This window comes from Rhamphochromis sp. 'chilingali' (genome assembly GCF_963969265.1).
Source record: "Rhamphochromis sp. 'chilingali' genome assembly, chromosome: 5".
Lineage (NCBI taxonomy): Eukaryota > Metazoa > Chordata > Actinopteri > Cichliformes > Cichlidae > Rhamphochromis > Rhamphochromis sp. 'chilingali'.
The window spans coordinates 41,965,305-42,109,483 of NC_137932.1; positions in this window are offsets into that span (position 1 = coordinate 41,965,305).

A 144,179-nucleotide genomic window follows, 5' to 3' on the forward strand; every position below is an offset into this window, starting at 1 on the left:
GTGAGAGTGTTACATTGTGACAGTTTCCATAAAAGTCTGCAAATTCTCTGAACAGGTAGCCATGAAGCAGCCATTTTTTTTTAAGATTAATTAAACTTAATATTATTTGTATGGCCATATCACAACAACAGCATAGCCTTAAACCAGGTTTGGAGTAAAGAGAACTGGACATATAGTTTCTTTTTTTGGGTTACTTTGAAGTGAAGAAAGTTAACTTGTTTAGAACTGTGATCAAGGATAACACGTAAAACGTTGAACGTTTCAATATAAAAAGTGTACAAACTCCAGAAAAGTGGCAACTGAGGTGGCAAAATTGCAGGCAATTTTCACTTAAGTAGAAGTACAGCTGCTAGTGTCAAAAACACTCGAGTAAAAGCTTGATAAAGTATCGGGTCAGAAATGTGCTCAAATTGAGGAAGTCAAAGTAGTAACCTAACTGAACCTTGTGCTATAATAAAAAAATAAAATAATATTAGTAGATAGGACTACAAACTTAGTCTGGTGGTAAAAGGCACAAAGGCCTCAGGGGGACATTTGGCAGCCAGGGTTAGAGCTCAGACAGCTGGAGCCTGGGGGTTGGGGCTAACAACACTGACTGGTAAAAGAATCTAACATCCAAGTGTTACATGGTGTTGCAGGTGACAAAAAGCCATAAACCACTGTTTAGAGGTTGTTGTGGAAGTTTTCCGTTTAATAAAGCCTGCAGACAAGCGATGAGCGGTAGCTAACATTCTTTAATCAAGACAAAGAACAGAAATCGAGCTTGGTGAGGGACTGCCATCGCTGGGGCAGAGGGGTGAGCAGAGTCTCTCACTGAGCCTAGCATGGCTCTCAGTTTTGTCTTTCCCGCAAAGAAAGTTTCACACTGCCTTGCTATCTTTTACAGTGGAGAAAAGACAAAAAGACTCTTCCTGTGGAGTTGTCTGCTTCCCCCCAACTTCCTTACCAGACCCCACTATCTGTTAAACTGTTTAAATGGAGTGTGAGGCAGACATGCTAAAACAGTGACCTAAAAGCATTACCAATAAACAATGGGATCAATACATAAATGAAAGAAATGCAGCTGATAAAAAAGCCATAAACTACTTTCATTTGTTTAGTGGTGATTGCCAGTTTAGTTGGGTTTTTTTTGAGACACAGAGAGTGAGAGATCCTGTCCTACATTACTTTAAAAAAGAAGATATTTTCAGAGCTGTTGATATATGAAGCTCTGAGCATTGAGTGTTGCATTGTGAGAGTTTCAGTAAAAAGCCTGCAAATTATTGCATTTATACTGGAGAGCAAAGAAAAATTAAATTCTACTTGTACTATGGAAAATCAGTTTCATAAAAGCTACATAAACAGAGCTGAAGAAGACTGCGTTTGTAAAACTAGCGGTAACGTGTGAGAATTATAAGTTATAAGACTGTTTCTGCTATTGATACAATTTGTGTTGTTAATCCTAAATGATTCACGGTGACAACATCATAAGAACAAGGTCATTTTACTCCACACACACACATTTGGAAAATCACATAGTTTGACCATAAAAATTCCCAGAATAATTAGTATTTGAGATTGCTGAAGCAACATCACTAAAGAAAAATATCCTTGCATGTCACTTTCGTTTAAAAATATAAAAAATGTGAAGTTTTTTTTTTTGTAAAACATAAAAACAACAAAACTTAAGACCTTAAGAATCTCCTTATGAATTTTGTGAATATCTAGATCATTGGTGTTTGGATTTGAGGGTCAACAGGGCGAACACTGAGGCTGGGTATTAGAAATACAACATGGCAACATGAGACATGTTAACTCTGAGAACACTAACATCTAGATTAAGGTGTGAGAGGTAAATACATAACAGAAGCTAAAAAGGAGTTGCTTGTCTCTAGATTATTTTCAATTTATTTTAACTAAACTGATTTGAACACGTTTAATGCATTATACAAAAAAAGGTTCATGATATAGTTCACATGATCTAAGCAAGAGTGACTCGGAATCTCAAATGTTAAAGTACACTTACTGATTGTACTTTTACTACATGAGCTAATGTAGATGCTCTAAAAGCACGCTGGCTGAAAAAGAACCACACGTTTGGAGAAACTGTGCTGTAACTTCTCATACTGTGAAGTTTTCTGACAAAAGTGAATTGAAAACTTATGCTGTACAGCTTACTAAGGGGTCCTTTGCTGGGCCATGTGCAATTACACAAAAGAACAAGTTAAATTTCACCATAACACTGACTGGAGAAAAGCCAAATTGGGATTCTAATTGAGATTACAACTGAAATCAGTGCTGTGATAGTTCGTTTAAGATCACAACCTGATTTAAAACACAGTCTAACATCAACATTCTTGCCCCTGAAAATAGGTCAGGATGGCCGAAAAATGTACTTTAAAAATGAGATTTTCTTTTTGTTTCATTGGAACAGTAAAGTACCATTACAAAGAAATGAGTACACCTTTGTAGATATCACTGATATGGAGTTTTTCATGTTTTACATACAGACTTTCTCATTTAAACCATGGTGACTTAAAAGTTTAGCAGCAAGACACTTGTTTCCTTTGTTCCATCAAACATTTCTTTCAGCCATCTGTGTTTATCAGAGCGATATGTGACTAATTTTTTATTGAATCACCAGAAAGTACACAAATACAAGATTAAATATTTTATTTATTTATCAAAAGATACATAATTACACATTGATACAATGAATAAGGTGTCTATAAAAATTACACATGGTGTAAGAAAAACATTATAACATACAAATAAGTGTTTTAAGACAATCTGACATACTTTAAAAGCATAAGAATAAAAGTTGGTTTTTTTTAAAAATCATGTTCTTTGATGATCACATTACATGTATCACATTTTTTAAAGCATAACGTAGGGTGTTCACAAAAACAGTTTTATGATTACTTTTTCCACAGTGCTTGTATGCCTCTTGCAAAACTATGTACTTATCACCATATGACATAATAACTCACGATTATGCAAGACCAGCCATGAAATGTCCGTCGCTTCATTACAATCATTTGTCCCCGCTGCTGCCCTCAGACCCAGTCTGTGGGGTAAAATTGCTTTTTTGGTGGTTCATAAAAAATATCTCAAAAAGCGATGTTAGTGAGGGGACCAGAAACACTGGGTTGCAGAGCAGTTGGTAAGGACTTGTATATTTCTGGAGAGTCTGCAAAAGCTGTCTTGCTCGTGCTCCTGATTGGATATGTGGAGCCCGGCTCTGATATCTCACTGGTGGCAGCTAAAGGTAGGCATGCCTTGGAGGCGGAGTTGGTCTCGGGCGCAATCTTTCAAACGAGCCTCACGGCATTTCAGGCAACCTCAGGCCGGAAACAACATCCGGTCACTCGCGGTCAAAATCCACGCAGAGCTGGTGTTTCGCAGGGATCAGGTTAACACATCTGGGTCTAAAAATATAAAGAAAAACAAAAAGAGTTTTAAAACACGCAAACTAGCAAAATATCAAAGGAGCATAACATAACAATAACAAGATGATATGAGATACCCGATGAGGCCATGATAGGTGATGTAGACATGTAATGTATAAACTTTTACGGGAGTTAAAAGTGGAGCTTATATATATTTTAAAGTGTATTGTACGTGGGATAGGCTCCAGCGCACCGCGCGAGCCTGAGAAAAGGATAAGTGGAGGCGAATGGATGGATGGATGGTGTATTGTACCTGTTACAAACCATTGTGATATTTATTTATTTTGCTGTTGAAATCGGCCGCTCCCTATGCGAACTCGCAAGCAGTCTGAGCGGTTCCAGTTGTTGATATGGCTGAAGGCAGGGGTCTTCTGGGAGCTCGGGGGTAGTCTTAACCTGAGCGGGAGATCATAAAAATCGGACCTGGAGCGGATTGGCTAACCGGGGTGCGAAGGGAGCGGTGCAATAGTTATGTGATTGGCAGCGGGGCGAAGTAAGGGAGGGAGTTGGTCTCCGGCGCAAATTTCGAACGAGGTAAGCAGCGCATTCGGGAGCAGAGCGGGGAGCGAACAAGCAGGAAAAAATTGTGCTCTGCAAGAAGTTGTGGATCGGAGATTAAGAGCGAGGTAGAACTTAGAGTGTGCGTTGAATTTTAGAGCTTGCTAGTAAGAGGGAAGTTTTTGAAGAAAAAAGAATAAGGATTTTCCCTGTTATCGAATATAAGGTTTTGGGAATAGAGGGGTAGCTAACAAGTTATTCTAGGGATTTGGAGAAATCGCGGAGAATTTTTTTTTTTAAAGGAGTTTTGGCTTTGTTTGGCTGAGCATGAAGGGAGCCGCGGGGCGCTGAATTTGAGAAAAAAGACTAAGGATTTTTTCAGGATTTCCCCTGTTATCGAATATAAGGTTTTGGGAATAGAGGGGGTACCCTAACAAGTTATTGTAGGGTTTTGGAGAAAACGCGGAGGGTTTTTTAAGGAGTTTTCCCTGCTTATGTTTCTAAGGAGGGTTAGGGTTAGGGGATCGCGAGTTTTTTCTGAGTATGAGTTTTATTCTAAATCTACAAATGCATATAAATCGAAATAAAGTTTTCCCCCAAGGCATGCAGCATGTGTTTGTGGCCATACTGAACGTTACAAAAGCACAAGTTTAACTAAACAATTTTAATATGGTTTAATACATTTTTAAACACATGAGCACGGAGCCCGAGAGAGCACGGTCCGGAGACACACGGGCGCGCCCCCGCGCGCCCAGACACACAGCCTCGAGCGCGCGCGCGCGCACACACACACACTGACCCGCCACCAGATGGCGTTTTTTGAGCATAAAAAAATAAAAATAAAAATTTAATTGCTTAAAGAAATAAAAGAATGCTATTTTTTGATATATAAGAAACTTTCTAAATAATCAATTATATTTTTATGACTATCATATTTTTATGAATATCATATTTTTATTACTTAATTACTTCCTACTTCCGGAGCTCATGAATAATTTAATTACTTCCGGAGCTCCGGAGCTCATGAATAATTAATGACCTGTCAGTTTGACGAGGGGTATAATATCACTCTCTCTTACATCAATGCAAAATGGTGCAAGAACTCTGTGCTAGTTTCTAGTTATTCCTCATCGCTGGTGGAGTTTGTGACTGTTAGATGCAGACCTTTTTATTTACCACGGGAATTCACCACTGTTTTCATTATCGGAGTGTACATTCCACCTAGCGCTAATGCTAAGGAAGCGCTAGGGGAACTGTATACAAAGATCAGTGAACTGCAAAATACACACCCGGATGGACTGTTTATTGTTGCTGGAGATTTCAACCATGCAAATCTCAAGTCAGTGCTTCCTAGATTCCATCAGTATGTGGACTTTGCAACGAGAGGGGAAAACACGCTGGATCTTGTTTACACAAACATCCCCGGCGCATATCGGGCAGAGCCCCGACCCCCCCCCCCCCCCCCGGCTACTCAGACCACATCTCTGTTATGCTAATTCCAGCATACAGACCACTCATCAGGCGATCAAAACCGGTTCTGAAGCAGGTGAAAACCTGGCCAGCAGGAGCCATCTCTGCTCTTCAGGACTGTTTCGAGAGCACTGACTGGAACATGTTTAGGGAGGCTGCAACTTACGGCGACTTCACTGACTTGGAGGAGTACACGTCATCAGTGTCCAGCTACATCAACAAGTACACCGATGACGTCACTGTCTCCAAGACCATCATCTCACGACCCAACCAGAAACCGTGGATTACTGCGGAAGTGCGTGCACTTCTGAGGACCCGAGACTCTGCCTTCAAAGCGGGAGATAAGGTGGCGCTTAGAAGAGCTAGGGTCGAACTTTCTCGGGCCATCAGAGAGGTGAAGTGCGCACACACCCAGAGAATCCACAACCACTTCAAGGACAGCGGCGACACACGGCGCATGTGGCAGGGCTTACAAGCATTCAACACGATCATCCCCCAACAACTGATCGGAAAGCTGAGCCTGTTGGGCCTGAACACCTCCCTCTGCAACTGGATCCTGGACTTTCTGACCGGAAGGCCTCAGTCAGTACGGATCGGGAACTGCACTTCCAGCACCACCACACTGAGCACTGGGGCCCCACAAGGCTGTGTACTCAGTCCTCTGCTGTTCACACTGCTGACTCATGACTGTGTAGCAACACACAGTTCAAATCACATCATTAAGTTCGCTGATGACACGACCGTGGTGGGTCTCATTAGCAAGAACGACGAGTCAGCGTACAGAGAGGAAGTGCAGAGACTAACGGACTGGTGTAAAGACAACAACCTGTCTCTGAATGTTGACAAGACAAAAGAGATGGTTGTTGACTTTAGGAGGACACGAGGCGACCACTCACCGCTGAGCATCAACGGCTCCTCTGTGGAGATTGTCGACAGCACCAAATTCCTGGGCGTACACCTGGAGAAGGACCTCGGCTGGTCCCTCAACACCAGCTCCCTGCACAAGAAAGCCCAACAGCGTCTCTTCTTTCTGAGAAGACTGAGAAAGGCCCAGCTTCCACCACCGATCCTGACCACCTTCTACAGAGGAACTATTGAGAGCATGCTGAGCGGCTGCATCACTGTCTGGTTTGGGAGCTGTGCCATATCGGACCGCAAGACCCTACAGCGGATAGTGGGAACAGCAGAGAAGATCATCGGGGTCTCTCTCCCCTCTGTTGAGGACATCTACACCACACGCTGCATTCGCAAAGCCACCAGCATTGTGGCTGATCGGACACACCCCTCTCACACACTCTTCACACTCCTGCCATCTGGAAAAAGGTACCGAAGCATTCGGGCACACACATCCAGACTGTGCAACAGCTTTTTTTCACAAGCCACCCGTCTCCTCAGCAAAAAGGGACTGACTGATAAACACACACGCACGCACGCACACACACACACACACACACACAAACATTATCACTCAGCTTAACTCAAATACCTCAAAACATTGAGACTGGACTGACTAATCAACACAAGCGCAAACACACTGACCTACACCACCAAACTATCGTACACACCAACCTGTAAATGCTCTTTTGCACAATATTATTACTGGACTTTTTGCACTAACTTCTTTACTTCCTAATTTCTGCTGCTACACTAAGGAATGTTTACTGTTCCTCCACTACCTCAACTCATCATCACAAAACCTTATTATGTTACGTTGTGTTTTTTTGTCACACTGTCACTTTGCTGCTCTTGTTCGCACATTTGCACGTGCACTTTGTTGTCTGCTGTCTGTTAACAAAAAAAAAAAAAGTCTTCCTTAGATAGTTAGTTTTTGTTAATTTATATTGTAATTCATGTTAGGTCAGTCTGTCTTGTCTCTGCTAGCCAGCTAACTAGGCCTCTTAGTTAGCTAGTTTAGAAGAGGTGAGTAAGTGACGGAGCAGGTGAGTAAGTGACGGAAGTGACGGACAAGGTAAGCGACTCATGTTGTAACTGACGTCAGACGCCGGAGATTTTGGCGGAAAATTAAAGCAAATGGTAGTTTAGATTTGAACAAATTCATTTAAGCTTCAGCATTACCAAATACACTTATCAATTGTCTTATAACTAACACTATTTGTCTAAATAATCTCCAACACCCTGGAGAACAACGAGGAGAGTTTAGAGACTCTCCAAGATTACATCGATCAGTGCTTTCAGGATCTCGTGATGAAGAAGACCCCGTGTGCAGCTTCCCCGGCCAAAGCTGAGACGCCGTCGTCGAAAAGACAACGCCCGGCAGATTCCCCCGGCTCAACATCGCCAGCCGGCAAAGATATTGCCGACATATTGGAGTCAATCGACAAGCGATTGTCCAGTTTCGACGCAAGGCTGTCCTTGGTGGAGATTCTTCACCGAGAATTTAAATGCTTGCGAGAATCCCTGGAGTACAGCCAGCAGCAGGTGGAAACGCTTGCTGCTGAAAATGCCACGCTAAGGGAGTCGGTGAAATGTCTCACAGATAATGTTACCCAGCTCAATAGAGAAAATAAAAAAAATAAAAGAAACAGTTATCGATCTACAAGCTCGTAGCATGCGTGATAATCTGGTATTTTCTGGTATTCCAGAAGCCACTGGAGAGGACGCGGAGACCACGGTAAAAAGCTTCATCAAAACCCACCTGAAGCTGCCGGAGGACACTGTGAAGAACATCGTCTTTGATCGGGTACATCGCCTCGGCCCCATTCGGGCTACGGCCGGGAGACCACGTCCTATCGTGGCCAAATTCGGCCACTTCAAACAAAAGCAACATGTGAAAAGCCGCGGCAGGGAATTAAAAGGAACGGACTTCAGCGTGAACGACCAGTTCCCCAAAGAGATCTTGGAACGACGCAGGGTCCTCTTCCCAATCCGACGCGGCTTCATCCAGAAGGGCTCCCGCGCTGTCATCGCTGTGGACCGGCTGTACGTGGACGGACAGCTCCACCGCGACCCCAACATCACTCCGTGGCTGTATTAACCTCACACCAGATAAGAATCAGCTGCACCATTTCCCTATCCACTCACACTAACTTGCATTAACATCTGTTTAACTTACCAGCATCAAATCGCATCTTAAAGTGTGATTTCATAGCAGAATTAACACCGTCACTCTCCGTCAGTGATTTAATTGGAATGTTTACGTTTTGTTTCTGTTTTTTTTTTCTCCTCGTTTTTTTTTTTTTTTTCCTCCTCTCTTTTCCCCCTCTTGGTTTTATGCTGCTCACCCCTGTCCTTGGTTTCTTTCTTTATTCCTTTCACTGCCTCGATCACCTGCTTCGACACTCATCCACAAACATCCTTTATTTCGACACATACGCACCATGCGCTCAACGGCAGCACATTTACATCAGTCAGACAGCGCACACAGTCGTTTAGGATACACACACTTAAGCCAAGCCTACTCATATTAGTAACTATGCATACACAAAGTCAGACTCAGGGAGCATCTCGCCACACATTTTTTCTCTCTCTCCTTCTCTTTATTTATGAACAAGTGACGTATTCTCTCCACCTGGCTAAGCGACGCACACAGCATACATCCCTAGTTATACACAAACATCTATGGGTACACTGAGGTTCATTACATGGAATATAAATGGAGCTGGCTCCAGAGAAAAGAGGTTAAAAATATTTAACCAACTCAAAAAACTACAGGCAGATGTTGTCCTTTTACAAGAGACCCACAGACCTCTTAGAGGTTCGAATGAACTTAAAACACCTGAGTTTCCTAATGTGTTCTCAGCTTGTTATAATTCTAGACAAAGGGGAGCAGCAATTTTAATACATAAAAATATTAATTTCACAGTACTCGATACAGTTATAGATCCAGAGGGCAGATTCTTAATCATTAAACTATCTATACGTGATAAAAAGCTATGTATTGCAAGTGTATATGGTCCAAATGTTGATGATCCCTCATTCTTTCACGGTTTTTTCAGTGCACTCTCTGAACACTTAGATGGCACACTTGTTCTTGGAGGTGACCTCAACCTTGGACTAAATGAAGACATGGATAGGCTCAACACAGCAGGAACTCAGCGTAATTGGCAGTCCACAAATATAATCAAACAGTATATGAGCGACTTTGGTCTTTGCGATGCATGGCGCTCCCTTCACCCCACCAGTAAGGAATATACTTTTTTCTCACATGTCCATCACTCCTACTCTCGTCTGGATTATTTTTTGGTCAGCAGCTCACTGCTGAACGACATTTCAGACACTGAGATTCACCCTATAGCTGTCAGCGATCATGGTCCTGTATATTTAACACTAATGCACAAGAATAATACTACGCCAAGAAAAAACTGGAGATTTAATATATCACTACTTAAAGATGAAGACTTTATTAAATATTTTAAAAAAGAGTGGACTTCATATTTGAACTATAATGACACTCCCGAAACATCAGCTTCTGTTCTATGGGAAGCAGGGAAAGCTGTGATGAGAGGTAAAATAATTTCTTTCTCATCACATAAAAAGAAAAAAGAAAACAAAAATATTCAGGAATTAGAAAAAAACATCAAATCACTAGAAGAAGCCTACGCGTCCCACCAAGATCAGGAAACATTGAACAAAATACGCAAAACAAAACTAGAATTAAATGAGATAATTGATAAAAAAACAAAATTCTTAGTACAAAGACTACGCCTACAAAATTATGAACATGGTAATAAATCCGGTCAATTTCTAGCAAACCAGCTAAAAATAAATAAAGAAAAAACAACTATATGTGCTGTTCAAGATTCATCTGGGAACACAATATATGATCCGATACAAATAAACAACATTTTCAGGGATTTCTATAAAACGTTGTATTCACCACAAATAAACCCATCTAAAAAAGAAATTGATCAGTTTTTGGACAACATAACTCTTCCAAAATTATTGGACACTCAAGCAATGGCACTGGATTCACCACTGACACCAGGTGAACTCCAGGAAGCCCTGATAAGTATGCACAATAATAAGGCTCCAGGTCCAGATGGCTTTCCTGCAGAATTCTACAAAGAATTCTGGTCGATTCTAGCACCAGTTTTCTACAGAACGTTGTTGGAAATTAAAGAAAAGGGCAGACTTCCATCAAATATGAATTCTGCAAACATTAATCTCCTGCTAAAACCAGGCAAAGACCCTGTATATCCCTCAAGCTATCGTCCAATATCCCTTATAAATGTAGACCTTAAAATAATCTGCAAAGCTCTCTCAAAGAGACTGGAGAAAATAACCCCCCTCTTAATTCATCCTGACCAAACTGGTTTCATAAAAGGTAGGCACTCATCAACAAATACACGTAGATTACTTAATTTGATAGACTACTCATACAGTAAAAACCTAGAAACTACAATATTCTCTTTAGACGCAGAAAAAGCATTTGACAGAGTTAACTGGAAATTTCTATTTGCAACTTTACACAAATTTGGTTTTGGATCCTCTTTCATAAACTGGTTAAAAATATTATATAATTCCCCAACAGCTTGTGTTAGAACAAATGACCAGACATCCTCCAGCTTCTGTCTCTTGAGGAGCACCAGGCAGGGATGCCCACTCTCCCCTTCACTATTTGCAATTTTTATTGAACCACTAGCAGCAGCAATTAGACAGAATTCAGTAATTAAGGGCATAAAATGCAAGAACGTGGAACATAAAATCAGCCTTTATGCGGATGATGTGTTACTCTTTCTCCAAAATTCACAAACCAATATCTCTGGGGTGATTGAATTGATAAACTCTTTTGCAAGAATATCAGATTACTCAATTAACTGGTCAAAATCTACAGTCCTACCGATTAATTGCTCCTTCCATAATTCCTCTTCTACACCACTGCAATCGGGAAATATAAAATATTTAGGTATTAATGTTTCTCCCAAGCTTGCAGATCTAACTAAATTAAACCACATCCCACTTTTAAAGAAGGTAGAAGGTGATCTGGCTAGATGGAAATGTCTACCCATATCACTCATGGGAAGGGTTGCCGCTATAAAAATGATGGTCTTACCAAAAATAAATTATTTATTCTCAATGATCCCAACTAAACCGCCACAAGATTGGTTCAGATCTCTAGATTCATGTATGTCCAAATTCCTTTGGAAAAATAAACCCCCACGTATAAGCTTAAAAACACTACAAAAGACCAAGGATAAAGGAGGACTAGAACTGCCTAACTTTCAGCACTACTTCTTAGCCAACAGGCTTCAGTTTATCTCAGGATGGCTAAAACATACCCTCTTAGATGAACCTTGGCTAGATGTAGAACAAGCACTCTGCAATAATCTAGAGATCTCAGACCTACCATTTATCAGCTCAAACATCCAACGACATGAATGCTTTAAAAGCATCAACATCAGCTCTTCTCTGACAGCATGGTGGGAGTTTCTAAAATTGATGGCGTCTTCATTAATCCCATGCAAACGTACACCTATCTGGAACCCTGACATATTACAAAACAATAATATGATAAACTTTTCAGATTGGAGTGATAAAGGAATCAAATATTTAGAACATATACTAGAAGGAACAGAATTTATTTCATTTGACGGACTAGTTACACAATATGGGATCAACAAGAAAAGATTTTTAGAATATCAACAAATTAAATCCATAGTAAAAAAGAAATTTAAACCGGGTCAAGTTGAACTACAAACACCACCAAGTGTGGTTCAATTTCTTACTCTTAAAACCCCCAAATTACTATCCAAAATATACAGAATGCTTTCTAAAACAGACGAATCAATATCACTTCCTATTGCAAAATGGGAAGCGGATTTATCAGTTAACTTAGACCTAAACTTCTGGTCTCAGATTTGCTTAAAAACCTTTCATCTAATTAGAAATCCCAGTCTTCAATTAATTCAATACAAAATATTACATAGAGTGCACTATACAGGTCATCGGATGTTCAAGATGGGCTTTACGTCTACCAACAACTGCTCACACTGCCAAACCAATTCACCGGACAATTATATCCACGCTCTTTGGTTCTGTCCACCAGTTCAGAAGTTTTGGCGCGAGATATGTGAAGACTTATCGAAGTGTCTGAAATGTAACATTCCAACTTCCCCCTTAGTGTGTTTGTTGGGCAGCTTAGATAATGTCACTTCAGAAAAGAATATGGCCCATATGGTTTTCACTGCCCTATGCATAGCCAAGAAAACAGTCCTCATGAACTGGAAAAATAAAAATAATCTTAATTCTAACCAATATAGAAATTATCTATTAGATTACATTAGTCTTGATACAGCCTCTGCCACCACATCAGATCAATTGCTCTGGGCTCCTTTGATCAGCTCCATCACCTAGTGGGGGTGGGGGGTCATAGTTTGGTCCCGCCTTCACTGTTGTGATTGGTGTGGGGTAGGGACAGGCTTAGGGCGTCGGGGGGTTCCCCGGAGGCATCTTCCTTGGGGGGCTCAACCTGGGGTAGCGGTCATGTCCGGTTAGGGGCTCTGTTGGCTCTCCGGTGACTGTTTCCTCGCGGCTGCGTGCAGCGGGGCTAGGGGAGGGTCTGTGCTGACGGACGTGGGTTACTGACCTGGTAGCCTGGCTGCCCCTGGGTGGGTCCGGGATGGGCGTGAGGTTCTGGGGGCGCTCCGTCTCTGGGCTGGGACCCGGACCGGGCCTCGGGGGCTTGGGTCCTGGTTGGTGTGTTGCCGGGGTTGTGGGCGGGTGGGTGCATGGGGGCCCAGCCCTGGAGCAGGGTGCCGCCGGTGCATCGAGCCACCTGGGGGGCTCTTCAACTGGTGGGGGAGATTGTCACATCTTGCAGGAGCTTTCCTCTCCTCAGGAGCTCCCTCTGCAGGAGGGGGAGATACAGGAGAGGTGGAGGAAGATCTCAGCCTGGGTGTTTATTGTCTTATGTAGTCTGGAAGATGAGTGGATGGTGGGGTGGGTGCAGTTTTCTCTGTGGTGGGGTTGGGTGGACTGTCCCGGGCTCTGTGGGGCCGGGCGGCGCTGCTGCACTGGGCCCGGTCTGGATGGGCCTGGGCCCCCTTTCCCTGGCGGGTCGCGGAGTATGGGGGTGCCTACTGGGGTCAGCGGGGGAGCTGGCCCCAGGGAGGGGTCACTTGCCCCTCCCTTCCTTCCCTCCCCATCTCCAGCTGCCTCCCTCTTCCCGCTCCACCACAACCACCCACACATGCAGGGCCTTGGAGTAGGGGTATGTCACCAGGGTGCAGAGGAGGCTACCCCCCCCCCCCCTCTGTCCCCTTCTGGCTGCCTCTGCCTCAATTTTATCCCACAACTTAGACATTCACATTACTCACACTCTCATTACACATACATATAGGATCTTGGGGGTGGGCACGATACACGGAGTCCAAAGTACCATCAGGGTGTACACCCCACCCCTGGCATCGTTGCCCACCTCTCAATTTTAAATACACGTAGACATTGAGGGCTAGCAGGAGGGACCATGCGCTTACCTGCTGCTCTCTGGCAGGTAGCTCCATGCCCTCCTGGGTTTTAAATGCACCTTAGAACACACATGCATCAACATTACAATGAGCGGGTGGAGGGAGGTTCGGAGTCTTCTCTCACCCCCGTTCTCTGCGACCTGCTGGAGCAGGGGGGCTAGGACTAGGAGGAGGAGTTGGCCGTCCGACTGCGGTCTGGAGTGTGGAGCCTTCCTGCTGCTGCGGAGTCGGGGCGGTCTGCCTCCCCCCACCGCAGGGAAAAGGGAAACACCACCTGGGTCTGGGTGCAGTTCCCCCCTCCAGGGGCGGGGGTACCTAGACCCGGTTTGTAGAGTACGCTTGGGGAGTGTGATCGTGTGTACAACGTCTCTTTATGTCTGTCTCCACGTTGGTTGAGTGTGGAGTAAGTGCATATGAGAGCATGAGGGTGGGAATGGATGTTTGTATCTGTGTGTGCCTGTATGTCTGTGTCTATATGTCAGGTTGGGTGTCAGGCGCCACCTCTCTGGGGACATCTCAGGCCCTCCAAGGTTTGGAGGCCTATCTCCCCCTACCACCACTTCCCCTGCCAGTGGCGGACTCCCTCAGACATCGGTGCGTTGGTGGTTCTTTGTGTCCGGGGATGGGCGTCCAGGTACACACCGGCTCACTCCTTGGCGGCCGCTTATCGGGGCCTGGAGCCTGGGGCTCGCTCGGGCCACTTCGGAGGTGGGGTGCCCCCGGCCTCTCGGCCTGGGGCTCGGTCACTCAGGCGCAGCTGGCTGCCGGCGGAGCTCACGGGCGCGTCACTGCAACTCCCCCTGGCTTCTGCTCCGCGGCTGCTGAGTGAGCCCTCATCTGGGACTCTCCTCAGCTCTTTCCGGGACAGTGGCGCAGCTGCCCCTCTGTTGGTCTTCCTTGGTCTCTTGTGTTCTGGGGGCCTCTGGATGTCTGGAGTTTTGATCTCCTCCACACCTGCTTCACGCCCTGGAGGACGGGGCTGTGGCCCCCCCACACCCTCTAGCAGATTATTACATGAAGGAACCTTTTAAAAAAACAAAAAACAAGCGCGTCCATGCTCACAGGTGTACACACGGGTGATCACACCCACAAACTACACCCTTTTTGGCTCCTACCTCAAAGCACACTGTGTTCTGTTGATCTTATGTGCTGCACAATAATGTTTAACATTTAGTATTTACTGTCATATTCCCATATATCATTGTGATGTTGTTTATTCTATTACTCTTGTTCTCTTCTGCTTGCTTTCTTTTTTCTTTCTCAGCAGGTGATCCAGGTGATTGATATATGCATTTTTTTTTCTCTGCTCGTTCTGTTGGTTTTTGTCTTTTGCCCTTCTCCCCCGTCCCTCTTCTCAGCTGTTTCTCTTTCCCTCTTTCTTTCTCCCCTTCTTTCCCCCAGTCAAGTCTGTCCCGTATTCAGTAAGTGAAAATAAAATAAACAATAAAAGGTGAATCAAATGGACCATTACGGCAAGGCTGGGATGGTCAGTTTGGTAAAGTAAATCCGTTGGGCATCTTTCTTTGCCTTTAGACAACAATTCTGATGGCAAAAGAGCCAAACGGGACAGGCAAGAAAAAAAAAGAAAAAAAAAAGCTAGTTTAGTGTTTTCTGTTAATTTATGTTGTAAATTTATTTTGCATGTAGCACCTTGGTCCTGGAGGAACGTTGTTTCGCTTCACTGTGTACTAACTGTATATGGTTGAAGTGACAATAATAATAAAGCCAACTTGACTTGACTTGAGGACTCTTTTCCTGTTTTGGACTGTGGAACTGTTTATTCTGGGGCTGTGTTTTGTGTGGCAGCTACTAAAGTGAACGGCTATTCACCTGCTCAGCAGCCTTCGGCTCAGCTAGCTGCCCAGCCTCAAGCTCGTTTAGCTGCCCGGCAGCCACCTTCCGCTCAGTTTTCAGTGTCAGCTGCTCACTCGCCCTTAGCTCAGTCTCCTGTGCCTCCACTGTCTCCTATAGTTCAGTCTCCAGTGTCGCTACCTGTAGCTCAGTCTCCAGCCTCGCTGCTACCCGTAGCTCAGTCTCCAGCCTCGCTGCTACCCGTAGCTCAGTCTCCAGCCTCGCTGCTACCTGTAGCTCAGTCTCCAGCCTCGCTGCTACCCGTAGCTCAGTCTCCAGCCTCGCTGCTACCTGTAGCTCAGTCTCCAGCCTCGCTGCTACCCGTAGCTCAGTCTCCACCCTCGCTGCTACCCGTAGCTCAGTCTCCAGCCTCGCTGCTACCCGTAGCCCAGTCTCCACCCTCGCTGCTACCCGTAGCTCAGTCTCCACCCTCGCTGCTACCCGTAGCTCAGTCTCCAGCCTTGCTGCTACCCGTAGCTCAGTCTCCACCCTCGCTGCTACCCGTAGCTCAGTCTCCAGCCTCGCTGCTACCCGTAGCTCAGGCCCCAGTGTCACCGCTACCCGTAGCTCAGTCTCCAGCCTCGCTGCTACCCGTAGCTCAGGCCCCAGTGTCACCGCTACCCGTAGCTCAGTCTCCAGCCTTGCTGCTACCCGTAGCTCAGTCTCCACCCTCGCTGCTACCCGTAGCTCAGTCTCCAGCCTCGCTGCTACCCGTAGCTCAGTCTCCACCCTCGCTGCTACCCGTAGCTCAGTCTCCAGCCTCGCTGCTACCCGTAGCTCAGGCTTCAGTGTCACCGGCCTCACACATTCATTCAATGCAGGGAGAGAATCACATGATAACCTTTGGTGTATCTCATGAACTGTAACTTCCTTCAGGGCCTCCCCAGAGGCAGGGTATCAGCCCTGAGCTGACTCTGGACCCCTGAAGGTTAAGCAGCTCCCAGAAAACTACACCGCGCCAGCGCTGTCTGGGAGGAGCCAGTGCTCAGCACAGCGCCCATTGCCTTCGTGTCTGCCAAAGGACTCCGTGCCTGCTGGCTTTGTGATAGCCTCTGCTGGAGGGTCCAAGGGGCCCGTCCGGCTTTCGTCTCGTGTCTTCGCTGGAGGGTCTGAGGGATCCGTCCAGCCTGCAGCGCCACCGTCTCCGGCTTCTACGCCATCACCTGTGGCGCCACCGTCTCCAGCTTCCACGCCGTTGCCTGCAGAGCCATTCTTGCCTGGTCCAGCCTCAGAGTCTTCATCCTCGTCTGCAGCAGCCTCATCATCCTCGCCTGGTCCAGCCTCTTCTTCTGCCTCTGCCTCGCGTGGTCCAGCCTCCGTGCCTTCCGCACAGTTGGCCTCCGGACCAGTTCTGTCGTCATCGCTGCCGCTGCCTTCCACCCAGCTGGCCTCCAGGCCCCCTTTGCCTGAGTCGCTGCCGTTGCCTTCCGCACGGTCGGCCTCCAGACCAGCTCAGTCACCTCCTTCGCCGCTGCCGCTGCCCTCTGCACGGCCGGCCCCCTGAACTGTTCGGACTCCTGTGCTGTCGGCCTCCGGGCCGGTCCCCTGAGCTGTTTTGTTTTGGACCTCTGTGCTGCTGGCCTCCGGGTCGGCCTCCTGAACTATGTGTCGATCACCTCCTGAGCTCCTGTGATCTGATGGACTTCCTGTTTTGGACCTGTTCACGAGCCCTGTGTGTTTTTTATGGATGTTTTGTTTTGAACTCTTAGTGCTCCTGTTTTGTTTTGCTTCATTTTGTTTTGTTTAGGACCCAGGAGCTTGCCCCGGCAACCCGTGACATATATAGCTTTAAGTAGTGCATAAATAATTTTAAGAAGTGCATAACTTCAGTTATTATACAGGAAAACAGACACTAATTAATAGATTGCATTTACATTGCGCTTTTTGAGACCCTCAAAGCGTTTTACAATTCCACTATTCATTCACTCTCACATTCACACACTGGTGGTCTGGTCCATTGCTACAGGCCATTCGATACAACAGTTGTAAGAGCTTGGTTCGCATTGCCGGCAATAAGTCGGACTCGTTCCTGGTGGGTGATGGGCTCCGCCAGGGCTGCCCTTTGTCACCGATTCTGTTCATAATTTTTATGGACAGGATTTCTAGGTGCAGCCAAGTGGCGGAGGGCTTTCACTTCGGTGGCCTCAGAATCTCATCTCTGCTTTTCACGGATGATGTGGTTCTGTTGGCTTCATCGGGTGATGGCCTCCAGCTCGCACTGGAATGTTCGCAGCCAAGTGTGAAGCAGCGGGAATGAGGATCAGCACCTCCAAATCTGAGGCCATGGTTCTCAGCCGGAAAAGGGTGGAGTGCCCATTCAGGTCGGGGATGAGTTCCTGCCCCAAGTGGAGGAGTTCAAGTATCTCGGGGTCTTGTTTGCGAGTGATGGGAGAAGGGAGCTGGAGATCGACAGTCGGATTGATGCTGCAGCCGCAGTGATGCGGATGCTCCGCCGGTCCGCCGTGGTGAAGAGAGAGCTGAGTGTAAAAGTGAACCTCTCACTACATCCCTACCCTCACCTATGGCCACGAGCTGTAGGTAGTGACCGAAAGAACGAGATCGCGGATACAAGAGGCAGAAATGAGCTTCCTCCGAAGGGTGGCTGGCCTCTCCCTTAGAGAGAGGGTGAGAAGTTCAGCCATCCGGGAGGGGCTCAGAGTACAGCCGCTGCTGCTCCACATCGAAAGGAGCCAGCTAAGGATGCCTCCTGGGCGCCTCCTGGGTGAGGTGTTCCGGGCATGTCCCACTAGGAGGAGGCCCCGGGGCAGACCCAGGACACGCTGGAGAGATTATATCTCTCAGCTGGCCTGGGAACGCCTTGGTGTTTCCCCGGATAAGCTAGAGGTGGCTAGGAAGAGGGAGGTCTGGGCTTCTCTGCTTAGGCTGCTGCCCCCGTGACCCGGCCCAGGGTAAGCGGAAGAAGATGGATGGAAGGACTATTCACCACTTCCCACTAAGAAGAAAACGTAAACACCAACAAAACACTACAGGGCACAGGCCCATGTGATCTCTGGAGTCACATATAACTTGATTTTTTTTTTCTTTACAAAACACTGTTCAAGCGTCAATCAGACATTTCAAAATGACTCTGATAAAAGTTCAAAACGTGAATTAACGTGAATAAAGAAATTCCACAAATTACCGTTGTTTATACTTTATCGCTGCTGAAAAGTACTTAAAGTATCATTATTTCTTCTTTCCTGTACAAACCTGTAATATTACCCTTTTATCTACTACTGAGTATGCGTGGGTAAATATAATTGCATTGCACATTTAGGTAAAATAAAAATGCCATTTAATTATATGTGGATAATCTAAGGCATCTACAGTTGAGCTCTCAACCCAGCTGAACACCTATGTGACATTTTGGACTGTCAACAAAACACTAAATGAGGAAATTTGATTTAGTAGAATGATGTTCTAGTCATCCAGCTGAGCTTCAGACACTTTCAGAATGAGTGCCAAGCATACTAAAGCTGTTCTGGGATCACATGTTGGCCCAACACCTTTTTAAGACATTCCATGTAAGTTTTCCCATTGATTTGTCACACGTCTGCATGTGCAGCAGGATTTGGAAATATTTTGATTAAAGTGTGAAAGCGGAGAGGTTACTTGATTATTTTGGCTTGCTACCATCAGTCCAATCTGAAACGGCACCAACACAATTCTGCTAAAGCACACTGGCAAAAATGTACGAGTAAAATGTAAAAAAAAAAAATGAATAAATGAAAAAGATTTTTAAAAAAGAAGCCAGTTTATTCCAAAATGTTAATTTATGAATAGCCCAACCGAAAATATTAAATGTCACAGGAATAATTTTAGGAACTGGAACTAAATCTTTTGTACATAAATAAAGTATTGCTTAAATACTTTTAGTTTTGTTTCTGTTTAATCTGAATGAATAGATCGGGATGACAGAATGGTTTCTATTACTGTTTTAATAACTAGTCCTCTCATTACAGGATTTTTTTTATTGTGAGTTGTCGTTCAAATCAGAATTTGTCTTTTAACCCAAAACATTAATTAGTCCATGAGACCATTCCCTTTGCTGTATGTAAATAGCATTCGGGACTGGCCACAGTAGAGCTCTTCCCTGAAACATTTTAGATGTATGGGTCTCTCAGGAGTATTTAAATCCAACCCAGATGACTGATGACCACAGTTGCCACAGAAGCCACATGACGTGTCCTTTTTGGTCAAAGCCAGTGTTGCATCCCTTTGTAAAAGCAAAGATTTGGTAAATAAGTGCAGTGAAGCATTGAAGATAAATTGTTCCTATCACCCAAATTCATTTATCTCTTCTGCTTCTGATATATGTAATTCCTTATCTACAAAAAGGGGCATTATACAACTCTGAAAAGACACTCTGCATTTTTACAGAGATGATGTCCACTTGCAAGGCCAAGTTTTTCATTTCCAATCATTAAAAATATATGTGTCAAAACTATGGAGGCTTTTTATTCCTGCTTGATGCACTCGCATCTTCTCTTCACATCTTAGCTCCTCCCAGCCAGGATCACAGAGACGGAGAGAGAAAGAGATGTAAGAAAGGGACGCGTAACTGCCGAAAAGAGAAGCTACAGCTCTGCTGTATCAGTCTCGAATTACGTCAGGTACACATAATTTGCTGCACAGCTGGATCACATGTCAAACCGAACAGCACAAATGTCCCTGCAGCGTAAACATCTTTGGATGAATGAAACGTTTCGCCCAGGCAATTATTTATTTTCAGATTTTAATCATCATTTAGCGTTTCTTTTAAATATACTGGATCTCTGTTATTTGATATACATTTACAGGCTGTTTATTAGCTTCCTTTATTGTCTTCATAAATTAATACACATAAGAATCTATATCAAGAATGCAGTTTTAAAAAATTCACTGCTGCTCTTTATGTGATGCTACAGGACTTTATATAAATTACCTTATATAAATTAATGTATTAGATTTATCACACATGTGAGAATGCAATATTGATGAGCTACACCTTTGTTTCCAGAAGCCTCGCTGCTCCTTGATGGTGGAGCTAAAATTGTTTCTATGTTCCAAAGCAGAGAATTACTACATCTTTATTTTCTTCAACAGTTGAATTAAAAACATAATGCAGAAGCTTAGAAAAAAATTTTTTTTTCTTGAAGTGATTGCCTTTCTAAAAATCCTCCCTTGCAGACAGGCCCGTAGTCAAACATATCACAACTGCATTTGGTATTAATTAGAGATGGACCGATCTGATATTACGTATCGGTATCGGTCCGATACTGACCTAAATTACTGGATCGGATATCGGAGAAAAATAAAAAATGTAATCCGATCCATTAAATATCACGAAAGCGCCTCACAAAACTTGCAACACGCTGTAACTCACCTCAGAACGTTAGCAGTCGAGCAGTATGCATCACGTGATAGAGCGGCTGTGGCATGCCGGACCTGTCGGTGGTCTGGATAGCATTTGGAGCTTCGCTAGCAACCTGTCATTTCATCTCCGACAAAGTTATCCCGAGAGAAGTAAAGCAAGTGTGTAAGTCCATCTCTGAATGTTTGTAAAGCATTCCTGCGTTAAGCTTAACAAGCGACTGCCTCTCCTGCTGCTACTTCAATCGTGAAACTGCTTAATGATCAGCTGATCGGCTTTTCTGTCGCGAGTCCGTGTCTCTTGTTTGTTTTTGGCCCACTTTGCACCAGAAAGAGGAAACCAGCGGCTGAACAACAGCAGCACGTTTAAGCTTGATCAGCTGTTGTTAGAATTTATTTAATATTACTTTCTACACCAGGATCTTTTTCTACGTAGCTGACGCTGGTAACTGTGCAGGGGCGGATCTAGCAAAGTTTAGCCAGGGGGGCCGATAGGGCATTAACAGGGAAAAGGGGGCACAAAGACATACTTTTCTTTCTTATTCTCATTTAAAATGTCGAGCTTTTAATAAATAATTATCTGACACCCAAAGTTTTAATTTGATGTAAAAGGAATAGAAGTCAATTACTGTATATAGTAACTATTAAGTATAATATATACCCTAGTAAGCTATAGTACTTTTTACTTTGGGAAGGTACCATCTGTGCAGTCTGCAATTTTGTTGAAGAAAGATGTTGAATCTATTTAATATTTCTTGAAAAATAATTGATTTCTGTGCATTTTTTTTCACACTGCATCAAATTAAGGTTGATTACGTCGATTAAGCATCATGAGGTGGAGCGTGAGGGGTGGTTACTATTTTTTATTTATTTATTTTTGTTGTTGCTGGGAGTTGGAACCCTATTAGTTAGGTTGCTTAATATTTACGCTAAGTACTAAATAAAATAAAATACCAGAATAGGGAGGATGGTGTAGGTCTAAGTTTATTAGATTGATCAGTATTGCTGAACTATGAAATATTTTTTTTTGCATACAGGTATAACAGAATAGCTTTAGTGTAGTTGTTGTTTTACACTTGAGTATGAACTTATACAAAATGCAGCAAGATATTTAAAAAAACAGTTTTGTTGATTAAAAAACACTATATCGGATTCATATCGGTATCGGCAGATATCCAAATTTATGATATCGGTATCGGACATAAAAAAGTGGTATCGTGCCATCTCTAGTATTAATATACTCCTTCCAATAAAAAAAAAAAACAAATTCTGTCCAGGTAGTGTTTGAAATAGCACCCGCTGGAAAGATAGAACAATTTAATCAGGTTTTTAAGATTTAAATTAGAGATGTTGGTTATGTGAGTCATTCAGAGTTAAATATTAGTTCAAAGATGCTTTTTCAAATGCATTCACTTTAATTCGTTTAACTGTCTGGCCAGCAGTGACTGCATTGTGCAGCATGTTGTTTCCAATAATCCTGAAAGCCAGCCAATCACTTATTTCTGTCCTGAATAGAAAAGGTGGCTTATGTAAGCGAGCTAGTCATCAGAATGCATTTCAATAAAGAAGCAAAGGACGAAATCTCTAATATTAAAAAAAGAAGAAGCAGCAGTGGCAGTAGCAAATACAATACCGTCTTTACAATAATGCATAAATCATGTTTGGACAGATTTTGAATAGAGTAACCAATCAGGTCATGGCCCTGTCTTAAAAGTCGCTGTTAGTGTACTATTTGTTGCAAATCAGATTTGTGGGCTTGAGGGATGTGAAAAAGTTGTTACTCCTTTTCTGGCTCTAGAGGAAGGATGAGGAGAAAGACGGGGGTTTATCAGACTTTGGTAGCCTGGGGCTACAGGCTCGTACCGCCACCGGTTGTGAGCATAGGGTTACTTCCATGAAACGTATGTGCTGGGTCGAGTTTTGGTGGTAAAGTTGCCTTGCAAGTGAGGTAAGTGCCACATTTTAACAAGAAGAATGGAAGTTATGCTGTAGTTGTATGTTGCTTTATTTCTTTGACTAGGAGAGCAGCATTGAGTCTGCAAAATCCCCAAATTAAATATAATAATTGTGTTCCCACAATGAATGTATACAAAATATTATGTAGCCAGAAGAAGAATCAGCTCCTGGATCACTGCATGTTAAATGGTAAATGGACTGGTTCTTATATTGTGCTTTTCTACTCTGTGTAGGCCTTCAGCTTTCGCTCTTAGACTCGTACTTCATTGTAGCGCTGATATGTTCACTCTTAGGTTTTCCAGACAGTCCTGTGATGTCATATGATGCCTCAGTGGCCAGTTGACCAGAGAGGTGACACATCCTAGCAGCAAGCAAGCAAAAGAAATTAAAAACATGTAGGTGAATGTATGATTTGTGAACATCACACCATCAGAGATCACTAATAGAAGTGTTGTGTTTTTAAATAACAAAAAAGAACAAAAAACTATTCGGAAAATTAAGGAAGACTTATTTTAAAAAGAAATTATAACTATTGAGCCGTGGGTACGGAAATTAGTTCATTTGAATCCTTTATTTTTGTGACAAGCTGTTTGGATATTACACTTTTTAACACGAACAAAAACACAGTGGAGTGTAAAAACCGGTTGGAGACTCTTGTCAGCCTTTATGTGGAATTAAACCAAAATAGGCACAAAACTGTCTAGACAGAGCAAGAAGAAGAAATCTAATACTCTAGCAACGAATACTCAACAGACAAATGTATTGTATGTATTATATTTGTTTTATCTTTGCAGTCTTCCTGTCTTTCTCTCATTCTTCTCCTCATTGTTGTTGTCACAAAACGAATGTGTAGACTAATGAGGTGTAATTTTTTAGAAAAGAATGCTTAGTACAATTTTAGGGGATTATACCTTTTATAACACGGGATTTAACGTTGGCTTAGACAGAGGATTAGTGCGTCACATTTATCTCACACTTGTTAGGCCAACGTTTTATTTCCTGTTATTACAGGCAGTTTTGTCTAATTGTATCATCTGGTTCACTTGCTATCGTGTGGTCAGCACACTTTCAGTTTGCCATGAACAAAAGATGCATCCACGGCATCGCTACACATGGGCCGTTAAGGAAAACTTTACTGCTGTCTCTATGACCAGTTGCAGAATATTTACTCAGTCAGACTCCAGTTTTACAGCTCCCAAGCTCAATTGAAAGTGCATTTAAAAAGATAATGGTCCATGGTGCATAAAAAAAAAGGGGGGGGGGGGGGGGGGCAGGAAGTTCAGCAGGTTTTGTTTGGTCTGAAAGAATCGTGTCTCTTTGCAGAGATGAAATGTAGTTTGAGAGGATATCGCTTACAGATGTTCACTTTATTGTTCACATCTGTATGATGTGATATCTGCGAATCTTTCAGTCTTCCACCTCCAAAGAAATATGGGCTCTGTGGGATCCGGGATCTGATTCCTGGCACCTGGGAAGTGATTCCAGCTGTTTGAGTCCGTGTCTGTAAATTGCAGGTTTGCAAGTTTTTATAGAAATCCTCGTCGCACATTTACGCTACTTTGTCTACAACACACAATACAGATAAATACAGTTTATACCACTGTTTTGCTGTGTTAAACTTAAGTCTTTTCAACACTGAGACTGCAAGGACAAAGATAGTCTGACTTTTATTCCTCAGAGTCAGTCAAGCACCAAAAACACAGAATGCAACATTTTCAATAATGCAAGAAAAAAAGCCTCTTTCAAAAGGTACATCTGTTTTCACAATCTGTGTGCTACGTCTCCTGACAAGTAAACTGAAATGCATGTGTGAACTTGTCTGAGTGCCCCTTTAAATTGATAATGCACTCAGCATCTAACTTTGATGAATATTTTGAATATTAAATGGTGGCTTTTAAATGTTTCCTTTTTGAAGGACGCGGTTCAGAATTCACATCGGGGATTGTGCTTTAATACTCCAAAGGGCAAAAACATGTACCAAGTTTTGCTTTTACTGAACACTAAAACAAAAAATAGCACCAAAAAAATCATTTGGGGTGACAGTTGATGCAACTGGCTCATGACCAATAATCACTTGATGACCTGACAAAATTCTCTATTTAAGCAGGTTAATTTTAGGAGAAAATTCCCACCATTGTTCTTAAACAATCCATTCTGACAACTAATATAAAGTTCTCCGTCTTCTTTTACTGCAGAAAATTAAATACCCTACATCTGTCTGCGACGGTGACATTATCACGGGGTCCATCGTTCTCTATCAGGTATGCTTCATAAAAAATTCAAAACACTTTCCAAGTCAGTTGTAGCCTGCGGCTCTCAAGGTTTGTCTTTGTAACAATTTGATAATACTGGTCACACTGTATTGTGTGTCCTTGAGCACCAACAAGGACGGCAGATTTGTTTCCCCGATCCATACAGACGCAAAGGAGGAAGAAATATATATACTCCGCTAGCAGAAAGGCTCTGCAATTGTTTTGAGTGACAAGGTTGACAATTCTCAGAGTGCATTATTAAATATAACCTTTGAGAGAGGTGAAAGCACAATGGAGCGAGACATTTGTTAAAGCAGAGGTTGAAAGTATAGGAATGTAACAATAGATGTATTTAATATAATCAGCTGCCATCCAGGAGGCAGAGAAAATGAATCATACAACCATTACATAATGCAATGAAATGTTATTGGCTATATGGAATTCTAATGCACATGAATAATATGTAATAGTTCCTGCTTTGTAGCCTACTTATTGTGTTTGTATGCACATAATAATCCCACTGTTAACCCTTTCACTATTTGCTACCAGAGCAGTTATCATGGCAACTGATGACTTGCTGAATCCTCTAAGTAAGCAGCTTAGGGAGCGCTGTGTGAGCCTACGGTAGCTGTAATCTACTTACCAATCAGAAATAGGATTAATCTCCAGCAACAAAACAAAAACACATAGAGTAGCTTGGTGAGGATGACAAAACAATGTTGCTCGTGTATCTTTGAAACTTATTAAGCTTAGAGAATGATATATGAAACATTTTTTCACATATCCCTTCCCCGCATCCGTTCAAACTCTCCCATCCTTTTTCTCTTCTTAAGCTTATCTCAACTCTAAGAGAAAACTTCTGGGTTCTTGCTTTTTACTCCCACTCTACACATTAGAGTTTACCACTCTGCTTATGTTGCTGTGCATTTAAACTGTTCTCGCAGCCAAACTCTGGAAAAATGTAGAATAAGGTCAGAACGCTGGCCCAAGGTGCTCTTTCCTACATCTAGCACAAAACAGGAGATAGGAAATGTTCCATTAGGTTTTTTGGCGAACCACTCAGCAGCTTGGAAATCACAGTGCAGTCACCTTAGCTATCTTCACACTGGTGCAAAATTAGACTTCACACAAACTTTATATAAATACAGAGCCGACAGAATTTGTGCTCTCACATACATCTCTGTGCAGAAAAAGAGATTAAAGGTGTGTTATTTGATGTATATCAGATGAGTAGGTCAACGGCTGTTTGATGAGCAGACACTTCATGGTTCTGTTTAAATCTTTGCAGCAGGTTTTGAAATTTTAGGTTCACCAATTTTAACAGTCCTACTAACATAAACTATATATATTTATATAATTCATTCATATCTTTAGTGGACCTGATCTTTCTTCTTAGAATTTCTTCATCCTGTATGTGTTGTGGCACAGTGGTGACACAGTTCAAGGGGATGACCCGCCTGCTTTAATTACACTTCCCAAAATCTTAAATAAGTCTGATTGTGAACTCAGCAGTGCTGTACAGCAGGTTTATTGCAACCACAACATGGATCTATTAAAGCTGGCTACAGTAGACTGTACAGTCATAATTATTTTTTTCCACTGGCTAAAATTGCCAGTACCACCCATATGGAAAAGATATATATATACATCTTATAAAGTTTGTATCTGTCTTGTGTGAAACTTGCATGAAAAGCATATAAGAGTGAAAACAGATATACGATCCCTTGAAAAATTATATAATGAAACTTGCATGTTTTGGATACTTACTAAAACAATATCTGAAAGTAATGAGAAAGTGGCCACTTTCATGAGTGAATCATATATGTTTTTACTATTTCTTTTTCATATGGGCAATGCAGGGTTAAGTACTTTAACAGTTTATTTAAATATGTTAATTATCAGCTGTTGTCACTTTTTGACAAAACATCATCACTGATTTGATTGTCTGATGGATTTTTAAAATACTGTAGTATATTTATGCTAGTACACACAGTGTGGGGCTACTCTGTCTGCACCAATGTCAACATCTGTGGAAGAAGAAAGCACAAGCAAAGTTTGATTGTCTCCATACATGTCCCTGTCATTGTCTGCCCACAGTAGCTTTTCTGGAAAAAATACACAATTTAAAAAAAAAGCAACCAAAACATGTGACACCACAGTTAAGTGTTCTCTGTCCTTTACCTACCGATATCTATTTATCTGCTTAGAGTGCAGAGCCAAAAACAAAAAAAGAAATCAATGTGGCTGAGAGCAGTTGTGAGGAGCTGATCACCTTTCGTCAAGCTTTGTTCTCAATCAATGAGTTTGATGTTGGTTCAGTTGCTGGGAACGATTGACTGGTGGAAGACGTAATTGGTCTCACTTGACACTGAGGCAGGTTGGATTCAGGGCAGGATAAGTGCAGTACAGGATACAGAGTGGATCGTATGTGCACTTGTGTCTCGGGGAACGAACACAATATTCCACTTGAGTAAAGGACAGACCCCAGGCGCTCGCAAACCTTATCACTTTGATCCATTGTTTTTTTCTTCATTTCTTTTGAGGTTAAAATCCGTCTGAGGCTGGATTTGTATCACTTCATGTATTCTTGGCATCCAGTAAGGTTTCAAAGAGAGCAATATTGAAATAGAGTACAGGTTCAAACCTGTTCTCAAAAACATATAGATATTTATAATTCTTTTATTGAAATTCTGTGCAGCTTTGTTGGGTTATGAAGGAAGGCTTATGGTGTTTTACAAAAGTTTTGAGTTTGCGCTTTGTTCTAATCTATGTAAATGAGGACCGGCTGTATCAGCAAAGGTCACGGTGTTAAATATCGGATTCTGAGAGGACAAAGTAATTATAGTAATGATACTGGTACTGACGGACTAATTCAAATCGAGACCTTTTCCAGAAGATTGTCTCTAAATGTCCATGATCTCTCTTTTTTCCTAATTTGTTAATTTGTCAAACAAAAGGGGCTAAGCCTGCAAAGTCACGGGGAATTACATAGAAAAAAAATTGAGCTGCAATTAACCTCTGACAGCAACAGTAGCTGGACTATACAGAAAATAAAAACATAACAAATTTTCAAATGACAGGCCTTTTTCTCGTGTCGCAATCAACCAGTGAACCGACATCAACGAACGTGCGGAGCCGGGTTTGTTTTTACAAATAATTTGCAGAATCGTTCTCGTAGGCAAGACAAAAACTGCACTTCAAAACAAGCGTGCGGTGCACTAATTGTGTCATGAAGTCAACTATTTGGTGTGTAGTTTGCTAGCTGTTGAGCACATTCAGTTGTACCTGGTTCTTTGCAAGAGTTGTCGTGAAACGTCTCTAATTTTTGTGCTTTGAGTGCAAATTGTACAATGGCTTAGTAATTTTCTTTCTAATTCCTTTTGTCCTCAGGCAAAGAATGTTTGTACGTGCATAGCCACCTCTCTCACTCTTTCTCCCTCTGTCTCTCAGTCTCTCGCTCCTCTACAAAGTCTCCCCTTTCCCTCCCTCTTTGTGCACATATCCAGCTAATTAAACAAAGCACACGATTTGATTAAACAAGTAAATTGTGCTAGTCTGTGTTTGTGATAATTAGGATAACCCAGAGTTTCTTTAAGAACATTAACTGTGATGGATGTTTCATCTACAACTTAGAATGGATGTGCCTCGACAGCACGAGAGGATACGGACTCCCGTAGTGACAAAGAGAGGCAGAACCAGGATGGAGTCTGTTTAATAATGTTGGACGCAGATGGCCCGCTGATGCCATCAGGACTTTAAACTATGTATATGCACAATATGTTTCTGCTTTGGGTGAGACAATGGCCTTCTTCAGGACAGGGCAGTGGGATAGCCTGGCCTCAAATACAGTGTAGAGACTTGTTGTGGCAAAGAGGAAGTACATTTACACAGGGACTGCGTATAAATCTGAAGAAACTTTCACTTGGGTTCTGATTAAAGCCTGAGTTCACATGTTTTGATGGCATTAGATGGAAGCAGGCCTGTAAGGTTTATCCCTAATAACGATTCAAGGGGGAAAGAGGCCTTGGAGCATTTTTCCGTGGCTTTGAGTGTAGTGAAAATATTCAGAATGCATATATGGATATATGGTTCAAAACTTTCTGCACTGTTTTAAAGATTGTACTTTAAAAATAATACCTCATAGCTTCAAGATTTTGATCTCCATGCCATCAAACATGTAATCGGACCCCAAGTGAAAACACAAATCTTCTGCTATAAGCAAATCTTGTCCTTTGCTTAAAGCAACATTTTTAAAACAGTGTCCGCTATTGAATTAAGTAAATCCAACGTGCTCTTTTTTTCAGTGTTCTCCAATGTGTGGTTTCTGTTACTCTACAGGCCTGCTTCCATCTAAAGTTAGTGCGAGCTGCCTCTGCCTATACAGCTTACTAGAGCTACTATTGTAATTGTCATGAAACCTAATTTTTTATTCATAAATACTGAAGCGTCACAACTTAAATCATTAACTGTACAGGGAAGTGTCATCTCTGTGGGGAAAAGTACAAAGAGTGAAAAATAAGAACTCTCCATAAAAAGTCTTTACCAACCAAATGTGCTTAAACTAAAACCTTTAACACAACGACGCGTATCTGCCGTATCAGTCATTATGTTATAATGTCATAATTACAACAAGTTAGCAGTATTTGAGGATGGAGATGCTTGGGTTGCTCGGGTTCTCGTTTCATCTTTTTCAGATATTTAAATCCAAAGCAAGTTACAATTAACTATCAGAGCTGTAAAAACCACAATATTTATTTTAATGAACGAGTGTTAAAGTAGAAGAATTTTCCTACAAAAGAATCAAGAAATTTGACTCATTAAGTTTTAAATTAAACTGACTTATTATCAAATTGAATGCATCTAATAACAAGAGGAGATTTTCACAATGTGTTCACGATGTTAAGGACAAGTAAGCAGTTCCAGGAAGCTTCTGTAAAGTTTTATGAGAGTATCTGTGTCTGTACCGTGGTAAGCTTCGGTGGCAAAATGAACGAATGAATCAAAAGATAACCGTTATAATAGCTCGTCAGAAAATTGTGCAGCTATTAAAAGATAAATGCCAGGACTTCCCCGCCAACGTTTCCTTTCTTCATCAGCTCTGAACTCGCTCTGCACAAGCAATTCTTGACCTTATGAAAATCCCAATATGCAATATGTAGGTGTGTTAAAAGTGGTTACTCTTTTCTTTGACACGGAGATTGCACATTTGATTAAGATAACTCATTACATTTACAACATAAAGATATTTAAAAGATTTTCAGCTCCAAGTGAACAAACATATAACTTTTATTAGCAAAAAAGTAATTTGTCATCAGATATATACAGTATATTATCCTACACGCTCAAGCTACCAAATGTTTGGGGTTAATTAGACCCCAGAGAGGCCCATAAAAATCCAACTACATTATACAGCTACACTCCCTGAGACTGCAAACGGGAGGAATGCATAATTTTCTGTGGCAAAACCCTAAAACATGTCATCAGGTCAAAATCTTGCCCAGAAGAAATTCTCATAAAATGTGAAACAATGAACTATTAGGCTGAAAGAATAACATTTTTTTTAATCCGTTTAGAAGAGCTGCATTTCTCTGGGATGCTAAATACGCCATTAGATTCGAAGATAAAATAAGTTGAAAAATGTTAATTTTGCCTTCAAGGTGTCAAATACTTTACACACGGCTGGTAGCAGCAAATTATTTTGTCTTGTCACAGCACAAAGAAACACATTTCACAACTCCTCCATGAGCGTTCTTATTCTTTCCATCCCAGATTCTTTTACGGCCGGGGTCGTAATGAACACGAAAGGTCAGGAGGCTAACCGTATATGCGGACAGCACTGTACGAACATGGAATCGGCAGGGAGTTTATTTCTGTCTTATACCTTTATTGCTTATCTTGTAGATTGCACGAAACTACAACGTACAACAAGATGAGCAGGGGCGAAAAAGGACGGAAAAGGAGGAGGATGGAAGCTGTTGGGGAGCGGGGTTAGGGGAGGGGACAGGCAAGACCTGATTAAAGACGGTCTTTGTTATGTAATTAGCTCCAAGAGAAGAAGGCCCCGCTGCTGCAGGGATGGAGAGCAGCTGGCCTGAGGTTGTCTAATTGCCTGCTCGGATTCTTTCCAGGCCTCATCCTCTGGAGCTCGCGCTCGTTATGGCACAGATGTTTACTGCTGGGTATCGCGGCGAAGGCTACATGGTAACCACTGACTACTTCCACTGTTGTGTTCCAGTGACACCTTTCCCTCATGGGACCGCCATATAGCCATGATTTTTGAATGGGCTCAGCTGCTACAGCAGGGAAAGGCGGGTATTTATAGCGCGGGCATTGACAGGACCGCGCGTTCGCTCTTGAGTCACTGCGTTCTCATTTGAGATTCAACTTTGGAATCTCTTAACTTGTGTCTCAGTTTTTGATTTTAATTTTGACTAAAGTGTTATTGACTCTTGATCTTATTTGAAGTTGGTCCATAGACTCAGGGTTGTTATTAATGTTCTCAGCAGCTCTCTGCTGTTGGGTAACCTCTGTCTTTATTAAGGATTATTACTACAAATCCTTTATTGAGGGTTATTACTCCACATTACCTCGGGAGTCTAACTGTGTTCAGTACCATATTTGTTTCGCTGAAAGACTATTGTGAATCTGATGGTTTTTTATATCAACCTTTGTTCTAGTGACGATGAAAGGCCACTCGCAAGGGAACAGGTGGTTACATCATATAGAAATTGCTCAATATTTGCATTTATACATATCACATCTATGTAACGATTTACTGTGTAGCGTGAAGCTCAAGCTGTGGCATGACCACAAATCGTATAGTAATACATGCATGCATAAGAAGGAAGTAACTGAGCAAATTGAAATATTAAGTAGTAAAACAAAACTCTCTGGCTGCTTTGTATTTGTGTGTAAGCGTATCTATGTGTGCATCTCTGCGTTCAAAGATCCGTCATGGTTTAGTTCATTTACATCAAAGGCATATTTGACACACTAACCAATCTGTTTAAAAAAGCTCTACAAAAAGTGAGAAAGCCACATAATGACCGAAGGTTATATCAAGGATCCTTTCTCAATTCTAACTGGTTTTTCTGTCTGCACCCTGCAGCCCACCTGCACTGTTAGTATCAGAGTGTGTGTGAGGAGGACTCTGTCATGAGATAAGAGGAAAGAAAACATGAAGAGACGGGGCAGGGGCATCCACACCTATCTCCTCTGTGTCTGATGCAGCTTTTGAAACCAGAGGTTTGCAGGTGTTGTTTTTTGAGGGAAAGACTTTAATATGGTAATCATTTGCTGTCCCTCGTCAAAATTATTCTCCTCAGTCTGAGTGGTGTGAGTGCTTATTTCAAGCTTATTTTGCTGGCTAGCATTACTCTTACGCTAGAGAGCGCACACAGACATTCACACACCTGCTCCACAGAAAGCAGCCAAACACCTGCATCGTCTTGTCCCCCCTCTCTGCCCACACTTCCCTGATGGCCACTGTACCTCCTCATCTTCCCTCTTTCTCATTTCTATCCAGCTCACAGCTTGTGAGACATTTTGATGACCAATACCCACCTCCTACAAAGACAGACACACACCTCATTTTTCTGTAGCTTTTGTTGATATTAAAAAGGAGAATGCAGCTGGCTCTACGCAGAAAATGAGGTCAAAGCCATTCTAATAAGTCTGGGGGTATGAATCTGGCATGAGTAGGGCAAATAAGAAAGAAAAGAAAGAGCAGTATTCGTACACAAATATGGCCAGTGAAGCTTGTCCTCTAAGTTTTAGCTGCAGTCCTTCAGATCCATGGTCAATGACTAATGTTCAAAGGAATGAAAAATAAAAGTTTGACGTAAACAGTAATTTCTAGTCAGCTGCATAAAGAATTTCACACAATTTTAAATATACATTTTCATAGATTTGCAAAGACTTAAATGTTGACAGTTTTATTTGTTTCCTAGATCTACAAAAGTCTTGTGTCTCTCTGAAATGTACTCTTTTTCTTTGTTTGTTAACACCTCACACTACCTTATGGATCACTTAATTATATTTTTTTTAAAAAACGAACTCAAGGATGAACGAATGATCAACCAGTCTGTCGCAAAAACAGATCGTTTGTTTCAATCTCTTTATTTGAATCTACAAAAAGTGCCAAATGTAACACTCTGGAGTGAAAAGCTATTGTTGCACCAACGCGCTGATTGCAAAAAACTCATCATATCTTGTCCTGCTGTGCAGCTTGTCCTAAAAACAAAAGGAAACGGGACAAGTCGAGGACAAAAGAAGAAGCGGCAGACCTAGAATATAAATACAGCAGATGAACATATCTGAAAGTCAGGTCCTTAAAACATAAGAACAAATCCAGAAGAGGCCTGACACAGGACCTGAGGGATGCATCTGGTCCTTTAGTTGATCCATGTACTGTTGTAGATGGATCGACTGAAGCGTTCATGAAGCCTCGTCAAAAAGTCTCTCAGTGGGAAACAGGCTGAATTGTGCCAAATAACACAAGAACCCATCGAGTGAGGGTTTTTTACAAACTGCATTGATATTTATGGAGGATGTCAGGGTAGAGGTACACCAGTGAGTGCTGATGGGCATCTCTAAAACACGGTGGAGTTCATGGTTTGGGGCTCAGATGTGGGGATCTCCTCAAAATAAGTGAAATTATGAACATAGAAACGTGCTGTCACATCCCTACATCTGGAAACTATCTGATTGGCAATGACTTTATTTTTCAGCATGACAATGATTCGAAACACACTGGCAGTTAAAGCATACCTGCAACACCATCAGCCATGGTTTGGGCCTCCACAGACCTCAACGTGGTTGACAAATCAAAATGCAGCCAACACTGAAAGAGCAAAGGTGCTCACAGGAAGCTCCTTAGAATTGTATAAACTGTATTTCCATGTATGTTTGCACATGTCTCATTAAATCAATGCGCCTGTCAGGGACCAAGCAGTAAAGCATAAAGGACACAGGTGGTTTTAATTCAAAAAAGGGGTTTATTGACCCAAAAATATGAAAATATATTTAACAAAGGCCAAAACTTAAACAGACAGACCAATAAAAGAGGTCAACTCAATAGACTAAACTCAAGATAATAATTAACAAAACCTCAAACAAACATATGATAAACTGACCTGCTGAAATGACACACAGGGGAACTTAAATACCGGTTTAGCTAAACCAAATGACACACACGGGGGAAAACAAGATGGCTGCCATATAACCAACTAATACAAAACAATGAAACAAACATGAAACACCCCCCAGGCAATGAAGCATGTGGTGCAATCCAATTAGGCTGTCAGTGGTACTTCAGGTCTCCCAGCCCTTTGCCACACCTTTTGCCAGACAGGAGGAGACACCAACCCCCAGGTAACATGTGTGGCATGCCATCACAGCGCCTGTTTCCCATTTTCCTAGAAATCGGGATGGATCAAGACTTTTTGCACAGTATAGCAGTGAAATAGTTGATATGAAATCAAAATAAATATCTAGAAAGATCAAAAAGGTTTGGTGTAAAACAGACAAATATCAGTCCTGGCATTTGTCCAAGGGAAACACAATACAAGCTGTTGATTGTAAGTCGTTACAGTGATATTGTTTACTGTTTACACAATCTTTCCTATTAATCAAACCTGTGGGTCAGCTATAATGCAATGTTCTCTGAGCAGGCTGTTTTTCACATGGCTTGAACACATCTTAGCAGCTATGCAGAGTCTCATAGGCTACGTTCACACTGCAGGTCTTAATGCTCAATTCCGATTTTTTGATCAAATCCGATTTTTTTGTCTCCTCGTTCACACTACAAATAAAATGCGACAGCAAACGCGCTCTAGTGTGAACGCTCAAAGCGGCCCGCATGCGCAAAAGAAGATGTCACACACAACGCGCTCTGTTTAGACCAAGAACAAACAGTATTGTTTGACTGATGGCCGTTAATATAAAGACTTCGGACTTTACGTTTCCCAATTTTTGCTTTAAGTTATTTTGTTATTTACATAATAATGTAAATAACCTAATAATGATCCTTATTGCTGTTTAAGAGAGGAGCGGTGCTTCAAAGGATAGCTGCAGATTTCTGTCAGAATCTGCAGATTATACAGTACAAATAAAATGTTCACGTTGTCTTCCCAACAGTTTCACTGACATCTACACTGGATGGCTAGGAAGCGTTCGCGATGTCTTCTCGGGCGCTGATAATTGGCTTCAGTCTTGTGTCGGTGACGTAAAAGGCGGATTTAATGCGACTTGACCGTTCAAACAGCAGTCGCTTTCTAAAACATCGGATATGTATCGGATTCAGTACCACATACGAAAGTGACCCAGATCGGATTTGAAAATATCGGATTTGCGCCGTTCACACTGTCATAGCATGATCGGATATGGGTCGCATAGGGTCAAAAAAATCGGATTTGATGCGCTTTCGCCTGCAGTGTGAACGTAGCCATAGATGTATAGTACAATAGCATCCACCCACCAGTTGTCATCTTACCGCTGGAATAAAGTCCCCTGTCACTGCAAAAGATTGAGCCAACAGCCTTTCAGTTGTTAGACAGCCCTGCTACCTACTGTATAGACCAATCTGCCAACCAATTGTTGTACTCTCATAAGGCTGATTCTATCTGAATCGAGGGCATAATTTACCCTGTGCAGTGCCTGTGAATGCGGCTGAATGCAAGAGGTAGGTAGAGGCTGTCAAATCCGTCCCTGCCATGACAAATAGCCATTTACTGTGGAATGGCAGCAGGATAGGGCAGGTATGACTGTGTACGTGACAAATAAAATTTGAATTTGAATTTGAATTTGAATTTGGTATACATGCTGAGACACTCGCAGTGTCTTCCTGGAAGTGTTTTCTCAGAAACCGAGCCTCAGCCGCACATGTCTTTGCTACATGCATGGCAATTGCCATAGAACTTGACAGAATATCTTGGTCTTGGCAGGCATGTCTGTAAATCATAATATCAGGGTGACATCTGCAGAACTTTTCACTGGAAAGCAGCAATTATATAGCACACCCAAAGCATGCTCTGCACTTGCTGAAAAAAAAACATACAGCAATGACCACACTAGGTCAGGGTCAAAATATTCAACATGTGCTTCTAGTTTCAAATCGCAGACAGACAAGTTTGCACGTTTAGTGAAATTCTGTAGGTGTGGAAAAAACGATTTGTTGTGTGTATGTGAAAGCATGCACACAAGACACCTTGTGTTTTCTCATTATCAGAAAACAATGAGTAGATGCATATTGATCGCCACTGCAGACAAAGAAGAAATACAGGAAAACAACACGAATAAACAAATAACAACAACATGCATTTCAGGCTTGTTAAGTGTTTGCGATTTAATTTTATTGACGTCTCGACAACCTGAATCACAACGAAAGTTATTAGAAGAAATCAGAAGAACGAATCAAAGTGGTGAATCAAAGCTTCTAATCCTGTGCTAACATAAACACCGTGTCCTTGTGCTGTCATTCATAACGAGATGCTTCTTATGGGCATTATTTTATTAGGGTTTGAGAATGTCATGGCTACTAAAGAACCTGCATGCGTTGGTAAAGGAGGAGTGGTGCAGTTTAACTGTTTATGCAGTGCAATTCTATAATTCAATACCCAGAGTGCAAAAATAATAACATTTTTATAGATTATATTACAATTACAGCAAAATTGTTTTCATTTAGGTGCATTAACCTTACATATTGTTTTCCTCTGCTGAAACAAAAGCCTTTCTGTTATTCAAAAGTATATTCTGGTTAGAGAACAGCCACAGCATTATTTCTAGATGTAATGTCATCTTCGGCCACCTGTAAAATGTTAAAGGTCTTTCCCTCTGACTGGATTGAATACCTGAAGCCATTACGCTGCAACTGCAAGAATGACATGTGGGTTCAATCTGCAGTTTGTAATTTGAGGAATGTGCTGCACTTGATTATGAATGGGTCAAACACCATGCATGGCTTTTTTTAATTAGTTAACTCATCCGACACAGCAGCGGGATCTCAGAACTTAGGTACGCAACCTTCTGTGCTTTCTTGCAAACAACAAAAGCAAATTATTTCACACAGATTCCACAGTTAACTAATTTGGAGAATAGCAGGGATCTCAGGAACCTGCTTGGGGACCCAGGCAAGTTTGGGAACAAAACTTTAAATTAAAGCCAAGGAAATGTAAAGTTTTTAATGACCTGACCTCCCTAAAGGGTCCCACTTGGCTCTAGTCACTCCCAATGAGTGAGTGAGTGGCATATGAAATGTTGAACAGTGTAAGTCAATCAGAAATAATTAAGAGGAGTTGTCCTCCTGTGAGGAAGAAAAAACGAAAAACTAACTAAGACTAAATAACTAACTCCTGCTATAAATGTGGGTGGGAGACACTTGAATTACTTAACTTCTACTAGCATTGTGCTATTTACTGTGTTTACTTCAGTTTTTAAAATATGCTAACTTAGCTAGCAGAGCAGCCTAGCCATCTTGTTTCCACCACCAATTTCCATCATCTGTAAGTCTAGATTTTGGGTTAGTGTATCGAAATATCAACTTAATAGCTTGAAATTTCAAGTTAGATATCTTGTAATTCCGACTTACTCAGAAATAACTCAAAATTTTTGATATGTATTGTCAGTTATAAATCGAAAGTATGTCAAAATTTTGAGACATGTAACGAGATTCTGAGATAACTCGAAATTTCAATGCAGCCTTGCCTGGCCATTTTCTGTAGGTGAAACAAAATTCCTTCACGTCCAGCTCTGCTGATTTAGCCAAATGCACAGTGATCAGAGCTAGCAGAAAAAAACCCAAGAAACGGAGAAGCCAGTATCACTGACAGCTTAGTCTGGGCATTCTTACAGTAACAATGATCTCCAAGTTCTAGCATAGTTGTACTTTTAATTTGGATAATAGCTTTTTCTCTTGTTGTTCTTCTTGTACTTGGTGGTGAACTGCAGCAAACTCTAAAATGTCACTGACCGTGGATTGTGTCCAGAAGAAGTAAGCCTGCTGTCCTTGCAGATGTTTGCAAAGAAGTAATGCTGTGTTTGTAGCGGTGGATAGTTGCTTGTCTGGGTGCAGGCTTTACGTTCCTATTATTTTCTTGTCCTTTTGTCCAAAACAGAAAAGTTTTAGACCACATTTTATGATTTTTGTTTGTTTCTGTCCACTCATTGTAGCTTATTGAGCCCATTATGGCTACAGGAAATGCCATTATTGTTTGATTAGTAACCATAATGCGATTATTGAGCTTAGTGGAGTTAGCTGTTAATTTATTGTGTTACAGACAAATGTAATGTACTTAGAGTAATGCATTACTTTGGAAGACCCAGCGCAGATCTCTGGACTGTGGGAGGAAACTTCCACTGGATAAACACTGAGTCATTCTTAAGGGCAAACATCTTTTGTATCCTGCTGCAGAAATAAACACATCAACAATTATTAATGTATTCCAAATTTTAACCAGTTGCACTAGGACTGTATAATATGCCTTGCATTTTTTTGTATTTTTAATTGAATTTTGTATTTAATGCTAAACAGATTCTTCTGTGGATGTTTTATATGCTGATTCGCAGTTGTTGCCTGAAACTATGACCAAAAAAAGGGGAAAAAGTTAAAATGTTCCTGAATATTACATTTTTTTAACCTAATGTAATAAAGAAATCATGTGGTGCTTCTTAGGACTAGTATACATATTTATTAAATAATTTAGCTCAGGATGTAGAAACTTATCAAATGGAATATCAAACCACATATGCTTTGAATTGCTGGAGCTGTTTCCTGGTTCCTATCTTTAGCTAGTGTCCCATGTGGTCCTGTTTTTAATGGCAAATATGCCTACCAAATGTCTTGCGAGTCTCCCGAGAAGAGAGCAAAACATTCAGAAGACAAATAGACAGGGAGATGCACATGCACAGTCACACAGCACTGCACGCTGCAAACTTCATGTTAGACACCTTTTTAAGACAGCTGCTTCGTGCACTACTGGAGCACGTACAGAAGCGAGTGATTTTTTTGGAAAATATGGTAGGGAAATGTTTGTTTAAAACTGTCTGTGTGGATAAATACTTTTTCATTGTGTCTTGTTTACAATCCCCGAGCTTCGTTGTGACTCATATTTCTGCCTTTTATACAGCCGATAAAAGAGCGTGCCGTGCTCGTTTCAGCACGCCAAAACAGTTTGGTTTAGTGGTGTAATTTGTCTGGTCAATGAGGACGAAACACACCTGAATAAATTATTAGGGTGGTGAATTTTTATGCCGAGAAACATAAAGGTATTATTCATTGAAAGAAGAGGCTTTAAAAGGGACGGGGTGTCTGTATATCTGCCCGTAAAACTCGTATGACCTTTTCATTTTCCTTTAAAAGTGTCATTGCATGCTACTGCTGTTTCAGAATGTGTTATCCTTATTTATACTGCCTTTGTTTGACAACTCGCTCTTTGTCTTGCTTACAAGCATTTTGTTCCTCTGACTCACTCTTTGTATGTGTTGTGATGTGTTATAACATTTGGTAATTGAATTTTCTTAAATAGCATTTAAGCTTTATTCCACAGTTTTAGATAAATAGCAGCAGTGAAATGAATCTGGCTTTATATGAGAAATTGTCTGTTTTTTGCATACAGATACACACATATGTATACAGTGTATATGTGTGATGTGTGTGTTCTAAATTGTAGTCGCGCACACACACATGCTCACAGTCCAGCTCCAGATGGATTTACTGTATTTTTGTGACAGACACAGCACTCCTCGGGAACGTTGCCCTTTACAGAGAGAGAGACCAAAAGCACACTACGCAGCAGGACGGGAGACGAGAAACAGCACCAAACATATGGGGAAGTGTAATGTCATGTGGCAGCTCTGGATATATAGTCACTCTAAGGCTGCTGCACCCATATAAAGTTTACCATGAATTTCCATCCCCCTCCATGGGTGGAGAGAAATGGGGAGATTCATGGACACTTCACTGGGCTGTTAGTCTGTCTCATTAAATGCCCTTTAGAATTCCACAGGTGTACATTTTAGTGTAAATCAAGTCGATATTTATGGCAACTCTTTTAGGAGGAAATACGTTTTCTCCTTGGGGAGAACATCGGTTATCTTCCAGCCCACTGCAGACAGGGAGCGTGGCTGTAATATATCCAACTGCTACATAGTAAAGGAGGTGGAACAGAGATTTTCCACAGCTGCACGCAGTATTTTGCAGGCATCCTAGAATTGCAAAATAGTCTTTTCACAATGCAATCAAACTGAATTGTAGTTTCAGCCTCGCAGCACAAAAATGCTGCAGTCCAACACTGAGACTGGACAGAGGGAAGTGTATAATCCAATGCTCATTTGTGACACATTTGAGTTTGATATTCACAACTCTGTTCTGGTCAGCTCCAGGCCACCTGTTATGTCAGTGATGGATGCCAGTGCAAGCGCTCGGCTACTAGCTGAAATGTACAGTATATGACTGCTATTCAGATTGTAAATGGTTGTGAGTGTGTGTATTTGTCATGGTTCCTTATCATCACCTGCTGTGCGCCCAAGAGCAGTGAGCAAGTGCTCACTCAATTGTTCTCCATCACACACTCACAGGAGAATACACACTCCCACACTTCCCCACACATCCTCCGAGCAAATTTAGTTCACCAGTTTGTCTTAAAGTGCTCACTTACTGCTCCTTGTTACCATATTGCAAGGAGATTTTAACATTCAAAATGAATGCACCTCCTTAGAAATAACTGAAAAGACACACACACACACACACACACACACACACACACACACATGCACAGAAAGGTGTTTTTCAGCTGCTTTATTCCTGTTATCACTCAACAAACGCACCTTGATCTTATTTGCTCACTAACAGGTTACCTAACCTCATTACATCTACCACCCCTGCCATGGCTATCTAGAAACTAGTTTTCACTTAAGTTGTTTTTGTATAAGAGTGGGGGTGGGTGGAGGCAGCTGGGGCTGCAAAGTTACACTAACTTCTATCAAGCTCATTAGGACTTTTTCATATCCTGCACGCACGATTCTGGCACACAGACGTCTGAGTCATTACATTGCACTTGATTTATTGGGCACCTTCTGAGCTCCTTTTTAATCTATTCAAAACTGTGCTGAGCAAGAACCATTGGAAATCTAACGTAATAGCAGGTGATATTGAGGCTGCTATTGATAGCGAATGAAGGGGATCTTTTTTTTTTTTACAGAAACAACTCCAACGTAGCACATGCCTTGTGGGAGGATGAATAAACAGGTTCACAAACACAGGTGTGTGCATGCTGTTGTTGCTCAGATGCATGCAAGTGCACACACACACACACACACACACACACACACACACACACACACACACACACACACACACACACACACACACACACACACACACACACAGTTTGTTGAGAGACCTGCTTGTTAGTTTTGTTGGCTTTTACTTCTCCAACATTCTGTCAGAAGAGACAAAGAGATTCACACCAGACATGGTGTGTGTTCCATCTTTGGAGGAAAAAGTGTTTGATGATAGTATTAACCAGACAGCTGAGCAAGGCTGGCACTGCAAAACCCACATAATACAATTTACACTGCAGTCGAAGTATAACTCCAAATACTCTCTAACTCCATGAATATAGTAACACCACGTAGCATATATGGTGTTACTAAAGAAACTTATTTTTACTCACACCCTGGTTCAGAGAAACCCTGACAATGCCTTGAATCATGCTATGTGTATTTCCTGCTGTTCCTGAATGAGATATTGATTTTCAAAGGACTTCCCAACAATGGTGCATGGCTGCAACATTAAATCCTAACTGCACTATATTTTTAAGATCACAACAGTATTGTAAAAACTAGATGCTCTACAGTGGAGGCTCATTCTCTTTTCTGCCTGTAATGAGATACCTTTGTTTAAGCGCTGGGAGTGATGATTGTACCATTTTCCCTACCAATCGATTCCTGCAGGTATCTGCGTACATCCTGGGTCCGCCTCATTCAGTTCTGCCATGTCATTTACTTCAGTGACCTCGTAATACCTCTAAGCTGTGTCAAGGTTCAGCGGTACTAGTGACAAAGATGGACTGAGCTGTTAATCTCCCACACCGATCTCCTCAGACACACTCTCTCTGTCACTGATACCCTGCAGCAGAAATCGCCTCTTTTCCTCCTTTCCCTCATGAACACTGACAGGTGAAAGGACTGGATAAGTCTTATATCTCGCTATCTCTTCAGATCAGTCACCGCGAGGGTGTGCTTTCGTGCCCGAGTCTGCCAAGGTCATTCTTGGCATTGTTCAGTACGAGCGCTAAAAGCATTGTTAGGAGAGCCGGGCTTCATCAAGGTCCTCGCCATATTCTGCAAATAAATGCTGTGTATTTGGGGCATGTGAATCAATTTGGCAGAACATCAGAGTAAATCCAAGAAAGTCAACTAAGAAAGTGTTATCGGATGACGGGCTACTTTCGAGTGAAAGGCATTGCCCAAAGTTGTGGCATTTCAAGGAATGGGAGAGGAGGGAGGGTGAAAAAATCCAAGACAGCTCAAAGACATCTAGAAAAAAATTTCTACAAAGAATGAACATGAATGAATTAGATAAAAAGAAACTGGCTGGAATTAAACCTGAAAAACAGTAATTTTAAGACAGCTTGTCTGTGATGGAATAAATACTTCATTTGATTTCAAAAAGTAAGGCCTCTTTAGACATAATGGCATCCATTAAGACACAGAGACGGATGATGAAGGCAAAGAAATAACAGCTAAATGCTGATTGGATTCACTACCTTTTTAGTCCATTAATGAAGCACTTTAATTTAGCTGCCAGACAACTTTGTCTGTGACCTCCTCTGGTGACCTCCTCCAATATATTGAGCAGTGTTTGAGGAGGGAGGGCGAGAACACCTCTTCAAGGGAAATTAATATTCACAGAGGATGCTCTGTCCTCCGCTGCACTAATCTGCATGAGATCTGACTTCCTTTCATTAATCAAGGCGACTATGCCCCGGTGCATCGCTGTTGTTTACCTTCTGAGTTTGTTGTTTTCCCAGCCTGTTGACTGGAAGCAAACAGTATAAATCACAAAACAATACATGACTTAACTACCCGCACCGGCTGATGTGGTGTCGTATGCGTGTGATTTATTCTTTAGGTTTTGCTGAAGATGCATGAGATCCATGCCTGCGAAAATTACGCTAATAACGCACAAATTAAAACTTTTAATTTGCGTTAACGGTTCAGACGACAGCGTGAGGACCTGATCTTAATGCTAAAGATGAAAGTACATTTTCCTAGAGTCACCCATGAAATTCAGGATGACAGCGATGATTATTCACATGCTAATGTGTAAATACAGCCAAGATTTCCTTTCATTACAATTATTAGAAATGATTTTTTTCTACTTTGTACTTAATTTATAAACATCCTTTAAAGTGATCCTGTGGATGGAGGCCCTCATACACCACACACAGTCATTTCTGCACTTTCATATAGCGTTGTGTTTTCCTGTTGTATAAATCATAGCTTAAAGCTGATTATTTCGGTGCCACATTACTTCAATGGTATCTTAAGGGCTCGGATCAGTTTGTAGAGGGCGGTTCTCTTAAATAAATTCTAATGGTTTTGTTTTTGTTTCTTGCCGGTGTGCAGGTGTAAAATAGTCTATTGTTGTTTCTATTGCCTCTCCAGTGTTGTTACATAATGCAACTGTTTAAGCAGGCTAAACATTTTCACACACTGAGATAATGTGTTAGTCGTGGTTTATATGAGGGTAGGATTAACCCATAGATCACTTGAGGTAAAGGTGGGATACAAATTATACAGTAATCCAGAGATCAGAGTAATTTTTACATTGTTACATTTTATTGTTTCACTCAAATGCACATGTAGGAAATGCTTTAAAGCGTGATGTATCTTTTCTTTTAAATACCTTATACCAAAGGCAGGCGCTTCTTCTGTTAATCAGTGTTTTGCTGGAGTTTTTACAACAAAGTTTCCATGAGAAAAGAGAGAGAAGAGGCCAGTGTCATCTTTCAGTTAGCATTCAGGCGAAAAACAGACAGTTTTTCTTCGCTCTGTGATGTAAACCCATTTCTGCACTTCACATCCTTTTGTACCGAGCAAGGTCAGCGCGGCAAAATTGCTGGATGGAGAAGGTAGAATCAAAGACGTAAGAGTGCGTCGGCAGAGACAATTCAACCTCAGCAATAAGGCCTCCCACACAGGGTCGCGCAATGATACATAAGAATAAAACAAAAGAAATTACCTGTTACACTGAACTCTGCTGTGACAGTTACTGTGTACACGGTGTCATATATTTATCGGATATATTTGAATCTCAAGTTACAGGCTTTTCATGTTTTATTAATTTCAAAAACTTTCTTTTAGTCTGTAAAGTCTTTTTTTTCTTTTTACCTTGGTCAGTGCCGCTTTTTTGAAAGCATGAAAAAAATTTGTCAGTGCAGTTTGTTAAATTGCAAGTTATGCATTCTTTCCTCGATGCGACGCCATATGACATGTGGTCGGTTATATGTACGCGCCCACACTGGTTCCATTTTAGTGAGAGAAGCTACGGCACATTATAGTCATCTTATTAATACATTACATCACTCGGCCCCCGTGGGACGTCCGCTTTGAGATTAATAATTTCAGAAATACAAGGAAAACAGACCCAGATGAAAGGATCCTGGAAACACAGCACAAAGAAGAGAGAAACAGTCCTACGATGAGTTTCACCTTTAATAAACTAATAAATTAGGGCCCCACATTTTATTACTTCAGAAATGGAATTAAAGTATAAATTCCTCCCTTTTACCTTTTGATATGTTCTCTCATTAAGAAGAGGCTGAAATTGCACCTCCTGCTGCTCGGTGCTCTCTGAGCAATTGTTCTTTTACAGTGTTGTGCTTTCAAGGCAAGAGTGTAATCAAAATCCTAACCATTGCAATTAGATACAATGGCTTTCCCTATCCCTGTGTGGGTATCTGCCGAACAGAGCACAGAGGGAAAAGGCAGAATGAGTATACAGTGTCTGCATTGAAGGCGAGTGAGTAATCTTGTATGTATTGTAGGCGCGCGCTCAAAGACCACTGGCTGCGAACAGCCTTTGTTTTCTGAATTGGCTTTAACGTTGTCTAATTCAGAATGGTGCTTAAACATGATTATTTTGCAGGATTTTCACCCGAAAGAAAGACCAGAGTGGGGAAATGTGACGGGGAGGGAGGGGGGGTGTTATGATTGACGTTGCAAAGTCAATGAATACCAGCTAGAGAGAAAACAATAACATCAGCTGCAATTTGAAAGATCATATCTACGCTCTGGAAAATATCTCACATGGTTTAAATCTGTGGCCATATTCGCTGACAGACACCCGCTGTATTATCTTACAGTATTATACACAATAATGTACAGTATATTAAGCCTAGTTTCCTGTATTCACTAAACTTTTGCTATGTCTGGTGTAATTACTGATAAACACTGTCCAGAGCAGCGTAGAGCCACGCGGGAGGTGAACAGACAAAGTCATATTAAAAGTAAACAAAAAAAATGCTCCAGTAGTTGTTTGCTTCTTTTTTAAACCTGACCTTTGACTGCACCTTATTTCCTGCCGTGGAGGTCTGTTATGCGATGAGGTATTTTTGGAATGGGACACTTACTTGTTGAAGTTGACTTTTCCTTTTCACTTGTTATGCCAGGCCACAGGGATAATCAGACGCACATGTACATTGCGGTGAGGAAAAGAGGACGAAGGTGGGTATTGGATTTCAGCACAGTAGACCCCACTTAAAGGAGAGGAGTCAGCAGCCGCAAATTATTTGAAACTCACATAATTAACCCAGGGAGCAGATGGGAAGGCGAAGCAGTTTGCAAGCAAAACAAGCGTGGATTTCTACCACCACTGTTGGATCATAAACAATTTCCCGGGTTTCAGTCGTGCAGGAAGGATTAGCTTTAATAACACAGATAGCAGCCTGGCTTTGCAAATATTAAAGTTTTTAATGTATTTACAAAAAAAAGTCGTCTTAAATAGTAACATTTACTTGCGCTTAAAAAAAATGTTCCAACATAATTAGGTTCGCTAATGAGGGTATTATTTTTGGATAATTATTTATCTGCTAATAATTTAAGGAATTGTGGTTCTTTTTCAGAATCTTTCTTTCCTCATTTATATTCATCTTTACTCAGCAGGGTGTTCAGTAACACTAACACCGTGTGCGTGTTGTGTAGTTCCAGTCAGCATTTGGCAGTCTCAAGCATGAAGCAAGGCGGGCCCGGGCTAACTGAGTCCACGGTGTGGTAATAGTTATTGTCAGTTATTGATGTAGTATAGAATTGGTAAGACATTCATTAATGAACATTTAACCTAACTAGCGTACACAGGAGGTTAGCTGTACACACATTCTGCTCAAATTGCTCTGGATGGGTCGGCTTGTACCCTGGAAACTATTTGAAATCAGTCCGGCGGCATTAAGAAAATCCTTGAGCTTTAAAGTGCTCTCTTTCACTTTAAACGTTTTTTTTTGTTACAGTTTGTTTGTTGAGATCTTTTCCTGTAGCAAAACACTGAGGGAAATCAGAAGCAGGACTGAGGCATCTCAGGGAGCATTAGGAACTTTCTGCAAATGTAAAAATTCTCATTTGTTTCAACAACAGGAGATGGCGAGCGCAAATATTTTTGATCGAACGCTAGAAAGAGAGCTCGGCGATGAATAAATCTGCTGCGGGGTCTCGCAATTTCTCACATTCTCACAGTGGGATTTCAGCATCTGGAATTGGTGGGGTGGGTGGCTCTCTTTGTCAGCTTATTACAGAAAGAGTAAACTTTGTGGTTTTTCTACATATTGCAGCAGCAAGTCCCAAATGCACAGTGAGATACACCATGGTAACAGAGACACAGAGCAACGCCTTTTGTTTTCATTTTCTAGTCTTTTACAAGAAGCATGCTTTCAGCCTATTTTGCTCCAGTATTCAAGGCCTCTGCATATTATGTGTCAGACACTGGGAGTGTGGAAAAAAACCCTCTTCTGAATATCACTTTAGAAGATCCATTTTCTATCTTCCGCTTTGTTGTTTCTCGTGCTGTCACACATTTCAGTCCCAGCAAATTCTTGCACAAATCCCGACAAAGGTAAAATTTCATTTAGACCTGTAGTGTCTGACTTCTCTTGTACATTGATTCAAATGGAAGTGCAACTAATGAGTTTGATTCAGATGTTCAACAATTGAAAAGAATAAAAAGATTTAACATAAAATGCACAACAAACACAAGCAGTAACTTAATTTAAGCGCTTCAGAGCGAACGTACAGACGGTTGTTCCCATTTCGCTTCATGTGAGTCGCTATTTTCAGATAGAATATCTGAATAAATTGCACTGAAATGCATTATATATGTTATAAATTAAACAATTTGATCATTTTGCACTCAGTCCTGTAATGCCATCTGCATCCTTCAACAAAATAAGAAAAACATTTCCAATGTTTATAATATGAGACGGATGTGGAGCCAGACCAGTGCCAGCTACTGTGAGCAGAGAAGCGCTGAGATGGTCAGATCACGAAGAATTAAGCTACGATCAGATGAACCGTGATTGAGTGTTGATTTAAAGCAGCTGGGCGCTTTGGACTGCTTCCACTCGAAAGACAGATTGTAGAACAGTCACAGACATGTAAAACCAGACAGCAACTGGCCACACACAAGGGACAACTACATATATATTTGTGTGTGTATATATTGCTTGCAAGCACAGGAGCCATGAAAATGTAAATACAAATATTCAATTACATGCATGATGATAAACGCACAAAAACAAAGCCAAACAAAAGAAAATGTGGAATGACAGACACTTGTAAATAATGTTTATAACGTGCACTTTTATACGTGTAAATATATTCACTGATGAGTAGATTTATAGGCAGAGGTCAGACGCCGGGGACAGAACTGGTTGCAGATGCCATCTGTCTTCCATGAATACTGTGCGGCACATTCCTCCGGCCTCCCACAGAAACCCTGTTTTCCATTCACGCGCTTCCTAACAATGTTTCTCTTTAGGATACGGAGCCTAATAGGAGAGCATCATGCTCTAAAATCTTTTCCACATGCCTGTCGCATCTTCATTCCCTCGTGTGACCGGGGTCAGCCGAGCGGCTGAGCGCGGCAGCCGCGAGCGCGTTTCATCCTCGCTGAACGCTCAGTATCCAAAAGGCATCTCGGCTCATCTGAAGGGGAGCACATGGAGACGGCTTCTCACTGACCTGGAAAATCTAAACTGACAAGGCAAACAAATGACAATTACAATGCTGATGATGTTAATTAAACACTGTGTCTCGGACCACTGTAATGGTATTGCTAATAAAGACCTTTCAGCTAATGAGAAGTACAACTTGATTATGGACAAAGGCGAGGAGCCTTCTAGTCTCTCGTCAGTGAGAGGGGTAACACGCGCTCCAGCGTTTTCATCAGCATTTTCTATCCCCTCGACGGTTGTTAACACTGATACCAGAATTGAGATTTATGATCACCAAGAGTGTCTACTGTTTCCCCCTTAGCTTATTGACATGATCTGACATGATCATTAGGGGAATGATGCAGTAGGTGTGCAACCGCTTGTGAGTAAATGTCGTATGATTTGCTTTGCTTATTGTCCTTTTGTTTGGCGATCGTCTAGTGGGAAGCATATGTTGCAGATAGTGAGGAATCTAAAGAAAACATCATTTTACAAAAAAAAAAAGAAGCCTGTTCCTTTGGCTTTTATTGCAACTATAAATTTCCATGACTCTCTACATCATAACAGAATAGAAAAATAGATGATGGTAATTAGTGCTGCTTGTTTTCCTGCAGGGCAAAACAGTCGTTTGTAGAATTTATTTAGAGGGGAGTGATGAAGGTCAAAGGCCTGTGAAGGATCAGATGCTTCTGAGAATTCTTGAGACATCATCTGACCAATTATCTTCCTAAAATAATGGAGACAAACTGCCATTCTGCATAAGTAATAGCACGCAAACAAAACAAAACAAGAAAGGAAAAAAAAAGGAGAGGGCGAAATTATATTAATCTTGCATAATCTCATAGGGCCACATTATTTTGCAGCAAGAAAATGTCCCGAGAACATCGTTGGGTCCTGAAAATGTTATACTAACAAATGAGAGCCATTTTTTATGGTTCTATAATGAGCGTATGTTCCAGAAGAGTACTTCAAGCTGAGGAGGGGAAGTCAGCTGTCATCCTTTGTGGACTCTAACTATGGAGGTAAGAAATACAAATGGGCTCTCTCTTATAATGAGATGTTAGCCCAAGTATCACATAGAGCTTTTAATCGTCTGTAACATGCTCTGTGGGAAGATAAAGTGAGATAACAAGCTAAGTGTTGGAGTTCAAAGGAAGCCTTGCGGAGGGAATCACACTATGATGTCCGGTGTATATGATACGGCCTCGCAAGATGGATCTGCGGTGTGCGTGATATAAGGTAGTTGTTGCGACGGTTAAATTCTTGGAATAACTGAGTATTTCTCTTCGGGTCTTACTTGTCAAACAACCGAAAGCTTTTGAAACAAGAACACACATGTGATGAATTTCATTTATTAAGGAAAAAAATGTTCTTATCTTAAGATCAATCCCCACAGTGCACTTCTGTTTAATTTATAAAAGATGCTAGGCATAAATAAAAGCGCTTAAGCAGGTTCTAGAACCTCATTTGTAACTCACACCCCTGTGATCTATAAATCTTAAATTAACTTTGACGGCAGCTGCCTTGTATGTTCCCCCTTGGATAATGACAGCATAACTGAAGGTTTAGTCAAGGATAACAACAGACCAAAAGATTTTAAGAGACAACACACACCTTGGGAGCATGTTGCCACCGGAGCGAATGAACTGCAGCCAACAAACTGCGATACTCCTGCGAATCCAGCAAGAAAATCATTCACATCGTGTCAGTTTTGCTTTTTTACGTGTGTGTTTAATCCAAATGTGCTTTGTAAACAAGGCCCCAGATTTGCCCCACTTGTAAATGCTTTGCCGTACAATCAAATCTTGATATGCTTTGAGGTGCTGTTTCAAAGTTAGAAAGGCCAATAGTGTGACAGCAGGATTCTGACGGTACCTTAAGGGGAGTTCTGCTTCCTACACTGTTTCCGCCCCATGTATTGACAGTAAATTAATGGACTTGTGTAGCACTCAGCACTCAGCCAGTGAGTGGCACCCCATTGATTTCAAGGTGTACTCTTGCCCATATATGGCTTTCTGAATAACCCTTTAAGGTGCAGGAAGAGTGCTCAGACAGTCCACCGCAAGGATGAAGCTCTGTCTGGATAAATATTTCAACACTTGGACTTTGTTTATTGATTGGGGCAGTAATTTCCACACATGCCACCCCAGGGAGACAGGCACTAATGATGCTGGTTCCACCGTGTCCAGCCAAGGCTTTCCCACAAAGACATATTCCCAAGTCCTGGGCCTGTGAATTATGGGATAAAACATTAACAGCTTTCAAAAGTGTTGCGCATGTTTCTTTCCCCCCCACCACGAACGAAGACTGGTGTCTCTCATCAGCAGGCCCCGACCAGGGTAATGGCATCTTTGGTTTGAAGCCAAACTGCCTCGTGGAAGAAGACGAGCAAAACAAAGCAAAAAACTCAAACTTTCCACACTTGCTGCCTTTGAAAGTTGTTTCTGCACACCTCCTGAAGCGCAAAGTTGTGATGTATTTGTCGCAGTAAAACTCCGTCGGCTGTTACATTATGGTCAGTTAAAGGATTAATTACTGTTAATAACAACGTATTGCTCGATCTGTCCGCAGCTGCAGTGCTGAAATTGCAAGAGGACTTCAACCGCGCGATATCTCGCATTAAATAAATTCCGTCGTTTTCTATTATCCGAGAGCCCATAGTGTTGCCAGCGCTGATGCATTTGCCCAAAGCACTCCAATGTCTTGTCACTTCTCTTGCCTCTGGCACAGGAACCACTCTAAATCCCAGTTGTTTGTATGCATGTCTTTGCTCGTGCCCCTCTAAAAGGAAGCTGTATTGGATTTGTGTGTCCCCCATGGGCTCCATAAAGAGTAAAATATCTCATGAAGACACTAGCCGCATGCTGCGAGGATAGCAGTTTAATATATGTTGCCGTGTCTCACATCCTCTAGGGTGATGAGGTGATGAGAGCTAGTTTCCCACCTGTGGGGCGACAGTAACAATTTGTGCTAACTCTAAGGCAAGTCAGCCCCGGCTGAGCAGCAGGAGAGCAGAGAGGAGGAGCACTGCTGTTACTCAGACGTGCTAATTACCTCTCCGGTAAAGTGTACAGTGACTTCCCCCCCTCTCCCCTTGGCCTGGCGCCTCACGCCATCAACATAATGAGAACATAACTTTTTATTCTGAATACCTAAATATCTCCTTAAGTGATCGATAATGTGCATCATCATAAATCACGTCTGGGATTGCCTGAAATTATTCCAAAAGTCAATACTGTGCACCGCAGAAGACTTTTGAGAGCGACTAATGGTGAGATATAGCTGCCTTTGGGGAGATATGAGGGATATTCATGCATATGTATAGCGCAAAGTTTCTCACCCCCAAGCAGGAGCGAGACCGAGGTTGGCACTCGACAGGCACTTCTTGGCCCGCTGTGTGGCACCGGGCCCAGCAGGAAGAGCAGTGTAACCGGTGTCTGGTAGCGAGCCTGGCCGTGAAAACGCACCATTAATTCTTAACACAATTAAGGCGGCGCTGAAGAGAGAAATTAAGAGCGGTCCTTATTTAGCAGACAGAGAAGTCTTTTTAAAAAGGCCACTAATACCGTGATTACTCAGATTTGAGGGAAATTATTCAGAAAGGGGCCACATGGGAAGAATTGTTCGTGCTTAGCAGGCATTTCTGAAAAGTTTGCTTTTCCCCTTGTTTTGTCTTTACAGTATCTCACTTTGTTGAGTTTCACTGAATGCAGTTGCTATTTTTCACCCCGAGATCGTGACTGAATGGGCAAAATAATTTTGTGCAGCTAATCAAGTAATAAATAGCCCCCGCTCTGTGATGGTTTTTAACGGCTTCTGGAGCACGGAGCTTCAGCTCTCCAGTGGCTCCACATGAGATCAGCTGCAATCATTACTTGTTTCTTGGAGTTGAACAGGGATTACCCCCACAGCAACTGCCGGGCTGTGGGTTTGAATTATAAGAAGGGCAAAATAAAATAGATTCTACACAGCAACAGCTTGCTCCTGTGTGATTACAACAATGTACGCAAATGTTGATGCTTGGAAAAAAAGCACATCTGTGTGCGTATACGTAGCATGATGAAGAAGAGAGGTGCAAATCACAGTTAATGTCAAATGAAGCATTTGCTCCATGGATGGAACCCAATCTCAGCATGTTTGATTTCTACATTTGGTTAATTTATAAAATGGTTCATCATTTGGTTTCCTGATTTACAGAGAATAATTGATAATTGTTATTATCTTTTGTTTTTTAATGCTTGAATTAAGAATCTGCGCTGATACAGAAAAAGTAAAAACCTGCAAGAGTAAAAAATTACACTAAACTGCTTTAAATGCTGCGTGTGATCAAGGCTGTGTTATTTGTTAAAATGATGAAACACACGCCTTTCTGACTTTTTTTAATCTCATAAACATTGCTCATTAATCTCGCCAACAGATCCCCGACAAAAGTTAAAGAGAACAATTTAGTAACAGCTCCTCTTTATATTTTTCCCTTTCTTTTTGTTTCTATAAGTTGTTTTTTTTTTTTTTAAATTAAAATATTCTTACCCGTTTCACATGTCGGCTATTCAAAACTGAAAAAAGGACAGTAGGCAGTAGTGAGCAATGTGCAATTTCTGCTTCTTAGTATGCACATTGTATTGTGATGGACTTGGGAATACAGCTGTGGAGGCACCTGCAGGTTCATTTGCAAGCTAAAATTCAAAATCTCTAAGGAATCATCTCAAACTCCTGATTGGACACCTGTCAGCTCTTCCGATTCACCAGACATTATTAAATTGTGGCTAATGATTGGTAAATTTCAGCCAATCACATGGATTGACAAGAGGACGCCATAAAAAAGGTAGAATTTGTGTCAGCGCTGCTGTGGAAAAGGCGAAAGCTGAGTAAATTAGTGTCTGTATGGATAATACATTTGATCCTGATTAGTGCATGCAAAATGTCAGCATATTTTGAGAAATGCTGACAACAAGCAGAACATCCTCTAAGAGCAGTCAAAAGTTTTTCTATGTGCAAGTATTTCATGGGCATAGGAACAATATTTGTGCGTGTGTGTGTGTGAGAGTGAGAAAGACTGAGCGCGTGGGTGTGTGTTGTGTACGAGGCCTTTGTGAAAGCATGTTCTGTGAGTGTGCGCGTCTGCGGATTCATGCAAGAGTGTGTGCGTATATGTGTGCGCGTGTGTGTATTTCCTCCTGTCCCAGAGGGAGGGTGCTGAATAACAGGCCCTTTTTGACAGGCTGGGACGCTGAGAGCTGTCAGCCCCCTCGCCAGGCCTGAGATGAGTAGTGAGAAAAAGAGAGGGAGAGGAAGTGATAGAGAGAGGGAGAGAGGAAAAAAGGGAGCGAGAGAGAGAGAGACAGGGGGGGGGGGGGCTCCATGTGTTTAGACTAATAGGAGGCCAGCGTTCAGCTTCTCCTCCAGCAAGAACAGACAGTTGAAATCTCTGGGCAGTTAGCACAGCGCTGCCTCTCAAAGATTTCCTGTCAGATCATGTCTATAAGAGGGGAAGAGGTTCAGCAAAGGGAGGGAAAAGAGGGATAAAGGAAGGGGGAAAAAAGCACCTGAAAAAATTGTCTGCCTTCATGAGAACTGAGCAGCCTGAGTGGAGTTAAAGTCTGACCTGACAAGACGTATGTGCAATTTCTTCATATTTGACAATTTAAAGTAGAAAAAAAAGGGCGTCCACTTAAAGGCTGAAGGTTCCAGTGCAATTAATAGCAAGAACATTTATTTGTGACTGCGTTTAACCTTCTGGCCAATGACACAAATTAAATATAATGTCTCTGAATCTGAAAAACCGCTCAAAGGTCTCCCAGATTCATTAGGCAAAAGTTTAAAAGCAAAAGAGGGATAACAACGGCGCAATAAATTTGTCATGGCTTTAAAATGCCAGACGCATAACCTCTCTCCTTTGTGAAAACATTTTCCCCGTGTAGGACCATTTATTAAGAGTAAAATATGCTTCATTTTGATTACATTTAATTGCATATAAACAAGCGATTTGGGCTATGTATATGTCGTTTATCTTTTTTATTACATGAAAACATCCAAATTTGCAAGTTACAAAAAAAAGTGGAAATTGCTTCAATGCATTCAGAGAGTTTTTACTACTGCCCATCAGCAGCATAATAAAAAAGAGGTTTTTAACTGCTATACAGAAGTCCTGTGCTGATAACCAAGCGTCACGTCGCCATATTCAGGTATTTATTCTCACATATAAAAGCAAACATTATCCCTGGTCTGTTGATCTTCCTATTACACCGTTTCCTGCAATAAAACATGTTTACAAAATGCTCTCATTCGGCTGCGAGGGATGCTGACGTCGACCTGAAGCCCATTATGAAGCGTTTTTCTGTTTTTTTTTATTTAATTGCATCTTGTCATGTTAATGATGCAAAGCTCAAATATCAGCTATAGTGCCGACACTCTGTGGTGACCCCCTAGTTTGTGCAGTGATGGAGCCGTGATGGTGCAGCGTCAGCATTAACAATCGTTGCTAACGGGGATTTTTTCACTCCAGTTTAAAAAAAAATGGTGTTTTCACATCATGAGTGGTTTGCAATGGAGCCGCCATCCTGAGGCATGATATTGAATGCAAATATCAACAAAGTGTTTCTGTTTGAGCAGAATGAGAAAAAGGAGTCTGTCAGTGAAATCAGGCTGAATTAATTTTGAACGAATGCAGTCGGCTTAATTTGTAGTCGGCTCTCTCCACGAGGCTACACACACAAATACATTGCAGCTAATTAGCAATGCCTGCTACAGAACATGCGTCGTTAGGCATGTGAATAGACAGGAAGGCAACACGCGTGCAGCATCAGCTCGACGTGATGCCGGCAGGGAGATGCGTCTTGCAGATCACATAATACTTTAGATTAATTTGAGCCAAAGCTAATCTTATCTGGAGATTATAGTAAGCCACAAATAATGGCGTTTGCTTCCTGACAGTGTCCTTCATCCCTGACCCGGTAGATTTCTTACTAAAGTATGAGTCATGCAGTCAGGCCTCTGGCTTCTAATAGCTGTTTTGGATAATTACACTTGACAGTAGACAAGTGCTTGAGTTCTGACCAGATATGAACAGTTTAACAAATATTTCTCTTTTTTAAAAAAAGAAGGAAGGAAAAAAGGAGCTAAACTTAAAAAAAAGTCATGTTAATTCTGTGGCTTAAATAACTAACCAAAGATTTCAGGTTCATCGTTATTCCAGAAAAACGAAGCCCTCTGCTTGCACGCTGTCAAAATGACCTGCCAGCAGTGGCTCGTAACAATCATTTGCTTCACTTCTTTTCTCTTTACAAAAAAAACCAATGCTGCATGGTGACTGCAGCAGACGAAGCCATAAAAGATAACTGTCTTGAAACAGAAAACAATTAACACACTGACCGATAACACAGACAGCAGCCCCAGCCTGGCACTAGCCCGCTCTGTGGGACGTCAGATCCTTAGTTTTCTGTCAGGATGTGTAGGAATGCGTCTCTGCTTATTGAATTGTTGAGGAGGGACCCTTGCCTGGGGGTTAATACAACAATTTACTCTGGATTGCCTGTGGATGTGTTGCCATGATTTGTTTGGTGAGCGTTGTCAGCCTGCAGGGTTTGGCGTGCACTTGCCTTCCTGTTAAGTAGGAAGATGTAGCGAGTTCCAGGGAAGCTCCATCATTTGCCTCCCACAGTAACTCTGTTTAATACGTCAATGGAAATGAAAGATGGCTCGATGCATCATGAATTTGCTTCTACACATCACCCTTACTCAATTTTCATTTCGTGGCTTCTTTCAATCGGCGAGTGTCAACTTCACCTGGTGTCGGCTGAATCGTCTTTTCTATTCTCCGTAAAAAACAATGTTTACTTATTTAAATGCATTAATATAGTGCACATTTTTGTAACGTATTTAAATAAATGATATAAAAAAAGATCCGACTGCCTAACTTTTAAAATATTGCTGTGTAAATATGCTGCCCACAAGCCCGTTTAAGCTTTTGTAAATGCATTATGTTTAGCAAGGGAAAAAAATCTGGCAGGCTGTCATCTTTCGAGAATATAGGTTATGGGTTTATTTACAGCGCGCTCTTGATACCATCGCATTCATTCATGTTTCCACCTGACATATTTTTGTTCCATTGCAACCTCCATCTCTGCACCTCTGCCATTTTTTATGCCTCAAGTGTCAATGAAGCTACGATAGCATTGGGATATAATGAGGTTTATATTTAGCCATTTCCCGCCTTGTGTACCGCCTCGCCTAAAGTTTGACTGGAAGCTACAATCTGTCAAAACAAAGGAAGTCCTTTTTTTTAAAATATGCCTGCTCAGTACAAATTATTCTTTCCGGCAGAATTTTCGATTTAGGCTGTCTCAGAGAGATCATCATCATTCAGCAGCTTTTTTGGCTCGCTTTTAGCGCTGCGCTGCCAGTGCTGACCAATCGCAGAGCCGTCAGGCTTCCATTGTGGATTGTGCTGCTTTTGAAAAAAACAAAACAAGGCATTTTTACTTGAATTACAGAATTCCAAATTATGCCGAGTTCAATACTTTCAGCGTCTGCTGGAGTGTTACGAAGTATCCTCGTCCTCAGTGACGGTATCAGAAAAAGATCAGGTTAGATCTGCACAATGTGCACTTGATCTTGAGAAGCCACGAAGCAGCTTTTTGCCAAATAGACGTGGCATCATCTTCTAGGTGGGTAGCTTTCCCTTCAATTTGAGCCTTCCCTTTCATCAGAATAACCACCCTTTCACTGCAGTCTCCTTGAACAGATGCTGGAAAAGACAAGGGAAAGGAATGACTGCTGGCAGGTATGATTGTACTCCAACACAATGTTATCAACCGGACACAGTTTTGTCGAACATTTGGAGAAAATCATTTCGCTCGATCTTTGACTGTCTGCTGGGCTGCGAGGCAGCTGTTGGGAGACTCACCACCTGGTGAGCAGCTTTGAAGTACACTTTGAGGATTAAATTATTCATTCAGGATGGCGACATGTATCCGGCTTGTCTGAAACTGTGGAGAAGATTTTGCCTCCTGCAGCTCGCCGGACAGTTTCTAGCACATCCAGCTTCATCCCACTTCATATTTAAAAAAAAGAAGTTTTCAGAAAGTCCCGGGTCCTTGTCATAGCAAGCTGGAACATAGCCACCCACAGTCTAAATGGAGATTATCATGATTACTTCCATTATAAAATATTACCATACATGAAACATTTTATAATCTTTTCTCTGTTTCACAGATTCGAACGTGTTTGTGCCCATCACAGCGCTTTGACTCGGAAACTTGGTTCTTCCAGAGTTATTTCCACCACGAACGCAGCCACTGGAGATCAACTCGAGCGTGTTTAGAAAGGTTCGAGGACACAAACAGAAAAAGCAATTTAGATTTTATTAATAACGTGGTGATTGACAGGAAATTTAAATGGCTCTGGACTGTTAAAAGAGACCCTAAACACATTTACGCAGCTACTGAATGTATTTTCTCATTTGATGGCTTTTCCATCGCTAAGTATTTAATTTATGAAGAATAATTTTAGGTCTGGTTTTCCTTTAAATTTAAGCACACGAGGAGGAGCGGAGGGAACAGGTATAGGCCGCTTTTGTCTTTAATTAGGTCGTGTAAGTGTTGTTTCGATATTACATTTACTTATGCAAATCTTTTGGGTTTTCTATAAACTAAACAAGCAAAAAGCATAAGGAACCTTTCTGCAGTGCCAAAAATCTGCTCCAACAGAGCAGCTACGATCAGAAACAAAGGTCAAATCACAGAGGGAAAAAGAGCGGACAGTGTGTTTATTTTGTCTGTTTGTCCCGTTTGCCCAGGGACAAAGGTGATTTCTGTTTGCTTGATCTTTCTGCTTCTTTGTTTTTTATAAGCAAATAACTGTGGCCAATGGTACGTTTCCCTTCACTTTTCCCATCGCATGCATTTTCTTATTGTAGAAATAAATGTGTTTTATATTATCGTTACTGTTTTTGGTAACTGGGGATGGTAACGAGCAGGCCAACTGAGCCTGACTTTACCTGTGACGTGGTGATGAGTGTGTTTTATTGGCTCATTTTGGTGCTCTGGTAATAATCACCTTCAGCGTGTACGGTGTCGTTCCCTGCAGAAGGCCGGATGTTCTCAAAGCTGTAGTATTTACGTCTGTGAACATGTCCTTTGTGAAGTTTTTCTCTTCTCGGTGTGTTTTTTGAAACTACTTTTAGGTTTTGATGATGGGTTTGAAAATGCACAATTTTATTTTCTCTGAATGGCAAACGTAAATTTGAGCAATGCAAAATTACACATCACTCTCAGTGGGAATCGGACAGGATTCAGATCCATTCGCACTGGTGAGACTGATTTTTTTCTAATTTAATAATAAATGGTGCAAACAGCTTATTAACTAATTGTGACAGCATGCTGCATGTTCCTTTGATGAAGTAAATCAAGAAAAGATCAACAGAAGGCACATAGATGATTGTAAATAAGCCCTAATTGTCACTGAGTCATTTCTTTATCAGACAGAATAAAAAGAGAGCGAGACACAGTCGTACAGAGTCATCCTGCACAGTGCGCTGAGCACACTTCCCTCTTTATGTCAACATGTACTTTGTATCCTGACAGAAAATACACTGCTGTTGATGTACAGTATGATTTGCATCATGTTTTTTAGGGCAGGGAATTCAGCATTGCAGACTCCTGCAACGTTAACCGGTACCCAGGCGGAATGCAACGAGCGTGAACCGAGATACTGTGTGATTTTATCTTTACTGACATTGGGGAGCAAATTACGAGAAGGCCCTCAAGGCTTGCATGCTACAGAAAAGTGTGATCCCTGTGGTTATGTAATAATTGTCTAGCCTGACTCAGTACACCACAGTTTCTGAAATAGCAGAAAATTTGCCAGCACTCGGCCGACAGAAGAAAACATCTCTACCTTGTTAGCCTCGGTGGTTTCTGAAACGAGGTTTAGTGCCTGCTGACGGATTTTGCACTCGTGGGATATATTAGACCATATATGGTAAACGTTTGCAGGACTCGTGAAAGTGTCTCCCGAAACAAAGATCTCTTTCAGATTCGAGGCTGAGACAGCGTCAGCTTGTTATTTCGTGTGGCTTGTCCTGTGCATTGGTGGCCGTACTGGGCACTTCAGATGTAGGACTTGTGTTACATCGACTAAAATTGCACTGAGACTGACCAGTGGCTCTGCTGTCTCTTCACAATGCCCCAGATCTCTCGTAAATGCTATAGTCTCTCAGGTATATGTAGCTTGAGGCTACTTCCATGTGGCACAGATTTAATTATGTGCCATATTTAGACATATTTTAAATGGATTTGAGGGACAAAAGAAGATGATGGAGTCCCAGTATTCCAACAGTGGAGCACAGCTGCCGTTAGAAAAGGAATTATCTGGCTGATACTATCTGTCTTTTGAAAGCCTCAAACAGGTCTCCACTTTTAGTAATTAAATTAGACAGTCATCGCTGCCAAGCTTTTGATAATTGGACAAAAGAAGTCAAACAGCACAGTGTGCAAGCATTCCTAAAGTCACAGACAGTTGGGAATGTCAATAACATTTATAGCCAGAAACAGAGGCACGAGTCGCCACAGGCTTGGAGATCTGCGCAAAGCTTCGTGGTTGGGGGGGATAAATGAGCTTGTCACATTTGCTCAAAGATCAGTCCAGAAGGATTTATCACTAATTCATGTGATTTCGAAACTATTTGAATTACAACCCTGATGGCTGCACTTCCACCATAATCTTCTTACGTGTTGCCATCTGCTCCACATAAGACTTAACGATGTTCCAGCGATGAAGTGGCCAGCATCTTCTGTGATCACTGTTGAGGGAAAGTTAGACAATTTAAGTGAACTTGGCATGTTAGACAGAGAAACAGACAAACGCATATGGAAAAGGTTCATTAGTATTTTGGAAACGAGATCCCGCGACTGCTCCCACTTTTCTTTTTTTAGGGAGCTCATTTCCTGAAATGAGTGTGTGTTTTACCTTTTCTCTCCAGTGAAAATCATTCTGGCATACATCTATCAAAAACAAAGCAAATTCCATGCAAAGATTAGATCCGCATTAACCTTTTAACTCTGTTCAAATTGAGTATACATGCAAACTATTAGTTTGATAGCTAGATAGTTATGAGGTGTCATCAAAAAGTTAATTTACCCTGAATATAAAAAAGCAAAAACCTTATCTGGAATTTGACCACTACCCTCTTCAAAGTTGTCTGCTTGTGCAGCTTCCAGCAGTCCTGCCATTTTTAAATAATTCTGAAGGAATCCAAATATCACTATAAATCTGATTAGGCACATGGAAGAGGCCACAGTCTGACTGTCTATATAATTAAGTTGACTTACAACAATAGATTATTATTTTACATAAACGTTTTCTTACACACACTCTCTTTGCTTTCAGCAACTGTTTAGCCGACTTTTAACCTCACAAGGAACACAAATCTTCCTCGACTCTTCAGCATCATGCAGGCTCTGTGTAGCTGCGTCTCTCTGCAGCAGTTAGTGTAAGACATACATGTCCTGCCTCTGTGCACAACACGGGTAACATCTGTGACAGCTGATTTTCTCTCGGGGAATTGGCAGCATACCAGAAGATCTTGCAGCTGTTACCCTCCCGAGCTGCAGATAGAGGGGCTTTTGCACCAGGTGGAAATTTGCTCACGTAGTTTTTCACGAAATGTTAACTGAACTTCAAGCATAGCTCCCCTCCGTGTATAGGAAATCTGGGGAAATAAAGAAAATACAGTCCATTCGCATTGCAAAGTGAAATTATTCGATGCACATTCTCACAGTGGTGCGCACATAGACACAAATCACGAAGCATAATTAAACGTTCACCACAGAGTGTGGGGGAGGAAAATGCTGGAGTGGAAGTTCAGATCGTGCATTTCCCTCCACTCATGTGATGGCATAACACGAGCAAGCAAGAAAAAGTCAATTGACTGATGACACAACTTTTTTTATATATAGAAAAACAGGAAATTAAATTTTCATACCATTGCTCTAATAATTTCCAGAGCTTCAGGCCTGCATTTATATTTAGATAAATATGGAATAAGAACTTTACATGATCATCCCCTGCAGCCATTAAACAGTTTGTTTGTTTTTTTAAAAGAAGGTTAAATATTTCAGAATTGTCATTTCAGAGGAAAACAACAGACAATAATAATAAATAAGTTCCCCTCTGAACAGATCACTGCACAATCTTTGGCAGCGTTTTACCATCTGAACCATGTTTGTGCAGAGCGAGACTCTGCCTGCGTCTTACACACATCCCTGCAAATAATCACTGAAAAAAGTCATTTAAATTTAAAAGTGAACGAGAAATTATGAGCAGTGCAGTGTGGATGGAATTTATTGTGATGTCACAGATATTGCCAGCTGACATGAATACGCTAATTAAGTTATTGGAAATGCTGCATTAAAGGGGGAAAATATAAATCCCTCAAGGAGATGCCGAGTTGATGAAGTAAAGGAAGTAACAGTAGACGCAGCAAGTTTCATTTACGCTTCCTCGTGAGATAAAAGAGGTGAAAATCAAATATAATAGGACTGAATAACACGTGGAACTTTTTTTTTCTTCTGTGAATGGAGAATTGAAATCTTTGAACAACATTTTCATTTGCAAATTAGTATATTTTTTTTTTCCTGGAGTGACATGCAGAGCAATCAGCAGTCCAGGCAGATTAGACGGCCGCCACCTTGACAGTAACTTGACAGGAAGTCATATTTCATGGTTTTGTTGAAAAATGGACTCACTGTCATGGTGCTTTGTGTTTTAAGAGGAAACCCAGAGACCTTTAATTAATTTAATATCCACTTTTTTGTAGTTGGTTTTTAGTGGTTTGGCTCTTGCTCAAACTGCAAAGGAGCTGCCGTAGTCCTTATGTGTGTAATGGTGGGGAGGGAAGGTGCAACAGGAAGTTAACACTGTAAACATTTTTCTGAGAAACGTTGTAAATTTCACACAAAGTCTATACAGTGACAGAGCCTCAACAAGGTGAGTAAAATCATCAGCACCTCAGTGAGTTGCCTCGGTCAGGTGTACAGGCTGGCGGGCTTTCTTCTGCTGCACCACGACATTACAGAATCAGGGTTTGCAAAGCAGACCAAAGCCTGCCTGCACAGGCCCCCATTCATGTGTACAAATACACTTGTAGAGCGAGTGGCAAGTGGTGAAGTCATACTCCTGAATTATTATATCTGATCGAGGCATTTTTTGAACGTTGAGGAGTCACGCTTAACAAGCACAAGGCCCAGGTAGCGCAGCTGGCTCTCAGAGATCTTACCTGCAGGTGCACTAACGGCTGGAGTCATAATGGACAGCCTGCAGCTGTTCTGATGGTGAGCAGGTCTTTTATTTTTCTTCTACCTCCGGCAGTGCTCTTGTGTTGTGAGATTAATTCACACATGATCAAATCTGCATCTGTCTGCTTTTCCATATTGTCGCGCTTGAATAATGGATTCATAAAGACAGCTTGTATTCTGGGCTGTGCAGGGGACTTTTCTCTTGGTTTCTGCAAACTTTTGATTCATGATTATGTTGTGCGGCGATGCGGGTTTGGTCTGAGATTCCACTGTCAGTCTAGTTACAGTACTCGTGTTTTGAAGCCTCTCTATAAACTCCGCTTCTCGGTTATTATTTTTTAGCCAGAATATTTCAGTCGCATTGTTCTTTAATATTTCAGGCTGCTGGTTTCAGTTTTGACTCTAAAACTGATTTGTTGCACCAGCTAGCAGAATGGAACGGGTTAACTTTTTGGTGTTTTAACAATGCGCTGTCACCAAACTTTAGCGGGACGTGGCTTTGCTGTTGTTAGATTCTTAACTTTTCTGTGAATTATTTTCTTGAACGAGTCAATTAATTCCATAAAAGTAGCTCAGAGTCTGGTGAGACTTTCATTTCAGCAGACATGCTGTTGAGTTTAAAATCCTTATTTACTCCATTTTCTGTGCAGTTATCCCTCGGCTGCTCTTATTCTAGTTCGCAGGCTGTAAGCTGGTGCAGATTAGTTGACTTATTTATTACAGAGGGTGTCTGTTGTCGATTGCAGAGCTTATCCAGTGTGATTAATGTTGGGTTTGTGGAACCACCAAAGCAAACACAGACTGGTCTTTTAAAGGGTCTCCACCACCAAGGGATGCGCTGGAGAGATATACTTACAATATGTTTCAAGTTGTGTGTTGTTTAGAAATTTTTCTGTTAATGTTTTTTGTCCATGAACAGATGAAGCCATGGAGGTCCCAGTTTTTATTGCTTGCTTGTTTTGCTGAGGCTTTATTCCGGCTCCCGAGAGAAACGGAATAATTGGCATTTCCTTTTCTCAGCAATTAGAAATGTTTCTGTAATGTTGAAATATACTCATTAGGGCGTCATTGCCAACCATTTCCAAGATTTCTGTGCAGCAGCCTGCATAGACGTGTTCACATGAATTGCATTACTCTGTGTATGTATAAACAATGCAAAAGGTTTGTGCTCCGTTGCAACTTTTGCCTCTGGTTGGTTCCTTTCTGCCAGCACTAGTTTGATTTATTCACCGCTGATGCAGTTTATTATACAGGTGAGGCCTCCCGATTCTCCTGTATGTATGTTTAAATTTGCAGTGAAACTGAGACTTACCACTGTGAAATCATCTCTTCTGTGGCATGAATAGATCACTTTTAATTCTCTTCTACATTGTGTGTGTACTTGGCCGCTCGTGCACTCTGGCTGATGTGTGCACCTTCATGAAATACGCGCATATGTAGGCTGTGCGCATAAAGCTTTTACACAGTTTCAGCTCAGTGCTGGTATTGGACTTTGGAAATTCCCCGAGGCGAGGATTCGCTCTCCAACCAAACAATGAGGTGCAGCTTTTGCTCTCTAGGTGAATGAGGGGAAGCAAGCCCGTTCAGGAGGTCAGCTCCGAGCTGTTGACATTGCTCCCTGGTTGCCTGTAGTTCTGGGCAGAGCCTCATTATCACAGGGTCTGCTTGGAAGAGAGTGGGCTTCGTTAGGAAGCAGCTGTCAGTGCTGAGGGGAGAAGGCATAGGGAAAGAGCAGATAAAGTAGAGCCTACTCTGTGGTCTATCGGCAGTGGTGCTCAAGGGCCAGTTGTGCGGCACTGTAGCCTGCTTTTGTGTGATTCGTGTGTGTATGTGCGTGTGTGTTAATCCTGCAACAAGTATTTCAGTATTTTGTCAGTATTATGTTTGTCATGAGCCTGCTGTCGACAGGATACTCTTTTTTTCCCTTAAAGATTCATTTTCGTCAGTAAAAATACTTTATGGTACTTTTATATCACACGTAATTATGTATTCACAAGACAAGATGTCTTTGATATAAGATCAATCATTTCCAGAAAGCACATGCAGCACAGGAGCCACGGGGAAATTTTTATCCCAAAGCAGAATAAGCATTGCTCTTATGGTTACAGTGTGGCAGATGTCTCCAGTTAGGTTCGTGGCATAATTGCTTGACTTGAAACTCGCTCATCTGTGGCAGATTTCAGGACATCTTTTTCAAAAGGGCGGAAAAATAAAATAAATTGAAAGATGCTGAAGCGTGCAACCTGTAAAGGATAACAATAAAAGGATGCTACTGAACCAAGGGCCAAGGAAGAGAAATATTTAGAAATGCAGAAACCCATTTTCAAGCATTATGGGAAACAAGATAAAATGTATGGAGTTTTGCAGCATGTGTCAAGTTTCATGTCTGTCACAGTCGATCAGTGACCGAGGCTAATGAGATGCTACGTGCTGCCTGGGACTTGAGCTGGAAAACTGCTGTTCTGGTGCACATTAGAATCTGGGGAATTCCAAAAATCTAGCATCTGGTGAAAAACAGAGCAACCCTCTGTGGCACAGCGGTCATTAACTTCTGGGATTTACTGAGATACGATACCCTGTTGAGAAAAAGTTTCCACGCTGATGAGAACAGTTCTTCCAACTTTAGCAATTTTCTGCCCAGCGGAAGCAACGCGAGTCAGGAAAAGAAGCTGCCGATGTCTTTTTATTGGGAAACGTAATGGATATCAAATGATAGCATACAGATGTAGTCGCAAAGTGTATGTGTGCTGCACTGGCGCAGATTAAGGCATATTTCAGCACGTCGTAGGAATAGTTGAAGGAGTGTTAGTGGTGTTGCTTCAGGAATGCTGAGTGGCTTTGAAATTTGTAAACGTAAAAGTTTTCTCAGCATGAGAGGGTAGAAAAACACTGAGCTTTTAATAAACACACATTCAACTGGTAGCTCGTATTTCACTATTAATTCTCAAGTACCAATTAACGCCACGCGAGGATGCAATAAAAGGAGGAAAGAAGAGGAGATGCCCCGACATGGCAAGAGACGTTTCTTTACCAAAGTAAGTGCTTTTAGTTTCCCCTAGCATCCAAATTGAATGGTCATTGTCATGATTCAAAGGCTGGCAGATTACACTCTAACTCAGTAAAGCCAAAATATAGTACTCGCTTGATTACATTTCAACCAAGGTAATCCCTCAGAAGATAACAACTGGTCCAAGAAACATTCACAAGTGTTGTAAGTCTGAGGGACCAGTCGCTGGACTACTGCTGCCCAATCGATGGGGATCTTTAACAGCAATTTCCAGGCACCCCGATGCTATTGATTTCAGTCGACAAACATTTCACTTTGATCATTATGATCCCTGGCTCGCAGCACACTTCCTGGGGCTTCTCCTCATGAGAGGCTTACAATTGGTCTTCAAATGGCAATCTAGTGACGGCTGCCGCATCGACTGTGCCCATCCGCAGTGGCGAGAGGAATTGAATTGTATTTGAAGAAATAAAATACACAAACAAGTTAACATTCTCGAGAAACTGAGTGTTTAGCGGCTACTTCTCTTTTTGAATGCGCGTCTCTAAAATTCATCCACTTTTCCCGCTGCGTGTCAAAACTTGTTGCCAGCCGATTTTGTTTTTTTCCTCTTCCCATTTTTATAAAACGGTTCATTAGTTTCCCATGCACCCGTTGGTAAGCCTTATTGTTCGGCAAACCAATATTATGTGATGAAAGGAATAACACCGAAGCAACTCTGGAGACTAATTAGAAGTCCTCAAACTTAAAAATCTGTTCAAAGCCTTGTTGTTGCCGGCACACAGAGGCATTGACCCAGGGTCTCATTTAATGTTTCTAAGTATCTATTAATGTTCTTTTGGTTGTGTTTAGAGCTAGGGGAGGCACACGAGCAGGACCTGATGGATGAGAAACATTAGATGCCCGGCAGGCACCGAAGCCTAATACAATGCAGTCATATGGCTATTTTTTTCCTTTCGCGTATTTCATTACATTTCTCTTTGGTGGAATATGTTTCTGTTTAAATAATGTATCGTTCCCTTTCTTCCAGGTTTCTCTCAAAAATCAATCGGTACCTGTCTTCCCAGAGATAAGCATTCCTTATTAATGTTAGATCTTTATCGTGCCAGGAGGACCACTGCTGCTGAGTCTGCTTATAATTGACATTTTCTCTAGATGAGAGTATTTATCATTCTATCAATGTCCATGGGAGGTCCCATAGAGCCCGTACCCACACAGAATTTGGAGGAACAAGCTGGGATTTTGCACCGTGTATCCAGTATAGCATGCAGTATTCATGTTTCCTCATGAGTGGAAAAAGTTTGTTTCTTAAGGGAGGAAGGAGGGATTTCCATCATTGAGCAGAATAATAAAGGGTGAATGTGAGCTTTAGAAAAGGTGATATTCACCAAGCGAACGAGCTGGGAGGTGCTTTTCAGGCACGCTTAAGTATACGCAGAGCAATATGACCAATAGCCTCCCTCCTCTAGAAGACAGTGGATATTGGAAGCATTCACTGCAGCTGACAGTGATAGTAGTACATAACGCTGACAGCAATGTCACTTTAACCATAAGAATTTGCATTTATATTACATAATTGGAAGATTGGGCCTGGAATTGCATCATTCTGTGCTGATGTAATGACGCAGATTTGGATGCATCTCAGAAATAATGCTGCTTGTAATCTAAGGTTTGTTTGTGAAGCACAATGGCAGCCATCGGCTCTGACTGAAAACCGCAGTTGGGATTCATTTCAAGCATCTGCGATAGCTTTGAGCTCAACGTGACGAAAGGCAAATGGAGCAATTTGTTAAGAGAATATAAGAACCTTCTCAGACAGATCGGCTTAATAATGGTGTGAAAGTGTCACTATTAGCCGTATAATACAGAGCGAGCTCCAGAGTTATTGCGGCTTTGTATTTTCTAATTGGTGTTTATTTTTTTATTGTATTTGCAGTTTTTGTATTGTGTTTGTTTGGAGCTGCTTGTTTCAGTTATTTTATTGTTTGAAAATGTTTAGTACGTTTTTGTATCTGTTATATGGAAGGTATTTGTCTGGGGAAAAGGTAAACCGATCAAAATTTAAACAACTTTTTTGTCAGTTCACACACATCAAAGGCTCGTCAGACTGTGACTGACACCAAGGACAGTCCCTCTGTCAAACCTAGTTTTATTTTTATTTTATTAAACCAGCGTGTTTTTCAAAACCCAGTTTTAGTCTTGTTTTTAGTTGACTGTAACAGACCTTCCAAGCAGGCTTGGCCCTCGAGCAGGACAAAGTACAGTTTTTGGAGAAAGAAAAAAAAACTTTACTAATCAAATTCAAGACCTGTGCCAGCCCAGGCATTAATTTTACAGCGTTTGGCTACGATTGTCAATGGCACAAGACATTAGATGCAACACAACCAAATGAAAAGCTGAGGAGTTTGATGTGATATATCACTGAAATAAATCCTATTGGGGAAATGCATTTTGAATGAGATCAGTGTAACTGCATTTGACACACTTCATTTCATCCTCATCTGTCAAGTTTAGCGTAGATGTGCATGGCTTAATGGAGGGTACGTGACAACTTCTGAAGTTTGAACGCCGTCTGAGTGATTCCAGGTCGGGAAGAAACACTGTCGCTGTTTTCTGCTTTCACTGCGGTGTTAAAGCTACATTCTTACACTGGAAGTGAGTTTATCTTATAGAAAATCTTATTACAAGTGGGTGAAATACATGAAAACCTTTGATACATTTTTATTTCTTGATATATACATACTGTGGTATATTTTCTGTTAAATCAATTATAAAATGGCCTTGAATGAGCTTCCTTTTTTCACAAACATCGCCACATTTCATGACGAAAAAAGGTAAAGAAAAAACCTCAGTTGTTGTCTTCATGTGTTATCAAGGCTCCAGAAAATCACTTGTGCAATTACAACAATAGTTGTGTCGCTCATCAAGACGCCACGATTCATGTGACAAATCATGTGACAATAAAACTTTATTATACAGTATTAATTGATTGTAATAAAAAGCTAGACCCCGTTATTTGCCTCTGCATAGATCACACGTTAATAGCAATTACAACTGTAGTCCTTTCCAGGACTACAAATAGAATTTAAGGCGGGATTGTACATTGTGGTATTTAATACCCCACATTTTAGAGGTAAAGCTAAAACAGGTAAATCAATAAAAACCACTTTAATATGTGAAGATCATGTCCTGGACTTTGGTCCCTTTGCCCTTTAATTTGTCCTGGTTTCACAGAGACGTGGCTTTCCTTTTGAACATTACAGTACATGCTGTACAGCATGGTGTAAGATTTCTCACAGTAATTTGCTGTGATAAAAGTGTCTCATTGCATAATCCATATCCCCCCTACCCAGTAGCCATGAACATCATTGTGATCTGCTTACACATGCAACCCTCTTTCGTGTGGGCTGAAAAGATTTAGATTTTTCTCTCTCTGACATACAAAATCAGATTACGAAGCTCTGATATAAGACTTCATTAGCTCTGCACGCATTTAACCCCGCGTGCTGAACTCAAAAACATTACCGAACTTGTGTGTGTCTGTCCACCGTATCGCTCATCAAGACGCCACGATTCATGTGACAATAAAACTTTATTATACAGTATTAATTGATCGTAATAAAAAGCTAGACCCCGTTATTTGCCTCTGCATAGATCACACACTCAACATCTGGCCTTCATTGGCCTAATTATTGCAAGTAATGAGATGCTAATTTCAACACTCATACTGCACGCATGAGCGGCCAGATTCATGTGAAACAGAACTTTATGACAAAACTAATAAATAAAACATCTTACTGGTGGTAAACATTAAGCAAGTGAGGGAAAGAAAACAAAATGGGGAGGAACACGGGGCCTAATGATTAACAGTGCTTTTACATAATCACGCCTGTGCCTGAAGGATAGTTTCTTTTGCCCCACTGTTTACTGGTTTATGAGGAGAGTGATGGGCCATTTCATTAGCTCAGCAGTAATTAATGCTCAAAATTAAGCAGACTTTGATCAATTAGAGGGACCGGTGTTGTAATATATTTCACTACTGAACTATGAAATCTACACCAAAGTATGTGAAATAGCAAAGCTAAAAAGTTTCAATAGACTGAAGGTCCGAACATTTTCAACAGTGTGAAATTATTAAGCCTTGAGATTTTTTGTGTCCTGGGAAATAAATTAGCTCAGTGTAGCAGTGAGAACTGGGCCTGATATCTGAGTCTCCAGCCTGCAAAAAGAACAGCTCTCTGGGGGCAATTCCTCACTGCAAGATAAATGAGTTAACCGGGAAACCGTTATTCGTCAACACACGTATTAACGCTGTACCGTTGCTTGTTTTGCCTAGTTCTTGATAAGCCACTGCTAGCCACCCATTATTTGTGATTTCCACCACGTGTAATCTGCAGTATAGATTTGTAGGAAAAGCATGAGCGACGGTAAGAGTGGCGATCCACCACAGAAAAGTGGACTAACAATAGCTTAACGAGCAGTCCCGTAAACGCCATCTCGCAAACATCTAGATCTGCGTTTTGGAAAGTGAGAGTCTCGCTTAACTGTGCAAGGTGAGGTACGTTTGACAATTTTAACACAAGCAAGGCTTGCACGTTACGAGTCTGTGCTGAATTGTGTGTTCACAGCTCTGTTATTCACTGCAATCACAGCTTTGGCTGTGATGTGTCGCAGCAATCAGTAACCTTGCAGTATAAGTGTGCACTTTAAATTTCATTAAAGCAGTAAATAATTACCGAATTGACTTTAAATCATATTAAAGTGGCTCAGCGGTGCCAGCTGTGAATAACAGAGGAGAATAGGTTAAAATGAAGGCAACATTGTTTCTGTTGTTTTCTTAGAAGAAGGGAAAGAATAATCCGAAATCTTACAGTTTCTGCTGATGCAAAACATCCTGTGTAAAAAAAAAAAAGTAGGCTCACTGACATACCCAGCAATATAAAGAAAACACATTTTAGCCCGAATGGTATGAGCACAGCTGGTGGCTTCACTTCATTTTCAAGATTTCAGATATTTGGAGCTGAGGCTTATGACACACACATCCAAGGCCGGATAAATAAAACCCACATCACCATGGCTTGATAAGAGGTGTTGTGAGAAAACATGTTTGTCACTGTGTTTCAGAGTATAAAATGATTCTTGACAAGGCAATATTTCACATGAGCAGCTGTACAGCATTCTTTAAAAACAGAAAATCAAAGTAGTTTTTGACTCATGAATTATTTCCCTGGATCACTGAAGTCTTTGGCACTTGATCTCCAACTCTGTCAAGAGAGGGGATTTGAATTGATGTGACTAATGTAAAACAAGGCCAACTGTCAGATGTAAGCCAGTCACTGCTAGTGCACTTTTGCACCCTCCATTTCCAAAGCATAATGATGCATAGCCATCACACTTAAGCCCAGTCTAGTGCCTACACATGGAAAAGGTGTCAGTTGCAGCTAAGGAAATTATGCAGTCCACTAGTTCCCTGTCTAGCGTGGCATCTCATCTGCAGGGAGCATTCCCCGAAGAAGAGATGACATGTTTATGAGTTATTCCCCTGATGGGAAGCTACAACTAGGAATACCGACTCGTCCGTTACCCTGAAATGGTCCACTATGGGAGGTCTGTTGTCAGTAACTAAATACAAAAACAAAATAATTCTTTCCGTCAAAGCGACTATTCCAGACTATTTAATAACAAGGAATCAAATAAAATGAATGAAATTATAGAACTATAATCACCCACGCCTGATTTCTAAAATTGTATTAACCTTGAGGGTTTAGTCATTTGGGGGTTTGTCAAATAATCTCACATACAAACGATTATAAATGAATGGTTGTCATTTTAGATGCGGGTGCATGTATGTTTTTACCGTCGCTTGACCGAGAACGAAACGGACTCCGAATGGTGTTTAGCTTTTGTGACCATCACCAAGCTCCCCTGTTACACGCGTTTCTTCCCGACGAGTAACCACTTGAACATTAGACTGACTAAAAGTGAAATTATTTAGGTTATCAGCCTTCTTCTATCTCACAGAATAGACATTAAGCGGTTGTAATCACGTGCAAATTCTAAGCAACGAGTGTGAGCTAACAACGTGTTCTCCATAAACTGACATAAAACATTTCAGAATGAAGCCCATCATATATTCCACAGTCTCGCATGAATAACCATGGCTTTTGAAAAGTAGAGGAAAATAACCTGTAATAATTTGTCCCTCCAGTCGTGTGGAGATACTGCTGTGGTGTTCCTCTATTTGTCACTGTCAGCCTCCAGACTAAGGATATGAGAAGGCGGCAGAAAGAATGGGAGCGGTGAGGGGGTAGCGGTGGTGAGACGAAGGGGAGTGTGAAGAAAACGCTGAAGTATGTGATTAAGAATAATGAGTAAAAAATTGCATAAAGCCTTCTCCCAAATCACATATCAACTCCACGCCTGGCATTATCCCTGAAGCATCTCATCAGTCCTGGACCAAGTCCCCATCGTTCTGCAGTGCAAGTACACGTGCGCCCACCCACCCACACACACACACACACACACAACCATCACAGCCCATTAGCAGCTAACACATGAGCCAGCATTTCTCTCCTTTTCTTTCTCCCTCCCTCTCTCTCTGTATCTTTCTCTCAGTTGATCCACATTGTCTTCGGTGGTAAAGCAACGGCAGGAAAAAGACCTGTCAGGTTTTATATAAATACAATGACCTTCCATCCTTTGCTGCTGTTCCACCACTCCAGCAAACACAGCTAGGCCTGCGCGTTATCTTCAAACCACTGTTTGGAGAGGCATCTCTATCAGAACACTGGGAGAACATCCAATGCATATCAATTGAAAGACTCTGATTTTTATTTGTTCTGCATTTGCTCTGTCTTGCTATGGTACACAGAAATGACAGCAGGGTCCACTGTATAAACTCTCAAACCACTTGAATCTTGTTGGACTTTGCTGGAGACATTCAGTCTGCAAATGTTGAAAATATGAGTCATGTCTCATTTTGCCCTCTCCCCTCTACTTTCCATAGGGGTCGTATTGTTTTTGCATGTATTTTAAAAATGTGGATTTTTAAGTCTTTAAGTAATAATTTGCTGTAATATTGAAAATGCTCGTGGTTTTATAGCTCAGGTGCTAGAGCAGGTTGTCTACCGATTGGAAAGTCGGTGGATCAATCGCTGGCTTCTCCAGTCTACTTGTTGGAGTGTCCTTGAACAAGACGCTCACCCCCAGTGGAATCTGAGCGTCTGTGTGAATGTTAGATAAAGCACAGATAAATATATGGCTTTAAATAAAGTCACTGTATGATTGTTTGGGATTTGGGTGCTTTAATTGAGTAGAAAGACACTCGGGGGGGTTATGAAACCTTGGGGTGTCTTGTGGGTTGCAGGACGGAGCCTCTGTGGCTCAGGTTTGTTCTGGTGGATCTCAGATACCTGATCTGGAGTTTGAAAGCCTGGTCAATGCTTTGTGGGCTGCATACATAATTGGAAAAGAATGGGAAAACCCCATCTGATGAGCAGAGATGGCATCCATCCCTCTTCGGATGCTGCAGCTCTCATGCTTCTCTGCAGCGTCCCTCCTCTTGCCATCCTCCCAAAACCCCAATCCAGAGAGACAGAGTCTGCTCTCTCACCACTTTAAATAAATAAACCTAAAATCAATAAAAGAGGAGTTATTCATAAGAATCTGCAAAGAAAAAAAACTAAAAACACTCCAACAACATCAGAGATTAAAAAAAATAAATTAAATGTGGACTATTAAATATTAGATATCTCTCCTGTGAGTGTTCAGTAGTAAATGTTTTAATAATTGATCAAGATAGTTTGGTATTTCATTTTTTCTTATAGAAACCTGGTTACAGCTAAAAGCCATTTTAAATGCGCTAATCACCCCGAGTCATACTGTCAGAGTTCCTGAAGCACAGGCTGAAGAGGAGGAGGACTGGCAGCAATCAGCCACAGACCTAAACGGGAGCCTCTCACGCTCTATTTTTATTGCTGTGCATTTAGTAGAACTTTAGTTTTTTATTACATTTTTAAATGTTTTCATGGTTTTTAATTGCAGTTGCTTTCTGTCTTAACTTCAATCTAAATGTCTTTTGTATCAGTCCATCTCTGCACTGCCAAACCAATCCCCTGGGAAGGACATCAGTGTATGAGGACAACACAATATCTGTCAGCTTGATCCTCTTTCTCTCTTGCTGTCGGCGAACACTGCGCCCTCTCAAAAGCTTTCAGAGGCCCTTCGCTGTCTTCTTCTATCCTGTTGCTTTTTTTGCTTTCCTTTTAAGAAAGTGGTTCACACCCCAAGAAATGACAAAAATCCTCATCTTCCTTTCTTGTCCTTGTCTGCTGCCCACTGTGGAACTGTCACAGCTGGGAAATTAAGAATTAAAGTTGGACTTAAATCAGAATCACCTGATATGAAGACGGACTTGAATTATGCTTTCACTGATAATGATCCACGCGGCAACATGCAGCAACGTCTCAGTTACTCAACATACTTTGTGAGTATTATTAGATTGCACTGCAGTCATAGTTTTTAACACTGTGCCAATTATTTTTAATGCTGGCTATCATTACAGGTTTATTTTCTTAACAGGTGGCCACGCCTACCCGTAGAGTTTTATAGCACATTTTTTATCAACAGCTTTCTAAAGGCGTGTAAAAAACAACAACAAAAAACTTTTTTTTCACAGAGAAAAATAAAATGTCTCTTCAGGATTATTCTAGAATGAACCATTTGTCCATTTTGGAGGAGTTTACGTTGTGTTTTCACGTTGTCCCGTTTCCCATCTGAAGAGGATACGCTTCTATTTTAATCAGTGTAACTGCCAACACAGACGACACCACTCATGCTAAACTCATTCGACAGAAATATGAAGCATATTTTTATGCCTTCATGTAATGGCAGCGATTTTATATTGGGCCTTGAGAACTGTCAAAATGTGGGTGATTTACACTCAATAGTGTGTGTGGTTGTCTCCTGTGGACACTAATGGAAGACTGAAGCTGTTAATGGACTGTTTTCATTGCGTAGAGTATCTATAGACCAGTGGCGAATGATGACACAAAAAAGAAATTGGGGAGGACGAGAGGAAAACCAACCGACGCCGTTGTGTTTTTTTTTTTCCCACAGTCAGCTTCTTATCTCACATTTGACAGAAAAATTAAAAAAATTTCTCACGATCAGTCGGTGCTAGATGTAAGGACATGAATGATGTGTGGCTGGAAGCCTGTCATGCAGCATCCAGTGCTTTTTATACACAACACCCTCTGATTTTAAAAAAGGAACGACAAAGTTCATGAAAATTAAGAATCATTATAAATAAATAAACCTGGTGGAACAGCTTAACTAACCCGCTTAAATCCTACATCAACCAGAAATGCAGATGAAATGCTCTCAAATCTACAAGAATTAGATTTTCCACTTCCAAAAGTGTGCAAAACATTGATAAATAATTATAATTTCACAGTTCAGCAATTTGATAGGTTATCTTTTTGAAAATGAGTGCATTCTGTTTTCATTTAGATTTTCCATAGTGTTCTAATTTTTGTGTATATAAGGTGTGTAGGATGTTTCATGTATGTGTGGCTGTCCTTTTTTATTTGTTTTAAGGAAGAAAAAACACTTTATGACCTTGCAACATAAAACTGTAATGAAATAGAGTTTGTTTTAAAAAACAAACAAACAAACATTAAATGTATCATTTTGAAGAATAAATGCAGAAAACTGTAAAAGGTTTAGCACTCTTCAGGTTGCCCACTGAGGAGTGTTTATACATGGCTACGGTTATTATGAACAGCATGATCGTCCTTGTTTTCTTCTTGTTTTCTTGCAGTCCACGACAGTAAAACAAAATCCAAAGCAAAAGTTAGAGTGGTTAAGTCGGTGGTACAACCACGCAGAACATATAGTGGTAAGGTGACAGTGCAAATGTCATGTGATCAGTGGGGGCCTATGACTAAATGATGTATGCAAGAATGTGACTCTTCAGATTTAGCCTGATAGTACTGTACTGATGTTCTAAGTTTATGAGAAAAGGCCTCTGGATTCAATCTCGCTTCTTGGACCTGAAGTGTGAGACGGGCAGTTCTAACCTTATAGGACTCTGCAGACACATACAGATAAAGCTGCAGTATAAATATGTCCTGTTTTAAAAGTAACCTTTAGAATACAGAGTGGCTTTTTACACGTTCTCTTTTCTCCACGCCCGAACTTTATTATGTGCCGTCTGAGACATCGGACTCCGCGGCATTCATTTTACACAAGTTGACCGGGTCACATAAGATTTCCTCCACACTCGTGCCTCAACAGTTTAGCTATTTCAAAAGCAATGCATCTATCTGAAAAGCATTTTTCTTTTCACGCAAAGTTACATTTCTGTTCTGAAAACTGAGCTGACAGTTCAGTACACCTTAATCAACAGTAGGCCAACTCTTCCTACTTGCACAAATACATAAATGCTTGATTACATTGTAGTGACCATGAGTTTCATAGTTGTTTCTTGTTTTATTTTTGGATTACAGGACTCATGAGTTAAGGCCTCTTATTTAACAGGCATTGCCAACAATTTGAATAAACACCAACAAGAGTTAAAGCAGGTCCTTATGTTTCACATAATCAATCAACAGTTGATTTCACATCCATACTGTACATATTCGTGTTCATTGCACAAAAATCTGGCATAAAAACACCTATTTTATATTAAATTTAAATTGTAACAGTAACAATACAAAAAACATTTTTGTAAGGACGAATTCACTGACTTAAAAAAACATCCAGGAATGTGCTGTGTTGTCGTATTTTCCCTTTACTGGATTTTAGTACGTCTTCTTTCACAGTTTAGCAGGTGTAGCTGGTAACATGCTTCTCTTATGCAGTGTGCAGCTCATTCAAAGCCGGGATAATCCACCAAACGTTGAAGAATGTGGTAAGCAATTTTCTTCTTTCTCGTCCCTTTTAAGCGGTTAATTCTTTAGTTCATTCTTGTACACAAAGACAAACTTTTCAGCAGAAGTCTGAAATTTACAGAATGCTGTGAAAAGACACTATCAGTCAACTTAAAATAAAACCTGAATGCAAAGAAAACAAACTATCATAGGGACAGAAGAAGGGTTACGCTGATACAAAACGTAGCACCCCAAGAATAAAAACAATGGCATAACTCTACAGTCTTGTGCATGTGCATGCGTGTATGTAAAATATTTTGCAGCTTTGTAACTGTTTTCCACGCTGCTAAATCATTAGCACCATGAATGACATGACAGACACTGGGGCCTGCACGAGTTTTGCATATGATTCTGCTTCGAGTGGAGCAGCTGAGCTACAGAGTTCATGGTTTAATGTGTGTCACTGTGTGTGCATGCATGTAGCAAGGAGTACATGTCAGCATCTGAGATGCTCCGTGGATCCCTCAGTGCCACAGCATTCACTGCTGCTCGCATAATTGACTGGAAAGATTTCATTTTCACTGTAACACAGAGCAAGACAAGCAACTCAAATACCTTGTGGAGTCAAATGTCACAGGGACAGGTCTGATTCACATTTCACCATGACTCAGATAAAATACACAAAGTACAAAAACCTCACCCTGTTCATAGGCTGCAATTGATTTTTTTAAAATTCGTAGACGTTCAATAAAGGTAAGAAAATTTAGGGTTTGCAAAAGTCACAAATACGACGGACGGTGCGAGAGTGACATCGTGACCCACCGTGTAGAAGCAAGGAACAAAAAGAAGGTTGGCAGCAGGTATTATCAGGCCCCCTGGGGAGAAACCATTGTGAAGTGTCCTTGTAGGTACTGTCAGATGGTGAGACAGCGAGATTGTGTCTCAGAGATGTGAAAAAGCCTGTAAATACTCGCAGAGCTTTTTTTGTTTTCCACCTTTTGCCTTTCATTACATGACATACTGTAAACGGCAAATGCTGTATTAAAAGTATGAAACTGGTTCTTTTCGAAAACTCATAATGGTTTTCTGTTTCTTGCAAGATAAACGTATTGTTTGCACTGAGCTATACAATATTTTAACAGCATTTCTCTTCTGCTCGGCGTGTCTTTGTGTGCAGCTTGTGTTGTAAAACATAGTTTAATCATGCCTGCAAAGCCTAATGCAGCATTTCAGACTAGCAGCCCTGTGCACAAAGGCCTGTCTTGGGATCTTGGACTCCCAGCTGTGTCTCACATGAGCAGTCCAGTAAAATTAGTTGAACTCACTCTAGTGGGAGTGGAATGCTTTTTCTTTTTGTTACTTCTAAATAGATATTGTATTCAAATAGAAGAACAAGCATTGACTCTGTAATCCCTGTGCAACTCTAGCTGACGAGCAGAAAAAGTCAAGTGTTGTATTTGTCTGTGTGCCACGCTTATCTCCTCCAGTCCCCACAGGCCTGGCTTGTCAATGTCTGTAGCTTCAAGCTACACTTAGCTGTCTCTGATATTAAAGAGCACTATCTCAGCGGTGGCCATTTGGGGCGACAGGTTTCTTTTCATTCCAACAAAGACGCTCTTTGCCATAATATTGTGAGCGTTTTTTCCCGTGTCAAACTGAATGTGCTTTCACCAGAATATAACGTTTGCGGTGTTTATCTAAGAATATGGATTTCATTCAATCTGTCCTCTTTGTGGATGGTTTGAAAAGGCATCACTTATGGTGTCTACAATATGTAACTTTACTCTTAATATTTAAACAACTGAAATGGCATGAAAAAATAATACGTTATTGCATTATACGTTCTTCAAGTAATCATACTGATTATACTGAGTGCTGGGCTGCAAAGATTTTAATGAAGGGTTCTGACGATTTTGATAAATTGCAGAGGTTGTTTCAGTATTTTCAAATCCTGCATTAAAATCAGCTGCCCCGCATGCACCAATTAAGTAGTAATTACAAAAACATCCACTTTTATCTCTACTTGCATGAGTCCAGTGGTCTGTAATGTACTTATTAAAGTGAATTATCTCTGATAATCATTCTAATCGGGGTTCAGCTCATGTTAGCAGACTTCCTGCTGGGTGCTAATGTCTAATTACACTGGAGCATGTCTTGATGGGAAGGGTGCCCCGCAGCCCTTCAGCTCCATGTTCTGCTCTGCCTCTCTATCCTCGTCTAATCACACGCTGGACTGTCAAGTACATATCACGGACAATCACCAATGATAAGTTGTTGATTAAAAGTAAGCAGAAAGAAAATGATCAAAACGACTGAGCGATGTACATTCTGGTGAGATCTTCTTTTTTCCTTTCTTTGACTTTGAAACCCTGAAGAAGATTTATCCCTGCCTGTGTGCAAATGTAAAGGGTATAGAAACAGCTTTAATTCTCTACTCTATATCCATCCCCATGTTTGAGAATTTACCTTCACTGTCAGAAAAAAAAAGAAAATGTGTAAAAACCAGGTAATATTCCAGGTTTACTGTAAAATATTAGAGCTTTACTGATTTGATCCTAGCTTTACATTTACACAAGTGTGTTTTCTGGTGAGGTTTTTCTGTTAAAGAAAGCGTATTTGAATGTTTAAAAGCAATGAAATTACCTAATAATGTGTTCTAAGGCAAATAATCAGGCTTAAAATGTATATTTTACATGTGTAATTTGTTATCCAGTTACCGGTGCTTCATGTTATTTTAAATTAGACAAGTTAATTCAGTTAAGTCTGTTTTTTGCAAGTTCCTTTATTTAAAAATTATAGAAATTCATTTGAATATTATTAAGTAAAACTCTGTTAAATTATCATTAATGCTTTTTTACTCCGCTCACTACAGGCAGTCGAGCTATGCAGCACACGGTGAAGTAACATATTTTTTGATGTCTTTCAGCAGCTCTGACAGAAATAAAAATGATCACCGGGAAAGAAAAAAATATTTATGTTCCTGAAAGTAATGAGCGTTGTAGAAAATGTATTTACTGTTACATATTAAGCCATCCATCATTACCTAGACAGGTGTATACACAAGTCTGCACACTAAAAGATATTAAAAGTCTTTACATATAAAAACCTCTTTGTCCAGGATGAAAATTTGTATTTCACCTACTGTTGTCTTTCATGAAAATAAATTGAGTGGAAATCCGCTTCCAAGGTTGGTCATTACTGGGCCTAGGTAGAGTGATTTCATGGCAGCAGATTGGAAAATGGCCCTTTGTAGCAACTCCATTTACATAGAGAAATGCTGATGGTTCACAATAGCAAATGTGCCATAGTCGACAGCAAGCTGCTCTGCCCGTTGTCTTTCACTGACACTTGATAGTAGTGCATGTACAATTATGCATAATGCACTAATGGCGGTTTCTCATAACTGTCAGAGAAGCTGTGGGTAAAGTGTTTCCTTTGCAGACAACTTGATGCTAGGTCTACCGCCGGCACGTTTTGATTCTGCTGACGCCAGTACCCTTGACAACAAAATAGCATTGTATCAGCTGAACGCCTGGCTCGGCCATCCTTGCAAAGTTATTGAAAAAAACTTTGAAATTGCTTATTGAGAATGCAGTGTCACAACTTTTCTGTGATTGTTTGACTGTAAAAGAAAATCTCAGTAGTGAGAAAATGAACGCCGCTCTGGTATCTTGATGTTAATCTGCGGCATTATCAAATCAAAGTTAAAAATCCTTGTTTCATCAGACTTGAAAGGTGGCGCTTCTGCAACCGGGGGGAGCGAGGCAGACATCAGCACAACGTTAAAGTATTTATGGAGATATATATTTCATGCTGACTGGTCCGTAAGGATTACAGCGGGACACATTAATGGGGAGAAGCAACCATTACAACAACAAGCTGATGAAAAATTGATTATGTTTTCTTGCTTAACTCTGTTAACTATGTCAGGAGGTAATTAGTGACAACAGTTATGGTTTAAATTGTACTGAATTGTTCAAAAATGTTGTCAGCAATTAAAACACGAGCTGTCCTGTAGGCATAATGCAGTCAATCTGTTTACTCTACAATATAATTAGTACTTTGGAAATTCTATAACTCAAAATCTTTATTACTTAAATCAGTTTTGAGGGTTTTCTTAATATCAGTTACAATTTCAGAATGTAAATCTATTAAAAATCCTTACAGTATTTCTGAATACAAACTACTTTAAACCCACTGGGAGTGGATGTCTTACAGTGTTACTTGCAGCTTGGAAAATTTAGTTGAAAATCTATAACAACTGAGGCGTCTTTGCATTGTATATATATTGTTTTTCATGTCCATGGGGAAAAGTAGCAGTTTGCATATCTGCGATTTAGATACTTGATTCTTTGTTTCTTATTTTATTTACATAATCTGTGTCATTATTACAAAATAAACTTTTCTACTGCTTTAATCACAGTGTTGGCTACAAAGTAGCAAAACTCTGACGTTTAGTTAGTTCCGCTCTGCCAAATCCCAAACAAGTACAAATGTAGTGGCATTGAGCAGGTTTCACTTAATTCAAAAGTTACATGTCGAGCTCTTGTTTCTAGCAGGGAAACAATGTTTTGCTTGAGCGTAAAGGAATTCATGTGGGATTCCGAGTGTTTTAATCATTGACACAGGAATTTACTTGCCAGAGTGTCGTGAAGTCAGCTGTCGCGCTCTGAGCGGCATTGTCACAAAATCACTGAATTAGAAAGGCTAGTTCAACACACTGTGCTCCTTACAAGTAAATCCTATTTATTTATTCTGGGCCTCCCTTTGAGTCCATCTCCAAAATCACACAGAAAAACTCTGGGGGTGTGATGTTTCTCAATAGTTTCCACTCCACTGTTCGCAGTTCAAATGAATTTCTCTGAAGATTTATTCTTTACAGCTAATCACTTGTTACTTGGATCGAAGGAGTACAGTAAGTCACACTTGCTTGCACTTTACAGAAAAAGAAAATAGCCATCACTGAGTCACTGCTTGGCGTGAGGTGATTCTGTCCAAAGTGACTGGATTTCAGAGAATCTCTCCCTGAAATGTATAAGCACCTCATTGCTTTTTAATTCAAGATTAACGTTTCTTTTTCTCTCCGAGTCCAAAGACCAAGTTTTAGCTTGTGCTCCCTTTGTCTGCTCTCCGTCTCCCGCTTTCTACCTAATATGTTTTGCTCGTTCAGTACCATCAGTTACACGTCTGCCAAACATCACACGTCGTCAACTTGCTCCCAATGACATCCCACTGTTCTGACCATTGATTGGCAGGTCAAGCAGCGAGCGCAAGCAGGAAATCAATAGCAGAGGACCTCTAGACAGTACAGGGGGAGTCTTCAAGGAACTGGCCCACTGGACACTGCCAATCACCAACCACAAAATGTAAGGCCAGCCAGCCATGAACAAAACCTATCTCCAGACAGAAAGACCAGCTTGGAGAGAAGATGGATTTATGTTTAGGGCGAAGTTTCTCCCAGAGTCCGGGGGGAGGAAAGAAGGACAAGCAAAGTTTTCTGGAAATATATTTGCATTACTTATGCTCATTCATATGCTAAAACTCAACTGGGATCTAGGACCTTTGGGATTTGGCATTACCAAATGTAGGCTCTTTATCTTAACATGCAGTTGCACCAGGTCTGACAGTCTAAGCATGACAGAGCAAGCTTATTAGCATCTAGTCAGCCATTTCCAACCACTGGAAGCATCGGAGATACAAGTTTATATACTGCTGTATTCACCCTCTAGATCCTTAAAATATGGCCTGAGGGACCCTTGAGGCTTAGAGGAGTTGTGCTTTGTCCTCCTTGGTGATGCTTTTCTTGCTTTTCTCAGACACGCTTTTAGGTGCGGTTGGCGCATCACCCAAACAAACTCTCATCTGACAGTGGTGACAATAATTCAACAGTAAAACCTGGTAAATGTAGCATTTATTTTCAGTTCATTAGAACCCCCGCACCCCAAATTGGTATTTCAAGAAAACATTTGCTTCTCTGGGGCGCATTTCTTCTAAACCGTTAAACCCGAGATCTACCTGAGCCTCTTCTTCTTCTTGTCCTTCAGTTGCTGAGTGTTGGTTGTGTTCCACTACCCTAGCAGTTTTACCCTCGTTCACCTGCCTTACAATCAGTGACCTTTGAACTTGGTCATTTATCCTGCTACTCAAAATATATTGAGATGATTCATTGCGTACAGCCCTCAAGGGTGTGAACTTGATGAATCGATAGAATAAAGAGCATCATATGTACAGTTTCAGCAATATTTAGGCTGCAGGTAAAGTAGATATTTGAAAAATTTAAAATGCCATTTATTCCCAGCTTCTGTGACGCATGGGACAATTAAATATTATTTCTCTGGATGTAAGGTGTAATTATGTGCTCATACAAAATACTGGATCTGGCAGTCCTGTGATGTTTGTTGGGGGGTTTTTCTTTCTTTCTTTAAGGAGAGGTTTACTCCTTCAGAATAAGAATAGAAGTGACCTTGCTTCTGGGCCCTGGCAGTCGGTGAAACATTTGAACACATTTCAACTACTGTCACCTTGGGTCCCCGCCATGCTCCTGCTTTTCACAGTGCAGCCGACACAAAAAAAGAAAGAAGGGGGGGGGGGGGGATGCATTTCCATGGTAACCACTGGAATTAAAAATGTATCAAAACTTCACAGTGCGAAAGGAGAGTGGCAGCAGAAAGGAGCAATGACAGCATGTTCTCTACAGATGCCTGACGGAAATGTACCACATTAGGGCAATGCACTAAACAATTGCTCCTCACATGCACGGGCTGATGTACTAACAATCACATACACGTATCACCCTCACCTCAACAATGGAACTGCACTCAGCATAAATTCTGCTGTTGCTGACAATGGCTTCTCGACGGTCTCTGCCCATCTTTTTACGATCTCGTGTATCTACAGTACTTTCCTAATGCTCCCTGGATAGATGTGTTCTGAGCTCTTGCCTTCACCCAACATTTCAAATATGGATGTTTGTGAAATGGACTGGAATGAAATGGAAAAAGAGCCTCTGTCTTGTTTCCAACACTCACCATTTCCTTCTCTTACTTCTGTTTCATTTGCCTCCTCTCACACTCTCCTCGGAGATTAATGATGAAATGACCAGCGTTTGAAATGATGTCTTCCTTCGCGCTCATGACTGTTCAAGACAGGGCGATAATAACGACTGCTGAAATGGGTAAACCATAACAAGGACTGAGACAAAGAGGTCTGACTTTGTGGGCGAAGCTATTTATGGTGCAAGGCTGGATTTCTTGCAGTGGAAATGTTCGGTTTGGGATTGACATTATTACACCAGCAGAGAGTGCAGGTCATTCAGGAAAGACTTATTTATTCACACCTAAAGTTTCAAATTGATGTGTATTTTTTTAATATGTTTAATGTGTTTTGAGCTTGTCATGTATTTTAAATAAATGAATAAATATTAATGTTATGTTTTGAAATGTACTTTTAAAAGAATATCTAATGGTCATTTAGAAATAAGAAGAAAAGTGCTTCATCCCACTGAATCATTTTATTTACCTTATTTCGTTCAAAGTTTTATCCTCACTTATAACTAATGATCGTTTGAAGCAAATAAAGCATTTGCCATGAAATCTTTCGGCAGGAGCTCGAGTATCTGTGACACGGCTTGAAATACGCTGCATACACACTATTTCCCTGTTTCTTATATAAAATATAATTGAATGTCTTTGTCTCCTCGCAGTTAATTACAGTAGGTAAATAATTTAAAAAGTAAGACATACTTGAGCAATTATTCACTGAACATTAATCAGAACAATCTTTGTACCGTCCTTGTTGTTTTGCAGATTTCACAAAGTTACACAAAATTACACAGCTCTCATTTGCTTCATTTACCATTAAGCAGGGTTTTTCATTTTAAGGGAAAACTGCAGCTGTGTAATCAAAAGCATCTAAAGCACACAAGTGCCATGGTGTGACTTTACAATGTATCTTCTTTTCTTCAAAGACCAGAAAGACACATTATGAATAAGAGTTTTCTTGTTGCAGACAAAGGATGCATTTAAAATGCATCGTCTTTTGCAGGTTTAAGAACCACTTCAAACTAATCTGGCATCAGGTTGTTGATATTGTTGAGTTTTGTCAACACAAAACAAAAGCAATAAATCAGACTGTGTTTAAAAAGTCTCCATTAAAGACTGAAAATATGCTAGTGTGGCACAAATGAAATAGTACGGTCAGCTATTCCATGGAAAATCAATTAGTGGGTAGCACCTATCTCAAAAGCAGCAGTTTTTGGCTTTTTGTACAAAACATTTTGAATGAATTCATGCAGCATTTTACCTTCATGTTATAAATATTTCCCAAGTCTGTGGCCCTGAAAATACAAAGATCTGGGTCAAAATGTTGCATTTTTTTTAATTAGCTTTGTTTTCTCGCTATTTTTGAGCTCCCATAATTTCATAAGTACAGGAGATATCCAAATTTAAGTTCTGTTAAACGCTCTAATCAAATTAAATTTCACCCACTCCAGACTGAACCACTTATTTTGGTTCAGCAGGATTTTTCTATAACCAACTCTCACAAACAATATCAATAAATATGTGACAGTTTCAAAAGAACATGCATTTTATTGTATATTACCTGCAATAATGCATTTAAGTTCTGGTACATGGGATGGTTCGTGCTTTTTTAGTAAAGGATAAAATTTTAATGTGTGCATTCTGGGTGTCTTTATGAGGTTCACATCAACACGTGCATACATATTGATAGAAGAGTTACCTTGTAGCCATCATTCACAGTTTTTGAGAGAGTTGATAGAAAGAAGCATGCAAAAATAAAAGGTAAATTTGACTTGATTAAATATACTAAAGCTGATTCAGAGGGTACCAGTACTACACTGCAACCACTACTACGGCCTGAGCTTTAATACGTCTTTGATGAATGATTTGGCCACGAGACAAACACCTCACAAATGAAGTCACACAGACAAGCCACAGACATCTCACAAACCGGCGCTGACACCGTGATATTTTGGTGCTCTAGCCAAGATATTTCCCTCTTCTTTGCTTTCACTTTGGCTTTGGAGCCACATTTTGCCGGTCAAGCAGAAGAAAACACTTAACGGCTTCTTATTTTTTGCTCCTGGCACTTAAAAAGGAAGTGGAGAGACAGATGAGTTTATTTTACTGAATAGAAATACATAAAGTTCATAAAGTACTGCTACCTTCGCCATTTCCCGTGTCTGTTTATTTCGACTTTGTGCCTTGAGGACACTGCTTGGAAATATGAAGTCACTTAGTTTAAAGTAAGAGCTTGGGGACAAACATTTTCAAGACAGTGGAGTGAAAAATTAGCATTTTACTCTTGTGGCCTTCATCACTGAGATTTGGTCACCTTGTCTCGACTTTTAGTGAGTTTTAAAGTTTAAAGACAAAAAACAGTGAAAGAAATATAATTGTTACTGTATATTTTCTTCAGCATTCATTTAGTTCATGAAATAAAAAAGTACTTTTTTTCTTTAATATTTAAAGAAAATTCATAAAACATTTAATGTTATAAATTGGGGAAAAAAGGCCCCTGCATATTTGGAAGACCAGCAACTGAAACTGATGCTATTAGCTTAAAAAAGTGCCTAAAATTACTTGAAAATCCAGTTAATTGCGCTTTTTGTTTTTAATTTATTTATTGCTCATTTATTTATTTCGCCACAGATTGAACTGACTAATCAATCTGTGGTGACTCTATACTGGACAACATTGTTAACCAGTGTTATTAAAAATGCTTAAATATTGCGTAAAGACATTATGTCATTATCGCTGTGTTAAGTTGTATCACAACAATGGTAGTGTTAGTGCATTGTTAAAGAGCAACTTGATTCAAAGTGTGCAAATAGTTTCTGCAACTTAATTGGCCATGTTTATTAATAAGTCAAAAAAGCATTGATTTTGACAGGAGGGTGAGCTTCTTGCTGTGCGATAGCTAGACCTCATGCTGTTTCCTGCAAGCAGGACTCTTGCTGTGTAGCAGTGATTGCAACATATCCTTGTGATTACTGTCAGTGAATGTTATTAGGTGTTTTCTGATTGGGCTTGCCTAGGCTGCAGGGTTCACTTTACAAGCTTCATGGGAATATGCAAAGTGCTTTAGCAAGTAAACTCCATCTTAAATACAATGCTGCTGCAACAACTGCTTTGCTTTTGTGGGCATAATTTGACACAGATGCTAGCTCTGTCACAAAGGCAGTGGAAAGAACATTAGCGATGGAAAAGCCGGCATGTCCCTTCACCGTAAGACAAAGTTGTTTGAGGTTTGTGGTGTAATCACCAAGGGATGCCACTTGATTTTTTTCTATACATTTGCTGTTTTTCTCAGTCTTTAAATTGCCTTTCCGATACGAGTATGGAATCACTGGCATATGTTGGTGCACGCTCCTTTAAAATGTGCCTTTCTTTAGAATTATTTATTTGTTTTGGACGATGGCGCCTTGATGGCCCTGCCGCAAAAAAGGCGCATTTAGTCTTCCTTTGCGCCTCTGCAGATTTACCAACATCCACACCAACAACTTATTTCATCATACTATAGTTTGAGCATAAGGTAGGTCAAGAAGTGGGATTTATGGTATCGTTCCAGGTGATGCGGTTCCACCTCCACAGGCAGTTCTCAAAGGACTGAATTCACAGTGAGGTATACACAAACCATCAGCTTCCCCCCATCCCCTTGTTCTACCTATGCGTCTTTTAAAAATGTGTTTCCCATCATTTAATAACTTCTATCCTCTCCCAGTGATCTGAGAATTAGCATTCAAGCATGAAGATGGAAAGCATTTTGCATGATTTCTACCTATATAATAGTATTACATGGGCAATTGTGGCTCTGACAAAATCAAATACATGTCCTTACCATCTTCCCGACTATCCAGTTTCTTTTGTACTTCCTATACATAATGCTTGTCATTCAGTCTGAGAGCAATTTAGCCCATTAGCTTGATGTTTAGAAGCCAAACTAAACCATATGCATCGACTCTTCAGCCTTCATATGAAACTGAAGGAGAATTTGTTTGTTAATAATGCGGGTAGTATTCCTCAGTGTTGGAAACGGAGCATCCCCAACTTTAACGCAAACAACAACAGGATGCATGGAGGGATTTTGCAAATGCTCATTGAGCAGGAGGAAACGTTTATGGAGATCCCTGCCAGGTCAATTTGCCAAGTTACGTTCAACAGTCTGAGCTCTGCAATTAGTCAGGTATTCATTCTACTATGGGTTTAAGTTACCATTAACTGTGGCAGGAGGTATGTACAGTTAAAAGGCCTGACTTAAAAATCCATTCCTCACAAGGTTGGGCTGTGCTCCTTTATGAAAAATACGAGCACTTTACAATGTAACTTCTCTGAGATCAGTGCAGTTGGAAACTGGTTTTGTGCAAATAAACTTGAATTGAAATGAAGAAACTCCAGAAAAGAGGGTTCAAAGGTAATTAAGACCAGAAAGCTTTATATAGTAAAAACAAAATGCACAATCAGTTAATGTATAGGGTCTCGCTTAACCATTTAATTAATGACATGTAAAAATGTGGCAGCGCTCTTGTGTCACAGCGACTGTGGACGGTCCTGGGTTTGATCTGCAGGCCGGCTGGGGTGTTTCCTCCCTGTGCCCGAGTGGGTTTTCTCTGGGTGCTCTGGCTTCCTCCCACAGTCAATAGGCCGTGATACACTGGTGACTTCTCCATAATGCATTCATCAGCTGGGATCAGCCCCCACCCTCTACAACCCTGAATTTAAAAAGTGCTTAACAAAAGTGTGATTGTAAAGTGAGGTAAAATTGTCATTACAGCTTATTAATAGGATGGGCAAGCATCCAGTTCTAAGTATGGTCCCAATGATTGCTGTTTGTCATTTATTGTGTGCTGTTACAGCTTTCTCAAGAATTGCATTACATTATATTTTTTCATATTTTATCTAATCTGTGAAAATCCTCAAAATATTTTTGGTCAATCATTGCCTAAACCACAGTCGGTAAACATTTTAATGACTTCATGGTAGATTAACGACTGATCCCAATTATTGCACTTTTGATTTGAGACCTCCCTTACTCAGGGGTTATTAAACTCAAGTGTTTTCTACCATTTTATCCACTTAATAGAGGCACTGAGCTAGTGTACAGTATATGGATTTGATGATCATCTCTATTAAACGTGGGCTGTGATAAACTACGAATAAAGACGTTTTCGTCTTGTCGTGAGTGGCCTCGTGATCGGGTTATTTGGGGAATAAAATGGATTTGCATGTTTTTGTTTGAGAGTCATGTGTCTCAAATTGTCCACAGAATCCAACACTGAGCATGCAAAGCATCTTTCCTGCGTCTCTGAATATGATCTCTGTGCTGCGTTCTTTATGTGAAGATTGTTTCTGTGCTACAGCCACAGTTGGAGCTTTCAGGTATGGAGTCATCAATCACCGGCCCTCTTCTGACGTTAACTTTTTTGTCAATGCCACTGTCTCCAGTTTGTCTGCAGACTGAAAGATTTGAGAGGCACTTTTTATTTGCATGCTTTTAACTCCGCCCAGCCGGGGTAATGGAGCTGGTTGTGTGCAAGCAATTAATGCAACCACAATGCCAAAAGTGGTGATTTGTCATACACCGGTGATACATAATCATTATATGGAATGTAACGCTGCTAAATTGCCCAGCCTTGGTTGATGTTGTGATTCTGTCTGTCCTCGGGTTTCTATGGTCTTATTTCCACACACACAAAAAGAGAAATGCACGAGCTGAACCACCGTTTCCTGTAATATGTTCTGTTTTTTTTCCTCTTTGTTCTTCATCTCTGCTTGTGTTTGTGTAAAGCAATATGCTGTTTAAAAAAAATACCTTCGGCAAATATACTTAACCTTTTTGTCTCTTTGTCGCGCAGTTTTCCCCTTCAGACAACAATGTATATATAATTTAATTTGAGTTAGTGCGTGTTGTTTTGGAGTTTCAGACTGTCATCTGTTTTGACTTTATAAGCAACTGTGCTGCTAATTTATTGTTCCTCTAATTTTAACTCCCTGGACACTCTACCTCCTGTCTACTCTTGCCCTTATTATGAAGGCATTTCAATAGCAATGAAGCCCCTAGGCTGACAGCCATGAGATTAGTATGGATGTATTACCCCCTTGGGTGCCATACCCTGTAATAAGTTCCCCATTAATCGTGTCCGTTGGGGAAAATTTGTTTAGGCCTTAATTACATATCATTAAAATTGGTCTTGATTCTTTGAGATTTAAGCTTAGAATTAGACTGCACATTTTCTGCTTTCTTTGCCTTTGGCCATTCTGCAAATTTATGTTACTTTGCTTCCTGCACCAGTGTGATTTCTCGTGGACTAAATTATTGCATTTTCCTGTTTGTTTGAACACACTTGTTTTCATTGGCGTGTTAATTCAGAAATTAATTTTATTTTAATATTTTGGTCTCTTTGAAGTTCATTTTGAGATGGTTTGCTTGTTTATCGTGCGTAGGAGGAAACTCTATAAGCTATTGTGAGCGCAGGGCTCTCATTCTCCACATAATTCACAGTTTTATCAAGTTCAGGTAGTTCATATAGATACTAAACATATCTTAGATGCTTTAAAGGTTTACATTTCATTCTTCTATTTGCTGTGGGACTTTAAATCACACTACTGGAGCTTGAAGCTGAATCATGGTTATCATTAAATCCCCATTCTGTACCTATTCATCTGCTGCCCAGTTCAGATCTGACTCTAGCTGCAAGGTGCAGGACCGTGAGGGCTTTATGTTGCTACTAATCCATATCAAATGGTATGTGTTATACAGAGCGCAAATGCCTCCACCTTTAAAGCAGTGTCTGTTGGTGCGTTGCAACATTTTGAACAAAAATTCAGGGCCACCTACACATTACACCTAAAGAAAGCCATGCTATGAAGCATTCTGATGTTTTTCATTCAGCAGAGTGATTCCGGCTTTTACGCCATACGCGTCTGGGCACTGGGCAAACCTGCTCGGGACCTTTGTGTGGACTCCGCGGCTCAGTAATACCACTTACAGTTGATGGTGGAATATGCAGGTGGGAAGAAAGCTTGCAAACTGAGTTGTTGTGATGGTGGCATCCTAGTATAGTTCAGTTTGATTCAGTGAGCTCGTTAGAATGACACGTTCTGTCACAAATGACTGCATGGCTTGGTGCTTGATTTTATACATCTGCGGCAATGGCACCGAAACCACCTGACTATAGTGTACAGTATGCAGTTCATGTAGTGCATGTTCACGTGCACGAGACCAAGCAGTGGCCCAAACTGTAAAATATTATCACCATAGAAAATAACTTAATGTCTTCATGCACACAACTTATAAGAGTAAGGTTAGTCACTAATCGTTTCAGTATTTTCAGTAATTTAGGTAAAGTTCATTAATACATTAGCTTGAATAATCTTAATAAATGTGCCGTATTATCTCAACATCATCTTATGTAAATGTCACAATAACCTTTAATAGGATTAAAGTTATTACTTGAGAGCATTACAGTAGATTGGCATTAGTATATAAAAACACATGCTAAGGAAGTTAGCTGCATCTTTCTATTGTTTTACCTGCATCACACATCACAGCCTGGTCATTTAATGCATATCTGATCCCGACCTGTTTGTTTGGACTCCAGGGAGATTATAGCTAATGAGGTAGCTGCTGTAGTACCTCAGTATATGAGACCTTACACTGTGGCCTATGCTGTTCGTTAAACATAGCCAATAATAACGCCTTCAGTAGCTACAGTGCATAATGCCTGCACTTTCTGTTAGTATTTAGCATGACAGGGGAACTCAGACGGGATGACTGTACACATAACGAGCAGTCTGTTGAGCTGTCAGCAGTAACCTTTTCACAGCTTCATTCAGACACAGCCCACCTGTAGAGCTGTACTGCACGTGTTGTCTTGCCATTAATTTTTGGTTTATTTAAGATTCTGAGTCATAAAAGGCTTTTATTTAGCTGTTTTGAAATCTAAAATACATTTTAGGTTTCAAGGCATTTCATGCTGAGAGCTATGATGCACAAGTCCAAGCAAATAAAGAAGAAAATGTGGAGTTTTTGTGATCTGTTCAGGACAGATGGTTATTTATATTGGCCTAGTATGTGTTGTGCTTCCTTAGTTTGAAATACGGGAATGGCAACAGTTCATTGGAGCAACCTGACTCGATATCCTGATGATTTATCAGACCACTGGGACCATTTGGGCTTGTAAAACATGAGGTGAAGCCAAGACCATTAAGCTATGTAATCAGCCATGGTGAGCTTGATCCCACACTCTCTACTTCAATGCATTTACGGTCCAAAGACCAAAGCACATACTTGTTGGTTGTTTCTACTACTCTGCAGCATTTCTTCTGTTTGCCCGAGCAACGATTTCCTCTTTTCAAAAGCTTGGCACATGTCCCTTTTTCTCCCCCCGTAATTGAGCATGTGTGGGAACTACAAAATTCCCCACAAAGACTTCTTTAATGCTTTTCCTCACGTTGGGTTTAATAGTGTTGTTTCAGTGTAATAACTCAGCACAAGAGATTTTGTATATCGAAGCAGCATTATGTTCACCACATGTGACTGTTCCACATGCTCCTGCTTGAACAATATTGCTTTCTCTAATAACAGCTAAATGCACCTTCCAGATTACCTCTGCAAGCTTCCATCAGGGATAAACACGTGAAAATTGGTTCACTGGTTCAGACTTAGTTAATATTCACACGGACTGGTTCGGCCCTGTGAGAGATTGTTCCACAAACTATTTTGCAAGAAGGTTTGTATTGACTGATTGTCCCTAATGATACCTCTTAGGCAGGCTGTTGTATTTGTAAGCAGCTAAAGGGTAGACATCTAACTGTAGATATGAGGTTTTTTTAAGGTTCATTACAGTAACATAATGGCTTAACTTTTGCAGAAAGACGTCAGGGCAATGGTAATTTGTCAAATAAGTTTTCATCTTGCCATACAAGATTAATTTCCATATAGCATGGTATTTCCCCCAAGACTTTACTTTTCAGTAAGCAAGCTCTAGGTCATAAAGGTATTCAGCTATACCAGGAACCAAAAAAAGGGGAAAATGCACATATTATAGCTGTATAGGCACTCAGGCAGCCTTCACGTTTATGTCTGTAGAACTGCTTTTATGCTCCTTAAAAGAAACAAAAAGTAGGTCTTCATTACAGTCCCACTATATGCATTTGGCTTCTCTCACTGTGTAATTCTCAGTGTGATGCTGAGCTTAAACCTGGCTGTAAAACTTGCACCTTTATAGACAAAAACTGGATAAATATGTATGTTAAGCATACAACAATTACACAGTGACATATGCACAAAGCAGGGAAGAACAGAGTTTAATGCAGCTTTAATGCAGTCATGATGAAATTCTTTTTTCTTCAGTGGGGGCATTTTCCTTTTTTCCCCTTGTGTTGCACACATGATTCCCTGGGCTCGGTGTAACACTTCAGCTCAGATGTAAATATCTGCATTAAAGCTCAATTCAGTCTGATTAGCAGTGGAATTGTACTTAGCTGATTTTCCACTGCAGCCCAGACACGAGGTGATGCAGACATGTGGACGAATGTCCTCCTAATGTGCAGTGTCACCTTCGTGTTTCTGTGTACGATCCACCAGACTGATGAAGTGACAAATGATTTTGCACCAGCTTCAGCCGAAACAAAACAACAACATCATTTATATGACGATACATCTGTGAAACTGAAACCTAGACAACAGCGACATGTACTGTTTGTCGCAGCCATATATAAAGAATAAAATACAGGATTTTCTGTTGTTGATGGTTATGTTAAAGACAGCATTTTTCTTTTTTTTTTACAAAAATGGTGTTCCAAGTGTAACAAATCAGCGAAGCGCCTCGCCCAGCACATTTTGCCAGTTCACAAGTACCTACCGTGGAGTAGGCTCCTTTTCTCCTCCAAAAACAGCCCTGAAATATGTCCCGTAGTGGCAGCTCTTGAAGTTGCAAGAATGCTTTTTTATGAGATCTAAAACGTCTCTTTAGCTCCTGTGCTGAGAAACAGCATTTTAAAACAACGCAGTTACAACCAGGATTTCAGTATTCAGAGATTTGACACATTTGTTTTTTTCTAAGACGTCAGACGTCATCGTTTCTGTTAGGATACCGTTGCTGTTTTCAGTATAATTTACTGTTTTGGGTGGATTTTATTATAATGCCGTAGATGTGTACAGCCATTCAGTATGGTAGCGTGAAAGCTACCAGAAAATATGTGTTTGTGCCTCATGCATGCACGATCCAAACAGAATGTGAATCCTGCCCGTGAAAACATTTCTCCATAGTGCTTCTAGTGAATAAGACTGCAGTGTGACTTTAATAGTGCTGCAGCAGACACAACAACATACAAAACTCACAAATAATGCAGAGTGCTGTATGCCGTGTACATAACTGTACATTACAAGCGCTGTAGATATGTGAGATTTTAGAAAAGAGGATAGTGTACTTTATTTCAGCACTAAATTTAAATGCAACCATCCAATTGAACCAGTATCTGTTCAAATCACTCATCTAGATAAGACTAGAAGGCGCCATATTGTGCCCATTCATAGTCCAGCAAGTGTGATATCATTCATTTTAATCAGTGATAAAGCAGAAAGGAACCCAGACTGTACAGAAGACCGATAGTGGCTGTGGGAAAAAGCACACTGCAATCTCCAGTGGAGCCGTCACACTGGTAAACTAGAAAATTGAGCTTTCTATCGATGAGAGGTTGCAGTCTTTTCCTGACCGAGCGGTTTCTGTGCCAGCATCCAGCACGAAAGCATTTGAAAACTAAACAGTGGGTCACAATGAAACTTAAGTTCGAAAATAGTTTGTGATGTCACATGTGTGTGATTCATCATGAAATCTGAATAAGGAGCAAGAAGACCTCCACAGTTCTGCTGTTCTGTGTGGCCGGAGAGCCGACCCACCGTCCTGCCTGGTTTACCTGTGTATGCTGCATCCATACTATAATTTATCTAGAGTGTCTGTGTTGAGGTTACATGTCGTCTTGATCTTGATTGCTTCGGTCTTTGTTAGAGAGAGCTTTGCTGCAAGAAACCTAAAAATGACGATTCCAAACACCATCATGTGCTCGTTTGATGGTGACGATAGCTGGATGGAGGAGTCGTGGCTGAATCGGGCTCACGCTTTTCCACGTAGGTATTATTTGTTTGGACAGGACTGTAAAGGGAATACGCTTGGCTAACCAGAAGTTCAAGTGTAAACACTTGATTTTACAGACCCCAGGGCAGACATCCTTTGACTAACATCTGGATATCACATCACATTCAATGCCGTGACTGTAGGAGAGCATCTGGGGCAGAGAAGTGAATGCAAACATTTCTTCTTTTATTTCGTTTTTTAATACCATGGCTCTTAAACAACAAGTATTAAGCGGCAAGGGTGGAAAGGTTTAGAGTAAGGTAAGTGACCATTATTATGATGTGTTCAAAACAACAGCATCACACAAAGTTCTGCTTTAGACGTTATCTGGTAGGTCCACATACTGAACTCTAAGCTGGCACGATCGCATGCTGAGAAATCACATAACTAGACCTGTTGCTGCGTGTCTGCATCTATTTGGTGCTTGCAAGTAGTTCGACTCTCCTACTGTGAACCTTTCCATCTTCTCCTTCCCCAGAATTCCTCCCTGCATGTCAACCATCTACTGGTCTTCTCTTTTCACTGTGGGAGGTTGCGGATCAGAGGAAGGAAGCCTTTTGTGGTTTGCTTTGAGCTGGAGTGCAATCCAAGACCTTATCAGTGTGTGGCTGCCTCGGACAATGGGGAAGAACATGTGTTCATGAATGTGCTGTGAGCCCGTTTATGTAAACCATCAACATGCCCACCAGCTTACAACCACACCGTGTTTATTGACAGCGCCGTGTTTACGTGTGGGCTCTAACTCTGAATTGATGTTTAAAGAAACTGATTTATTTCCTAACACACTCTGATTCTTTACCCCGAACTATTGTTCATATCTCCAGCTAATGAAGTTACTGCGTTAGACATTTTATGCAAGAACACGTTATTTGGCTGGACTTTCAGCTGCTGCGGCGCATGTCCTGCTGGGGTTAGGGATATTAAGACACGCCAGTTGCACAGTATGCAGTACAGGCCCTCTGGAAAAGACTCTCCTCTATCTGTGAGGCTTTGAACTGAGGCCAGATGGCCTGCAGTAATGTACTGCAACATGGGGCTCTGCTGCTGTGGAAGTCAATGGCCTCCTCTGGGAAGAGAAACAAGAGCTACTGACACCAGAATCTCGATTCAATCACCTACTTCAAGATTTACAAGTGGGTGTGACACACTGTGGATGTGTAACGCTGTAATCTTTAGATGACAGATACCAATGAGGTGAAAAGACTTGCAGTTTAATATATAGCAAATGCTTTGAGCTCATGTAACCATGCAGTACTAGGTACTTTTGTTTTTTCGGAGCATTACTTGTGCTTGTAAATGCTGATAACTTTAATGGCGAAAAGGATGTTATTTTTTAATTATACTTTTACAAACACAAAACCACGTTCGTGTTTAAAAACGAACTTTAACTGCCCTTTTGTCAGATCAGATTAGGAATAATTACGTGCCCTTTTCTAAACATTTTGAGTTTTGCACTTATTTCCATTTTAAAAGCCCCGTGTAACTTAGTCTGACGTCTCAGACAGAAAATTGCAAACATGTCAATGTCAGTCAAGAGGGCTTTGTAAATACTGCAGACAGCTTCCATACATCACGCAGAAACGTCTGTGGCTGGCGTTGCTAGGTGACACTGGTAGCTAAACAATGGCACACAGCCGTTGTTGGCCTGCATTTCAGAGCCAGAGGTGCTGAACAAGATTGGAGCTGCAGCAAAAAGTCACGTCACATTGGTTCACATGTGAGTTGAAATTTGGTGATCACACATAGAAGACAAGCAAACTTTGCTGTGTTCAGAGTTAGGGCCTAATGAGAAAGCAGGAAATAAAAAGCATATTTGAATGAAATTCAAATGTTTTTCTGTGATTACTACCGTGGTCATTTTTAAGGGACTACTGCTGAATTTTAGATCACCCTCAGGACTCGTGGCTCTCTCTCGAGAAGACAAAAGTCACACTCACTCTATTATAGTCTCCGGGATCTCTCTTCACATACTTCCCGTCTCTGTGAAAGCAAAAGCGCTAATGAGTGAAATCCCACAGATGGACAGTCATTGTTAAATTGCTTAAGCGGTCGAATGAAGATTTCAACCCTGCCTTAACACATGACATGGGTGGCTCTGTCAACTGGAGTCATCACAGGAGTGAAATATGGAACCCTGGGAAATCAGGGCCCATAATAAAAGCATTGTTCTGCACGCGGTTGCAATGCCCGCCAGTTTCCCCTGGGTGTAGGTTAATGAGTGAAGCCTAAATGGAACAACAGAGAGATATTGTGGCTCAGACACATTTACCACACTCAAACCTTTGATTCAGCTCCTTTTGTAAGTTTTGTTTGCAGTTTTCAGTGGATGTAACCAAGGTTCATCCCCTGTCTGCTTGTTCTAGTAGTTAATGATGTAGTAGTGGAGGGAATAAGTTGGCTCCACATTTTTCCTTTATTCGTCTTTTTACTTTGCTATTCCTCATTTTCCAAGGCATGATGTGCATAACACAGTAGTTGATGAAAGGAGAGAAAAATACCAGCCAGCAGGATTTATTTATGGATTCACTGTTTTTTTTTGTTGTTGTTTTTTTGACCGGGCCCTAGCTCTGGGCATTCTGGCCACCAGTGAATTTATTCCACACTCTCTAAAATGATGACATACACCCGGCTTTGCTGAGGAGGGGGGTGTTTACTACGAGGCGGTAAGCTTCCCCCGTGCAGTTGTTTGGTCTGACCTCTCCTCCCGTCAGTGACATACCATTAACTACTACACATGCTTCTCCGTGCACCTACCATCCCTCGTCAGCGCAGGCAATATATTTTGTTTGTCTTTTTCAAAGGTGGCACTGCTTGGCTCCTCTGCTTACCATACAGAATGTTAATGGGCCTTACAGATGTCCTTCAAAGGATGGGGAGAATGGGGTTTATTTTGTAGTCATGTCACATTACTGTTCTTCCAGATCTGATGTTAGCTGCTGACAGTTGCAATTATGTGTAAAATAACATGCTGTTCTTTTCCAGTCAAAGCAGGGAGCCTTCACCCGAGAACGGCCGGAGGGATGACTCTTCTGCACTGGCCCATTTAATGGAGATGGTGGAGTGTGACAGTGTGCTGGCAAAATGAAAGCGATTGCAAAGTTTCATTTTTTGTCCTTTTTTTCTTTTTAATCATGTTGTGACACCTATGTAGTTTTTCTCCCACTCTTATTCTTTCCTGAATGCTGCCTCGCTGTGTCAGAAGAGGGCTGGAAGCTCATCTGACACTCAAGCTGAGGTTTAATGTAAAAGTGTAATAAGAGCTCTGAAGAGAGCCATCCTCCCCTCCTCCTCCAAAATGCCGTCCCTTCAGGATTCACTGTTTTTGGAGAGTATTGTTATGGGTCATTGAGGCACCGGTGCTTCTCTCCGGTGAGAGTGGCGTTCAACTTATTGGCCTGTCGTCCTTGGTGATGATGGAGCCCATATTTTACTGGAGCTGCGCTCTAAGTGAAAGTGAGAGGTGTTCCTGTGAAATGGGAGATGGAGGGGGTGCGGGGTCACTGTGATGGCCCTGTTATTCCCAGCTGCCTATTTCAACTTTGATATGAGTGTTTGGGTTCCCAAGGTATCAAGGAGAGCAAAATGATTTTTCTGTACCCAGACACAAAATGTGTTTCCCTCGTGCCTTCGGACTCAAATCCAAAGCACCCCGTGAATAAAATATTTCGTACAGTACCGCTACGGCTGATATTCGATGCAAAACGAACAACGGCAGACAGCTGCAGTGCTGTGGTTAAGGAACCGCCTTTGTGCTGGTTCTATGTATCTGTAATGGGGGAAATGCAATAAAATACGGTAAATACTCGATTACTTGAACTTCATCAGTTTGGTAAATTCTTGCTGTTACCTGCTCAAACTGGATTCTAAAAACAAGTCATATCTGAGCACACAACACGAGATGCAGTCGTTTTTCTTGTTCTTCCAACTGTTGTGATCTTGCTGCAATTTCAATGCCTCGCGGAGTTGATAGAGTAAGCCTTTTTATTGCTTTAAACCTTTGTGATTAATGCATGATTACAGCAGACGAATGAATGTCAGCGCTGCTTTTATTTTTGCAGGCCTTCTGCATTTTCCAACCTAGATTTAGTGTTCACATTTAAAACTGTAGACAGAAATTAATGGGCTGGGCTATCTTTTAATTAGTTTTTTTTGCGCTCCAGTGTTGCTAAAAACACTGGCAAGACAGAAGGGTCAAGGTCAGAACAAATTAATTACATTTTTATATCAAGACGGGAGGGAAACAGTTTGTGAAACGCACTGTGTGTAAGGATTTTGGTGGGTTAACAGATGGGTTAAAGTGGAAGAGGACGGAGAACTCCCGAAAATGTCCTTTCTCCTTCCATACAAGTGTTGGAAGATTAGTGTTCGAAATCATGTCATATACACTGGTTTATAGGGTAATGCAATTTTATATTAGCTTTGTGCAAATGGTTTCACAATGTCTGCCTAATAAAGAAATAATCAGTTAAATTATCAAAAGAGAATGTCATATATTTTCTCTTTTTGTCATTCAAATATTAGAATTTAGGGATTTTTTTTCACAATTGCACACGAGTCCTCAAGACAGTTATTTAGAGAGTAACTGATAAAATAATAGTTTGTGTCCTTGTTAAAATTACATTTCTGCAAAATCTTTGAAGTGACAAATGGGAGAAATGTATTTTTCACAGTGAATTTTATTAGTTTTCCTTTTAATGTGGGGCTTTTTTATGGTGTTGTGTGTGTGTGTGTGTGTGTGTGTGTGTGTGTGTGTGTGTGTGTGTGTGTGTGTGTGCGTGCGTGCGTGCGTGCGTGTGCGTGTGTGTGTGTGTGCGTGCGTGCGTGTGTGCGTGCGCACGCGTGCAAGTGTACACATGCATGATTAACCGTGCACCGACAGCAAGCCAAGTGAGAAGGGGTAGCTGAGAGGCACCAAGCTGCGTCAGCCCTAATCTGTCTCTTGACAGTCAAGCCTTATTTTGCAGCAGAATTCTCATATTGATCTGTGCGCCTGTTACACAAATAAATAAATAAGTCAACTACTCTGCACCTGAGTTCACAACCTGCCCTTGACAATACTCGGGCGTAGCGTGTGTAGAGAGGCGGCGTGTTGAGGTGGAGGGGTTGCAGTCGTGCAGCAGGGGAGCAGAGAGTCAAAAAGGGTTCTGCATTGTTGATCCAGTATGACATTGATAGACAGCAGCTGAAGGAAAGCTGATAGCCATGTTTGGCGTGCTGGTTTTTAAAGGACGGACGTGGCTGCCGATCCAAAGTTGACTGAGCATGAATTCAGCAGGCGATCGCCCCAAGTGGTTGTGCTGAGGAGAGGTGAGGAAGGAAACTTTCTCATATGACTTGCTTGACTTTCCATCTTTTCTTTAACCATTATTATTCCTCCCTTGAACTACTTGTTCCTGCCAGGGTTATTTTTACGTGTGCCTGCTTCTTTTTGAAAACAAGGATACATGTTTGTTCGATCACCTTGCTCCATGTCTGTCAGGATATAATAGATTTCTGAAAGATGTCTAACTTTACTGTTGGAAAAAAGTGGCCACTTGGGTTTCCCATATCAGGTGAAAATGTCTGTGCTAATCATCTGGTTGTCTTGTCAGTTGTTCTATCCGTGGTTGCCCCATGGTGACGTAAATAGGAGTTAGAAATGTCAAATGTTGGAGATATTACATTTGACATAACTTAACAAGCATGCCACTACATCTACTATTTACAGTCTGACTATGTCAGACCTCGTCACATATCAATTTCTAGACTTGCAAAATTGACGGCATCTCTGTAATAGGTAAGTGTGCATGAAATTACAAATGCACCCATGCATCTTGCGTTGTTTAGTCACTACCAGACATCATTGTTTTGGCAGACACACTAAACAGCAAAAACATAAAAATCTCAGTATCTTTCTCTCCAAATGAATTTCACTGAAACCTTAAAGTCTTTGTAGAACAAAAACAAAGTTAAATTCACCTTTTCTAAACCAGATGCGCCTCCACATGTTTTCATAGGGGGCATCAAATTTTGGGGGATGGCTAGAGGCCCCCTCACCCCCACCCCTTGGTGGTGCCCCTGTTCTAAGAACCAGATATCCTCCTAATTTTCTGTTTTAGTGCAAACACCACTGCATAACATCACAGGACAAAGTGCTGGAGGCGTCCACAGATCATTTTAAAATCATCAAACATTTCTCAGGTCTGTTGAGTTTTTCCTCACTTTGTGTTACAATATCACATCTATTATATATTGAGAAGGAATCAGTTCACAGCTAACAACAAATTACTCACTGTGTGCTTCTCTTTCATACAGAGCCGCTGAAAAGTTTAATAAATGTTTTAAGGACTGTAAAAATTACAGTCCTTACTAAAAAAATATTATTGGATTGATTAATAAATCAATGTTCATTTAAAATCATATTTGGTGAATTCTTTCATACATTGTCTGATGCCTTGACTCCACCTCTGTCTCCTTCTGATTGTAGCTTTCAGTTCTTTAGCTAAACTGCCACGTAGTCCATTTGCTGAGAAATTAAATGTTACTGTATTATTTATTTACACTAAAAACAGTGTTTTTTGTATTGATCAAATCTTTAGTTTTGTGACTTCAGTAATACTGAAAATGGTGTTGAGTTCCCTCTTTATTGATGTGTATTGACTAATTATTAAAGCATTTAACAAAATATAGATTCCAAGTTAATAAAATTCTGAATTCATGTTCTGTCATATCTGTGTACTGCTAAATATAGATGAAATCACATGTGCACTGTGTCTGAATAAGGCCCTCAGGAACATAAACTAAAAGCAAACTAGACCCAGCGATTGCCGTCAGTTTAGCAAACTGACAATACCAGCAATGCCGTACATGCATTGTCTGAAAAAGGCTGCAGTCTTCCAATAGACTAGACCTTCCCAAAGTGTGGGGCCCGCCCCCTAGGGGGGGCGCAGAGCCATGGCAGGGGGGTATGAAAAGGAAAAAAACAAAACGCTTGGACACTGCTAGCACGGGGCGCCCACACAAACGCAAAGCAGGAGATGAAGCATCGCTGAATATGTTTCCAAACCAACTTCATTCTAAGCCAAAGACTAGAAAATATGGTGAAGCAAATCTGCCCTTTGGCTTCACCTGCACAGGTGCCGAGGTAGGTCTCCCTGCAGGATTGGTTTCCCCTGCGTCGGGAGCAGCGCTGGGCTGTTTAGATCACGGACAAACAGGATCCCACATTCTTGATTTTTAGTTCACAAACACTTGTTGTAATGACTATCTGCTCCTGACATGTTGGAGATGTTTGCTCTTTATACAGTAAAGTTACAGCGGGATACAAATAACATCAGGCTGATCCTGCCACGATTTGTCCCCGTCTAAATCACGGACAAACAGGATCCCACAGCTGTTTATGTTTTTAAACCCATTTTGAACAGAGAGGCGTTTTTTGAAAAATTTATTGACAGCTATGTTGAACATTATTACACAGAAGAAAAAAAACAACTACACGTAAAATAATGACACCGTGACGCCTCTGCCTTTGTAAATGGAGGGACAGTAACTGCGTGTAAAACCTGCAGACAGTCAGATTAACAGTATTTTGTCTCTATCTGCTATTCTGCAGTTCATCTCATGTAAACAATAACGTGGCCACAGCGTGACGTGGAAAAAGGCACATACCTTTGATGTTGCCAGACGAACTCTGTATTCCTCGTCCACAAAAAAGGAGTTTTAAAAAATCTGTTTTCGGTGATTCAAAGCGGCCTTTACGTGTGGACGAAACAGCTGCGTTTTCAAAAATACCCGTGTAGGTGCGGACGTAGCGTAAAAGAGTTAGTAGTTTGTTTGTTTTTTATTATTACCTGTAATTTATTGCAGGTTACTTGTATTTGCTTAAAAGTTTTTTAAAACAAAGGTGGGCCCAGCAAAAAAAGTTTGGGAACCACTGCTAGACTAACAATTACTGGCAGTTTCAGAGGTGAACGTAACCTGAAATAGACAGTTAGTAAATCCAACTTGGATGGAGCCACAAAAAAAAGTCTTAATTTTAAAGTAATAAAAGGGACAAATGCAGGCTGGAAATACATGCTCAGAGCTTTTATGCTGGGCCCATTAAGGCCCCACAAACAGGGTTTGAATGATTTCTAAGCCTTCTTTGACATTTTTGACACTCTTGAGTTTTTGCACAGTGCAAGAGACGTTGCCATGGGACCCAGAGAGTCTACTCTGTACTTAGCATTGTGTCACTTATCTCTCTACAGTATGTCTCTTGTTAGCCTCACTTTTCAAACTGACACATGACACTCTTTTGGGTGGCATGAAGCAGCTACTTTTTTTCCAAGGACAACAGTGTAGGGCTCGCTGAAAATCCAACTAAAAGCCTCTGACAAATTAATCTTAGATGGGGACCGAAGGCCAGCAAAGTATGTGGTATAGAGTCTGTCTCTCTGTACCAACCTCCACAAACGTGGCTTTTAGAACAGAGCACTGCCAAGAACTGTCTCTTATATGTGTGTCTGAACATGGAGAGAATGCAGGAGTGTTATAGAGGGTTCGTTATACAGTACAAATAACACTTCTGTAGCGTCACTGGCTCCCGACTATTCTTTCCCCTTCCAGTGGTGATTGGTTTTGCTCGAGTGTCCTGTTTGGAGCTTATCCTCATTGGTGCTCGCTACTTCAAAATCTTATTTCTTCCCCATCTTCAATTTGAGCTTCCTGCCTTGCTTGAGACAAATGCTTTAATTCATTTTGGGATTTAGTTACAGGGTTACAGTCACTGTGCAGTTTTCTGATTTTGTATCTCTAGGCTTCTGTTTTTTAAAAGATATAACAGAAGGCTACTGTGTCACATATTGTCATATAATATTGCCTGTAGTACTTTGTATAATCACTGGGGAGTTTTTGTAGAGGCAAGCCAATGGGCAGATTGATTATAGTGAACCAGACATTAATGTTAAAAAAGTTTAATTAAAAAAAAGCATAGATTAAGAGACAGACCACCAAGCTTTTACTAAGTAAGTTGCCTTTTTCCTTATATTTGCAGAGTGCTGAGTTGTTGAGGACCAATTAATTCAAGAACAAATGTCCCCGAAGGCTGCAATTAATGATAAACTTATTAGACGTGATGGTGCCCATGAGGTCTGAATCTCATTGTGGTGTCCACGTTCCTGGTGGTGTTACTTACCCAACTGCCACTTCAAATAAAGTAAGTGAAGGAACAAACTGTGTGTATATGAGAGTGCGCGCGCACTCTTGTAAGTCTGCCTTTATAATTCCATTTTTCAAGACACAGTCAGTCTTCAAATACCCCCTCAATCTAGGTCTATCACTTGACATTTGACATGACTCTGTTAAGCTCTTATTGACTAATGAATCTGTCAAAACTGGAGTCTCTGGAGAATGGACGTCTTCCTTACTGCCTTATACAAACTGTCAACGCTGAAGAATGGGGGTGATTCACTGACCTCCCTTCTTACTTACTCCTTCAGACTACAAAAGCTGTACCTGCACATTTACAATTTAGTTAAACTGGCCGCCTGAGCACAGTTACCCTATCTTGCCATACTAAACAGAGGAGTGCTGTGAGTCAGTGTGCGAGTGAATGTCTCTGTGTGTGTGCAGGAGTCTGAGGAAAAATAAGAAATGAATTTAAATTCAGGCAGGCGGCATTCAGGGTAGCCTCACGCCTCACCAGTTTCACTTGAGTTTTACATCCTGAGGGGTTAATACCTCTCACTGCACTGCCCCACTCCAGTCTAACAATGTCAGGTGACGTCAGAAATGCCGACTGTTTGTCGTACTTAAGACTGTGGATGATGTGTGTCGGCCACGTGCTTGGGCTTTATCCACTGGCTTACTCAAAATACATTTTTTACCTAATGAATCAGAACTAAAACAAGTTCACATGAACTTTTTAGTGGAACGCAGAAAGAAAGGCCGCCTCGACATTCTTCTGGTTGGCAAGCAATTCTGAGTCATTATGAGCTTGTTTGACTTTGACTTGGTTGACAGAACAATGGTCATTATGCACTTTTAATGTGACCATTGTCACAGGCTGGGTCTCTGACCCAGCGCTCTGAGTTCATGTTTGTATTTGTCTCATTTTGTTATGTGATTTAGTTTGTGTTATTTCCTATCTGCCTTTAGTTTAGGCAGTTATTGTTCCTGGGTTTTCTATGTTTTGGGGTTTTGTATTTATTCATCACATATTAGGTCTGTTAAGTTGTGTTGTCATGTTTTAGTATTTCCTGTTTTATTCTGACAATGTCATGTGTTCTTTGTTTATTGTATTTAGCTTTCCTCTCCTGGTCCTGTCATTAGGTTTATTTCTGTCAGCTGTTTTCCCCCATGTGTCGCCACTTCCCCTGATCACCTCATGTCTGTATTTAAGCCTTTTGTTTTCTTCATGCCATTGTCAGGTCGTCTGCTCATCCATGTCTCATCTCCAGGTACCCATGTCAGTTCACTATGGTTAAGGTTTTTCATGTTTTGTTATTAGTTCTCCCAGTTTAGGTTATTGTTTAGTTTTCACCGATGCCCTATTATTTTGTACCCTCGTTGCTAACCTCAATAAACGGCTTGTTTTGTTAATCCACACCACGTTTTGGTCTGCGTTTGAGTCCTCCTCTGCAACACATACGGTCTGCCCCAGCCAGACCGTGACAACCATATAGCTTTCAAGGCCCATGCACTTTATTTGTACTATTTTCAGGTGATATTCAGCAAATTTGAATGCTCCCAACTCTGCTGTAATGTAGTAAAGATGTCGGCATACTTGGAGCTAAAGAACAGGCAATCGGAGGTTATTGTGACTTTGAATACACTCAAGGAGAGTGTGATGGTGAGCCAGCTCATTCTCATCTCTATGTTTCATTGCATCAAGACACTCAGTAGTAATATACACTTCACATAGTTCATTTCAAACATGCAAAACACTCTTTAAAGTTGAATGTTTTGGATGTTCAATGTTTTTCTGCTGATCGCCAAGCAGCTCTACTGGCTGAGAGGTATCCCAACGCTAAAAGTGATTGCGGGGTAGTGGCGTTACTCCAGCGGTCTCCAACCCCCGGGCCCGGTCCGTGAGTCATTTGGTACTGGACCGTGAGAGTTGAGGCTCAGGTGTGAAATTTCTGGTTTTCAGGGTTTTTATCATTATCTCGGTTTCCCTGGGTCTTTTCCCGTGTTGTAGTTGTGCGTCTTATTTTGAAAGAAATATTTACGCGTTACCATAGCGACCAGAGAGCATTAAGGGGCAGAGTGGAGGATGTTACTCTGTGTTGTTGGCGTATTTCAGGAGGACGCTGCTAATAAAGTTACACAATTACACATTGAATTCATATTTATTATTATTTTTACAAAACACCACAGTTTTTGTCTCGGTCGTATCATTTTATTTTGTTGTATTTATCCACAACACCTTAAAGGCCGGTCCGTGAAAATATTGTCTGACATTAAACCGTCCGTGGCACAAAAAGGTTGGGGAGCGCTCTGAACCTGATAAGCACAGGCATAAGCCATATGGCTGCTTGTAATCTTCTGAAATAGTGCCAAATTCTTTCAATGTTTATATTAGGTGCTCTACTTTTCATTCTTTATATTTTGGATACTTGTCAAAATGAAAAAATAAAGGCCTTGGCTAACATTAGGGCAGGTGGACCAAAGTACACAAAGTACAATAGAGTGCACATGTCTTTAAAAGGCACGTGCAAAATACTGCTAGTTGTCAGTCTTCACTTAATAATGTCTGTGCCATGCATGTGATGTGTTTTCGCCACTTTCTCAGCCTCTCCCAGTAGTTTCAGGCCAAATGGGCTTTCCAAAGGCACAAAGAGTTTAATCCAAACTCCAGATCCTCCGGTGCATGTATGACGATCCTTCATTTCCCAGCTCCTTGCTTCCTGTCTTGAAAAGACTCTCTGTGGGGGGAGTATATGTGTCTCTGATAAACCCAGCTAAATTAGGAGGTAGACTGGTTGTGGGCGAGGGGGATGTGGTTGTGGTGGGCTGTGCCGCTGCCAAAGGGTGTGTCAGGGCAATTTATTAGCTTGCTGTGCATGCATGTGTACGTGAGTGTGTGTGAGACCGTTCCCAGCCCTTGGCAGCTTGGCAAACTCAATGTCTGAGACACAGCTGTACCACTTTTCTAATATGGACTCATTATGGCCATCCACTGTGTGCCTCCAGTTACTTCACAAATTTGCCGATAACACACCTATTTTTTTTTCAAATACTCTGATGACAGTCTTGTGTTCCCAGTTTTTTTTAGCTTAGATTAACCTGAAGCGATGGTTTAATTTTGCTACTCTGCCTGGTTTTGCGTGTACAACGACGACTGTGCGGTGCACGTGCAGTAGGTAACAGGTGTTCGACGTAAAAACATAGATTGGTCCCTCTGGGAGGAAGAGTTTGACTGCATGCTGCAGTGTGACCAGTGCTGCGGTTTTCTTCATGTGTGCTTGTCTGAGAATACTTGGTTGTGTGTAATTACATGTTAATGACCCCCTATCTCCCGTATACAGCTGTGTGTCGAGTAGAATAGCTGCCGTCTGATCCCGGCTCAAACGTGGAGGATAAGGTTTACATTCTGCCGGCACCTGCTCCGCTCCCGACTCCCCAACTTTCTTCTGAGGCTAAAACAGATGCTGGGGGACACTTAGCCTGCAAAATGCAATCTGCAAGACATATTCATTGTGTTTGGGGAGCAAAAACAACAAAACATGAGAAAAAAAGTTGCTATCAGAGTCTGTAAGCACCTGCAGGTCTTGCTCACGCTGGAACATTTTAATTGACCAAGCAAAAACGCCACAGAGACAGGGAAACGCCTGTACTAGTATACCTACCTAGTCTGAACAAATGGCTGGTTTCAAAGCCCCATCAGCAATCCTTTGCAGTAATGAGGGAGTTTTGGGGGAATTGGGGGATGGTGTCAGTTTACTGTCTCTGAGCCGTGGGTCCTGCTGTCCAAATTGTGGAATAGCAGGCGAGAGGTGTTGTCATAACACAATAGGCGCACGCATCAGCACAAAGTTAGCGAGAGGGGGTTCGAGTCACCGTGCCGAGACATGCAGTTCCTTTAAACTGCACACAAATGAAGTCTCTAGACTATTACGATGCTAAAGAAAACACACGTGCGTACCGAGTTCGTAACAATAGCAGCACATAACATTTTTCTCCAGCTCGTTGATTAACTAAGTTTTAAAGCAAAGGACCGCAGCGCCATCGAGAAACAAAGCCCCGTATTTGTCATTTGTTTTCAAAGTAATCATCGCTCACCCAGGCACAGTGCGGGTAATAAATATTTATTCCTCCTTTTTGGAAATGTAAACCATATAAATTTTTCCCAACCTTTTGCTTTCAGAGCAACTGCCCTTGATGATAACAGTATCATTTAAATGTCTTTTCTCTCCATTTGGCTTGTTTTCTCCCTCCCATTATCTCTCTCCTGTTCGCTCCATTTTCCCCCAACACAGTGTTAACAAGCTCCTTTTCTGCCCTATCTCGTGTAGGTGAGACAGCTCCACAAAATGACAAGGTGAGAGGGCGTGCGTGTGTTGTTGGGTTTTATTTTTTGCCTTCTGTGTATCCATCTGTGTGTGCCGTGTGTTTATTTGAGCGTGTAGCCACACTCGCGGTTGTGCTGCGCGTGTCATGTGTGACCAGCAGCCACTGTCAGGGCTCATGTTGCCCCCCGACGGTAACAATAATCATGGGATTTGATTGCCAGTTCCCTCACCCGCCGTAATTGATGAATCCAATATTTACTCTGTTACCTGTGTGTTGTAAACATTCATTACAGGGTACCTTCCCAGATAGGTGAGCAGCAGAAGAGAATGGGACAAGTCCAGCCTGCAGGGACCAGCTGTCAGTTTGACTAATGACAGAAATGAATAAAATCTCATAATTACTTTAGAAAAAAAGGACAGTCGCCACCTTATCTCAGGCCAATATGCATTTTAAAATTTTTTGGCGGGTTTATTAAATTCCACCCCACCACTCCCACCACCCAACCCCCCACTGTAATACATTACAGACAGAGGCAAGTTCTCAAATTTCAAATTTAATTTTCCTCTCGCCATACACACACACACACACACACACACACACAGTCTCTCTAATCAGATTGCGACATTATTGTGTTTCTATTGACATTAGCATTGTTATTATTTTGTACTGTGTAAATATCAGTAACTGGAGCATGCCTGGTTTCTTTGCCAGGAAGGGATTATTTTGTGTATTTATTTTGTTCTAATGCTGTCAAAAAATGTCCTTCCACGATTATATCTGATGCTGCCTATTATCAGAAGATGCCGTCTCTCGATGCTATGCTGTTATTTTAATGTAATCCTGCAACTACATAAATATTGATGTCTAGAGTTTTGTCGCCTATGCGTTATAGTGACATCCCTTAAATGTGAAGGAGAAGAAAAAAACACTACAGGCACCTGCGATACATTACACAGCCCCAAAAATAGGGTATCAGTGAAACACATCATGCTTTTAGATAGAAAGCCACCACAGGTCAGTCCATGCTTTTAGAGCTGTGTGTACGTGGACCTAATTAGATAAGGCTTCAATAATGTGTGACTGCTTTTTTTTTTTTTTTAGTTGGCACATGTGCTTTACAGCACACCAAGCCTGAAGAATTGCAGTATTGTGAAGTGCAAAGCTCTCATCCGAATCAGGTACTCAAGATAGAGGAATGGAGGGGTAGATTAATGGCTGCAGGGATGGAGGGAGAGTGGAATGGAGTGGAGTGGAGGGAGGGACAGATATGGGGAGAGACAGGGCAGTGATATACAGTAGGCCCTACTTAGACAAGTCGACTCCTGTGTGCCATTAGGCCTAACAGGAGGCAGACTGGGAGGGCCTAGAAGTAAAAGAGAGGACTGCTATCAAATAAACAGGATCATCTGCCTTAGTTTGTGTCTATTGTACATTTCTGCATGTGCCTGCACACATGACTTATGGCCGCATGTTCCAGGATGCTCTCGCAAACACACAGAACTCTAAAAACCAGACAAAACTCAGCTTGATTCCATTTGAGTAGCTTCTCTCTAATGTATTTTTTGCCGAGTGGAATCCCACATATAGGAGCGTGTAATATGGCATATTTGTGTCTTATGGGGGCAGACAGCTGATCATGTCCATTTGTCATGCTGTGAAGTTAATTACCAGATTTAAAAGGAGAATGAGATTACCCCTCCCCTTCCAACAGACACTCCTCCACACAACCGCACTTGGAACACACACACACACGGGTTCAAAAGATGTGAGAACGGCACCTACAAAGTGTCTCAGCCCTCACAATAACGCTGGGATTAAAAGCACCTTTTTTTCTTTTGCTTTCTTTTTCCTCACTGACAAACAAAAGTATCACAGAAAAGAGAAATATGCTTTGGTCCACTGAATGAATTACAACACAGGACAGAAGCATGCTGTTGCAAACTTGAAAGACAACCAAAGACCCTTGGGGTTTGAGACAAAGCGTACGGGGATATCAAACAAGTGATAAAAGTGAAGAATGAACTACTGCGCATGTCTGGAGTTTGCTTATTCATTAAAATCATGAATAAACACCAAGTCTCCCCGTCTGCCTGATCTTCATCCAGGAGCCCAGAGTAATTTGATTACCTGTTTCAGAGCAGAACCTCTAATGCAACTATTTTCCAATATCCTTGTTGATCGTGTTACTGTGCAGCTCTATTCATATCTCTGAACACCTCGGGGTTTGCGGCAGTCGCCGGCTACACGGTTGAGACGTGACGAGTCTTAGTGACGGCGCCCAGCTGGCCAAAGTTCTGTGAGGGTGGCCTTTGTGACATCACCGCAAGTGGCGCGTGACAAAATGGCAGCATGCCAGTCGCGACCCACAAAATAATCCCCCAACAGACGAGGACAAGGGCCACGTTGGCGCGCGTGCCCACCTTACGCCCCTTACCCCATCCACTGCCATCGCAAGCATCAGGACGGGCTTTCGAAAATGTGTCAGATAAGCAACGTGGATTGCCAGTAGGAAAGGGGCTTCTTGTCAGGTGATGACAAGTAAGTGGCAGGCGAGGAAAAATCAAACATCACTCTGACCGCCCCCTCCTCCCCACGCCCCCAAAAACGCCCCAAACATTTTTATGCTGTCAATTAGTCTCAATCAATCCCTCCGCTCGTGTTTAGGACTCTTATGGCAACTCCAGTCTGTCTTCCCATCAGTCAGCGCATAATAAATATGCTTTGCAATATATGTTATCTCTGTCAGCTGTTGGCAGCAGCGGCCCTGCGTAATTGTCATGCCATACTGGACAAAGTGAGCGCTGCTACATTTGATCATGACAGGGGAGAATGGCAAACAAATGAAACCCCAGACTTGTTTGGCTCTGTCAAGACATGCTGCTCCCCTCTAGCCTCTCCGAAACTCAATCGCTTCGGAGCCTTCTGATCGTAGATCTGAGGCCGAACCGGAGGGAAAAGAGGCAGAGAAAGTCATCTCCTCAAATGAGAGGACGTGATTGGCTTCTAACGACTCTTCTCTTGGCTGTATTTGACTAAAGTGTGAGGTGAAGTAGTGCTTATCAATAAAGTAAGTCTGCTGCAATGTATTATTAACAGATGATTGCATGCAGGGCTTGCTTGGCTAAAAAGGACTTAAGTGATGTGGGAGCGACACTGTCAATCTCAGCCTTCCTCTGAGAGTCAATTAGGAGATAAACAGGGCTGCATGTCTTTGGCAGTAGGGAGAAGCCTGATAGGCTGTCCCATGGATGTCCTGGGGCAAGGTAAACTGACAGTACAGCTTTGCCGTCAGGGATGGAGGCGAAGCGAACAATGTACGACTGGCCTGCCACTTGAGAGAGTATGTGTGTTCTTAAGTTGGCATCTGTGTGTGCACTTGAATTGTTTTGCCGGATTTTGTTTTTTTTCCTGTGTGTGTGTGTCTGCTGGTTTGCCCACTCAGCTGACTGAGCCCCAGAAACTGAATAAGAGAATGGCAGTACTCCAAGAAAAATCACTTTGGAGGTCATACGAGTAAAAGCGGTGCTGAGGATGGTGGCGATAATAATAACTGCAGTAACAGCGATGGCTGCGAATCAGTCATTGCTCTACATTTGTACGTGTGGCTTCAGCTGTACATGAATGTGGTGAATATGGAGTGCACTGTGTAGAAAACATATTTGTGCACACGTTCGTACTCCTGCATGCTTGTTTAGATGTCGTGGAAAATGGAGAATTTTTAATACGTGCATTAAATTAAATATGCAATACATATTTTCCATTTAACATCATGCCAGTGTGTGTGATGGTAAACACGTTCAATTTTATACAAGAAAATAACTGTATTGCAATATCATCAGTGTTGCATCACATGCAGTCCTTGTATTGTAAAGTCTTTCCACAGAATACATATTTGACCAGCGTGGTAAGGCCTCAATCACTCGAAGGAATCATTTCATGCTCGTTAAATACATTGATATAATAAGGTTGTACACCAACAGTGGCTTTTTTCACATAATTAAGTGTGTCAATATAATGAGATGATATTCCAATATCGTCTTTCTCCGTGTCATGTCGTTTAATTCATGCTCAATACTGAGCTGAAACAAAAGGCTCAACAGATGAATTTTAATGAGTGGTAGGCCATTATTGCCCTCATTATTTTCCAATTAGCAAACTGTACACAACATCAGCACGGAACAGAAATATCAAGTACTTTACCATGCCGTAAATACACCTTCTTTCCTATCTGTAAATAACTCGAAACCCAATACCAGGCAGTAAAAGACTCCACAAAGGATAGATCATTGTAAGTGCACTGCATGAGAAACAATTCCATTGAGCCTGGATAAAATGCATTAAAGTTAATGAAGTGGTATGGCAGCCCAAACCAGGAACCATCCAAGGCTAGAAAATAACAAAATATCTGAATTAGAAACATTTATTCTGCAGCATGACAGGAAAAAAGAAACAAAACAATAAAATAAATGGAAATATCAGAGGTAGCGCAGCAGAAAACTCACCCTCATCTTTGTAAAGGGAACAGTCCGGTTTGTTTTGTCACAGTGAATTAACAAACGTTTTATCATTTAAATGGAGAGCTCCAACGTAAAGAAGTCAACCAACACCCTCGCAAAAGCCTGACAAAAGTTTGAGATACGGACAGATGCAGAGATGGCGCGGGAGCCAGCGGTGAGCGGCAAAGTGGGACATGAATGAAAATTAAAGGAAGGGTTTCGCCCTAATGTTTGAGGCTCATAATGTCATCAGGTGCCGAGTATTTACTTCAGTATCAAAGTGTTTTTGTATCACTTCAGGAACAAAGTGGTTTGCGCCTTCTTTAGTCTTCACGAACCAGGAAGAGGCTGTGCAATATAGCATGATGTTGCTCTGCATTGTAAGTACAGTAAGAGCGCCACCCGTCTCCTCTCGGCGCTATTGCATTCCTCCATTCCAATGAGGAAAGCAGCCATTTTCCGTTGAACCACATCCATGTAGTGTTTGACCTATTTTCTGCCCACTTGCCTTATATGTGTAAAAGGGGGGCGAAAAAAAGTACAAACGGCATCACTGTATTTGAGTCAGCTCAGTTATTTTGGGGTGCAAAAGAGCCGTCTGTGGGTGCATATGTAGCGTGAAATGCAAGTGGCGGGCGAGTGACACTGTCAGCTCCTTTTCTCCACCTTGTCTGTTGGTCGCAGAGCGTAAGAGCTGGTTGGCTAGACAGGCGGGGCCAATAGGGTCATTGTGTGTGTGCGGAGAGATGCGCTGAGTGAATAACCTTTCTCGGTAACAGCTGTCAGATCCACCAGAGCAGAGCAGAGGACAGAAGAGCACGCCTAGCTGGGCCCAACCCAGACACAAGGCTGATAGGGTTGCGTGGCAGAGGGGGTGTATGTGGGACGGACTATCTGCCAGCCTCAAATGCCGGGCTCAAGGGTTTTGATGGGTGGCCACACCGAGCCTTGACGGGGGTCTCGGCACCCAGGCAGCTTATTGTTTAACACACTGCTCATCGCTTTCATTCCCCCCAATGCAGATTCCATGCACAGCAGTGCAGAGCACACAGGCCCAACAGTGGCCTGTGGCGATGCTTTTGTCGAGGTGTCACTCCCCAACGCAGTGTCTCAGCATGGTTCGCCACTGGGCATGACAGGGGATGCAGACCCCATGAAGGGGGATTAGTACCGCACCCATTGTCTGAGGGCAATGTGGTGCTGGATTTGGCTGCATGGCTATTCAGTGACTGTATTTCTATTCTTTGGCACTTGACAGAGACGCTCAGTGGCCCCACTTTTCTTCTGCTGCAGTATCAGAATGTGTTCGTGTCATGCCCCCAGCCGAGGCCCTTATTATCTCAGTTGACATGACGAGGAAAGGTGCGATGGTGGATTCTGTTATTGCTGTCTGCTGCCCGACCTGCAGGTTAGGCAGGTTTTTTTTAATGGGTTAGGAAGAGGCTTGCTTCTCATGTATAATTTACTGTTGATTCTGTTAACGCTGAAAGGAGAGCATGTTGACCGAGACTTAACCTAAGGTCGGGTTTGGTGTTATGAATACAAAATTAAGAGATTTTAGGGGGCTGTTGGTTTTATTTTATTTGCACTGTTTTATCATTCAAATCAAACCGCATCCACGTTGCATCACTGAGTGCTGTGAATTAAATGGAAATTCTAGCCAACAATCCGTTGCTGTCATTAAAATTGTGTTTTAAACAATAAATGGCACTTTACACAACTTTGAAACCACCAGTAATTTTAAATATAGAAAAAATGAAAATATCTGATTACATTAAAAACATTTGAAGCAGATTTGATTGTTTATTTATATTGTTTATATATATCATTTATATAACAGCAATATCAGCGCGCAGGCCCATAGGCTCACAGGACTCATTTCTATGTTGAGAGAGCTGTTTTGGGCAGTAAAGCACTGTGGAAAATAGTGATGGATGGCTCCTTGTTCCCTCATAGAATAGAGAGGCAGTGGAGTTTTTCCTTTTTTTCTTTTTTAGATTAAGGCAGCAGCTCAAGGAGATACAGGTTTACAGTAAATGTATTTTTGCCCCCCTGCTGTGCTGTCTGAGGCAGCTTTTCAACCTCAGAATTTCTTACATTTTCTGGCGTTTGGGGCCACACTCATGCAGACTCTATTACAGCAACATGCATTCTTCTTTCAACTCTCCCGTTGCATCTTAGCAGATAAATCATATATAGTTTGCCTAAAATCTTTAGCTCTTGATTCTTTATTTCAGACAGTAAACAATGACTCATTGAGAAAAACCTCACCCACACAGTAAAACAGAGAAAAACACTTTCACATGCAAACAAATTATGCAATTGTTCTGCAGTAATGCAAGCGCTGCCAAAGCATGCTCCGATGTTGATGATAGCGTAAACAAAAGTCCATTGTGACTTCATCTGGACTTAAAACTGAATTGCAGACATATGCTTCAGTGTACACTATCCTGGTCTAAATTTTAGTTGGGGGTTTTTCTCCCCCCTCAGCTCTGTTTATCAAAAGACTTTCCACATACCTTTCCAGGATATGTTGAAATGAAGAGACATCCTGCAAAGCATAGCTCACCAGTGCTTTGCCAAGAAGCATTCCCCAGACAAAAGAAGCTCCGAACCTCCGAACCTCAGAAGTACCAAAAGCGCCGAAACTGATATTTCTATTACCAGATATTACAAACACGGTTGCCTTACAACTGCTTCTCATTTATGGGGATTAAGAGAAAAGAGTCAGACAAGAGTGTGTAAGGAATGCCATCATTGTTTTTGTTGTTCTCCCTCATCTCTTTCCTGGATTTCCTGTTGATGTCACTGAAAGGTGAGCAACTGGGTCATTTGGTAGCTCAGAGGTTTTACTGGCCTTGATCCTTGTCAAATGGCCATAATGACGAGGTTCCGTTTTCCCCATCAGCCGTCATAAAGGTCTTGATTGCAGCTGCATTAGACCATCCTCCACATGGCAGTGTGACTGTGGAAGTCCCTCAATTATTCGTTTGGTTCATAGACATGAACGTGACATCTCATTAGATCGCTCATTGATCGGCCACTTAAACCAACCAATAGCACAAAATGAAATCTTTAATCCCATGAAATATTTAGTTATTAATTTTTTGCTGTCAAGTAGTTGAAGAAGTGCCCATTGGTATTCTATTTCAAATAGGATTCCTTCTATAATATAGTTAACGTGATACGTTTAGTATAAATCATTACATTAATTACATATGAGGGCAGGGTTTTATTTACAATTCTCTGTGTTTGCTTAACTAGGTAATGGTTAAGTATTGTGGATTATTCTGATATAAACTCGCCTTAAACATGTTTACTACCCACTGCACTCATGGTGTCACAGCTTTATTGAGCTAACATGAGAAACTGTGGGCACAAGCAATAAAAACACAGAGAAACTCAAGCATTTCTGTAACCGTGTTAAATAAAAAGCTGTAGCCGCCTTCTTATTTTCTGCTGATATTGTATTGTAAAACATTTGTTGGCATACCTTTTTTTGGCTTGTGTTGGTAGCTGACCTCTGTTTGTTTGTATCAACCAGGCGCTGAGCCATTATCAGAAGGCCAGCTTTTAATTGACATGTTGTTGTGCATGTTAATTGTTGCCTGTTATATGTTCAGTGCATTACAGAGAGCGGAAGACGTGACGAGAGTATTTATTTTAAATCACAAAAAACGACGTGGAACGTAAGCTTCTGCCTGAGTCTTCAACCTGCTTAACATTCATTTTATTTACAGCCTGGGAAAAAAAGCATAACACTTTGCTGCTTGTTTACCTGTTAGACAGAACATCATGTCGCCTTGTTAAAGCCCTGGTCTGTGACAGCAGGGTAGCTGCTTCTGTTGAAACAATGTCACTCTACCACATGCTGTCCCTATACAGTTGATTTACTTTATTTTTAATTTTGTGTGCTTCCTATACAAACAATCATTTAAATGCATATTCTTGCATTAATTGTTGTTTGTTGGAATGTTTTAAATTATAGGAGTCAAAATTGCCTTTGAATAAAACCAAAACCTATAACTGTGGATGATTGTACGTACATTACAAGCTTTCTGTGTCTCTCTAAGAGGATAATAAAAGTGTGGTAAAAAGGGGCCAGGCAGGGGAAGATTTTTTCAACATCTTTTGGGCAGCCACAGCAGAGTGTGGGCTGTCACCAGACACGGTAGAAATCTGCAAGAGGCGTCCCACTTTGTGTAGGTCACTTTCAATGGACTGGATCACCATGTTCATTTACAATCAGCCCCGTAATTAAGGGGAAGCAACCCCGAAATTATCAATCAGTTAATTACTGAGATGCTGCATAACAAATCCAGTTTCTGATTGAAGCACAACAGTTGCCCTTCCAAGATGCTGTCGTCATCCAAATGCAAAAGCGGTTCATGAATTGACAACAATGCTGATTTATCAGTGGTGCAGTGTTTGGTGGATATGTAAAAATCATCAGTCTCCATGTATATACTTCAAATGATTCTGAAATTATCTTTCAATTTTTTTTAAAGTTAAGGTGAAATTTTTATTCACCTTTAATTTACAGTGTTGTAGCCGTGGCTTAGCAAATCTCCAGGTTTCGGCCATAGCCTGCTATTTTTGCAGTTTTACAACAACTGACACAATAAATATGTCACATAACATGTAACCAGCTATTAACTCCCCAGTGACTAGGAAATACAGAGGTAATTCGACTGTGGAATACCATATTTAGTGGTTTCCTTGTTCCTAAAACATGCTTAGGCTACAAAAGGCAAATAATGTCGAAGCTTGGTTGGAAAAATCTGCTCTTTATTTCAATCTAGTGATGCATAGAAAAAGTGGGCACCAAACTATACTATACACTCACACACATACACACAGCGAGACATAAATCCACTAAGGGTTGTGAATCATTTTCCCCTTCAAACCTCCATCGCTTTTTCATGGTTTTCTCACACATCACACACTCTTTGCTAATTATTTTCGGACCCGTTTTATTTACTCACGTACTCTCAGGCCATCACGCGAAATCCCAAAACAATTAAATTCTTATTATATGCATTTTTCATTACATTGAATGCACTTAATAGTTTTGTGTATCCCACAGAAGCCTAAACGCTCCTCACGAAAGCATGCATAGGGGCCGCAGCTGGAAACTCTGACCACCACAGTGCAAAGTGATTTACTTAACTCCTTTTCCCCCCATATGGGAAAATAAAGGACTTATGAGTTGCGTGGCTAAAAGCCTCTTTTTTCCCCATCAATACATTTTTTGGCCCTTCTTAAAATGCATAGGAATCCCTTGATGGTATTAACAAAGTACAGCTCGTCTTTAAAATAAGCGCAGGTAAAATTAAAGGGAGTTCTTACATATTTTTCAGGATGTTACCCATTATTTATGATTTCAAAAAAAAGGAGAATGTCCAACTTAACAGATGCAAGGTTATGGTGTGATTTTGCATGTATTATATTTGGAAATACTGCAGTCAGTTAGACGGGACCCAGTGTAATTATTATCTTGCATAAGATCCCATCACAAGCTAACTGGCGTCTGCATTTAGTATTATAAAAATCCGTCATTACCAGCCATTATTGTCATTTCCTGGTTTCCTTTTTGGTGCTCTGAACATAACGCAGATTGCATAGTGCTGCAGACATAAGATTGCTCCAGCATTTTTTTTTTAAATGACCCCATAGCTGGTGTCTTCAAGATTGTCATCCTGGCTGCAGAAGCTGGGATGCAGCAGGGTCCTCTGCTGGTGGCAGGCAGAAAGTGGTTAGGGGGGCTGGAATGACACTCAAGAGGCCAATCACCGAATCTGGGCCCAGGTTTTTTTGGCAGGCAGCAGAGTGTGAAATTCACAGAATTTCTTATGTTGGTGCTGCAGCTGCCTCTGTGCCTACACTATGGTATTGTCAGACAGTAGCTCTGAAAGGAGACTAGAGGGCTGGATAGAGAGAACGGAAGAATTCAGATGTGATGTTTTGCCAGTTTTTGTTCAGAATCCTACAATGCAGATAGACGATAGGCATGGGATGATTACAACATTTTTCCCTGGCAGGTGACAGCACTCAGGTTCTTAGTACTTGTTTATTCCTATTGTTGTTTTTCTAGTGCTATTTTATAAGTCATTGTTCCTTTATTTGCAGTTAACATTTAGTTTTTTGTAGCACGTACAAAAAGTAAAATATTTAATGAACTTACAAAAACACACTCAATCAGTGTTTTATTTATTAATTAATTTTTTACTTCACGTTATTACATATATGGCAGATAAAAAACTAAATATAGCAAATATAGAGAATAACCTCAAACACGCCTGTAAAAAATGCTTATGCAATGAATTTCAAATGTGTTATGTAAAAAATTATTTTAGTTGGCTATAGAGATTTTTTTTTGGTGGTACAATAATATTAATAATAATAATAATAATAATAATAATAATAATAATAATAATAAGCAAGTTAGTCACGTCCACAACTGATCCAGTATTATTACCTTTTGTGCAAATTTTGCCTGATAGCAAAGCAATTAAAAACAGACATTTTTAATGGTCTGTGTAAAGTTATTTATTGACAATTTATATTTGCCGTTTATTAACCGTGTGCAATTGATGGCTTTTTAGGGGGAAAAAGTGGCTTGTCAGTTTATTTGAAAAACTGGTGACTTCAAACAGTCAAAATCATGAGTAGGAATGATGAGCCCAGCCACAGGAGCGAGCAGGCGGGCGGGCAGTGTAAATAGCTATATAGTTAGCATGGCTGCAGATGATCTTATCTTTGAAAGGAAAATTTGCACATAGATGGCACAAATGCCATTTTCAAAGTTTATTTTTAATTGTCATGTGCTTAGGTAAATGACTATTATGTTACCATCTCATACCTAAAACACGCCTGTAGCTGCTGGTAGGAAGATGCTGATTACTCTAAGCAGCTGGGAAATGCTTGTATGTGTGTACGATGGATTCTGACAAGATCTTGCGAATCTTGAAGGTATCAAGTTCTTCTCCAGGTAAACAGAACATTTGCATTTTTATCTTATGATGTGGGAAAATTCAAAAGAACTTAAAGTGTGGTTTTATTGTTCTTCACTAAGGAAATATGCTGTATTTATATCTAATTTTGTTTAATTTTTTTATACATCATCAATATGAAGGATGTCAGATGGGTGATAGCAAAAAGCATGTTATGTGTGTAATATTAATATATTAAAATTTTAAGATTTGAGTCTCTCAGAGCACAGGAATGATCTCCTGTATTGTTGGATTATTAATAATAGTGTTTTCAACAGTGTTAATTTTGTTGACCAATAATTTCTATTATAGTTTTTGTCAATGACCTTTTTTTTCTGACAACAACAAGACAATAACTAAATAAAAAATAACACAAGAGGAAAAAAACTATGATGAAATGTACTGACACCTTCATCTACGAATAAAAATGAGCTCTTGAGAGACGAGACCAAATCAAAACCATTTAAGCTGCGTAAAAAGGCGGGATGAGTTTGGAAGTAATCCAATCAGGAGTAATCTCCTTGTGCAGTAAGGTTAAGCGTGCCCTGTCCCGGGGAAATGACACACCTTTTCTTTTTTCTTTGGGCTATGACAAAATTTAGTTGTCAAGATTAACTCTAGTTCATTCAGCTAGATCAGATTTACCTGAGCATTGCTAAAAAAATATTCTTATAAGCCCCGCCCCTTCATTGTGATTTGTTCACCAGGGAGATGTTACATTGATGAGAGCAGCGGTGATGCAAAAGTTGCAGCTGCCATAAGTCAGTGCTTATGTTGAAGACATTGAGTAACAGCTCTTTGTAGGTACAGATACATCACATCTAACCTCGGTCCCTCTATCTATGAGCTGCAGTAAAGGTTTAATAATAACATGAAGAAATGTTTTTAAAATGTTTTGTGCTCCTGAAGATAAACTGTTTATAAGCGTCTTGTAAATGCTGAACTTTATTACCTACTAGCCAACGCTAATTTCAGTTTTTAGTACATTAATAAGTACGTAATAATGCAGTTACATGTAACAAACAGGACAAAGGAAAAGATTAGTAAAATTAGCGATAGCTTCCAAATTCTAGGTAGCAATCATTGATGATGAGCATAAACTGTACATGACAACTAAGCAGACTGATTTAAAATGTATTTATTTTTGCCCTTTTTACCCCGTCTTCCCTTCCTTTCTCCCCGCCATGACCTAAAACCGCATGTGTTCACATGAAAGTCGGGTGGAGGCGGTGGAGCATTCCTAATTCAAAGCAGGCCTCATCTTTTCTTTAGAAACTGCAGTCACATGTCATTTAGTTTCCCTTCATTATTCCATAGAAGAACAATCAGGAAAGCTCAAATGGGGGCACTATACCCTGGTCCCATCCCTGACTCCGGCTTCCTTCCCAGTTCGTCTCACTAACTGTCTCTGCTCCTGCCAGCATTTGCTGGAACAGATGCCTTCTTATTTTGACGGCCTGCTGCTTGCCTCAGTCAGTTGGGCAGCAGGTCACAAATGCTCACATACCCATGAGGACACATGGGCACGCACTCACACACAAACACAGACATATCCACACTGTGGTGACTGTGAGGCGTGTGTGTTTAACTTACTAGTTGTTTAAGTAAGCTGAGAAGAATCCCCTCAGGTGATTAGTTCATTTGCAAGTCCCAGGCTGTTGAAGCTAGTGCAGGCCTTCTGCCCCACACTCTGCCTTTCTCTGTTTAGTCTTTACCCTCTTTCTGTCTTAATCTTTTACTACCAGCCTTGCTTGCTCTCCTCTTTCTCTGTGTTGCCTTTTCTGTTCTTTGGTTTGTTTGTGTTTCTCTGAACTCTGAGGGAGAGGAAGGAGACAGAGTGCAAAAAAGGGAAAAAAAGGAACGAAAATCGAGAGAAATGTTAAGCCGGCTCGAGTAATAGCGCTGGTCTTGGTTCTGCACTCATTATTTACGCTTTGATTACAATCTTGAGGAGCTCGAGTTACCCTAATTCGGCCGGCTGAGACTCTGGCTGAAATTGTGCTGTGCTGAGTGATGGTTGAATTGAATATGCCAGGGGGGTCAGCACTGGATCTGGTGTGGAACGGGAGGGGGAAAAATCAGAATAATGATTAAATGAATAAACATGCAAAACAACGGCAATATCTGTTTTAATAGTGTGCCAAACGTGCAGCATCATAGTATGCGTGGTCTCCAAGTGCATTTCAGACTCACCCAGCATGGAGATGTAAACAATGAGACCAACCGTGTAATTCCTTCAGGGATGCTTTCGTGCCAACAGGACGTCTTGTTTATGTCACATGTTGAGAAACCGTCTCGGTGCTGCGCAGCACCGAATGCATGGAAGAGCAAGCAGACGTGCTGCGTTTCTCTGGCCAGTGACGGTGGTACCACGGGAGGGGAGCGAGCGCTGAGGACGCCGCCTCGGGGAGAACTACCACTAGACACTTAGCGTCACAGTGGCCTAGTCACCACGTAGCACTAATCACAATCCCTGTCTCCTTCCATCTGCTCTCCATCAGCAGCCTCGTATTCCCTCTCCACCACTTCACCTCCATTCTCGCTCTTCCTCCTGGCTATTGCTCTAATTGTGTCTTCATCCTTTTTTGTTTTCTAACGTTTAGCCTGGCTGGTGTTGCGTCACCTCTGAGCACGTCTTAGACCCCTCTGTAAATGCTTTCAGTGTAGCAGCAGGTGGAAACATCTTGAATGAGACCAACAAAACAAACCTGATGCATGGAGGCAAAGCAAGCTTGTGAGCATGCCCAGCTAACTATAGACGTTCAATGTTAACTAGCCGGCTGACATTACTGGATGTTGGTGTTTGGACGGCTAACAGTAGCTGTGAGGACAATAATCCTCCAAGTGGCAGAAGATCAGTGATGAAAGTCTTCTTGGTTTGTTTTGGGGTTTTTGTCCCTCCATGTGTCAACTTTTGCTCGTGCTGCTGAACTAAAACACATATCTAGAACACAACATATTGATCCTGAATGCTTTCATGCACTCCATCTTTGTCACTGTTTTATTTTCCCTCCCACACAATGTTTTCCCTATTAACGCTCCTTTTGCCTTCTGGTCTCAGCACGTAATCTGGTAGAGATGGCAGAAAGTGTCATCAGACAGATGTGAGTTTTTCTAACTACGACGCCACCGTCACTTCAATTATTAGCCTGGCTCACAGTTGTACTATAGCTATGCTGATTTTTTTTTGCTGCCCTTAATGATCAGATTAGAGTTACTAATTAAAAAAAAAAAAAAAGGAAAAAAAACAATATTACAAGCGGCCCTAACGCTTCTCTGGGTGGTGATGAGTGAGGGCAAAGTTATTATTCTTTTGAACTCCTGCGGTGTGGGGGAAAGACGGCAGACATTTAAAGCAGCATGACGTTTGGTGTTTGTTATTTCTTTTTCACTTTTTTTAATTCCCGGGCCGGAGATTTATGACTTGATAAGTGCCTCAAACTTTTCTTTTTTTTTCAAATGGAGTTAATTTAAGTACACCTCACAAGCAGACAGAGCCCCCCTCTTCTTTCTTTCCTCCTCCTGAGCTTTTTGTCCGTCTGTTTCTCTCAGTCTTGCTGTGTTTTGTTCCATTTTATTTCTTCCAGCTCTGCTTTTTTTGCTTTTTTCCCCTGTGGGGTTCTGTCTAATCTCAACGTGACACGTCCAGCGCTTTTTTTCCTCATATGTTTGTCGGTTTGCAAGTCATGTTCGTGAGCTTTTATACGTTGTTTCACATGGATAATGTTTCTCGCTGTGCATTATGGACAAATGCAAATGTTTTGAGACAGAAGCCTAACAGAGCGACCCCCACAGGTTGTCCATTTTACCCACTTGCCCCCAGACTTATGGTCGCTCTTGTTTTCCCACAGCAGCTGCCTGTGTGTGTGGATCAGATATTTTTGACTGACTTTTATTTCCTCTATGCGTTCCTTCTTTAGCATCTTGCTAAGGGGCTTCCTGCGCTTAGTGCCCACCAATCTATTGATAAACTGCACTTCCTTATTCAGCCATTACATCATTTGTTTCCATTTCCTGTCAGGCGTGACTGCTCGACAGCCCATCTGTATAATTAAAACGACCTTTAAGCAATTTGCTGCCGAGTTTCTAATATTTTTAGCCTGGTCATTATTCCCGATACACAGATGTGGAATGTCAAGGAGGGAGTTGAAGGGGGTTGGAGGGGGGGCTTGACAGCATCTCACTCCTATTCTTCATTTGTGGGGGAAAGGTTTTTTTGTATAGGTAGTCGGGTTGGTGATGGAGCTATTGCCCAATTATTCATACAAGTGTCACTTCTACAGACAAATATGTGTAGCCCCTATGTGTGGCTGGATTTCGGAGCTGTTACAGCCTGTCAACACAGTGAGGGCGCAGTCATTAATCACCATACATTTGATCAGAATGCAGCAAACCTCTACTGTTTCCTGTGATGGAAGGACAATGGAAGGCTGTGTTAGATCTTGTTCCGCTAATTGGGTTAGTCCAGCTAATGGCCATTTAGATGGTGGATAACAGGGAGGCATTTTACTCCACAAATGTGGTGATGGAAGCAGACGCTATCACGTATTTGAATTGTACTCACACACACAAAAATGCAAGGAAAGGGCAGGCATTTTTGGTAACGCTTGCTTCAAACTTCTTAGGGAATTGCGTACTTTGCGTACACTCAAGTATGCAACAATGGCTTTGTTGCCGGGTAATTATTTTTACTTTGCCACAGCAGAAAAATGCCCTGCAGGTATTTGTTTAGCTTTCCCTTTTACTCTCGCAGTCAACGTGTGATAGGTTTGACAGCATCATAGAGGGCATGTGAGAAAGTGTGTAGAGTGGAAATCAGCAAGTGTTTTCTACTTTGAGAAAAAATATTATGTGAAATCACACAACCCACATCTGTGGTTCCCTCACAATTTCAGCGCACGGGGCGTTTTCAACGACATTTTACCTCAAACTCGTTTGAGAAGAACAACAGCCCACTGTAGAGGGACGTGGGAATTGAGAAGGGAATTAAAATTACAATACCTGCATGCCCAGCTGCCCAACTCAGATTGCTCAGCTGTTATATGCTCCTCTATGCAATATCCTGCCACTGAGCTCGGTGCAAGGCACGCTAATAATGAAGCTGTCTCTGGCGTGCGGATTTCAATGTGCAGGTCATGAAAATTGGAACAGAGGGAATAGATATGTGACCGTACCCACCAAAATGGGCTAAGGGGCTTGCTATTCCCCAATCAAAGTCACTGCTACAGTTTTTGTGGTGTCCAGTGGAAATGACTGCCCAGTTGCAGCGAACACACGGCCAGCTTGAAATAACAAAAAAAAAAAAAGAAAACAAGTAAAATGACCCCACAGTATCGGAACACAACTACACAGCCCTTTAGTGTTACTAAAGGAAAAAAACAGAAGAAGAAGAAGAAAAAACAAACAAAGACTGGCTTGTGTCCTTGGTTCAGTATAGCTCTAGGGCGCAGTTTCTGTTTGGCTGCCAGCGCAGTTTCTGGCCCCGTTATTTCCTTCCAAATGAAAAAGAAATGTCGTTTGTCCCCACCATGAGCGAGCAGCCGCTGAGATGAGGAATAGGCCCACTGCTTCACACAGACTAACGTGACAGGCTGCCTGACATCACTTAGCCAAAATGGATTGCCACTTCAAAATGGGACAGTTCTGCCCAGTGTTAGGAGGGCTCTCACTGGAAGAAAATAATTGACTCTGAAACGTATTCAATGTATTTTCATTTTTGTTTTAGTTCTGGCAACTGCGTTGTTTTTCTGCGGGTGGCAGAAATTAGTTGGCAGTGTTTGGTGTCTTCAGTCTTGGATTTGTGTGGGAAAAGTGAATTAAAGAATTAAAACTGCCTAATTAGAGCCGCGGATAGTATTTCACGATAGCCTATGGTGCGTTTGATAACTACGGTTCAGCTGTATTTTCCAGGTATTATGCGTAGATAGTGAAGATTACCTTAGCGACTCCCAAAGAGCACATTTAGGGAAATTATATTGGTTGCAAATCATAAATTTTACATACTCTGGGAAGAACGGTAGAAAACGGCTGATGTGTAGAGAGCCAGTGTTAGATTTTTCATTCTCACTGCATTAGTTCATGAAATGTACATTTATTTTTCACACTATCAAGCCACCTTTGTTTTATTTACTGAAGTTTTTTTTTTTATATTTAAAAATGTCATCACCTGTCAACGGTTTTCTTTAGTGATAGTTGTTCTGTGGGTTTCTTAACTGGTAAGATCTCAAAATGTTGGCAAATGAAACCAAAAGGTGGAGAATTTATTTGCTTATTAAGCAGGACTGTCTTAGAATCGACACTTTTTAGGAGGCTGATTGATTCAGATGAAATACAAGTTGCCTTACAGCGCGTGAGAGTGTAATTCATCCTCTCACCCCATCCCCACTTTATCTTGGGTGACCTGCGCACCACTCGGGCTCTAGGCTGAGGTGACCACACGGTCTGATCCGCCGCTCGCTAGCAGCCACTTCATGTAGACGTGTACACAAACACCCGCATGTTCTCACAGCACAGCGCAGCACATCTGGTTTCCAGGATCCCCTCCGCCTCCATGAATGCAGACCCTTTAGCTGCAGGTACAGGCAGGCTGCTGGTGTTAATGACCCGGGCATTTGCCGACTCCCGGGATGAAAATAGGGAGAGCATTCAAAACAGAGGCAGCTATTGCTGTTAAGGGGTAACCCAATCCATTAAGCAGAAGCTACATGTGTGAGTAAATGGCCAAAGGGGGTAGCCGAGCGAAAGGTCCCCGAGGTCAGAATAGGCTGACATAGCATCCCTGTGTGTGTTTGCTAGCTGTGGCTTCCTCCCAAAAGTGCAAAGCGGTCAGAGTAATTTCCCCAAGTCAGGATTGGGTCAGGGTCCCACTTCCCTTACATATCAGTCATTGAAAGGATGAGGAGGAGAGCGCAGGGCCTGTTCTTTGTAGAATTAACTCCCCTAATCCCCAGAGTGTCAATACTGCAAGGAAAGTATGCTGTTGTTCAGCAGGGCATGAGGGAAATTTGAACTATAGATGGCACTTTTCAGTCTGAAACTTAAAATGTAATTATTGCATTCATAATTGGAGTGAGATTTCCTCGCCGGTGTCATTATCTTTCTGGTTATTGGAATGGGCCACAATGCTTTCCGTTAAGTTGTTCGCCTAACGTCACCTAACCTCACTCAGCAGCAGTAAGTGAACGGGGTTGCTTTGCTCAGGAACTGACAGAGAATACATTAACGGTGGAAGCAAAACGTTGCCCCTGAAAAGAGCTCAATAATGATTTAAGTAGCTTGCGGTAGAAGGGATTATTTTACCGATTTCTTTCTGTGTTTTTTTGTGTTTTTCCTTGACCCAAATAGCAGGTCTCTCTCTCTCTCTGTGTCTCGCGCTCTCTCTATTTCGCTTTTGATTCCCCAAAGAGAGGTAGCAGTCCAAACATACTCCATATTCATTGCAGTGTGGTCATTCAGCGGGCTGCTTTGAAATACAGTCCCTCGCAAAAAAGAAAGAAAAAGCCACCTGTGTGAAGTTAATGGGCCACTGCTGCAAACCTAAAACCATCGACAGATGATGTCGAGGGACTTAATTTAACAAACTCCAAACTAACACCATCAATACATTAAATTCCTTGATCCCGGAGTTCTGCTCGGTCTCTTGACAAATTCAAAATGTATTAGGGATAGTCGAGCTTTCTGCTTGGCAGACATTTCTGTAGACTGCAGCGATGATTAACCATAATAAAGATGTAAATCCCTCCATCTCTGGCTAAGTCTGATTCTGACTGTCACTCCACAGCCCAGGAAGTTTGCACAAGGGCACGGGAAGCCAGATATTATAGTATCGTCACAACGGACAAGTCACTGGTAGCCCTCCAGTGATGAGCTTTATAAACTGAGAAACCTATTGGTTGGGGTTTTAATATCTCAGAATGGTGGGGGGAGCTCAATTCAGGCATCCACGTATCCTTTACCTCTGGACTAAGACAGCTCAATCGATATTTTTGGAACATGATCCACTCACTATAGGGGAGAGTATTGAATGCTCATTTTTATGCAAGCAAAGTAATCCAAGGGCAAAGGGGAACATCAGAGTCTCCCTTGATATTCTTCCATATGTGTGTTTGTTTTTTTCTAAATGTACTACACAGCCTTTCATGTCCTGGCAGCAGCCGTGAGGTTTTACCATGCATGCACTCTGCCCAAATCATTAACAATTAAGGAGTATTTATTGGCACATATAAAAAAAAGAGGGGGAAAAAAGTGATAGTTACGCAGTCCCTCGCCTCGGGAGCCTGCTGACCCGCTAAGATCGAAACCCATCAGAGCTCTGTCCTGTACAGCTGCCAGAAAATCTTAATAAAAATGAAAGCGCTGTGTTGCTCGCCCTTTAAAAAAAAGCGAGCATGCAGAGAAGAGTAAAAGAATTTGAAAAAGAGATCGAATCGCCGGTGAAATGGATGATAAAATAAAATGTAAAAAAAAATTAAACTTGGAGGGCAAAAAATAATTTAACTGCTTCCCTCTTTCTCCCACTGTCCCTGTTGTAATATCACATTTCAATGAATGCATGATTAACTTCACATCTGAAGGCACGAGTCGGCCACCCGGACACTACAGCAAACAGGCAGCCTGCGCGCCACTCGAGCTGTTGATAACAAAAGCCATCACCCTGTGCACCGCTAAGCAGTTACCACATGATTTTATGAGAGCCATGCTCATTTATGAGTGCAATCAGTTGCAACCCAATGCCCCATAGGATGTCAGTGTTAGCGCCCCTCTTTGTCCTATGATGATGGACTGTCAGTTCAATGGCGTTATTGTAGCTCTAGTGGGCATCGAGGGAGTAATACATTGATAACAATATCAGCTCATAAAGATGGGCTGTTGGAGAAAAGGTCACTCCCTTTCTTGCCCACGCTGTATCCCTCTCTCTCTCCCCTCCCTCCATCTCGTGATTCCTTTCCGGATTCTCCATCCCGCTCTGCGCGTGCGTGTCTCTCTCTGTCTCGCTCACTCGGGGTGATGACGGCTGGCCGTCAGCGTGTAAGGAAACTGGAATGTTGTGTTTTAACTGGAGTTAGAGGTATGTTGACAGGGGAACAGACAGAGGGAACAGATGGCAGCGTGACATGCCCAAGGTCATCTGACATGCCACTGCCGGGAGCGCTGGATTTGAAACCCAACACGTTTATGCCTGCATCCTTTGTCTTTCTTTAGGTTTTTTTCTGCCCCCACTTCCCCTCTTTCATACTTTATTTAATTTCTGTCTCTTAGCTCTTTATCACTTACTACTTTCTCTGCTTCTTGCTCTCTAACCCTTCCCCTCGTCTCCCTTGTGCTTCTGGTGTGTTTATCGCTCCTTCACACCTCAATATAGGTCACAAAGCCCTCCTGAACAGGCTTCAGCCTATCTCTGCTTAAACACACTGCCCCCTAAACTCTTCTGACTGCTCTATTCTCTCTCTCTCTCTCTCTCTCTCTCACTCACACACACACACACACACACACACACACACACACACACACACACACACACACACACACACACACACACACACACACACACACACACACACACACACACACACACACACACACACATTCGATTCTTGCTTTCTCTCTTCCACACATCCTGATTTGGAGTCGCATCGTCAAAATGTGCCAAGCTACCTTTTGTCTCCTAGAGTCTTGCCCCAAACAGCCCTGTCAGCAGAGATGTAGAAAGAATCCAAATGAGTTTTAATTACCTGTGCAGCCATGCCTGGAAGGTTGTGCACCGGAAATCCCAACCACATGGGTACAGTAAGCATGCCATGTCGCAACACATAGCCTCTTTGTCTTCAAGCTAATTTCTAACAGAAGCAAAAAGTCAGACGGGGGGGGGCTGTGGGAAAAGAAGAGAGGCAGAAAACTGCTGTTTCTCGCTGGCTGCTAAATGTTTTTGAGGGGTTGTATCAGAATCGCAGGCGGAGCAGGGCAGAGAGCAGTGTCCTCACTTTACCCAAATACTGTCAGAAGTGTTCGTTTCAGCTCAGCAGGCAGAGCTGTGTGTCCCACAACAACATTTCCTTTTTTAGTCACGTCTCTTGTGATAAAGAAGACATTTCAATGCTTCACTGCATTTCGTTGCCCTGTACCTGTGCATGTGCAATGACAATAAAGTTGAATTCTATTCTATTCTATTCTATTCTATTCTTATGCAAAAAAAAGAAAAATTGCAGGAGGGAGGGTAAAAAGTTAAGAGGGCAACACATTTTTTTCAATGATGCAATTTACATTTTGAGGTTTTGAGAATACAGCCTGTTACGTGCAGCACAGTGTGTGTGTGTGTGTGTGTGTGCCTGTTTATCAAGCATTTCAGACAGCCTGTGGCCATCTGGGCCCAAAAATTGGTGACCCCTCAGTATTTCCATGTGAGACGCCTTCGTGGTGCAGCACAGCGTACAAACCCTAACAAGCTGGGAAGGACAAAATGACAACAGCAGCCTCCAGAGGTGACATTTCCTCAACAACAAATAAGTACACAGATTTGTTTCTGAGGCCTTGTTCAGCTAGGTCTGTTTAACCCCTACTCCCCTATTACCCCAGCCCCCCCTCGCCCAATCGCCCGAGATCAGTGACTCAAAACAGCCTTCGTTCGGTTTATTAGCATGTGTTTATGGTTGGTATTTGCTGTGTTTGTTGCTGCTGTTGCTCAGGCCCTGTGATTATGCCTGTCGTTTTTTTGGCAGAGGGTTGTCTGAATATTAACAACATAACAATGCTAGGGCTGATTAGACTTGAACGCAGCATAGACGGCAGATCTCTATCTGGGGTGATACAGCATCAAAATCACGCTGGGAGAAAGCAAGAGAGAGAGACAAGAGGAAGCACAGAGAAGGGAGAGGAATCGGGGGGAAGGGAGGGAAACTGTTTCAAATCTTCTCATCTACAAAGGTTATTTTCTGAATAGTGAGTCTTTCAGTATAAAACCGCATGTTTTTCCTTGAATAGAAATATGCGTAGCCACAAACAGAGAGCATATGGATGTATTTATGGCACCACTTTGTTCCTGCAGTGTTGAATGGGTAATCTCGAGACTTAAAAGTACCTATTTTCATCTTTTTTTCTCCCCCGAAAATCTCTTTCTTCCTACTTTGCTCAGATTTTCAGAAAAAAAGCCTTTTACGCTACAAAAATGGACTTACAAGGCATATTACGAGTAAACATTAGTATAATTTGTCACAATTAAGCCTTGCGCGTCCTGCTCGCTTGCAGTTTGCCTGCAGTGGTGGGAATTTGCTGTTTCAAAGAAGTGATAAAAAAAAAAAAAAAGGAGAGAGGGACTAAAGTTTTGGGGGAAAGGAGGGGGGAGCTAAATTTGTACACATGGGGGACAACAAAACTCGATGGCAGTCAAAGTTTAGGTTCGGATTGACGTGTCGGTGAGAAATTTGATTTTGTGAACAACTCTGAAGTTGTTGCTTCGCCCATTAATCATCCATCCCTGGAGAAGGGAACTCAGTGTAGCACGCAGCCCTCTCTGTGTCACCACAATAGAGTGAAAGCCAGACCCAGCGTTCTTGAACAATAGATGCCCCAACGTGACACCATTTTGTTACAGTGCGTGTGTGTGTGTGTGTGCGTGTGTGCGTGCGCGTGTGTGTGTGTGTGCGTGCGTGCGTGCGTGTGTGTGTGTGTGCGCGCGTGTGTGTGTGTGTGTGTGTGTGTGTGTGTGTTTGGGGGGCAGGACGGATTCTTGAAAGTACAGTGACACCTAAAGGCCTAATCCCACAGACCCACTCTCACTCTCTCACTTGACACTTGAATCAAGGTCGTGTGGAAATTTTGGGGGAAAACTGATGAGTTTTCACTTTTACTGCACTTGATAGTTCCAAGCATTTGTGCGGGGCATCAAATTTTTCTCCTAATGACATGCCCGGGGCTGCCTCCAGGAAGAGTGGCATTTTCATCTTGCGACCTGAGCATCTGATTGGACATTGGGCGGGAAAGCCAAAAATGGATGCTGTGCTCCTTTTTTTTTTTTTTTTATAAGTGAGCGCAGTTGGGATCGTACTGTGCTGCAATGTCTGTTTTATGCCCTAAAACCAGTTTTTTCTTCTTCTTCTGTTTTTTTTCTTTGCTTTTATTTTATTTCTCATTTTGTAGTTCTTTGAAAAAACTTTTTCCAAAGTGAAGGTCAGGGACGGCCTGTGTCTTCGTAAGTAAACACTGATTTTGTACAATACACACAGGGTAGATGATAAATAGAATGTAGTTTGCTCATAGATAATTATTCTAGCTGGAATATTTTCAGAACATCTTCTTCTTTCTTTTTTTTGCATATTATTGAAATCTGTTGTATCACTTAGCTTTCACAGCCCTAATATGACCTACAATTTCCTCGAGTGAGTCCACTCACGCAGTGTTATTGTGCGTTTTCAAATGAACCTACAACCTGGATTAACTCGCACAGCACACATTTCCATAAACACACATTCCCAAGCTCAACGGTACCAGTGTAGTGGTGAGATCTTCACTGGGCAAACCTTTGATCTCGCCTCGTCTCTTGTGTCTGTTTGACGGCCAGCTCTGCATGCGGAGCCAGTTTTTAATATGGCAGCACACCCTGGGTCCCAGAGTAACAATAAACTTTACCTTCAACTGTCAGCAGGTCTTAATCACTGGGATTACTAGAGCACTAAATGTTGGGTTCTTGTTAATATTCCTGCCGGTGGGGGGAAAAAAGAAAAAAACAGGGAAACAGACCCAGAGATACGTATCGCCCGTCCCTCAACAGAAATATCCTTTGGAGTTTAAAATCTCATTTTCATCACTTTCAAATATGGCGCAGAAGTCGAGAAGCAAAGAATAAGCCCCAGTTTCAATGAATGTGGACAATCACAATGGGATTCTTTTTTCGGCTGCAGCCCCCCCCCCAACACACACACACAAATGTGAGATCGGTCATTTTCAAAGAGCCTTCAGCGGAGCTGTTATTTGCTGTCCCGTGAGGTATCATAGCCGGAGCTCACCAAGCCAACTAATGGAGCTTCAGAGGGCTGCAAATGGCAGCAGCAAGCGCACAGGAACCTCTGCGAGCGAAATAGAAATCCATTTAGTTTAGTTTCCCCACGGAATGTAAAGAAACAAGATGCACATTACAGAGTAAAGTTATTATTATTATTACTATTATTATTTGTAGTAATAGTAGCAGTATTGCTTCACCAGTTTTGGTAATTTTTTAAAAAACAGTATTTATACTGCATAATATAATATTCTCCTTTTTTTCCTTTATTATTATTTGTATTTTGTATTTGCTGCAAAGTTGCGTCTACTGTATCTGTATTTTCCATTTCTTTTTTCAAAATTAGAATTAAAGCGGGGATGTCACTCGCACGTTTTGTGTTTGTTTCTTTGTCATTTTGTAGATTTTCTTTACATTCTCCCAAAGCGCTGAGACACGAGAAACGAGCACAAACTCAGGCTGACAAATTTCAATGCTATCCATATATTCACACGCCCTGAAAATGGCGCCTAGCGGAGTGGAGCGTGCTGTTTCAGAAGCAAAATCCCTGCTCTGCTGGGTCCAAATATTTTACCATAGCTTAGCTGCTCCACTAAAATCTGCACTTGTGTGCACTCCATTGCTCCTTCATCTTGCTTTGAAAACACCACTGGATTAGAGGCCGTTGTCTCAGGACTCAAGCGGCTTGACTCCACTGTGACACGGGTCTCATGCCCGTGTCATGTTGCGGGGATAGTCGACGGGGAGAGGGGAGAGAGGGAGCGAGCTCTAAACAATTCAGGCCTACGCTCTATAGGGATGAGCCACTGAAAGGTTGGCTCTGTGAACAAGTGTTCATGCATTTTCATCAACAGTGATATCATTCACAGGGAATGCAATTCAGGTTGGTTTGAATGAACACGTTAAGTAACCAGGAGACAGCCATTTATGTAGGATCTGCTGTATAGCCAGTGTTTGGGCTGTGCATGGCTGCGTTCTGGTAACACGTGCAAAATGGCTTTGTTTGCATTTTATTCATTTCTTTTTTTCCAACGTTTGCATCCCTGTTCATTCAGCTGTTCTCCACGTAAATGAGCCTACCTTATTTCTGGTTTCTAACAGTCTACAACAGATTTGAATGTATGAATAAACCCAAGCAATCACATGGCTGTGAGATCCCCAAAAACCAGCGCCACATGAATATTTTCATAAATAACTTGTGTTTTGCTTGAAAGGCAGGGTTTCCTCACACGTTCCTCTTTAGTTTTTTTGACACAAAGCTTGGCGAGTGAAGCGAATATTATCAGGCAGAGACGTTTCCATCACTCTATTTCTTTTAGCTAATTAAATTGCCATGAATCCTGCTATCACAGTGTTAGCACCACGGATATATGAAGGTAGTCTTTATTGAAATGATTTCCATGGGTGTTTGTCTCACTCCTGGCTGTGTGGCAGAGAGACTCGGGGAAAGGGTTTGGGAGAGATGGAGTGGGGGTGTGGGTGAGGCATGGGGGGGGGGGAGGAGGGAGAATATGAAATTGATTAGCGAGCTGGAATGGAAAATAAAGACTTCATCAGGATCACTTTGTGCAGTCCTCACAATCAGCTGTGAAACAATGCAGCCACCCTAATGAGGACAGAGAGGCAGGGAGCGTGTGTGCATCTGCGTACCTGCGCTGTGTTTGTGTGCGGCTCTATTTGCTTGTGTTGCGACACTGAAATGAAAGCCAGAGGAATCAGACGGGGCGAGGGTTTACGTCACAGTCACTCAGATCCCCCGCATCGTTCACAGAAAGTTTTCAAATCAGAAAACTCTGTACCGCTGTTACGCCAACCTTCAGGCAAAGAATCAAATCACTCTCCTTTTAAACTGTCACTTGAGTGCTGTTGAGTTTAATTTTTCAAGTCCCATCAAAGATTACAAGTTTAATTATTGCAAACATTTGCAGCGAAGGACAGTGTGAGTGGCACCCTTCTGTGCGAAAGGTCTCACAAAACAAAAATGTAAAACAAAAATTAAAAATGCTTAACTCGTACGCTACAATAAAGCATCAGAAAAATACAGAAATCTCACATTTTTATAAAGTTGCAATTTGAATTTAGTTTTTCAATTTGACTCTTTTTTTATTTTATTTTTTTATTTTATTTAATTTATTTATTTTTATTTATGATTACATTTTAGTAAAAAAAAGATTGGAAATTAATTTTAAAAAATAAAATGTTTTATTCCACTTTCTGACACACAAGATATTTTTTGTGAACGCACTGAAATGTAAAATACTGCCACTATAATTTTATCATATTTTTTTTTAGCAATAACATAATTCAACTGTGTTGTGCAAAATACAATAATATAATGCATTGAAACCATTGCAGTTTGTGTGGTATTGCTGCAGTATGTTTTAGATGGAGTTTATGCTTTAAAATGTCTGCATTTTATCAAAATAAAAACAAAAGCACACATGTGTAGATCTTGTTTGCTCAGTGAGGCAGTTACAGTTGGTGGTTCACATTCACCGGCCGGATTATGACACCTTAACATTATGTTTTCAGCTGGGTTGTCACTGCTGCAGGAACATTAACAGCCCAGTCTCCTCCCTGTACCTGAAAATCCACTGAAATACATTTAAAAAAACCTGATGCTCGGCACATATAAAATATAGAACGCAGTACTGGACACAGCTTTGGAAAAAAAAAATCGTGTTCATGCACTGCAGATATAAATGAATTTAAATATATTTGCAAGGCCACCGCAACTGAGCAAAAGGACACAATCATTTCATGTTTTCTTTTAAAGTCGCCCATCTTTGAAAGTTACTTTAGGTTATCATCAGCGTGCCAGTAACTTTGTTAGGCTGTGCGTATTTATAACATGCTCGAATACACGAGATCGTAATTTAAAAGGCTAATTGTGAAGTTCTTACTATCGACACCATGGACATTTATGAGATTCATTAAATTCAAGTCTTCAAGCGTGAGAGAAAGAAATGCACCAAACTGGGGCATGTTGCACTAACCAATCATGGGGTAGTATCATTAAAGCAGGTGGGCCAATCAGGAGCCAGCTGCAGGTGGTGCTGACGAATCGCTCATAACTTTTTCTTTTTTTTAACTCTCCATTCTCTTCTCCTCACTTATCTCCATGCTGATAGAGGATTCTGACTGAATGTGAGAATGGCTGTATTGCCAAAGTGTTGCTCTCACACTCTCCCCTCCCCTGGTTATTTTGGTATGTTAGAGAAAGTGTGGCTGACTCCTGGAAGAAACCCTCTGGCGACTGCTATTTATAGGGAAGAGACAGTCACATTTGCATCTGGAGCTTATGAGGGAGAGAGAGAGAGAAAGAGAGAAGCATGAAGGATACAGTTGATTTTGGAAATAAATAATTTATCCCGTAACCCAAGTTATTTCTTTCCAGGACAAATAAAAGAAGAAAGGGGAGTGGGAAGTAGGCAAGAAGAGCGACTATGTCCAGATTCTCTTTTCTTGCCCATAAGTGAAAAAAGCTACCTTGAAATAAGACAGGCTGACCCAAATTGAATTAAATTGATTTGGATTCTCCTGAGCCTGCTTTTTCTCCCCACAGTGTACACAGTATTATCCTCCATTTCCTGTGACAGTGTCATGAGCAGTATGCATTAGTCAGCTCCTTATTTAAAAAAAACAACTCTGAAGCTATGGTATCGATTCTTGTGCTTCAATAATTAAGCCGATGCAGAACAATGACGTCCCTGTTGTTCCTTGTTTTTGGCGTTGAAAGTGCATCTCCCCTCGAGGCCTGCTTCACAAAGAATAAACCAGGGTTTGCCTGTCAGATCAGCAAAAAAAATAAAAGGGCCATAGTGCTGATTTCAGTCAGGCTGTGTTCAAGATTCAGGTTTGATTCCTTACAGGGAATATTTTAAGAGACGAGAAAGAAGCTAAGAGTGCCACAAAAAAGGAGTGTGTTGGTTTGCTGCATGTGAGATTTGCGTGCAGAGCGTGGACACGGCGCGCACAGACGCACCGCTCGCTACGTCACTGAGAGCATCACAGAGAAGGGGCCTCTCAGGCACATCTTCCACGAGAGACTGAGCGAGAGCGAGCGTGTGAGCTAGTGTTCGGTACGTGCATGTGTACGACTGGCCTTACTGTAAAAACCACAAAAAGTGACCGGTCCCGGAGCACTGGGGTTCAGCGACACATTACGACGGCATAATTAAAGAGCGGCGCTGAAGTGTGAAAGGAGTTGTGTTCTCGGGGCTTTCAAATGAGCCCATTTACATCCCCGTTGTTGTTGCAATTTTTTTTTTCAGACTTGGGGGGGGGCTTAAGATATAAATATGTTAATGTGTGTTTACCCCCCATTCACCGCAAGGGCACGGGCACATTGAGTGTGGCGGAGCATGCTGTTGTGTGGTGCAAGGGTTTGGTGAGGTCTTGGCGGCAGGGGGGGGGAGTTAAGGAAGAGAAGCAGAGGGAGAAGTGGAGAGGGGTGTGGAGGGGATAAAGGGGTGGGGGTGAGGCGTATACATTATTAACTACGACTTCATCACATGTTCCCAGTTTCTTGGGGACTTATTATTCCGAGGCGCTTTAATGAATAACAAGAAGAGAGGGCAGAGGGAGAGAAAGTGAAAGGGAGTGATTGATGAAGCAAGTGCAGACACCGCCACCAGCTGGATGGCTCCAGTACTGCTCCACAAACAGGAGCCGCAGCAGGGAGATATACTGTTTCTTTCTTCCTTTTTTTTAAATAGCCACAAAGGGCAACAACCTCTAAAGTGTCCCTGGCATTAGCATTTGACAAGGTCTCCGCCTGCCATGCCGCATATAGATTGGGATTTGCTTTGTCAAGGATACTTGTCAAGCGGGCGCATGACAGCCAGATTTCATGAGCTCTGTGCAACAGCGAGGTTGGACATCGAGGCGGGCACTCTGTAAAGCCTCCCAGTGGGTGTGTGTACTGTTTGTGTGTCTGTGTATGCGCGCGTGTGTGTGTGCACTTCTCCCTTCTCAGGGAGAGGGAAGGTATATTTGAGTTGGGGCAAGTCTTTGTGCTTGAGAGTGTTTGTGTTTGCAGGTGTGTGTGTGTCCATACTTGCTTGTGTGATTGCAAAATAAAATCAGAGGGTAAGATTCACTGTATCCAAGGTGACTGCTGCTTTTGTTTGTCTTTGTGAGGGCATTTCGGTTCGCAGTTACTTTAGACAAGTTTACCCTCTCACAGAAGGAGAATTGACGTTACTGCGTGATTCCCTGTCATATCAGCCAATGTCTGCTGGTTATTACACATGCAGAAGGAAAACAGGAAGAGAATGAAAGAATAAGGAAAGATTGAATTAGGCAGAATTTTCAGGAGTTTTTTGCAACACGTATAATCTTGTGTTACTGCGCACTTGATGCATCCTGCATAGATTTGTGAAGGATTTCACACTGAGCAGCCTCCGCCTGCTGCGGGGTCTCAGAACAGAGAACGAGGGCAGGGCGAGCGAGCTGGGGGAAAGTGAGGACCTTTCGGGGGAAGAGGAAAAAGAGGATGCAATATCAGAGGTTGTCAGGTCCGTTTACAGAGCGGCATGATTCAGGCCCCCCAAACTCCCCGCTGCTGCCTTTCATTCCGACTGCAGTGTAGAGGGCCATTGTACGGGAACTCATAAGAGAATAACAGCTTTTATACTTTTACCTGATCCCTTCGCCTGTCCGAGCTCCCCCCAGCTCTTCCTGGCTCCAATCCAGATGAGTGAATTTCTGGCAGCGTGCACCACATTAAGGCCACCAACCTTTTCAGAACCATTTGCTGTCCTCAAGAGTGAAAGGTTTTCTCATTAAGGAGTAAATATAATAGCTAGTCCTTTAAAAATGTGTTTTAATTGTTGCACTAATGAACGCCCAAAGTTCAACCATCCATAATGGATTTTTTGTTTGTTTTCTTGCTTGTTTGTTAGATTTTTCAGTGTAATGCACAATGCAATGTTTATTCTTCACAATATAAAATGCGTTCTTAGGTCAGGTCATCCAAACAGTTTGGGTTTGTGCTTAGTAGATATTTAGTAGATACGTGTTAATCAATGAACAAAAAGTCACATGCAGCTAACATTATTTAAAATTGCTTAAAAAGTGCTATTTGTACACTTTAGCACAATTGCAGTCTCCCAAAAAAAGATGAATTATCTTCTAAGGAAGACATCAAAAAGACTGAACATAGAGAAATTTGTATCCTCAGTGACAAAAGAGGTTTGCATTAAGCGAGCACAATAAATGAAATGACAGAGTGCAATAATCATGGTTTCAGTGTGTTCTCAGTCGTCGCCTTAATTTTGACGCCACTCCAGATCAGAAGCAGCAAAAGTTAGTGAAAGGTGACGTCTTGTCAGAACATGAATAGCAGCCGCTCGTTAATGGCCTCAAAACTTTGACTTTCAGTCTCCCACAAATGACCACAGTCTGGCCTGGTCCTCGTCATCTTTATTTTGTAACCCTAACTTCATCTGCAGCTGTTTTCGCAGCCCTTTGATTTTCCCTTTTCTTCTCAACAATTGGGCCAACTGGTACTGCGTTGCACAAAAGGCTGCTGCTTGTCCTCTGTGATGTGTGACAGCTTAACTGTTTCTTCGCTTGCCCGAGACGGAGTGCCGCAAACAAGCAGCAAAGTCCCAGGGTTTCAGCTGGTGACTTCTTACAGCCAGACTTCATAGAATTGGGTAATCGTGTTTATTACAGGAGGTCGGAGGTCACGCGTCGCCTAATGACCTCAGGCGGGCCGTTCTGTCAGGACCGGCTGCAGAGAAAAGCCGTTTGGCGTAAAAGAGAGCGGCTGGCACACTCGTTTGCATAGGAGAAGAAGGAGTTTGGGAGAGTTGCAAGGTTTACACCTGTAACCTGTCACTCAAGGCCTGTCATCGCCCATCTCAGCCATTCATCATGTTCATAAAATCATTAATCTCAGTCTTTCTCAGGAGCAACTGGTTACAGATGGGATCTAGCCCCATCTCTCGCCGCTAACCGATACCTTCATCTGTTACGTCTCTGTACTGAGGCAGCTTACATCCATGCTGACATGTTACAATCTGAAATTAAAGCCTGTAGTCAGTTCAGGAAAAAAACACCTCTTTTTTTTGTTTCCCAAGGTAGTAGCATGCACTTGCAATGAGCAGTGACACATAAATGTATCAGCAGGTTTTCCAGGTGATGAAAACCAGGATGAGTTCTCATGCAGCCTCAAGACTAAATCATCTATCATATTGTCGTACAAGACTGGACAAAAAGATCACACGCGCAAAATAGAAAGCAATGGGTTTGTACATTGGCCGCAGCAGAGGTAATCTCCAAAGACTTGGCTTTATTGCCTCTCTCAGCCCTATAATGATGTTAGGACTCTGGGCTGCTTTGGTTTGTCGTGCTCCGACTCCCCAGCCAGGCTCCATTTGGCTTTGGGGAAGGAGGTGATATTGGCCAGACTGCTCTGAAATTTCCCCTAACGGGTCAAGGCTCAGTTTGCATTGCAGGCACACATAATGATGCATGTACACAAGGCAGTGCATAGACTAATGCAGAAAAGACACACACCTTTCCTTACCTTTACAACATTAAATATTCTTTTATGACATTTTAATTATTTTATGACTGCACCAATTACATCAAATGCAGTTATAATTAGCCAGTAAGTGGGGTGACATAGTCGGTGTCTGGAAAACATTAGACATTTAACTTTAGTGTGAAAAATGGCTAGCTGCAAAGCACATTTGTAACGTGTGCTCCACAGTGGAGTGGCACATGTGAAAAAATGTGATGAGACTTGATTGGGTAATACTGACTCTATTGTGAGCTGACCGCTTAGAAGCAAACACACAGATTAAGAAAATCTCTTCAATCTACTCATCTGTGATCAATATTTCCCTTTATTTTCTCATTTGGTAATGTTTGGCTAACTTTGCCAAATACCGGATTTTCAGCACTATAAGGCGCACTAAAAAGCCTTTAATTTTCTCAAAGATCGACAGTGTGCCTTATAATCCAGTGCACCTTATGTATGAATTCTGGTTGTGGTCACTGACCACGAACCATTTTATGTGGTACACGGCGCTCAATAATCTGTCAAAAAATGTTTTAGTATGACTTTGGTAAGCTTTGAAGCCGCACCGCTTGATGGATTGTCAGAGCATTACGGCTACCGTAGTCCAGTGTTGCCAACTCCTCAGTAAGGAAAATCGCTATTGGTTGTCCTAAAAGTCGCTAGAAGTCGCTAAATGACGTCATCGCCTAATTTGCATAATTGGTCATGCTAATCTAATTGTAACCTATGTTGTTGGAGAGAGAAATAACATCCTGGAAGAGACATAAAGTGAGTAAAAAACGTCCTAAATGCATTTAGAGTTTAAATGCCTCATAGTGATGGGATTTCCGACTCTTTTTAGAGAACCGGCTCTTTCGGCTCGGCTCACTAAAAAGAGCCGGCTCTTTCGGCTCCCAACCGGCTCTTCAGGTTGTTTTGTTGCTTTAATTAATTTATTGTTAACAACAATATAAAATTATGCGCAAAAAGGAATTACTAATGTAAAAAAAACAAACGTGGTTTTACTTATATATGTTTATATATAAATGTATACGGTGGCCAGTAGAGACAAAGCATGTACGAACTCCAAAACACATTTCTAGCGTTAACTGACCTTCCAAAACAGAGCTACCTAGATCACTTAAATTACACAATTGAACGCATATGTGTATTGTTTGTGTATTTATACACAAGCATTCATATATATTCTAATAATTTTTTAAAAAGTTCATTTACCTTTTACTGCCACACACCAAATCCGGTCGTTGATACTTCCTGGCTTGTGTAGCCACTAGGTAACAAAAGCCTAGCATCCTGGAGCACTTCTGTTGTGTTTTGCACGTCTTTTGGAGTTTGTATGTGCTTCGGGGTTTGTACGTTCTTTGGAGCTTGTACATCCTTTGGACTTTGTACGTGCTTTGGAGTTTTTACGTATTTTGGAGTTTTTACGTGCTTCGGGGTTTGTACGTGCTTTGTCTCTAGCGGTTACCGTAAATATACTTTTATTTATTCACTCCACATAAAATATAATAAATAAATCATCCATCCATCCATTCGCTTCCGCTTATCCTTTTTCAGGGTCGCGGGGGGCGCTGGAGCCTATCCCAGCTGTCATAGGGCGAGAGGCGGGGTACACCCTGGACAGGTCGCCAGTCTGTCGCAGGGCCAACACACAGGGACAGACAACCATTCGCACTCACTTTCATTCGCACATTCACACCTAGTGACAATTTGGGTTATCCAATTAACCTATCCCCACAAACTGCATGTCTTTGGACGGTGGGAGGAAGCCGGAGTACCCGGAGGGAACCCACGCAAACACGGGGAGAACATGCAAACTCCACACAGAAAGACCCCGGCCTGATGTTGGAATTGAACTCAGGACCTTCTTGCTGTGCGGCAACAGTGCTAACCACCGTGCCACCTAAATAAATCATATAATACAAAAAACAACCATTTACATTTCAACTTTTAACAATTTAAATGTTCAGTTTTTTCCTTTTAAACAAATTTAAAGTGAAACAACACAAAACACTGCAAACCACAACACAATTAAATATAAATTAAAATATGAAAACAAAAAGAAGATGCACATTTTCTCTCATATGGGCCTGCATGAAAAAACTTTCTGAATCCTTTATCATCCGCAACTGAAAATAGTTGTGGATGATTACTATACTTTTCTAATGTGACGTTGTTGTCCCTGGCTCTCTTTCTCTGTCTCTCCCTCCCGCTCTGTTCCTGTGCTACTGCGAGTGTAACTACCGCCCCTCTTCCCAGCGCAAAGCACAAGACTCACATGCGGAGTGAAGCGGGAAAAAAGTGTGAGAGAGAGAGAAAGAAAAAAAAAAAATACGGCTCTTGTTGTTCACTTCAAAGACCCAGCTCTAAGAGCCGTTTCGTTCGTGAACGACACATCACTACTGCCTCAGGTCCCAAAGTCAAACGAACACTGCGGCATCAATGAGAGTTAAAAACTGACTAAATTCTTTCATTTTTAATAAAATGATCAGCGTTGCTGCTTTACCAGGTGTAACAATTAAGTTTAACATCCAGGCATCCATTAAAATAGAACTGATTACATTTAACAAAGTTAGAAGTTAGCAGGAAGTTAGCTCGCTAGCTTCCACCTAAGCATGATATAGCATGTTCTGACTGAGAGATTTCTGAAAAAATTCAAAACGTACAGCTCTGCTATCACTTCCAACATAAATGAAGACAGAAAATTAAACAGCAGTGACGTTTGTATGGTTACTGAAGTTGGGCTAGCTGATATATAATGATGTGCTACATGATCGCTAGCAACACAGCTATGTTAGCATAGCATAAACATAGTGAAGCTGAAGGATGAACGCGAACAGTTTTCCACTCGATAAAAGTTAACGTGAAGGTTCCTGATGGTTAGAGACAAATGCAATCGCATGGCAGGATGCTGTAAACGGACCAAACTTCAGTCAGGAGAACAACTGAGATAATCCTTCCACAATACGAGGTTAGTCATTAATATACTGCAACAACATGGGAATAGAGCAGCTGAGAGAGGATTCAGCATTAATGACTCAATGGTACAGAAGTGGAGGAAGCAAGAAGAATGATTTGAGTAAAGTTTGACTTTTCTGACTTTTTTTTTTCGCTTAATGTGCGCCTTATGGTCCGAAAAATACGGTAGTAGTCCACTCCCACGCCCCATAACCTTGGACTTTTTTTACTTTTTTCTGGAGTGCAAACTGTAATAAATGAGGAAAAAACCTTTTAAAAAATACAGCAGAGTATTATACGATGCTATCATTGTGAGTTTAGTGCAGAGTTGTTGTAAATGTGTTTTGGTACATGTGAGTATTTCCTAAAACAAATGATGCAGTTACCTAAAAGACACTACTCATCCCTCTCCCAAATTACATAGCTGTGACCGTGTGCACGGCTGCTCGTTCACGTGCTTTCTTTAGAATTTATCATGTCATATAAAGTTGCTAAACTCTTCAGGGGGCTTTTTTACGAGCACTCTCAAAGACACACACAGCCCTGCTTCAGGGTTCAACAGTTCACATGGTCACCTTGTGAACTATCCTTCAACCTCTGTTAGACATCAGTGGGCCCTCTACACGCCAGAGCAAAGGGAGGACTTAAATGAAATAATAAATATCCGCGGTATGGCTCCCACTTGCGCGCCAGGCCACTCTGACCCCTCTCAGGACCTTCCAAGCCAGGCAGGAAGAGCCAGCGAGATACTTGCGGTGCGAGGATGTCGGGGTGGGGGGAGCTTGCTGTTCAGGTGACCCAGGAAATGCCTGGAAAAGGCTGGGGACCATCTGATTGTTTCAGTGAGGCCAGACGGCTCAGCACTGGTCAACAGAAAACTGGAGCCTTAGCTGAGCTAGGGTGAGCCAAGCTAAGCCAGGCAGCTGGCAGACATCACAGAAAATATGTTTGTGTGCTCTAGACAAAGCAGGT